The sequence below is a fragment of the Miniopterus schreibersii genome, assembly GCF_964146895.1.
Source record: "Miniopterus schreibersii genome assembly, chromosome: 3".
Lineage (NCBI taxonomy): Eukaryota > Metazoa > Chordata > Mammalia > Chiroptera > Miniopteridae > Miniopterus > Miniopterus schreibersii.
The window spans coordinates 18,222,256-18,366,434 of record NC_138103.1 but is presented as its reverse complement, the minus strand read 5'-3'; the positions used below and the strand labels follow the sequence as shown (position 1 = coordinate 18,366,434).

At 41.8% G+C, this 144,179-nt stretch overlaps 3 protein-coding genes across 6 annotated transcripts; 2 read left to right on the top strand and 1 right to left on the bottom strand.

Moving 5' to 3' along the window:
• The first annotated feature begins 25,221 nt into the window (after nt 1-25,221).
• On the top strand, nt 25,222-62,292 carry ZC3H7A (zinc finger CCCH-type containing 7A). Of its 2 annotated transcripts, XM_081133141.1 has the most exons (23): nt 25,222-25,369; nt 35,896-35,997; nt 36,767-36,806; nt 38,951-39,148; nt 43,527-43,685; nt 43,788-43,868; nt 43,962-44,000; nt 44,623-44,656; nt 45,123-45,406; nt 45,942-46,146; nt 48,097-48,161; nt 48,997-49,183; nt 49,949-50,110; nt 50,757-50,953; nt 51,211-51,311; nt 51,769-51,950; nt 52,574-52,650; nt 53,589-53,722; nt 54,127-54,232; nt 57,039-57,147; nt 58,630-58,763; nt 60,283-60,446; nt 61,373-62,292. In XM_081133141.1, exons 2-23 carry the CDS (start codon nt 35,930-35,932, stop codon nt 61,560-61,562), a joined length of 2,916 nt encoding a protein of 971 aa, XP_080989267.1. In that variant the 5' UTR covers nt 25,222-25,369; nt 35,896-35,929; the 3' UTR covers nt 61,563-62,292. The 2 variants fall into 2 exon arrangements, with proteins under 2 accessions (XP_080989267.1, XP_080989268.1); XM_081133142.1 differs by lacking the exon at nt 38,951-39,148 and having other exon boundaries at nt 25,237-25,369.
• A 3,923-nt stretch (nt 62,293-66,215) lies between these two features.
• TXNDC11 (thioredoxin domain containing 11) lies at nt 66,216-124,351 on the top strand. 3 transcript variants are annotated; one of them, XM_081131618.1, is made up of 12 exons: nt 66,216-66,732; nt 72,016-72,232; nt 75,631-75,728; nt 79,286-79,415; nt 89,141-89,234; nt 105,155-105,267; nt 107,373-107,573; nt 111,618-112,410; nt 114,898-115,040; nt 115,369-115,478; nt 119,376-119,456; nt 123,591-124,351. In XM_081131618.1, exons 1-12 carry the CDS (start codon nt 66,473-66,475, stop codon nt 124,231-124,233), a joined length of 2,883 nt encoding a protein of 960 aa, XP_080987744.1. In that variant the 5' UTR covers nt 66,216-66,472; the 3' UTR covers nt 124,234-124,351. The 3 variants fall into 3 exon arrangements, with proteins under 3 accessions (XP_080987744.1, XP_080987746.1, XP_080987745.1); XM_081131620.1 differs by having other exon boundaries at nt 66,393-66,732; nt 72,098-72,232; XM_081131619.1 differs by lacking the exons at nt 66,216-66,732; nt 75,631-75,728 and having other exon boundaries at nt 72,033-72,232.
• On the bottom strand, nt 124,276-134,481 carry SNN (stannin). Its single transcript, XM_081131621.1, has 2 exons — nt 134,356-134,481; nt 124,276-127,430 (listed from the first exon to the last, which is right to left on the bottom strand). Exon 2 carries the CDS (start codon nt 127,340-127,342, stop codon nt 127,079-127,081), a length of 264 nt encoding a protein of 87 aa, XP_080987747.1. The 5' UTR covers nt 127,343-127,430; nt 134,356-134,481; the 3' UTR covers nt 124,276-127,078.
• Nucleotides 134,482-144,179: the final 9,698 nt, after the last annotated feature.

Genomic DNA, 144,179 nt, shown 5'->3' with positions numbered 1-144,179 from the left:
AACAGCCTAAATATTCACCGAAAGGGGAATGCATAAACTGTAACATACCCATAACATGGGACACCACTCAACAGGAAAATGAACAAATTATTGATACTCAAAACCACGTAGAGAAATTTAAAAATATTTATGCTGAGTGAAAGCAGTCAGACAGAAAAGTACATAGAGAAAGATATCATTCATATAAAATGCAATGTTATCTATAGTGGAAGAAAGTAGATTAGTGGTTGGCCGGAGGTGGGAGGAGAGGGCACAGGAAACTTTTGGGGAGATGGATGTACTTTTTATTTTAATTAGGTCGATACTTTTATGGGTACTTTATAACTCCACGAACCTGTGAATAAAGAAGCACAGAGTGAATGAGTTTAAGCAGTTTCCCCAGTCTTTGCTGATATTAAGACGCCCCTGGGTGCTGTGGAAAATACATGGTCCTGGCCCTGCTGCGAGTGCTCCACGAAGCACCAGGGGAGTTGTGCTTTTGACAAGGGAATTCTCACGCGCAGGGAAGCTGGGAAACTCTGGGGTAAAGTGGGTGGTAACTGAGAAGGAGGCTTCCCTCGTCTGGACCAGACCATCATCAGGTGAAGCCAAATGAATCCACCGCCATCAACAACAGGAGAAAGCAAATGATGATTTCCTAAAAACTTTTTACATGGACACAGGATCATTAACTCACATATAACAAGTGTTTGTCACTAGTCTCTCCTTGGAGGAGTTTTCTCAGCCCCTCAGCATCTTATGTCACTGGGTTAATTGAGAGAAAGCGGCGCTGATGGGTGGGAATGGTCTCCATGAGAACCTGTGTTATTTTAATTACCCCAACAGGATCCCATCTCCTATAAAAGAAACACAAAGAGTTGTGTTTGGCATCTCATCTTGAAAGGAGTTTGACTTTTCTGGTTGTGCAAGAGCTGCATTTAATACCGGGTAAAGGAATCTACTTTTTTTTTTTTTTTTTTGCATACAACTGTTGTGGTTATATGTGCTTGGAAATCATTATAAATGCTCTTTTTCTTATTTCTATGATGTCTCTTTAGATTCACTGACCCTTGCAGTTGCTCAGATGTGAATTTCCTGTTATGCCCTTTGTGTTTTCTTGGGTTTTTTCCTTTTTAATTTGTCTATGCTCTTTGTTTTTTGTTTTTTTTTCACCTAAAGTCTGCCCTTAGTGACAGATGGCCAGGAAATACACAGTCTTAAATTGAAGATAGACATTAGATTGACGAGAAACACAGTGAATGTAAGTGCAACAGATGGGAACCGACCCCAGTCGGATGAAAATAGATATAGAAGGGTATGAGCTGAAGGCCGGGAGAAACCAGCACAGAGAAGCTGCATCACATGGAGCAATGAGTGTACGGCACGACTTCAGGTGGGGAAGCTGCAAAACTTGAAAATCAGGAGTGGGAGGAAAGGCAAAAAGAGCTTTATTCAAATATGCATCCAGCACAGCAGTTACCAAGAAACAGATTGCAGAACACTAAGTATGTCTAGAGAGATACTCTCACCTACACAGGAAGGTCATAGAAGAGGCAGGGGGTGCTCCTGGAGCTATAGCTGGCTCAAGAGTGAGAAGTGGGGAGTGAAGGGAAAGAAACCCAGGCCTGCCCGTAGGGAGCGCCAGGCCTCACCCAGAAGGGCATCTTCCAAGGTGTGTGTCCGGGGCAGAGGTAGGAGGGGGATCGCAGGTAGGGCTGAAGCTGGGGGTAGAGTGTGGCACAAAAGGTCAGGAGGTCCCTAATAGCACCAGTCGATAGCATAAATTGAGCAAAGGGGTTTGATGAGCAGGGCCCAGGCAAGTTGTAAAGATTATATTCTTCTAGATTTTATTTCCCCAGATACAAATGCCAGAGCTCTAGTACCAAATTCACCTACTGGCACAGAGCAACTATCACAAGAGAGTGAGCCATTAGTTAATCAAGAAACCATGAATCAAACACTCATTATCCATGACAAGAGACTGTGGGCCTCACAAGGCCAAGGTGGCCTTGCTGAAATTCTGAGTTTGCAAAGTTCTAGATACCGAGGTATATTCATGTATATGGCATGTTCCCAGGCACTCTGCGGATACTAACTGAATATCCTTTCATTTGTATTTCCTGTGACTTCAAAACTATGAGAAAAAAGTAGTGCTACCTTTGGGCATTTTTAGTAGGAGGCTAAACAAATGTGAGTGTGGTGACCATGCAGAAATCAAGGTTGTGGCTCAAAATACAGAGGTGGAATCATTGGAAAAGCCAAGTAATTCTACAGACCTGTGGTTCTGTTTACCACATTTGCATTCCAGTTTATATAAACAGTGCAGTTTTACTCTTTTGAAGTATTTCCACATATTTTCCATATTCCATTTCATAGCCTTATGACAGCCCTGGAGTAAGCTGGGTAGGTAGAACTGCATCTGTTCCGTTAGCTGGAGAGACAGACTCACAGAGAATAGATGGCTTGTGTATGCTCTTGGTTTACGAGGAATCTGCATCTTCTGTGTAAAATTTCTCCTAATCTGTCACTTATCATAACTTTGTCTATGATGCCATTCAAGAAATGTTTTTTCCTTAAAGCATCTCTATTTCATTTTTCTGAGTAAAACATAAGTGCTTTCTATATTGGCAAGACTCAAAACATGCATTCAATCTAAGGAACTAGAAATAAATAAAATCAATGGGAATAGAGGAGGAATTTAATAAGAAAAGCCTAAATGAAATTGGAAATCAAAGAGTACTATGCCTGATGGGTAAAACTAAAAGCTTGTTCTTAGAAATAGTGATGAATAGATCAACTCTGTCAAAACAATTAAAATATATATATATATATATATATATATATATATATATATATATATATATATATCTTTATTGATTTCAGAGAGAGGAAGGGAGAGGGAGAGAGAGAGAGAGAAACATCAGTGATGAGAGTCATTGATTGGCTGCCTTCTGCTTGCCCTCTGGTGGGGATCGAGCCTGCAACCTGGGCATGTGCCCTGACCAGGAATCAAACAGCGATCTCCTGGATCCCAGGTTAATGCTCAACCCCTGAGCCACACCCGGCCCAGCTTTTTTTTCCAAAACAATTTTTTAAATGAGCATTTATGAACTACATAAGAAATACAATCTTATTTTAGTGTCATCGATCTTTGAAATTCTTTAATTACATGCAAAAAAAAAATCACAAAATGATCTTTTATGAGCTATTTTCCTGAGCTGACAACTACATTAATTCCTCTAGTTTTGTTTTTGTTTTGCTAACAACAAAGAATAAGAGAGTTTTACTTGTAAATCTATTTGTAACTCAGTTGTTATTCATTCACTTTCTCAAGATAGACACTTATATTTTGAATTGTCCCTACATTTGGACCCTGGATATTTTTTAATGCCCTGGTGCGGTGCCCCATGGCGAGGTAAGTGAGAATGAGAGAGATGCTTTTCCTCTGTGAGGGGGAAGAAAGGCTCCTGGCAAAGGGCTGCCCTGAGCGCAGGCAGAGCAGCCGTCGGAAGGGCCAGCGAGCGGAGGGTGTGGAGCCCGACGGAGCCCCCTGACCGTGAACCACCTGAACAGCCTCTGTGTCCTTTGAGAGTAGGTATCGGTCCACTGTTCTAGACAATTATAAAAGAAGGAAAACAAAATAGTGTAATTACTGGAAAATGACTATTTTCAGATATGATCATGTAGCTAGAATCTAGGATGTAACTGAAAAGAATTTTTAAATTATTGCTACAAATTAGAATTGCTAACTACAAGTAATGACACACAAAAAATCAATACCTTCCTTAATGAAAAAATCAGTTAAAATAGTATTAACAGTAATAGAAAATAGAATTGATTAAAAGCTGATAATGTACATATGTGAGTATATATTATACATAGAAATAAATGGAACAAAAACATAAGTATTAAATGGGAAAGAAAAATAAAACTATCATTAAGAATATAAAGATAAGCTTAATGAATGGAGAATTCTTCCTAAAAAAGGAAGACTTAGTATGGTGGATATATAATGTCCTTCTTACAAATTACTGTGCTGCAATTTCAATAAAAACCCGACTTGCCTGTTTTTGCTGAGGGCAATGCTGGGAGAAATCTGCGAGACAAGTTGTTGGGGAAACACTCCAGCCTGATCACAAACAAGATCTAAATCAGTACAATCTGGAAATGGAGAAAGAGTGGATAAATAAGAAAGAATAGTTTAAAATGTGTCCAAGACGTGGAATTATTTAAGTGATAAAGGTGACATTCAAAGTCATGGGGAAGGAATGTGTAACTCCATAAAGGAATAGGGACATTTGGCTATTCCTTTTGGGAGACACATTCATATAATATACACAAATTCTCAATGGATTAAAATCAATAAGGTGGGTATCAAATCATAAGATTTTATTATTTTGAGGTAGGATATTGATTCTTTTTTTTTAATTGATTTTTTTTTAAAGAGAGGAATGGAGGAGAGGGAGATGGAGAGGGAAACATCGATTGGTTGCCTCTTATACATACTCCAACGAGGGAACAAACCTGAAACCTGGGTATGTGACCTGATCAGGAATCGAACCCACAGCCTCCTGGTGTCTGGAATGATGCTCCAACCAACTGAGCCACCAGCCAGGGCAGGACATTGATTCTTAAATGTTCCTTGGAATGTAACAAAACACGCCCAGCATCAGGATTTGCTGGTCAACAGGTTATACGCCTGAAAAATAAAGTGATAATAAAGGGGAGGTGACTCCCTGGATTCAGTTGAGGTTGTGGCTCTTAACCACATTAATTAGAAACCACGTCCATCTGCAGATGGGTCCTGCATGGTCCTGAGACAGCAGGCAGCTCATCTGTCTGTTAAAATGCCAACCAAGATAAGAGCTACCTGCTGGCTCTCTCATTCACTTTGCCCCTCACAGGAGGCCCTTTTGAAGTTGGATGAATTCAAGAATCCTCCTTCAGTTCACTCGAGCAAGCCAAGGGCATCAGTGGGAAACCCTGGAAACTTGCTTCCCTCTTGCATGTCAAACTTTGCACCCAGGTCCTCCCACTGGCAGAGGAGGGGAAACAGGACCCTGTGCTGGAGGAGTTCACAGTTCGCTTGTCATGCTTTGTCTGGAGTGCATGTTGCTTCTAGCATGTGTTCCATGACATCTGTGTCTAAATTAATTAACAGAGCCCTTGCTTCTGTTCCATTTTCTTTGTACCTGAATTAATACAACAATCTTTTTTTTTTTTTTTTTAAATATATCTTTATTAATTTTGGAGAGAGGAAAGGAGAGGGAGAGAGAGAGATAGAAACATCAATGATGAGAGAGTCATTGGTCGAGCCTGCAACCCGGGCATGTGCCCTGACTGGGAATCGAACCCTGATTGCCTGGATCCCAGGTCGACGCTCAACCGCTGAGCCACGCCCGGCCGGGCAATACAACAATCTTAACTACGCAACCGAATAATGATGACATTCCCATAAAATTAAATGTGTATTCTGAGTTTATACATGTCCCCTAGCAAACCTCGGGACTATGTGATACACTCAGTTCAGTGGTGCTCTCTCTGGAAATCATCCAGAATTTTGTGACAACTTCATGAAAGTTATTGAAATAATTTTTTTTAAGTAAAAGAAAAATATGTGCTAATCATTCCCGATTCTTCTAGCAACCTTTCCTTGGGGGTCAATTCCCAGATTATCTTAACCACTAGCCCATCAGGACACTCGACGATAACTTAGAGTGAGTGAATTCAAAACTTCGTCTAAAAGCAATGGCACATCAGGAGGGAGCATAAGTTCCCAGTCAACCTTGTGGTTTGTCCAACCTTAACCCTTTCTCCTCTAATCCCTGCAGATAAGGCTCATCATGATCTCCCCACGTCAAGTTTATAGTCAGCAGACCTGGTTGCAGAGAATCCAAGAAAAGTGTTCATGTAGATTCTGCAAACGATCCATTTCCTTCCTTACTGGGTTAAGGATTTTTATTTTTGGAATTGCTGTGGCAGCTTTCTCCCTGGGTTATAAAACATTCCCCTTGCAATGGCAATGGTTGCTACTGCCAGCGTTTTTCTTGGCATTCTTACTGTAAACATAGGCCTCAGCAATGGAGAAAGCAACAGTCAGCACCTGCCTACAATCTTGCCTGAAACCTGGATATCTCTAGGCCTTTGGACCTTTTTAAAGTCTCTTGAGCATTTCACTTTTAAAATAAATGCTGGTTTTTAAAAGCTGATCTGATTTTGAATGCTCTCCTCTGTTGTCTCTGTGCAGTCTCTTCCAGGGGAAGTCTTTCTATCTCCTACCTGTTTCTGCACCTACTAACATTTCACATCATCAAGCCACGTGCCTTAAATATATACAATTGGTATTTGTCAATTATGTATCTCAAAAAAAGCTGGGGGAGACCTGGCTGGTGTGACTCAGTCGGTTGAGTGTCGTCCTGTGTACTGAAAGGTCACTGGTTTGAGTCCTGGTCCGGGTACATGCCCTGGTCCGAGTGTGGGCAAGAGGACAGATCAATGTTTCTCACATCGATGTTTCTCTCTCTCTTTCTCCCTTCCTCTCTAAAATATCAATAAAAACATATATGAGAAAAAAGACCCCCCAAAAAAAGCTGGGGGGAAAGGAACAAATTATTGATGCACAAAACAACATGGAAGAATCGCATAACATTTATGCTGAGTGAAAGCAGCCAGACACAGGAGAGTCTGTACTGAAGAGTACTCTTTACATAAAATGTAAAGTAATGGACAGAAAGCGAATCAGTGGTTGCCTGTGGCTTGGAGGGAAGAAGGCCTGGACGACCAAAGGGAACTCTGGGGTGGTAGATGTGTTCATGATCTTGATTGTACTGGTGCTTCCACAGGTATGTGTGTATATATATTATATGCCTAAGCTCATTGAATTGTACCTTTAGGATATGTGCAGTTTGGGTACCTCGTTTATATACCCATGAAGATGTGAATGAAGAAATACAGAGTGAATGATTTAAAGCATTATCTCCCCAGTATTTGCTGGCGTCAAGATTCCCCCGAGGTGCTCGTGGAAAGCTGGTCCTCCATGGAAGAATCTGGAGAACTGTGCTTTCAAGAGCCCCCAAATTTGTCGAGCCCGAAGTGGTTGGGAAACACTGGTATAAAATGGTTGGTAGCCCGGCCGGGCGTGGCTCAGCGGTTGAGCGTCGACCTAGGATCCAGGCGATCGGGGTTCAATTCCCGGTCAGGGCACATGCCCGGGTTGCGGGCTCGATCAATGACTCTCTCATCATTGATGTTTCTGTCTCTCTCTCTCCCTCTCCTTCCTCTCTCTGAAATCAATAAAGATATATATATAAAAAAAAAATGGTTGGTAACTGAGAAGGAGGCTTCCCTCATCTTGACCAAACCACCAGGTGAAACCACCACCATCAGCATCAGGGGAAAACAAATGATGACTTCCTAGCTTTTTCTTACATGGACATATGACCATGACCTACCATATAACAAATGTGTGCTTCACCAGTCTCTCCCGTAGGAGTTTTCTCAGCTCCTTGGCATCTAGGCTCTTATCTAGTTGGCTTAATTGAGAGAAAGCTGAGCTGGTGGGTGCAAATGGCTCCCATGAGGACCCACGTTGATACAGTTGTTCAACCAAGAGCCCGCCTCCCATGAAAGCAACATAGAGAGCTGTGCTGGGCAGTTCATCCTGAAGGGTGTTGGCGGGTTTCCGCTGTCCAAGAGCTGCATTCAGTACCAGGTAAAGCATGGTGCAATTTCTTACTATGTATAAAAGTAGTGGTGTATTTGGAAGTCATTAAAGACTCTTTTTCTTACTACTAGGTGAGGTCAAGGATGTCTCTGTAGGCTCACCTACCATTGCGATTCCTCAGAAGTGGGCTTCTCGTTACTGCCTCTGTTTGTTTTTCTCTTGCTTTTACTTCCTTATCTGTAAATGCTTTTTGTACATAGGCATCTTAACTCTTTGTCTTCTAAGTGTATAAAATATATGATTCCAGACCGACATCTACCAAAACTTTGTGTAAGGTGTCTTCCATCATGCAAGTGATATTTCTCCTTTATGGTGCCTCTGTTTCATTTTTCCCAAGTGAAATATGATGGATTTCACATTCTTTGGGAGGACTGAAAATAAATAAAACATACATTTAATCTGAGGAATTAGGGAGAAATCATGGAAATGGAGGAGGGCTCTAATAAGGAAAACCTAAAATAACAAATCCACTCTTGCTGGAATGAACTAAAAACTACTTCTTGCAAAGATGACTAGTAGATAAATCCCTGGCAATCCCATAAAAAGTATTGGCATCTTCTGAATGAGACAAGAAATATAGTCAGATAAAAAGGATTATTAAGAAGTTAGTCTGGCCTGGCTGGGTGGCTCAGTTGGTTAGAGTGCCGCCCAGTACACCAAAAAGGTTGTGGGTTCAATCCCCGGTCGGGGTGAGTGTGGGAGGCAACTGATTGATGTTTCTCTTTCTCTCTCTCTCTCTCTCTCTCAAAAAAAGTCCATAAACATATCTTCACATGAGGATTAAAAAAATAGTCTATAATTTTATACCAATATAATGTAATAAAATGGTATGACTATTGGAAAAAATGATTTTTTTTTTGTATGTGGAAATGACTGGACAACTGGAAAATCTAGGTTTTAATTAAAGAGTTTAGAATTATTGTAATAAATTAAAATGACTAGCTGCAAGTATTGCTACACAGATTCAGTAGTTTTCCTGTGTGGGAGTAATTACCTGTTAGAAATAGACCTGATAAAATTCCCAATTATAATATATAATATTAATTATATAAAACTCATGATATAATTGTATAAATATATATTATACATAAGATATATGAACAGAATTGTACATAGTAAATAGAAAATAAGCAAAAAACTTCAATGAAGAATACAAAGATGAACTCAGGAGAGAGCATTTTCTGAACAGGAAGATATAGCATTATGAAAATATAGTGTCTTCCAAAGAAATTATTTTCCCACATTTCAGGGGGAAAAAAAAAACACACCAAAAACCCCACCAACATATCTGTGTGTTGAGGGTAATACCGGGAAAAGCCTGAAAGATGAGCTGAAGGGAAACGCCTGCAAGAGGACAATAAAAGAGGCTCTAAATCAGCACAGTTGGGAACCGGCAAAGGATTGATTAGTGGAAGATAGTGCGTCAAAATGTCACCAAGGGAATAGGTGTGTCTGATAGGATAACGTTGGCATTTCAAATGAACGGGGAAGGATGGTAGAGAAATAGTTGGCTATGGATTTGAGGAAACCTACAGCCCTGTTTCATGCAATGTACAAAAATCTCAATGGATTAAAATCAATAAAGATGAGATCAAAACGTAGGACTTAGGATCTTGCAGTAGGACATCGCCTCTTAAATGTTTCTTAAAGTGTAACAAAATGCGCCCAGCAGCGGCATTCGCCGTTCAAATGGATTATATGCCAGATAATTTTCAAGAGGAGAGATAGGGGTAACTTTACTCAGATGAGAATGTAGCTATTAAAACAGAACCCTGCGCTGGAGCTCAAAGTTCCTTTGCTAGGTTTTGTCTCAAGTGCACGTTGCTTTCAGCTTCTATTACATTATGTCTCCGTCTAAATTAATGAACAGGGCTCTTGCTCTGTGTTCCATATCATCTGTACTTGAGCTAGTGCGACAATCTTAAATATACTCTCCGGTGATCCTGACACTCCCGGAAAATACAATGTGGTATCTTAAGTCTTTACACGTCCCCCAGGCAAACCTCGGGACTGTGGGCAGTGCCCCAGTTCAATATGGGTCTCTCTCGGAAGGTTCCAGAAGTTTGTGATAGCTTCATGAAGGTTATTGGAAAGAATTTAAAGGAAATAAAGAATATATACTAATTATCCCTGACTTCCTGGCAACCTTCCTGGGTCATCCTAGCCACTAGCCGTTTGTTTGACACCAGCAGGACACTTGATAACTCAGAGTGAATGGATTTCAAACCTTGGCCTAGAAGCAGTGTCATGCTAAATGGGACTGTAGTTTCCCAGTGAACCTCTGACTTAGTCGACCTTAATTTTTTTCTTTTAATCTTTGCAGCTAAGACTCATCAAGATCCCATCTTCTCAAGTTTCCAACTAGAGGAGCTGGTTGCTGAGAATGTGACAGGGATGGTTCCCCCAGATTTTTTACAAATGTGTCTGGATTTTTTATATTGGATGGATCATTTTGCTACTGGAACCTTCTGTGGCAGCTTTCTTATCGAATCACAGACCTTTTTCTCTGGCAATGATAATGGCTGTTTCTGGAATTGTTTTTATTGTTATCGCTGCCATGTTCGCTTTGTATGAAGCACGCCAAAGCTCAGAAGATTCACCTTGCAGCTTAGAAGGATTATCAAACTTTAGAATCACCCAGAGGCTCAGCCATAACTATTGTGAAACGGAGGCGGAGACAGCAGGCACTGGGTTATAATTTTTATTAAACTCAAATATCTTTGGACCTTTTAAAACCCCTGTGAGCATTGTTTTAGATAGAAAAAAACTCTGGCTTCTAAAAAGCTCATTATCTGATTTTGGAATGCTCTTATTCCCTATTGCCCCTGTGAAATCTCTATTTCTTCCCCAGAAATCCTTGTTCTGTCAAATTCATGTCAGAAGAAGGAACCAGTTTCTTCCTCCCTGTCGCTGCAACTACCCATCCTTCTTGCCCTCCTCTTACCATCGTTGAAACTCTAGCTGCTGCCTCTCATGCCGGCTCTTCATATCAATTCCTGTGAATTTTAATGTGCAGAGAGGTGACCAATCCAAGACCAAGGGTTCGCCCTCCTCACCTGCAACGTCTTGCTCTTTTCTCCCCCAGCAGTTACCTATCTCCAAGGCAGTGTCCTGTACCTTCTCAGGACCACAAAACTTCCTGAGACACCCTATTCCCTTACCACACAGCCCCTCTTATCCTCAGAAAATTTCTCTTGTACCCCTCACTTGACAATTCTCAAATGTCATGGACTTCTCCAACCCTTTGATGCCACTGTCTCTACTGTCCCACAGCACTTGACTTTCTTTTTGTCTCTCGTGGGCTCCCAACTTTTCATACCCTCTGATCCTTCTGCATGTTCCTGGCACCTTCATTGGACCATCCAAGTTGTACGCAAATCCAAGAAGCCATGCCTCCTGAGACAAATGACACAATAAGGAATCCTTCAAATCATGACCACTAACCTCAAACGGGCACTCTCACTGTTGTCCTCCATTGCACTGTACCTCCTCTGTCTTCTGCCGCCCAGGCTGGAAACTGGCAGATTCCTCTGTAAGCACACTGCCTCAAAAACATATCTTCCTTGGCTTCATAGGTGAATATTTCTAAACAATCACAGAATTAACACCTATCCTTCTCAAACTATTCCAAAAAATTGAAGAGGAGGGAAAGATCACAAACTCAGTTTATGAGGTCAACATTACCCTGACACCAAAACCAGACAAAGACACTACAAAAAAATAAAATTATAGGCCAATATTCCTGATGAACATAGATGCAAAAATCCTCAACAAAATATTAGCAAACTGCCTGGCTGGCATGGCTCAGTCGTTGAGCGTCGTCCAGTGCACTAAGAGGTCGCTGGTTCAATTCCCGTTCAGGCACATGCCTGGGTTGTGGGCTCCATCCCCAGCAGGGGGTGTGTGGGAAGCAGCTGATTGATGTTGATGCATCGATGTTTCTAGCTTTCTCTCTGTCTCCCTTCCTCTCTCTCTAAAATCAATTAAAAAACCTTCCTCTCTCTCTAAAATCAATTAAAAACATTTAAAAAAATCATACAATCATATCAATAGATGCAGATAAAGCATTATACAAAATCGAACATTCAGTTATGATAAAAACCCTCAGCAAAGTGGGAATAGAGGGAACATACCTCAACATAATAAAGGCCATATAAGACACACCCACAGCTACCATGTTCCTCAACAGTGAAAACCTGAAAGCTTTCTCTTTAAGATCAGAAACAAGACAAGGAAGTCCACTTTCACCACTTTTATTCGACACAGTATTGGAAGTCCAAGCCATAGCAATAAGACAAGAAAAAGAAATAAAAGGCATCCAAATTGAAAAGGAAGAAGTAAAACCGTCATAATTTGCAGGTAACATGATACTATGTAGAGAGAACCCTAAAGATTCCACCAAAAAAACTACTAGCATTAATGCATGAATTCAGTAAAGTAGCAGGATACAAAATTAATATTCAGAAATCAGTCACATTTTTATACCAATAATGAACTATCAGAAAGAAAATTTACAATTGCATAAAAAAAGAATAAAATACTTGAAAAACTGTAAGAAGTTGAAGAAAGAAAGTGAGGATTCAAATAAATGGAAGGACACACTGTGCTCCTAAATAGGAAGAATTAATATCGTTAAAATGTCCATACTACCCAAAACAATCTACGGATTCAATGGCATTTTTCACAGAACTAGAACAAATAATCCAAAATTTATGTGAAACCACAAAAGACCCAAGTAGCCAGAGCAATCTTGAGAGAGAACAAAGTTGGAGGGATCACGCTACCTAATATCAAACTATATTACAAGGCTATGGTCATCAAAACTGCTTGGTACTGGCATAAAAACAGATCCATAGATCAATGAAATAGAATAGAGAGCCCAGAGATAAACCTACATCTATATGGTCAATTAATCCATGACAAAGGAGGCAAGGATATGCAATGGGGTAAAGACAGTCTCTTCAATGAGTGCTGGACAGACACATGCAAAAAAAATGAAACTAGACAACTTTCTTACATCATATACAAAAATAAACTCAAAATGGGTTAAAGACTTAAATTAAGCCCCGAAACCATTACCTAGAAGAAATCATAGGCAGTAAGCTCTCTGACATTGCTTTAATATTTTTTTGGATATGTCTCTTCTGGCAAGGGAAAATAAACAAATGGGACTACATCAAAATAAAAAGTATTTGCACAGCAAAGGAAACCAACAAAATGAAAAGACAACCTACTGGATGGGAGAAGATATTCACCAATAATATATAAAACAAGGGGTTAATATCCAAAGTATGTAAGAAACTCATACAACTTAACACTAAAAAAAATAAACAATCCAATTAAAAAATGGGCAGCTCTGGCCAGTGTGGTTCGGTGGTTAGAGCATCAGCCACACTCCAAAGGGTCATGGGTTCGATTCCATGTCAAGGGCATGTACCTGGGTTGTAGGTTCCATCCCCGGCCCTGGTGGGGGCACTTGAGGAAGGTGACCAATGAATGTGTCTCTCTCACATAGATGTCTCTCTCTCTCTGCTTCCCTCCCTCCACTCTCCCTCCCTCCCACTCTCTCTAAATATCAATGGAAAAAATATCTTTGGGTGAAGATTAACAACAAAAAAGGGGCAGATGACCTAAGTAGACATTTTTCCAAAGAGGGCATAGAGATGGACAATAGACACACGAAAAGATTCTCAATGTCATTAATCATCAGGGAAATGCAAATTAAAACCACAATGAGCCCGGCTGGGTGTGGCTCAGTGGTTGAGCATTGGTCTAGGATCCAGGAGATCGTGGTTCGATTCCTGGTCAGGGCAGATGCCCGGGTTGTGGGCTCGATCCCCAGCAGGGGGCATGCAGGAGGCAGGGGATCAATGACTCTCTCATCATTGATGTTTCTATCTCTCTCTCTCCTTCTCCATTCCTCTCTCTGAAATCCATAAAGATATATTTAAAAATAAATAAATAAATAAATATAAAACCACAATGAGCTGTCGTCTCACACCTGTCAGAATGGCTATCAATCAACCAACAGCAAGCGTTGGTGAGGATGTGAAGAAAAGGGAGCCCTCGTGCATTGTTGGTGGGATTGTACACTGATGCAGCTGCTGTGGAAAACGGTACAGAGGTTCCGCAAAAAATTAAAAATAGAACCGCCATATGACGTAGCACTTCCACTTCTGGGTATTTACCCAAAGAAATCCAAAACACTAATTTGAAAAGACATATGTACCCCTATGTTCACTGCAGCATGATTTACACTAGCCAAGGTATGAAAACAACCTAAGTGTCCATCGATAGATGAATGGATAAAGAAGATGTGGTGCACATATGCAATGAAATATTACTGGGCTATAAATAGAAGGAAATCTTGCTGTTTGCAACAACATGGATGGACCTAGAGGGTATTGTGCTAAATGAAATAAATCAGACAGAAAAGGACAGTTACCCTATGATTTCACTTATATGTGGAACCTAAAGAAACAAAATAAATACACAAACGAAACAGAAACAAACTCATAGATACAGAGAACAAATTGATGGTTGCTAGGTGGGGGCGGGGAGAGGTTGAGGGGATAGGTGGAAAAGGTGAAGGGATTAAGAAGTACCAATTGCCAATAATAAATACAGTCATAGGGATGTAGAGTACAGCATAGGGAATATACTCAGTAATATTGTAATAACCATGTGTGGTGTCAGATGAGTACTAGACTTATGATCACTTTGTGAGTTATATAAATGTCTAATCACTATGTTGTACACCTGAAACTAATATAATATTGAATATCAATAATAATTAAAATATAAAGTAAATTAATTAAAATAAAATTTAAAATGCACTATTGTCACAAATGAGTCCATATAGAACTCATGAAATACGAATAATGTCTGGTTTTTGGTTTTGATAGTGTAATATGTTAACATCCGGGGAGGCTGAGGGAAGGGCAGGTGGGACTTTCCTATAAGTTTCTAAGCAACCTCCTATGAATCTATAATTATTTCAAAATAAAACATTTAAAAAATGTAAATAGTATTTAAACAGACTATTGAAATGAAAAACAAACAAAAAAGCCCTCAGGTTTTGTAATTTTGCATTTGAAAGGGACTCAAAAAATGCTATTGTCATTATAAGAACTGGCCACAGAGTGTCACTAGTGGCCTGCCATAGCCCTCTTTTAAAAAAACATTTTGTTCCTCCTAAGCAAGACTTGTTATTCACCAGGAAACTGGTCGATGTGTCTCTCGCATTGATGTTTCTCTCTCTCTGTCTCCACCCTCCTCCCATTCACTTTCTCTAAAAATCAATGGAGAAAATATCCTTGCGTGAGGATTAACAAAAAATAATAATAATAAAGACTTGGCCATTAAAAAAAATAAAGAATTCTAAAACTGCCACATTCAAGCACAGTGGGGTTTATTCCTGATTGGGAGCATTTTGAAATCCAGACATTCCACTCTTTTTTAGGTGAAAACACAGAAAAACCCTAAGAAAATGAATAGTGTTTAAAGAAGGCAAACGGTACATTCTCTAGAGGAGGCTTTCTTCTCAAAATGTGGTCCATGGACTGGTAAGACTGGCATGGCCTAAGAATCTGTAAGAAGTGCAAGACCTAGGCCCAACTCCAGACCAGAGTTAGGCTTCTAACAAGTTCAAAGTGCCAATGCTCTTGGTCCACGGACAACACTCTGAATAGTTATCTAGAAGAGGCAAGAAAATGGACAGAGGCCTGGAAAATATCAGGGGCTGGCAATATAATAAAATCTTCCTAATTTGAAGCTTACTAAATCAGAATTTTAATTTTAACCTGGATTGGATTAAATATTACAAGTTGTCAATGTAAGAAATATTCAGACCTATAGAGAATTTTTATGAGTTTATTTGAGCCAAACTGTTAACAATTTCTGGGAAGCAAAATCTCAATAGATTAAGATAACACTCCAGAGAATGGCAGTTTTGCACCTTACTTTATACATTGCAATCAAATGACAAGATGCATGTGGGTTACATGAAATCCATTGGCGATAGATTAGGGAGGTGGGAGAAAAAGCGAGGAAACCTCTGGGATTGATGAAAAGTAAAATGATAGACACACAGTTCTTTTACTTAGGTGAGTACAGGATAGTTAACAGTCAACAATTAACTCAGTAACAGTGAGGGGATTTGTGGTCTCCGTCAAGTGCAAAGTGGTGCCTGTGTTTGAAGGGTCCAGAAAAAAGAAAATTACTTGACATTCCGTAGATATGTTATCATAGATGCAAAAAGACAACAGACAAGCTCAGTTAAGGTTCAGATTGACCTTTGTCAGGGAAGATGCCAGCTAAGGACATTACTACCTGCTAAAACTGCTTTTAGTTAAAAAGTTTTCATTTCAGACCATCCTTTGTGGTTATTTTAGGTCTCTGAGTTTGCAAGGCCTTCCCTAAGCTTGTCAGGTTAGCATGTGGCCCCTTTTCATCCACAAAGTGGGTAGTTCATAATGATTATGAACTAATTATATCCACAAAGTAATGTTTGCACTATAGTGTATGTGTACACACATAAAATATATACATTGGATTAAATGTTTATCATATGTCAAACTTTGGTTCTGATCTTGCAAAAGAAGTTTAGTGATAACTCATCATAGAAACTTACACTAAAACATTAATAATGGTTTACATTGACCTATTGATTTTTTTATGAAATAATATATTTTATTATTACCTAATAATTACTGAATTCCAAGAATATGTTAGATGTCATCTCCTTTCTTTAGATTGGGTTTGTTAAGATGTGTAAAAGCAGATAGTTTCAAATGTTACCAGGGAGCTCTCAGAATATTCTGAAGTAAAGCTTTCAGGGTTTGATGGAAAAACATTTTGCATTTCCCCCCACCAGCACTTTTACTTTTTAATCTTTTCATATTGAGGTCATTTAGATCCACTTCATTTTTTTTCTTGCAGCTCACTTTTCCCATATCCTTCCTCTTCACTTTTGTTTTCGATCTATAATATTTTTCTAGGGACTTTTGCCTTCCCAAATGGATTCTTTTAAAATATATATATATTTTTATTGATTTCTTTAGAGAGAGGAAGGGAGAGAAAGAGAGAGATAGAAACATCAATGATGCAAGTCATTGATCAGCCACCTCCTGCACGCCCGCCACCGGGCCCTGACCGAGAATCGAACCGTGACCTCCTGGTTCATAGGTTGACCTTCAACCACTGAGCCATGCCGGCCGGGCTTCCAAAATGGATTCTTAGTATGAATGGCATTTGTCTATAAAACTAACAGTTCCTCACTATTTTAAAACTATTTTACATCACAGCCTTGAAAAATTTACTCAATTGCCTCATGACGCAAGTGTTTCTCAGAGCAGCTACTTTTTAATTGTGGCAAAAAAGCACCTAACACAAATTTTACCATCAGAAGTGCTGCTTTTGTTTGTAAACCCATTGAACTTGGTTTAGCTTCCACTTCCTAGTAGGACAGTTTGCTCCCTGGCTGCTCACATCTTATTGTTTACTCTTCCTTCCTTGTCTTTGCATTTTGCTCCCTGGCCTTTCCTCTGATCTTATCAGTCTTCGCTTTGTTTCCTTGTGGGCTGATCACGTCTTTCCCACCGACATCTCAATCACCACAGATATACTCATATTCAATAATTGCTCTCTTTTCATAACTAAATATAAAATGTCACATGCATTCTCTCTGACTTGCATATCTTCCAAGAGCCTTCATGCTACGCAGAAATCTTTCAGGATGGCCTTTTAAATTCCCTCTGGAATCTCTGTGTTGCAGACCAGTGGCCATGAAGGAGCACATATTCATAAACAACTTCTTCCCGTCCACCACCAGCCCTCTGGTCTGCTACACTTTGGATTAATTTCTCAGTCGTAAGCTCTATTTTTAGAGAGTATTTACTGTAGTGGAAAACTTTTCTCAGTAAATAGCTATACATCAATGAATACTAATGTAGTCAACAAAACATGTATTGAATAACTGTGTTCCATTCCCTTTGGAATACAATTTTGAGGAAAGAGAAAAAAAGCCTCTGTCTTTATGGAGCATACAGTCCAGTGAGAGAGACAACCTTGAACAGAAAAATATACAGACAATGTGACCTGGTACTTGGGTCCAGTTCTTAGCGGAGGTAAGCCATTGACTGAATGTCTCTACTGGGCAGACTTCACCTACTCAAGAAAAGTAGAGAAGGTTTCCCTAAGAAAGTGCCACATAGGGAAGGGCGAAGCCTTGAGTTCAATTCTTGACATGCTGTAATGGAAATGCTCCTGAGATATCAAAAAAGAGGTGCTAAGTAGGCAGTTGAACATACAGGTTTGGGGCTCAGAGGGTTGATCTGGGCCAGAGACATACGTGTAAGAGCCATCAGTGGAAAAGTGACAGTGGAAGCCAGAAATGTCAATGAGGTTGAACAGGAGAGGACCTACAGCAGTCACCGTTTCGGACATATATGTGCCATTCACTTGTAATTTTCTTCAGGTACCAGCGCTTTTCCTTGGAAGAACCAGCCATAAATGAAGGACCTGCCTGGGAATGGAAAGCAGAGTTGACTGATGGAGGACAACTGGGTTGTAATGACATTGAGGCCAACTTTACCTGGATGATTAAGTTATATGAGCTCATAAATTTCTTTCTGTCTTAGCCTAGTTTAAATAAGGCTTGCCCGGCTGGCGTGGCTCAGCGGTTAAGCATCAACCTAGGATCCAGGAGATCTCAGTTCGATTCCTGGTCAGGGCACATGCCTGGGTTTCGGCCTCGATCCCCAGCAGGGGGCATGCAGGAGGCAGCTGATCAATGACTCTCTCTCATCATTGATGTTTCTGTCTCTTTCCCTCTCTCTTCCTCTCTCTGAAATCAAGAAAATATTTAAAATAAATAAATAAATAAATAAATAAATAAATAAATAAATAAATAGGGCTCACTACTTAAAGATCACTTGCACCTAAAAAATTCTTGACATGCCTATTCTTGAACCCTATTTTTAAAAATACCAGTGGCCCTAGCTGGTTTGGCTCAGTGGCTACAGCATCAGCCTGCAGACCACGGTTGCAGGCTCGATGCCCAGCCCTGGTCAGGGCTTGTTTGGGAGGCAACCAATAGATGCGTCTCTCTCTCTTTCTTCCACTCTCTCTGAAAAGCAATGGAAAAAATATCCTCAGGTGTGGATTAAAAACAAATAAAATTTAAAAAACCAGTTACATGCTTCAATCACTAAGATACAGGTACCCTGAGCAGAGGGACTACATTGCTAGATTTTCATGTCCTCCTGTTAAAAAAAAAAAAAAAAGGTGCTAATCCACTGTAATGGATAAAATTTCCTGATCAAAGCTGAAGAAAAGTGATGTAGACTTCACTGATAGTATAGATGAGATGGAGAAAATTAACATTTATTTAATTTTTATCTAACTGCTTTTATTTTTATTTGTTTATTTATATTTTTCTTTCTTTTGAAAATTTATCTTTACTGTTGAAAGTACCACAGATGTCCCCTAAACACCAATCAGAAAAAATATATGCACCCCAGTGTTCATAGCAGTGCTATTTACAATAGCTAAGATCTGGAAATAGCCCAAGTGCCCACCAGTAGATGAGTGGATAAAAAGCTGTGGGACATTCACACCATGGAGTACTATGCAGCTGTGATAAAGAAGGATCTTTTACCTTTTGAGACAGCATGGAGGGACCTGGAGAGTATTATGCTAAGCGAAATAAGCCAGTCAGAGAAAGACAAGTATTGTATATTAACAGTTAAATTGAGAAGCATAGAAAGCTCTTACAAAGACAGAATGTCTAAAACCTAGTTAGATGTGTTTATTCTGGAAAAGAAACAGGAGATTTAAGTCTATTCTGTAATAAATTTATGCAAAATATATGAAAATTTTGATTGAATTTTTTTCCTTCAAAGGATCACACACACACACACACACACATTTGGTTCTCTGCACATATGCACCTGTAGCAGTGCATACTTCCAGAAACATCTCTTCTAATGAAGACACATGCCTTAAATATCAGGCTGGAAGGATTAAATGCTAAAAGTTAGGGAGCAGAGCTGGCTTAGGTTTTTACATTACTATTTAAATTTATAGTGCAAGCACATTACCATGATTTAGATTTAGAATCTATTCACATTTATTCCTTTTTGCAAATGTCTTTAAAATATGTGGATTTAAAATTTTGCTATAAATAAGTCTAGAGCAGCAGACGTAGATTTGTGCTAAGTACATTTTATAACAAGTTCACAGAAGGGAAAATGGCTTTGGATATATTTTTGGAAATATACATGTGGTTGTTCAAGGGAGGACATGTGCATTTTTTATATTTATGGTTTCGGCAAATTTCCTAATAAGCCTTGGCACCCTGCCAAAGGATATAAAAGGCTGTAAAATTTATGATACTTCATCATGTGTTTTTTTTAAAAACACACACGTTAGCACTCAATTATCGATTCGTTGAATTAAAGGAAGTCTGACAGCAGTTTTCTTTAATTGAAGTATCTTTAAAACTGCAGTGTCAGAGATGAGTTTCATTCTGATTTCATGTTAATTCTCACTTACACATGTCCCAACAACTTCACGTTAAAAGAGAAAGATCTTGAACCTTCCATCCCAACAGGTCAAGCTCCCTTAATCTGTGTTTTTCCTTAATCACAGGCTCCTTTCTGTTCTATAGCCCGTTTTCCAAACTTCCATCTTGGGGGATCTTGAAACAGCACGTTTAATATTAAGTATCTTGAGTGCAGGAACCAGGACTGGTAGATTTTGGGATGCAGCAAACTGCCCTGAATATAGTTGGCACTCATATCTGTTGAACAGATGAATGGAGCTCCCCGACTTCCATCCACGATTCCAGAGAGACCAATTCCAGATGGCTTAAATTCCACAGGCTGGAGGCAGTAGGAATTATGTTCAGGATTAACTCCATAATGAGAGGGTAGGGAGGAAGAATCTGCTGGAAATAGGTTTGGAGTAGAAGACAGAACACATTCCCAACTTTAGGGCAGAAAGAAGTAGGTGAAAGAATTGGGCCTGGGTCTGGGAAGGAAGTGCTCCTGATTTCCCGTGTCCCTTCATTTCCAGAAGCTACTTGACTTGGACTAATTCTTTTTCTGATTATTAAAGGTATCTTCCCAAATATAAGCAGGGAATGGCGGGACACATTGTGGCATTAAATTTTGTATTAAATCCAGGCTGAAAACCAAAGGACCTCACTTTAGAAGTAAAGATTTGCTTTCCTGCTAGTGTGCAGGGTATCCTTCAGGAGAGCTCCTAAGAATTACTGGGGGGAAATGCAGGCAAGTAAAATACAAAGTCTGCTTTATAATCTCCTGAATTATTTATGTATCCACTCCTTTTTTTTTTTTTTTTTTCATCTTGGAAAATTAGGGCTCTCTTGCCTTATACAATATTTAGGAGCCAGCTTGCATGTAGCTACACATTTAAATTGCTGTCCAGGAAACAAGCCCATAGGTCAAGTTTTTAGCAAGCCATTTTCCAAAGCTCAAGAGCATACAATAAATACCAAGAGAGAGTGGAGAGGAGCCTACAAAGCCAAATAAAGGAATCCAGTCAATATTTTTAACCTATCTTATACTTCAGTGTTTCATCAAAGCATACTTTGGAAGAAGTATAGTCCAGGTCACTCGCAGTGTATTAATATTATTAGAAGAAATATATTAATATTAAACTTTTTCACGCTGCACATTTAGGTTCCAGCATAGGTTCCTGTATGAGTACTGACAAAATTCAATGTATGTGGCTTATCAAAGTATTATGTGTTCATTTGGCCAACAGATAGCTGACATCTTTCACGTTCCAAGTGCTGGAAAATAGGTTTCCCTTTTCTTCTATAGGTATGTCATATTTGCAAACAGATCGTTTTTATTATTCTTTCTTATTTGAGGTTGCCCCTGTTGTCAAGCCATTTTTGTAGGCAACATTGTGAGCCCCAAAATTGAGGGTTTCTCTCCTAGGCTCCATTTTTTAGGCCAGTGACTCTCAAGCATTTTTTCCACCTCAGTGCACCTAAGCAATCTGTCACCTTCTCACCATGCCCCTCAAGAACAGTTTCTCCAAGGGCCATGATTCCCTGAGGGGCTGGGAGCATGCCTCACAATCCCTGGGGGGGTGCAAGTGTAATTCCTCACTCCAAAGATTATGCTGGAAAGCTTAATCCATTCACTAGTCAAAATTCCTAGGGACAGGTTACAGCTAGTAACTGACCGGCCTCTCTGCCAGGTGCCTTACATGCAGGTTATTTACTCCTAAACATGCCAGGAGAATCATCATTCATGTTTAGAGATGACCAACTCAAGACTCTGAGATATAAGAATTGGCCCAGGGCCATCCAGATGGGTAAGGAGTGAGCTGGGACTTGACCTGTGTTCTCTAGACTCCAAAGTCCCTCTCCTTCCACCACTGTGCTGTCTCTCCTACTAACTACTTATATCTTAGATGTTCACTGTCTTAGTCTGTTTGAGCTGCTTTAACAGAATACCACAGACTGCGTGGCATAAACAATAAACATTTATTCCTCACAGTTCTGGAGGCTGGGAAGTCCAAGATTAAGATCTAGTGTCTGGGGTGACCCTCTTCCTGGCTGGCAGATAACCATCTTCTTGCTGTGTCCTCACATGAGAAATCATCTCTCGTGTGTCCCTTTTACAAGGGCACTAATCCCATTCAGTAGGGCTCCACCCCATCATCTAATCACCTGCCAAGGGCCGGCCTCCTAATGTCATCGCATTAGGGGTTAGGAACGAAAGATGTAAATTTGGGGGGGGGCACAAAAATTCAGTCCATAACATTTGTCTTATATTTATTTGGACGAGCTTGAGGGAGTGTGGTGTTTCTAACAATAAGGAACACCATTTTCCTTTGGAGGGAACTTGGATGCATATATTAAAAAAATACATGTTTGTCATGTTCCCATGCCGGTTTCTGCTGAGAATCTTGGAGAACTTTACACACAAAACAGAACTACCAATGCTTTTACTGCCTAGGTGTAGGATCTGCTGTCCAAATACCCCATGGCCCAAGGAGAAATCATCCCCAAAGTTCCAGATGAGTGCTAGGAGATGGGGTTCTTTCGCTAAGATACCTCATTTGGTGCCCAGATGAAAGGAAAACCAAGGCAACCAGAAGTCATTTTATTTAAAATACTGACTCAATAGACTAAAATCACAAACTAATATAACACGCCTTAGGAAAAACAAAACCTATAAAAAAAAGAACCACCCTTGTTTGCTTTCTTTTCTGTAGAATACAAATGTTCTGGTCACACAAACTATACATAAAAATACATACATGGGGATGATCTGATCCGGATGGGATTGATGTAATCCCAAGGGTGCTTACAAGGGAAGGAATAAAGCAGGAGAGTCAGAGAAGAGGTGACAATGGAAGCAGAGCCAGAGTGATGCATCGTGAGAAAGGCTTGACTGACCATGGCCGGCTGTGATGACGGAGAAAGAGACCAGGAGCTAAGAAGGGTGGGCGGCCTCTGGAAGCTGGGAAAGGCAAGAGAACAGATTCTCTCCTAGAGCCTCCAGAAGGAACCAGCCCTGCCAACATCTTGGCTTTAGCCAGGTGAAACCCATTTCTGACAGCAAACCTCCAGAACTCGGAGATAAATATATGTGTTTTAAGCTATTAAGTTTGTGGCGATTTGTTACAGCAGGTGTAGGAAACTAACACAATCCCACTGATTTTTCTCTTGCACTGGCAGAATAATGTCCAACTCCTGGTGGCTTTTTATGCTCTTCAGGGCCTGCCCCTTGCTCACCTGGTCTCATCGCCCTAAAACCTCTCCCAGCTCTCTGTGGTCCAGACTTCCTGGCCTTTCAGAATGTTCTGACTTGGGGTGATGAACACACAATACAATATACAGATGGTGTATTATAGAATCGTACACTCAAAACCTATATACTTTATTAATCAATGTCACCCCAATAAATTCAATTTAAAAATTCCAAGATAAAAAAAGAAAAAATGTTCTGACTTAAATGTTTTCCACTCTTTCCATGCACCCCTGTAGCTAGTTACCTCTTTTTTTTTTAGCACTCACCTGAGGATATTTTTTCCATTGCTTTTCAGAGACAGTGGAAGGGGGGAGAGAGAGGGAAACAGCTCACGTTGATTGGTTGCATCCCACATGTGCCCCGACCAGGGCCAGGAGTCAAGCCTTCCAGACCCTTCAGTCTGCAGGGCCAATGCTCTAACCACTGAGCAAAAACTGCTAGGGTGCTAGCTACCTCTTGTTCATCCTGCAGATCTTAACTCCAAGGTTCCTGGGGACATCCTCTCAGAAGTGTTTAAGAAATGCTAGGCACTATTCTAGGGGTGGGGATACAGAACAAAACAAGAAGAGTGTTTGTTCTCCTATGGGTGGAGGCAGACCATCAATAAGTACCCAAATGATTAAACATGGTCATTCCAGATAGTGATGACTGCTTAACAGAAAACTAAATTGGGAACTGTGTTAACGAGCAATCTTAGATGGGCTGTCAGAGAAGGCCTCTTCAAGAAAGCCATTTGAGCTGAGACTTGAGTGATGAGCGGCCTCTGGTCAGAGGGGCCTTCCCTATCAGCTATCAGCTCTCCTTGAATGTTTGTCACAACCTCAGGGCCTTTGCACTTGCTCTTCCTTCTGCTGGGACACATTTCCCCATCTCAGCTCTGCTGTCACCTTCTGAGGTCTTCCCTGACTCATCTCCTCTCCTCTTTAGCCCTCCCATCACTGTCTCATCACCCTGCTTTAGTTGCTTTGGTTTTCACTGCCCCCAGTGGTCTCCTTTGCCTCCTTCTGGTCCCCATCCAGTCCCGGGGCGGGACTCTGCCTTGCCCACTGCTGAGTCCCAGAGCTCCGTGAGGGTCTTGCCCGCAGGGGCACCTGGCTGTTGAAAATACAGGTGGGAGAGGTGGCATTTGAGCTGCGACCTGGAGGGCAGGGAGCCCAGCTTTCCACGGGTGGGAGGCTGTCTCCCCCTCCCAGAGCGGCCACTGAGGTCCGTGCTCCCTTCTCATCTGTAAGAACGGGGGCAAGAATGGTTGTTTTGAGGCTCCAAAGAGTTACCAGTCGCAGAATACTAGGCACTAAACAGCACTTGCTAAGCAGTCTCCCCGGGAAGGCTGCCTGATACCCAAACTAGGTCACTTCTCTGCTAGATGCGGTTCTAACCCCGGGGCCGCGGACTAGAAAAGAACCCGCACAAGTCGCACGTGAATTTGAGTTATACGTCCACCCCCGGCAGCGAGCAGCACTAGGGTGTCCCGGGCACGACCCGGCCCGTCACAGGCTCAGTCCCGCGGCCCAGCCCGGGGCTGACGGCGCGCTCTTGTCCGGGACCGGCCCGCGCCGTCGGGGCCGAGGGTCGCTGCCGCCTGCGCCAACCGCGGGCCCCCGGTCCCCGCCCACCCGACGTGGCGCGGCGGCCAACCCCGGCGCGACGCTCGCCGCCTCAGCCAATAGCGGCGCCTCCCGGGCGGCGCGCGCGGCCTCCCGCCGCCAGAGGGCGCTGCTCGGGCGCCGACGAGCTGCCGCCGCCGCCGCCGGTCTCAGAGGGAAGCTGCGAGCGAGCGCCGGGGCCGCCACCGCCGCCGCCGTCGCCCGCTTCCCTGCGCGCCGCTGCCGTCTCTCCCGCGCGCTGGCCGGCGCGGCCATCCCCACAGGTAGGTGGGCACCGCCGAGGCCCCGCACCCCCGCCGCCCGCCGGGCCGCGCGCCGCCCCTCCCCCGCGCGGTGCCCCCGCCCGGCGCGCGCCCGCCGCCGCCTCGTGCTCGCGCGCGGCCGGTAACGGACCCTGGGCGGGGGAGGGGCGGCGCGCACGGTCCCCCGAGGCGGCGCCGAGCGGCCCGGGGCGGGGGTCTCCGCCACAAAGGGCCCGCCGGGGGCGCAGGGGCAGGTCCGGGGGCGCGCCCCCGCTCGGGCCGCGGGTTGTCGGGCGGACGTGGGCGCGCGCGGGAGGCCCCGGGGTCCCCTCCCCTTCCCATCCTCTCCTCTCCGGGAGGCGGGGGGCTCAGCCGGGGGCGCGGCTCCGGGAAGCGGGGCGAGCCGGGCAGCTTCTCCCTTCAGCCCCATGCCTGCATGCGTTTCTGTTGGCCAGATAACCTCTTTTCTGGTTATTTAACGAAAAAAAAAACAACATCCCCCCCCCCCTATTATATTTGTGTCTGTTCTGGTCATCGCGGGACCCCTGATTCAGTATCTTGGGTTCGGGGACGGGAAGGATGTACGCGGAGTGCGTGGCTCATTTATTTCGGATTAATTCCCCCCGCTCCGCCGCCGCCTTTTTTTTTGTTTTGCGCGGGATACACCTCGAGGGCGCCGGGCGAATGGTTTCTTGTCTTTATTGTGAATGCGGAGACGGCCAGGTTTAGGTGTCTTCAACCCACCCCTCAAGAATGAGGACCTGTCAGTTGCCATTAGCGTGAATTTCCTGTTGGGGATGGTCATCGCAGGGGTGTGGTCGAGCCGGGAAGCGCTGGCTGGCCCGGGAGGTTGCGCCTGCGCCCTGATTGGGTGAATTTATCAGTAGTTGGGTATTTTTCCCGCGCCCCCCCCCCCATGATTAGGGATGAAAGAAGGTACCCCCTTTAGGTATTTAAAGAGCAAGGATCTGCTTGATCTAGACCTTTGCTTCCCAGGAAGGTGGCCACTGCCCCCTGGGGACTCTTGAGCACTTGGAATGTGGCTAGACCGAGTTCCCCTGAGTAAGGCACACCTGGTTTTAAACACTCATCATGGGGGGAGAAAAGTAAAGCATCTCATTTATAATTTTTGATGCTTAAATAATACACGTTGAGATAATATTTTGAAAGTATTATGTTAACTAAAGTATATTAATAAAAATATCACTGGTTTACTTTTACTTTTGTTTATGTGGCCACTTGAAAATTTAAAATTAGATACGTGGCTCACATTGTATTTCTGTTGGACAGTGCTCAGATAGAGCCCAGGAATGGGGGCAGGGGTGGCTGGAAGCCTGTGCCATTTGCTTATCTTTTCCTGCTTCTCTGATGGCATGTGGCCTCCTGTTCTGTCCACCGCCTCTTCTCACCCCCAGCTGACCTGAACTGTTGAACTGATTGCATAACGAGTATCTTTTCCTAATATGCAGGATAATTCAAGTTAATGGACAGAATTTTCTTGATTTTCTTGCTGTATCTGCTGTGAAATAGTCGTGTAATGTTCAACTCAGAATCAAATCATGAGTTATCGAGGCTGAATATTTTCAGTATTTTCATGCGTGTGTGCTGCAGAGAGCATGTTACTTTTCAGGGCCTCTGCCACCTGAAGGAACTGGAGAGCCCATGCCTTCCTCCAAGTTACTGTGACTTTTGCGTGGGGGGCTGGCTCACCTTGCCCTGACCTTCGCATTCCTCAGATACAGTCAGTTTTTGCCTGTAAAAATGGTGGTTGTCAACTCTGCTGTCCCACAGTTCTTAATTTTTGATTGATTTTAAAACCTGCCAGTTTGGGTAGGCTAAATTGATGCTGTGCTCCGGAGAGAATTAGAATAGAATCTTGACTCTAGGAATGGTTACAGTGACTATTGGAAAGTTTTGAGCTTTCCAATAAAGGCCTAGGTAGAAACAAAAGATGTATGTATCCTGTTGCCTCACTCTATAATGGGCTTTCTAGAATAAGCCCATTCTAGAATGAAACTTCTTTTCTAGATTATATCTTGAAGTGTTTTGTTTTAATGAAAATACTTTTTCTCCAGAATCTTAGGATTGGAAGTAAAATTTGTTTTCTCAGTGTGAGGGGTTTCTAAATCAAGAAAAACCTTTGGATAATATATATTTATTTTATTTTATTTTTAATATATTTTTTTATTGATTTCAGAGAGAGGAAGAGAGAGAGAGAAACATCAATGATGATTCATTGATCAGCTGTCTCCTGCACGCCCCCTACAGGGAATTGAGCCCACAACCGGGGCATGTGCCCTGACCTGGACTCAAACCGTGATCTCTGGGTTCATGCGTTGACCCTTAACCACTGAGCCACACTGGCTGGGCTGGATAATATTTTTAGAAGGGAGAAATATTAAAATGTTAATCTAGAAGTTTAAAAATTAATGCTTGTGATAATACATGTTTTAATCCACACACACACAAAAGGAGAGAGAGACTAACTTATTAAGTGAGGTGATTTTCTTTGATGTAAAGAAAGAAGCCTTACCGGGTTTTGTCCCAACAAGGAATTTGCTGTTTTATTTTGTTATGAGTTTAGCAATATGTTGTTTAGTTAATTAATATTAATTAATTTCACATATCTTATAAAACCTCAGGAACCATGTACTGGAACCAGTAAGAGAGAGGCAGTAATTTTCTATTTGACAAATAAAACAAACAAACAAAAATCCCCAGAGCCTTTGTATTTTATGAGAATACCTGAATTTGGAGCAAAATATTAACGTGGCCCTTGAGAAGACCTCATCTACAGTCCTGGGTATGTTGCTGGTGGTATGTGTGACTATGGGCAAACTATTTGTATTGAAGACTTCACATCTTTTTTGTTGATTCCTCCCAAACAGAGTTGGTATATGAGGTGAGATGAGCCCAGTGCCTTAGCAAGGCTGGGCACTATAGGAGGCAGTTGGCACATGTATCTGACAATGATTTCAAAATGAAAATCTAGGGGGGAGGTGGGCAAAAATATGAAATTACCTTTCCGATGTTGTTTAGCACAGCCTCCATCATCACCTTTTCATTTTCAGTAAAAGGGAAAAATTGTCTCATAAAGTATCCAGTAGGAGAGGCACTGTTTCAAGAAGGTGGTAGAACATCTGTAATGTTTCAATGTCTGGGTTTGTGGTCATGAGGGTTGTATTGTATCCACATGCTTTTGTAAGTGTTACCAGAGTGAGCTAATACATTATTGCAAGACAGGGTTGACAGTAATGCTGCTTTAGCTACTTTTTATTTGTTTGCCTGTTTGTTTAGCCATTACACAGAAGCTTGGGTCTGAAGCAGACTGGTAAATACAATTTTTCACTTGAAACAGGAATACCTTTTAAGGCAAAAATTACAACCAGGGTGCCCCGTTCCCTGGGGGCACTTTCTCTGGTCCTGCGTTAGTTAGAACACTTTGTAAATAAGGCCCTTTAATACAGTGGTACCTAGGTTTCTGAACATCTCAGTTGATGAACATTTTGGTTTGCGAACCCCGTAAACCCAGAAGGAAATGCTTCGGTTTTCGAACAGGCCTTGAAAGTCAAACATTCCCCCAGCGTCCGCTGAGGGGAAGATCCCAAGGCCTAGCTGTCGGCTGTTGATCCCTCGGTTTTGGAACGTTTCAGAGCTTGAACAGTCTTCTGGAGGGGATTACATTCGGAAATCAAGGTACCACTGTATTTCTTCCTTGGATCTAAATACATTATGGAAAGAGTGGAGCAGATTTCCATGTAAAGATTTCCCTGGAGTGGTATCCTGACTCCTGTCCACTGCATTCCTGTGCAAACCCTCTGCTTTGTCTGAATTGCTTTCAATCATGTTCCTTGAACACCTGCGTCACTGTGTTGTGCAGGGGTGTGCTTATTTCGTTCCTCTTGAGTGGCTCTCAAGTGCCCACCTGTCCTGTCAGAGCTGCATTCCTCCTTGAGAGCCCCGCCCAGGGCTAACTGAGCCGTGCTCCCCTCCTCCAGGCGGCACTAGCGCTTACAGTGCAAAAGAGTGTGGTGGATGAGTTCAGGCTTGGAGCCAGCCTGTCTGGCTTTGAAATCCGGCTCTGTCACTTGGTAGCTGTGTGATCCTGGACTGCTTGTGTCACTTCTCTGTGCTTCAATTTCCTCATAGGACCTATGTCAAGGTTATTATGAGGATTAAATGAATTAATACATGTAAAGCACTTAGAACAATGCCGGGCATGCAGTAAGCATGCTAAGTGTTAGCTCTTATTTCTCTCTGTGCCATTTGCTGCAATCACATTTCAGTTACCTTGGTGTCTTCTGTAAATGGGAGCTAGTTTCTAAAGTTATCGTGGAAAGCCAAAACGTCATGGGTATGAATACATCATCCAGTTACTAGCTCTGTACATTGTACTAGACTTTAGTATAATGAGTTTCACCTAACAGGCCCTGAATAAGTACTTAAAGGAATTAAGTGAAGATCCAGGGTACTTTTTGTTCTTAACATAAAACTTTAGAATGAGTAACAATTTTAAAATCAACTGGTTCCAGAAAGATGATGTTCCAGCTTGCAGGAGTTTAGTTGATTTAATGAAATTCATATCTAATTGAATTTCTTGTTTTACAATGTACTGCTGGAAAGTTTCTCCAGCCCCCCATTTCCTTTTAAGGAGAAGGGCGTGGATCTGACTTGCTGCCACTGCACTGCTTCAGGAGTCTAATGCTTCAGATTTTTCTCTGTGTCTGTCTCTAGTTGATTTACTCTCCAACTTGTTCCCCTGCAGAGTTGGGGGTAGAGTCCCCTACAGCCAGTTCTGCTTATGTCCAGTCATTTCCTCCTGGACTTTCCTTTCTCCTGCTTGCCTTTTTGTGAACTATTTTACCAGGTTTTAACTCTAGGGCCTCACAGCGTTGCATTCATTCATTCTTTCATTCAAGTATTTCTTGACCTGGTCCCAGCTGTTGTGATACAGTCGGGACTAAGAAAGACAAGTTATGTCTTGAAGTGTGTAATGGGCTGAGAGTAGGCTCTGGTGACAGTTTAGGGCGGGAAGGGGAGGCTCTGACTGTGACATTTAAACCAAGACTCCAGGATGAAAAGGAGCCAGCTCTGCAGGTCTGGGAAGTGTGTTACGGGCAGAGGGAACAGCAGGCACAGTGGCCCAGAAGCACAGAGCCCTCGACTCATTTTAGGAACATACTGAAGGCCAGTCTGACAGGAGCTGAGGAAGTGAATCCGGGTAAGGGCAGGGTGAAGAGTCATGGTAAGTCAGTCTTCCCAGGTCTGGTAGGTCGGGGTAAAGAATCTAGGTTTTCTTCTAAATGTTTATGGAAGTCACTGAAGGATTTTAGGTAGGGCTGCAATAACCAATTTCTGTTTTTAAAAGAGCATTCCTTTTAGTTTAGTGTGGGAAATGAATGGGGGAGGGGCAGAGGTGAGGCCTGGAGCTGAGAACAGGCCGAGGGGAGGAGATTGTGTGACGCAAGCCAATGAGGCTTCGAGGGGTCTTATTTGGGATGCCCTGCACCTATTTTGATGGAATCGCTGACCGGCTTTGTGAGTGGATTGATTGGATGTTGAATGTGAGAGAAAGAAGAGTGTAATTAACACCAGATTTCTGGTTTGAGCAACTGGCCAGAAGGTGGTTTCATTACTGAAAAGGTAAGATGGGCAAAGGGTGAGGGATTGGGAGGAGGGCAGAGGGGTAGGGCCATTCAAATTAGAAATGCTGAATAAAAGTCACAGACCCAGGTCGCCTTGCACATGTCAGCGTAGACTAGAGGGCCTTTTCATAAATGAAGTTTGGACAACTGGGTAGCTTTTTGGGAGGGAAATATGCAGTATATCTCTACATCACTTCTTGCAGTAAACTGATGGATCCAATTAAAAAAATATACGTTTAATGAAAGAATATGAGTACTAGAAGAAAACATGGACAATTGTTTTATACTCTTAGAGTGGTGAAGGTGTTTCTGAGTATGTAAAAATCCAGAAGCCATGAAAGAAAATATTGATAAATTCAGCTAATTAAAAATACTACTTCAGCCCAGCCGGGCGTGGCTCAGCGGTTGAGCATTGACCTAGGATCCAGGCGATCAGGGTTCGATTCCTGGTCAGGGCACATGCCCAAGTTGCGGGCTGCATCCGATCAATGACTCTCTTATCATTGATGTTTCTATCTCTCTCTCTTTTCCTCTCCTTTCCTCTCTCTGAAATCAATAAAGATATATTAAAAAAAAAAGTAACATCAGAAAGGACTATTTGCCTCAACATATAAAGAGCTTCCATAAATAAGAAAAGCTCAGCCTGAAGAAAGATGGGCAAAGGATTTGAACAAACAAAATTCACACAAAAGGAAGTGCTGATGGCTCTTAAATTTGAACATATGTTTGGCCTTACTGATGATAAAGAGACGAAAACAAAACCCACCACCTTGTCCCGCTGTTTCTCACCTCCCAGTTGACAAAGATGAAAACATTTGATAATTCCTGGTGAAGCACTGAAGTAGAGGCCTTTGAGCACTGTTTCTGGGTACGGTCAGGTGGTGTAACTTGGCAATAGCTGGCAAAATAAAGACGTACATGTGCTCTTTATCCTGTAGAAGTTCTTTAAAGATACACATGTGAAATATCCTGTGTATCTGGTGAATTTTATAAAGATTGGAGACAACCAAAATGTCCATCACTGGGGTCCTGGTGAAGTTGTGGTCCAGCTGGAACAGGCTACACGGCTGTTAAAGCAGCTTTCTGGGTACTGGCATGTAGTGACCTTCTAGGTTAGGCATTCCATGAAGACAGCAAAGTGCAGAACATGCTAGGAGCCCCAGGTGGTATAAAAAATAACACATGCATGGGCTGTTTTTAACTTTTTATGAAATACAGACTCCCAGGAAATTGCAGAAGTATGTAGAGTTCCATGAACTTCCCATCTGCTTCTCCCAGTGGTGCCGTCTTCTAGAACTAGTGTGACACCAAAGCCAGGAAGTTGACGTTGGTGTAATACTGTTAACCAAGTGCAGACCTTACTCAGCTGTCACTAGGTTTTAGATGCACTCGTGTGTGTGTGTGTGTGTGTGCGCGCGCGCGCGCCTGTGTGCATACGGCCTCATGCCCAGATAGATTCATGGAACTGTCACCGCAGTCAGGTTTCAGTCTTGTTGCACAGACTTTGTCAGGACACAGAAGAGGATGGTAACAGTGGTTGATTATCCTCAGGAAGGGCAAGAGTGACAGGGTTGGGAGGAAACATTTATTTTCATTGTCATAATATTAAAATACTACTTTTAAAACAGTTTGTGATGTCTGTGAGATATCCAGGGAGAACTATCACATGGGTAGAGTATCAGGCTCTGCCTGGGGATGGACTAGGGAGCGTCAGGGGCCTAGATGAGGGTTTTTAACATCTGGGCAGTGTGGGCATCCCTGTGGGGGGGAGTGTGGTTGGGGGGGAGGGGGTCTGATGAGGCCCCAGGGCGCACAGTTAGGGGTCAGCTGTGGGTGGAGTCTCAGTTTCAGAGAGGAGGTGGACACCTGTCCTGTGAAAGTGGCTGTTGGATTAACTTGTTAAAATTCTTCCTTGCTTTAAAATTGAGGCAAGATGTTTAACTTGATCCAAAAATAAGGTGGTGTATAAAGCATAGATCTTTTTCTTTATTTAAAAAACTGGAGGTGGGGGAGGCTTATTTTACAGGTTAAAAAAAAAACCCAAAACTAATCTATAGTGAAAAATAAATCAGAGCAGTGGTTTCCTGGGGCTGGCTGGGGAAGGGACTTGAGGAGTGACCATGACTTTGGTCTATTTCATGGTTGGGGTCTGGGTGACATGAGTGTATCATTTGTCAAAACTTGCCTTAAAATTTGTGCATTTTACATTAAGAAACCGAAAAAATTTTGAACTCTAGGTAACGATAGGTATGCTAAATGTTTAGAGGTGAATTATAATTGATGAATTAAATATAACTCACTTTGCAATTTATCAAAATAATGTGGGCTGATGGAAGGACAGAAGGATGGGCAGATGGCTAAAGATGGCCAGGTGTGATCAATATAGCAGAATATTAATTGTAGAATATAGGTACTGTGTAGGTATAGGGTGTGCATTGTGAAAAGATTTTACTGTGTGTAAAATTTTTCTTAATAAAATTTTTGGGGAAAATTACAGAACATGAAATGTTCTGCCATATGTTTAAGTATCACCTGATACTTTGCTCCCAAATCTTTAAACATGTGAAGGAGGCGTATATTTCATGCTATTAAGAGTCTGCATCTTATTTCCTCTTAATCGCTTATCTGAGTTGTCAGCTCTTTGCCGCCTGCCCTTTGTCCCTGAGAGGTCCAGGTTCAAGGTTTTCCAGCACTATCTGGGGAAATGGCTCTAAGGCTATTAACTTGGTGGATTATCATTACCCAAGCATCCCTTCTTAGCCAACAGATTTACTTTTTGAGTGAACTGCAAACTAATTCCTCACCTGGGCTCGACAGAGGTGGAGAGAAGGGTCTGCCATTCACTGAGGGAGGAGAGGGAGCAGCACTTCCTACATTTGGCGTCTTTGCTTTTGTCCCAGGCCTCGTGCCCGGCTGCACTGGACCCCCCAGGTGCTGCTCTGGGTGCTTTTGATGTGAAGTCCTGACTCTGAAATAGAAAAAACCTTGGTGGGTCCTGAAGTCCTCTTTCCAAGGAAGGGCTCAGAGGCTACATAGACTTTTTAAAATACTTCAATTTTTTTTCCAGATATAATTCATTTACAGGGCTCAAAAGAAAAGTTTCAAAGCTATTCAGTAAAAAGACTCTACCTCACCTGTTTCTACTGCTGCTGTAGTTTTCTGAAACCGCATCTGGAGTTTTTTTGTTTTTTTTTACACAAACAAAACCTGGGGTCATGTTGTGGACAGTTGCTCCTTGCCTCTTTTTTTCCAGCACCATTTAGCCATTTCCTTTCTGACAGACACCGAGTTGAGTTGCAATCTTACCCTTACAGATGGTGCCTCCTTAGCTAGCTTTGTACGGATGAGTGTGAGTTACAAATATTTCTTTACCGTGGAAATGCCAGACCTGTTCCAGTTGACGGGCACGCTCCTCCCCGTGGCTCAGCGGGGGCCGGTCACCCAGATTTTTGGCACCTTTGTTTCATTTCTGCTCGTTCACCCCCCTTTAGGCTAGACTGTCTTAAAGTCAGATTCCCGAAATAATGCCATTTTACTGCAGTGTTGTGGGCTTTTAAAATTATTTTGGAAAAGTTCTAACTTAGGAAGTAGAGAGAGTATTAGAAAAAGCCTGTGCTTCCACCGGTTATCAGGGCTCTGCTGTTTCAACCTCCCCCAAGCCCCCTGTTGTTTGCTGGAGTATTTTAAAGTGAGTTCCAGATACCATATCCTTTTGCATGTAAACACTTCAGTAAAGTACTGACTTTTAAGTATGAGATTGAAATATTTAGAACTGTCAGTGTTTAAAAGACAAAAAGAATAGATACCAGTTGTCAACCTCCGGGCGTTCCATCCTGCGTCCTGCCCCCTGGACTTTGAAAAAGGTGGACCTAAAAGTAAAACTACGGTGGTAAGCAGTAATGAAAGTAAAACATTTCGGCTGTGTGTTTGCAACGTGGGTGCGATTTCTCTGTCACGTGGGTCCAAGTGCATGGTTTATGTGATGTCTTCTGAGGCTTAGATCTCCGTGGTTCTCATCCTGGGGTGATGTGCCCCACCCTACCCCTTCCTGGGGACCTTGAACAGTATCTGGAGACATTTTTGGTTGTCATGAGGGGTGGGGAAGGGAGTGCTACTGGCATCTCAGGGGTGAAGACCAGGGATGCTGCTAACACCCTTCAGTGCACAGGACGGCCCCCATCCTGCCCCAACTGCTGAGGTTGAGAAACCCTTGTTTAGGACATTGGGAGATGCTATTTAATCACAGGTCTCTTCCCTTTCTGGGAACTGCCTAATGAACACTGATGATTAGATACTAACAGCAATGATAGGCATTGGCATTTGCCAGTGTTACTTGGAAGGTAAACCCTTAACCTTCCAGTAATGAAGTAAATCCATTTAGATCACTTATTTTATCAGTTGTATCAACAAGGATTATTTCAGAAGTTTGTGTAGCAAAGTAACTGTTAAGGTTTAGAGTGTGCTCACAAGGAAGTCACAATCTCTCAGAGGCAAGCGGATGTGAAACCTTTTTACTTCTGGAGCGCTTCCAGAAGCAAAACAAGGCCCAGACTGTTAGTGGCAGCCGACGCGTGTGTGTGGGAAGGGAAGAAACAAACCCTGAAGCTGAAGGAGGGAAGAGGCGGGAGAGGAGAGACGTGACCTTTTCATGGAGATTACTTTGGAGGAGCCTTCTACTTCTGTACGGCTGTTTAACATAAAGGAGTGTGAAAACCTTACGCTCTGTGAGCTAGACAACGGGGACCACACAGCAACTCAGACAGTTCTTGGCTTAGAGGACCCGGGTCAGCATAGATGGACGTGTCCACAACGAGTCTGTGACAAGACCTTAAATGATGGGTGTTGCACCTGGGGTCCAGGAGCCGTGCTGCCTGGTGTAATATGTGTGTTCTTTCTCTCCAGATTGCGCACTTAGAAAGTGGATGTGTGGGGTAACATGTCCAGTGTGTCCGAGGAGAGAAGAAAAAGGCAGCAGAACATTAAGGAAGGACTGCAGTTTATACAGTAAGAGCTGTGTTCTCCTCCCCTGCTGACTTTTTTGTAAGGCTCTATGTTTCGCAGAGATTAAGAAATCTTTAGTCATGTATCGTAAGTCCTATTAATTTGGGTTAGGAATCAGATATTTTGTTCCAGCAGTAGTTTTAGCTCTTGCACATTGGATTTCTTTGCGCTCTCAAGTGGATCTCACTGTCACTGGTTTTTAGGGCCGAGATCCTTCAGTGTCCCTGAGAATGTTAGACTGAGGAATTTGAACCTAACCTCGTGAGAACAGTTCTGATGAATGAAAGTGAACATCTGTCAACACAGGGTTTTTGTGATCAAACATTTCCGAGAAGCCCAGTCTGTAACTGACCTTTGTAAGGCATGTCAGTGACGGGACAGCTGTGGCTTGGGTGGATGTGTCCAGGAAGACGCTGCTCTGTTCTTCCTGGGAGGCTGACTGTCCTCCCCTCACACCACAGTCAATTGGATCAGATAGTATAGTGGTTCTGAAATATTTTTAAAACTTTTTTGGCATGTGAGAAATTAGGCCTTTTTGTAGCAGTAGGTTTGAGACGAAAATGTACTTAGTCAAGAAGAGACAAAGGGATAATTTTAGATTTTTTTTCGTGACTACAGTTATATGTGAATAATGATAGGAAAGGGGAAGTAGGTCTTTAAATGTGCTTTGAACCAGCGGCAAGCCAGTAGACTCTCACCTTTAAGATGCCTTCTGGATGAACAAATCCTGATAAGATCTGGTAATTAAAATTAATTTGTTTCTTCTTCTTAGGTCACCGCTGTCGTACCCAGGAACACAGGAACAATATGCGGTAATGACTCTGGGAAGGTTGGCTCGAAAGCTCTTCAGTAGCTTGTGACTATAAATATATAGCAAGGGTTGGCAAACTGTAGGTTTGTTGACCAAATCTGGCCCATTGTTTGTTTTTGTAAATAAAGTTTTATTGGGACACAGCCACACTCATTTGTTCATATATCATCTATGGCTGCTTTTACAAGATACAGTAGTTGGGGCAGAGACTGTATGGCCCACAAAGTCTAAAATATTTAGTATCTGGGCATTTACAGAAAAGGTATGCTGATGCTCGTATATAGGACAGTCTTGTTTTGTTTTTTTTTTTAAAAACATATCTTTATTGATTTCAGAGAGAAAGGGAAAGGGAGAGAGAGAGATAGAAACATCAATGATGAGAGAGTCATTGATCGGCTGCAGCCTGCCACCTGGGCATGTGCCCTGATTGGGAATCGAACCCTGATCTCCTGGATCCTAGGTCGACACTTAACCACTGAGCTGCGCCTGGCTGGGCAGTGTTTTTTTTTTTTACGTACCCGGTCAGCTGTCCTATATTTTCTTTCCTCTATTAGTATAGTTTTGAATTAATATATCTTTTGAGCCCCTTGAAAATTAGTTCTAGCCCACCTCTCATTTCATCAAAAATAAGTGGTACAGAATATGTTGAGAAGGACAGCTGAGCATCTTCTACTTTTATTTAGGAGAAGAGAAGTTCTAACAGTAGTAAAGGGTGACTGACAACAGGAGAGCCAACGATGAATCTACGGTTAGAGCGAGAGCCCAGGTCACTGGGTCCAGGGCTACAGATCCTTGTCTTTACAGACTGTTAGTTCACCTGTGGTTTTGTGTCTCTGAGGATTTTGATGCTGCTATCACTTCTTTGTCTCTACCTGACCTTCTCTCTCCTTCATTTCAGCCTCTCTCTTCCCTCCTCCTTTCCTCCCTCTCTCTAGACAGATGTAGAATCATGAAGGATTATGGCTGCAAATCCCCTGGAATAATCCATTTTATAATTCATTTTACAATCTTTACATTTAAGTTGGAACTGGGGTCCAAAGAGATTTAGTGGCATGTCACAAGTCACCTCAGTTGTTAAAGGTTGATCTGTCCAGTTTTCTTTACCACTTTAGTTAGCTTAGACCTGAATTCATAAAATAGGACAGAAGACTTGAATATTTATTTGATCTTGTGATAAGAAAGGACTTCTATTATTTCTAAATAATATTCTAAAATATTAAAGCAGAAATCACAAAGGAATCTTAAAAACTTTTCAGCATAACAAAAGAATGTGCATACTTAACACAATAAGGAAAATGTCTCAGCCTGGCTGGTGTGGCTCAGCGGTTGAGCATCGACCTAGGATCCAGGAGATCGCAGTTCGATTCCCGGTCAGGGCACATGCCCCAGTTGTGGGCCTGATCACTAGCTGGGGGTGTGCAGGAGGCAGCTGATCAACGATGACTGTCTCATCATTGATGTTTCTATCTCTTTCTCTGTCCCTCTCTCTTCCTGTCTCTCAAATCAATAAAGATATATTAAAAAAAGAAAGAAAAAGGTTTCACATCCCTTTCCCTTTAAATCAGTAAATGGTCAGAGCAAATAGGTTATAAAAGAAGAGATACAAATTGGTCCATAAAAATGTGGGAAAGTTCAACCTTACTGGTAGTGAAAGACACAAATTTAGAAAGGAACCATTTTTCACCTAGAAATTGGTAGAGACTTTAGGTCCAGACACACAGGTGCACATGTGCCACTTACTGTTGGTGGGGGTTCTGTGAAGGAAACCACTGGAAGTAGTCGTTACTGCCTTTTTGGATGGCAATTTAGAAATACTAGTCAGAGGCCTTAAATTTCTCATTTGGTTTGATAGAGTTTCCACTGGTAGGAGTTTATCCCAGGCACAGAGTGAGAGACGTGGACAAGTATTTACAGGGTGGTTGTGCTGCCTTTTTTAAAATAATTAAAATTGAATTTTCTCTTGAAAAAGCAAGCAGGATGAAACGCGCTGAGACAGCGGTGACTTGGCCTGGGTTTCACAATTTCTTACAACAGTGCTTGTTGCTCTGTCAGATTATTTCCTCTGAAGTTTTAGGTGCAAAATTTGAAATGTACTTATACCCCAACTTGTTCCTTAAATGGTTTCATGTAATTATTTTTTTTTAGGTATATTTACGTGCTCTTGTGAGAAATCTTTTTAATGAAGGAAATGATGTTTATCGGGAAGGTGATTGGAATAACTCCATGAGCCAGTACACAGAAGCTTTGAATATAGCTGATTATGCAAAGTCTGAAGAAATTTTAATCCCTAAAGAAATCATTGAAAAACTATATATAAATCGTATTGCTTGCTATTCTAATATGGTGAGTTGTGGTTTTTAAAACAGTGTTTCAGCACTGTACGTAAGTCAATTTTCTAATTTCAGGTTTTTGTGTGTGTGTTTTTGTTGTTGTTAATCCTTACCAGAAAATATTTTTCCATTGATTTTTTAGAGAGGGAGGGAGGGAGGGAAGGAGAGAAACTTTAATGTGAGAGAGAGACATCAGTCGCACACACCCCTGTGGAGCCTGCAACCAAGTTATGTGGCCTTGACCAGGAATAGAACCTGGGACCCTTTGGTGCATGGGCCGACGCTCTAACTACTGAGCCAAACCTGCCAGGGCTCTAACTGCTTTTAGAGTTGGCTGAACCTTTCAAAAGTCAGCTCTGGGCAATGTTTAGGGATTTTTAAAGTAATTTATTTCTTAGTTACTGATCCTTGGAGATTCCCATTTGAATATGGCTTTGGGTAGGGTGTCACTTTAAAAAACAACAACAAAAAAACAGCCTAGGAAGATAAGATACAAGTGTTCAGAGATAAGTGTGTCTTTCTGGTACTGGTGTTGACAATACACTTCTTAGTCAAGATTCAGTCCTCTCAGGAGCTGTTTTAGCACAAAAAGTAGCCTTCAAAAGAATTAACACAAGCTTTCTTAAAAAGCAATCCTGCCCAGCCAGCCTGGCTCAGTGGTTAAGCATTGACCTATGATCCAGGAGATCACTGTTCTATTCCCAGTCAGGGCACATGCCTGGGTTGTAGACTCCATCCTCAGTAGGGGGCGTGCAAGAGGCAGCTGACCAATGACTCTCATTAGTGATGTCTCTCTCTCTCTCCCTCTTCCTCTCTCTGAAACCAATAAAGACATATTTTTTTTAAAAAAGCAATCCTTTGTAATGTGCCTATAATTTTCACTCTAAACCTTCAGTAAAACTTAGCCATGAAAATAAGAAAGGTACCCATATTGTCACCGAGTTCTTTGTTAAAGAGCATTCATAGCTAATTTGTTTCATGTTCTATGTGTTCCTTTCTCATCATCTAACTGTTTGGGAGTTACATTTCCATTTGACTTTTTTTAAAAATTTATCTTTATTGTTGAAAGTATTATAGGTATCTCCCCTTTCCCCTCCCATTGATCCCTCCATTCTACATCTGTCCCCCCCGCGCAGGCCTTCACCACACTATTGTTTGTGTCCATGGGTTATGCATATATACATGTAAGTTCTTTGATTAATCTCTCCCCACCTGCTCCCCCACCCCGTCTTCCCATTGAGATTCATCAATCTGTTTCATGCTTCTGTGTCTCTGGATCTGTTTTGTTCCTCAGTCTGTTTTGTTTATTAGGTTCCACATATGAATGAAATCATGTAAAACTGAATCAGAAAGAATCAGAAAACCTGAACAGGCCAATAACAACTGATGAAATCAAAGCAGTAATAAAAAAAACTCTCAGCAAACAAAAGCCCTGGTCTGGATGGCTTCACAGGGGAGCTTTCTAATTCTTTAAGTTGTAGGGTTAGATAGTTCACTAAAAATTTTTCTTGCTTTTTGAGGGAGGCCTGCAGTGCTATGAACTTCCCTCTCAGGACTGCTTTCACTGTGTCCCATAGATTTTGGGTTGTTGTGTGTTCATTTTCATTTGTTTCCAGGGAGTTTTTGATTTCTTTCTTGATCTTATTGGTAAGCCATGCATTGTTTAATAACATGCTATTTAGCCTCCATGTGTTTGAATGTTTTTGAGTGTTTTTACTGTAGTTGATTTCTGATTTCATGCCATTGTGATCTGAGATGCTAGATATGATTTCAATCTTCTTGAACTTGCAGAGACTTGTTTTGTGTCCTAACATGTGGTCTGTGTTTGAGAATTACCCATGTGCACTTGAGAGGAATGTATGTTCTGCAGCTTTGGGATGAAATATTCTGTAAATATCAATTAAATCCATCTGATCTAGTGTGCTATTTAGAGTCACTGTTTCTTTGTTGATTTTTTGTCTGGAAGATCTATCCAGTGAAATCAGTGGAGTGTTAAAGTCCACAACTGGCTTTATTGCTGTTGATCTCTCCCTTAAAGTCCCTAAGGTTATTATTGATAGGTCCTTATTTATTGCCATTTTAATTCTTAAAGCCTGTGTTTCGCTCTCTATATCTTCTTAATATTACAGCAGTCCCTTTAACATTTCTTTCAATGTTTCTATTTCTACTTCTAATTACAGCGTTCCCTTTAACATTTCCTGCAGTGCTGGTTTGGTAGTGATAAACCCCTTTAGCCTTTTTTTGTCTGGGAAACTCTTTATTTCACCATCTACTTTGAATGATAGCCTTGCTGGATAGAGTAGTCTTGGTTTCAGATCCTTGTTTTGCATTACCTTGACTACTTCATGCCATTCCCTTCTGGCCTGTAGAGTTTCTGATGAGAAGTCAGCTGACAGCCTTATGGGAGCTCCTTTGTAGGTAACAGATTGCTTTTCTCTTGCTGCCTTTAATATCCTCTCTTTTTCTTGAATTTTTGGCATTTTAATTATGATGTGTCTGGGCGTGGGCCTCTTAGGATTTTTCTTGCTTGGGATTCTATGTGCTTCTTAAACTTGTTTGACTTTTTCCTTGACTAGGTTAGGGAAGTTTTCTGCCATTGTTTCTTCAAACAGGTTCTCTAACCCTTGCTTACTTTAACCTCTTCTGGCACTTCTATAATATGAATATTGTTACATTTCATGTAGTCTCACAGCTCCCTTAGACTGTCGTCCTGTTTTTTAATTGTTTTGTCTTTTTGGATCTCTGATTGATTTTTTTCTACCTGTCTTCTAATTCACTGATCTGATCCTCGGCTTACTCTAATCTGCTGTTTATTCCTTCCAATATATTCTTTATTTCTGCTATGTCATTCTTAATTCCTGCATAGTTTCCATATCTTTTTTTGTGCTGTTGAGCATCCTTACAATCAGTTTTTTGAACTCTATATCTTAGAGATTGCTTATCTCCATTTCATTTAGCTCTTTTTCTAGAGACTTCTCTTGTTCTTTCATTTGGGGCTTGTTTTTTTGTCTCCCCGTTTTGCTTGCCTGTTTGGGTTTGTTTCTATGTATTAGGTAGATCTGCTAGGACTCTCAGTCTTTTTGGAGGGTCTCTGGTGCAGGCTAGTGTCAGACGCATTTTGTGACTGGCCCTGAGTACCCTGTTTGGAGCTATCAACAACCCACAGCTTGAGGTCCCCTCTGCTGGGGCTGGGTGTGGTTGGACACTACCGAGATGCACACCAAAGTCTGTTTATCCAAGGCTTGGGTCCAGAAGCAGATCAGGCAAAGAATCAAAGCACTTGAGGTCTGCCTCTGCCTGCAGGCTGATTAATCTGATTCTCTTAATGCGCCTCAGGCTGTAGAAACTTCTCGGGGTAGGGCGAGACATTTTCCACCAGGGTTGGGCAATTGTCGTCCCCCCCCCCCCCCCGGAAAAGCAGCAAAGTTTCTGCCTGGGAAAGATGTCCTCTGTAGTATGGGTGAATGACTCAGCACTGGGATCCAGAGGGGTGTCCTCTGAGCTCTATCTCCAGAGCCCACAACCCCAGATTCTCACACAGCTCCAGTCCACTCTGCCCTCCCTCTGCTGGAGCCCAAGGTGAGTGGCTGTACAGGAAACTTTGTGCATTGACTCTTTAAGAGGGTGCCTGCATTTCTAGCCGTCTCACCCTGGCAGACAGAAACCCAGCTGCTTTTCACAGCCACATGTTATGTGGGTACCTTTCTCAGCTCTGCTGCTCTTGGCTGGGAAGCCCAGCCTGGGGTTTAGGCCCCAGAGTCCTCAGTGGGAACCCCCACAGCTGAGATATCCCTCCTGACCTTCAGCTGTTGCCTGTGAGAGCCCAGCCAGCCCTCTCTCGCCTCCGCACTTCCTACCAGCCTCTCTGCGGTCTCCCCTTTCCCTCCTTGGTTATGAGGGGTGCTCTCCAGCTCGTCTTCAGTTGCAGTTGATTATTCAGAATGGTTTTTCTATATTTTAGTTGTAATTCTAGTTTGGTTCTGGAAGAGTGTCAGTGTGCTCAGTCTGCTGCCATCTTTAATCTCCTCCGTTTGACATTTTAATGGGATCTTCCAAGGGGTTACTATGGATGGGAGGAGAATAGGACAGGAGATTGACACCTGCGGGCATCAGTCATGTCTAGAAAGTTTTCTTCCTTGAAGATCTTTATGGCCAGATGTTAACATTTGTCTGATCCAGATGGTGGGTACATGGGTGTACATGATATTCTTCCTCCTTTTGTGTATTTGAAATTTCATAATGAAAATAATTTTAATAAAGAAAAATAATACTGCTAACCTGGAGTTTAAAAGGAGAGCACTAGCTTGGGGTCTTAATTTGTTTGCATTTACAGGAAGACATCAATGCAAGAAATGAATTGTTTGCTAACTTTACTTGGTCTTACACACCAGGGTTTCCTTGATAAAGTTGTAGAAGATTGTGATAAAGTCCTCGGTTTAAATGCCAATAACTGCAAAGCTCTGTATCGAAAATCTAAGGCACTAAGTGATTTGGGAAGATACAAAGAGGCTTATGATGCAGTAGCCAAGTGCTCCTTAGCGGTGCCTCAGGTATGGGATTTATATTTTCGTTCATTTGTTTGCATCGTGACCATCTTATTACTTCCTTGTGGATGTGTGGCATTTAAAGAGTTATATTCTCACTTTTTTCAGGATGAACATGTAATAAAACTAACTCAAGAGCTAGCTCAGAAATTGGGATTTAAAATAAGAAAAGCATATGTCAGAGCTGAGGTAAGCTGGAGTTCTCTCCATCGTGTGTTCTCATTTTGTTTTGTAACTTGGAGTCAGTTCTGATTTTAATCTCGCATCTTTGTTTTCTTTCAGCTGTCATTAAAATCAGCTCCTGGGGACAGGGCTACCAAGGTAAAGCTACTACTTTTGTAAGAATCATAATTTTAAAAAGAAGAAAAGATAGACACATTAGCATATTTGTTTTTAATATTTTTAGTTTTTGTCTTTTTATTTCTCAAACACATAATTGGTCAGAGCTTCCTGTCCTATAAAAAGAAAACAGACAATTTGAATAATATCTTTTACTCTTAACCAGCATTTCCTGAAACCTGATGGAGTATTTTACAGGGTAGTCATAGATGTTAGGTTTTGTTAGAAAAAGTGCTATAAGGCCAAATAAGTAATATTGGGAGTCATTGGGATAAACACAATGAACAAGTGTTCTTTCAGAAGTAAGTCTTCTTGGAGCCGTTACGGTGCTAGTGGTCACTGTGAGTTGGGGAGTGAGTGGCGGCCAGAGTGGTACCTCTGGCACTGGCATGCTCCTGACCCTTTCAGAAATAGTGGTCCACAGGAACAAGTGCTGCTGCTGACAGACTCGCACTGTTTAACACCACACATTACAAAGATTCCCATATTTTGTTTATTTCCTGGATCCAAATTGGAAGGGAGTCTCTTAAAGTGAGTTTTACAGATTGCTTTATAGTTTAGAATCCTGAAAATACTGTGATTCATTATTTGATTTAATTTCTAGGCTTTGAACTGTTCTGTGGAAGATATTGAGCCAGGTATGTTTTCCATGTCATCTTAATCTGAAAAGTGCCTGTTTTAGACATTATATGTTTTATAGTTGTCAATAAGATTACTGTGTGGTTGTTAGTATGAAAACAAGAATAATTTGGGAAACCACCTTTGTGCTTTGGATATGCCAGCATGTGACTGAGAATACTGATCTCAGTAAGCAGTCATTGAATGCCCAGTAAGGCCTTACCACCGTCTAACAGCTTTGCCCAAAGGGGGTCCAGGCATTTTGAGAAAGAAGGAAATGTTTTCTCAAATGAATATATCTATTCCTGGATAAAACAAATTATTTTTAGAATTACTTTTACTCTTTTACTTGAATTGCTTCTACTATCTATTTATTTGCTTTTATAATTGCTTTCATATCCTCATTTATTTTCTCTGTTATTGCTTATTAACAAACAGTATTATGTACATACAATGAAAATGAGTATTTTTTTACCCATGTTCCAGACTTATTAACTCCAAGGCAAGAAGCAGTTCCTGTTGTTTCTATACCTGCATCCAGTTTTTCTCACCAAGTTGGAAGTGAGCTGGCCTCAATTTCAGTTATGCCCTTAACTTCTGTTTTGCCACTGCAAATGGAAGAGAGCTCTCTGCCATCAGCAGTGTTGGCAAACGGAGGAAAGATCCCCTTCACTGTGCCGGAAGCTTTTGTAGACGATGGGGATATGGTCCTTGGAGATGAAATAGATGACCTCCTTGATTCTGCACCTGAAGCTAATGAAGCTGTTATGGTAAGTTCACTGTTACTTCTTTCTTCTGAAGGCTGGCTTAATTTTTTTAAAAAATGGCAATATAACCTGTTAGACATTTTCAGTATTGCCTATAGGCTGAACTGTGGGTTTCTTATCTTGAAAGTTACTTTTGTCTTTGGTGGTAACTGGCTAATTTGGTCATTTTTAAAATAAAAAAGAAACACTATGTAGTAATTAGTCAGTGTTTTTTTTTCCCTTCAACTCCTGTTGGAATCACATGTATGGAAAGGGTAAATTTAACATTCAGACAAAGAATAGGCATTTGACATTTAAGGAAAAATAAGTTTTATGGATGAGGACTTCTCATTCCTCAGTCCTTTTTAAAATGTGGGCTCGAAAAGAAATAAACTCTGTAGCTTAGAGTCCTCTACTGAGTCTTGAATTTGATTTCAACTTTGTTATGTAGCGTAATTACCCAGTGTAATGATTTGTTTTTATATGCCAATGTAAAAGCAGCTCAGCCAACTTGGAACTGAGTCCATGGAGTGTCATCAAATCTTTTATTTTTTTCCAGCCATCAGCTTTAGTGAGAGGCCCCCTTCCGACAGCCAGTGTCGCCCCTAGCATACCTTTTACGGCATCTCTGTTGGGCACCTTGCCCATTGGTGCGAGGTATGCCCCTCCACCCTCCTTCTCAGAATTGTATCCACCTTTGACTTCATCCTTAGAAGATTTCTGTTCTTCATTAAATTCATTTTCAATGAGTGAATCCAAACGAGGTAAGAGTCGAGCCATTTGTGTAAACAATTGCAGTTCATTTTCTAAAAATGACAATTTATGTTTGGCAGCTATTTAACCCTAGGTAGTTGGTACTTGAATTATTTTCATGGTAGCTGAAAATATAAAAACAAAACCTTCCATTTTAAATTAAATTCAACTTGACTTAAATGTGCTGTTCTGGAGATCAAGAAGCAAAGGAGAGCAGGAATGCACGTGGCACTGGGGGGTTTGGGACAGTTTGTTAAGCTGGGTGTCTGTTGTTTTGGGGGGTAAAATGACTTCTAATATTTTCTCCAAGAAAAGTGTACCCCATCTTAAAAGGTCTTAAAGACAGGTTATCCTTTTAAGTTCTGAACTGGGCAAATAATTATTAAAACTAATTTGGATCAGTATTCAGAATGATAACAGTTAGATCTGTTTCAGGCTGCATCCATTCAGCTCAGTAAACTTTGCCTTAGTTTTACAGGAATTGCTGAGTTTTTGGTCTGACTCCTGTTTCTGTAATTCCGTTAATAAATACTTTCAGCAATAATGATAAAAATCTACATATTTCTGAGGCATTGTTGCATGGTTAAAGGGGCAAAAATAAAAATAATTGATTTAAAGATTGACAATGGAAGAAACTAAAATTTGTGGAAGACAGAATGTCAGGGAGAAAATAATTGCATGTAGATTAAAGTAAAGAAAGTAATTGAACCTTACTAATTTTCTTTTCTAAAAAAATATATCTTTATTGATTTCAGAGAGAGGAAGGGAGAGGGAGAGAGAGAAACATCAGTGACGAGAGAGTCATTGATGGGCTGCAGCCCGCAGCCCGGGCCTGTGCCCTGACCCAGAATCGCACCCCGACCTCCAGGATCCTAGGTCTACGCTCAACCGCTGAGCCATGCCCGGCCAGGCATAATTTTCTTAATGTTTTGTTGAGTTCTTGCTTCATATTTTCAAAAGGAGAGGCTTTTTTCCCATTGAATATAAATTACTTTCTTAGTCTTAAAAAAAAAATTTTGTTGTTAATCCTCACCCGAGGATATTTTTCCATTGATTTTTAGAGAGGGGGGAGGGGAGTGAGGGGGGAAGAGAGAGACACTGATGAGAGAGACACAGCTGTTGGCTGCCTCCTGCATGGGCCTCCAGCGGGGCCTGGGATCAACCCTGCAACCCAGGGGTGTGCCCTTGACCGGGAATCAAACCCGTGACCCTTAGGTGTTCAGGCCAGTGCTCTAACCACGGAGCCACAGCAGCCAGGGCAGTCTTAGTCTTTTTAAAATTGATTTTAGAGAGAGGAACAGGGGAGGGGGGAGAGAGGGAGAAACATCAATCAGTTCCCTCCTGTATGTGCCCTGACTGGCAACCAAACCCACCACCTTTCTGTGTATAGGATGATGTTCCAGCCAACTGAGCCACACAGGCCAGGGCTCTTAGTCTTTTTAAATTTTTTATTTATTATTTTTTTAACATATCTTTACTGATTTCAGAGAGGAAGGGAGAGGGAGAGAGAGATAGAAACATCAATGATGAGAGAGTCATTGATTGGCTGCCTCCTGCACGCCCCCCACTGAGGATCGAGCCCGCAACCTGGGCATGTGCCCGGACCGGGAATCCAACTGCGATCTCCTGGATCCTAGGTCGATGTTCAACCCGAGCCACGCCAGCCAGGCTCTTAGTCTTTTTTTAAAAATAGTCTCGCTTGGTAGGCCTTGCCTGAGCTTCTCTTTCTGAAAATAGCTTTTCATTAAAATATATTTTTTTTGGTCTAAGGGTTTTTTTATGTCCTTGGTTTCTAGAGGAAAGGAAAAACTCCATAGCCCTCTTTGAGTGTCAGTCATGAGCAAGAACACTCCTAGGATTGGGATGAAAAATAACATGGGAAGCCAGTCAGCTACTAGCCCTGATGTTTTTATTACCTGATTAGATTGAAAAGGTCTGTTGAAGTTTTTTTATTATTTTAGATCTGCCCACCTCAACTTCTAGAGAGGGAACATCGCTTAACAACAGTAATTCTTCCCTTTTACTTGTAAGTGCCAATTCCTCTTTTGTAAATACATCAGTTAAATTGAAAATAGGTCTTTTACTTAAGTACCTGAGTTATTTGAGTGAACGTGACATCTCCCTGAAATTTTGTGTGTGCTGTGGGAATTTGTGTTAGAATAAGACTCTTTTGGAACATCCAGTAATAAATGCTCTGTGTTTAAGACTGAATCTGTCATAGCAAATTAACCTCTATTGCAGACATTGTAAGAGACTTTAGCATAGAGTAAACAAAACAAAGAAATACAGTTGACTCTTGAACCATACGGGTTTGAATTGTGAGGGTCCACTTACACCACGTAATTTTTCCAATGAGGTTGGGAGTCCGTCGACATGGAGGACTGACTGCATGCATTGATCTAAGGGGCTTGAACATCCTCAGATTTTGTTATCCTCAGGGTTCCTGGAACTACTCCCCTGAGGATACCGCTGCACAATTGAAGTCTTTGGAGAGTCAAAAGTTATATGTGGATCTTTTACTGCTTGGGGGTCAGCCCCCTTATCCCCACGTTGTTTAAGGGTCAACTGTATTAAGATCAGGGCATGTAAAATGTGTTTGCTATGAAACAGAACAATTACCTGTTACATTTAACAACTCATGGAGGGTCAGAAAAAGTTGGGGAGGGGCATAGAGACCCAAAGAGAGGAAAATGTACAAAGAAACAGTTTTTAAATAAAACCTCTTTAGAGACAGAATAGTACCGACTTCAGTCTGTGAAGAATGTCTGATTTTTAGAAGAACTTGTTTCCTGCTCTAGTGATAGTGCAATCAATATTTGTTGGCTGTTTTTTGTTTTTTTGTTTTTTTATTCTTCTTGCAGATGAATGGACCAGGAAGTTTGTTTGCTTCTGAGAGTTTCCTGGGAATTTCAAGTCACCCTAGAAATGACTTTGGAAACTTTTTTGGAAGTGCAGTTACGAAACCACCTCCATCAGTGACCCCAAGACATCCCCTTGAAGGAACCCATGAATTGAGACAAGCTTGCCAGATCTGTTTTGTAAAATCAGGTCAGGACCAAGCAAGCTGTGGACAGTATTGAACTAGCAACCTGAGAGTTCTTAGGAATTTGTAAATACGTGTGGCAAACACCAGCTATTGTCACTTTTCAGTCCCTATTTGAATTCTTTATAAAGAAGCCACAGTTACTGATTTGGGGCCTTTTGAGTCTAATAAGTTTCTGCCCTTATTTGATATAATTTTCTTTATTAAAGCATATGGAATAGAATATCTGAGTTTGAAAGCTTATTGAGATTTTTATGAAATTGTTTATGTTCTAAGTATATGTTTAAGAACATGGTCATTTTCAAGTAGAGCAAGAACAAAAAAATATTATAAGACCAGTATATGATATAATGTTTATAGAAATGCAAGTACTTTCTGTTGGCTTATTTCTTATCTTTACCCCTATATTAAGCAATTTAAATTCAATTTATTCTGTATTTATTCTCAGTTGAAACAGATTCTATTCCCCAATTCATTTTTTTCTCTTAGTTTTATATTTAATAATGTTCTTTATAAACCATCAGAGTTCCTCTTCTAGTAGTTTAAATAAGGGTATATGCTGGGAGGACTGGTATTGAATAGAACTTTGTGTTGTCTAACAAACAGCAAAAATTACTTTAGTAGCTTGTTTACATTTTGGTGTTATGAGAATGGGATTTTTGTGGGAATTTAGTAGTCAATGAATCTGCTCACATCTGTTTGTAAATGTGCCTGTAAAATGAAATTATACTTCTTGTGCATATGAGCAATCCTTTTTACATGTTTTTCAGGCCCTAAGTTAATGGATTTCACATACCTTGCTGATACTGATCATAAATGTAAGAAAGATATTTTAATTGGTAGGATAAAGAATGTCGAAGATAAATCATGGAAAAAAATACGCCCAAGACCAACAAAAACAAATTATGAAGGACCTTATTATATATGTAAAGGTATATACTATAATTACTTAGTGCACATTACATAAGTGATAAATGATGTGCTGCATTTATTATAATGGTTCCAGGATTACTGTTGCTAAAAATGTTTAAATAGAGTTAATTGCCAGTTCCTTGGATTGAGACATTAGTATTTTTTATATTATTTTTACCTTGGTTTTAAACTTCTTTTGTGGTGTATATTTTGTAGCTATATATGGATCCAGGACTTTGACCAGGTTTTAAACAGAAACCGTTTCAAATTTTATGATTTGGCCTAAACAGAATCAGAACACTGAACTAAGGCTTTGAAAATATTGTTCTTTAAGCTGCTTTGGAGAGAGCTTGGTATTTTTATTTTGTTAAGCCATTTCATCTGAACAAACTTTGAATATTTCTAAACAATTTTTTAAACTTAGGTAGAGTATATGAGCATATCAAGGCTTTTTTTCCCTGTCCAGAAAAAATAATATGTATTTGTGGTGCTGGGTTTTTGTTTCAGAGTTAATACCATTTCTGGATAGGAACATGGGTATTCTTTGAACCTCTCCATGAATTGTTATAAAAATTCAAATGATGCCCTAAACGGGTTTAATATTCATTGGCTTTGAAAAACCAGTGGTCCACATTATAAATGTCTTTTAATTCTCTGTCTTTCTAGATGTTGCTGCTGAGGAGGAATGTAGATATTCAGGCCACTGCACATTTGCTTATTGCCAAGAAGAGATAGACGTCTGGACACTGGAGCGGAAAGGGGCATTTAGTAGAGAGGCTTTCTTTGGTGGCAATGGAAAGGTCAACCTTACCGTATTCAAACTTCTGCAAGAGCATCTTGGGGAATTTATATTCCTTTGTGAGGTGCTGTCTCAAAACCTTATTTTCTGCTATAAAATTGGTGATAGTTTCTGACTTGAAAGCCCAGCAGTATAGGTCCTGCTCAAGCATTCACTTGGCAATGGTAGCTCCTATGATTATCCAAAAGATAATAATGAACATTAGTCGGTATAAGTATATAATGTATAATAAGTGTATAATATTAAAACTTAAGAAATAGGGTACAAAAGTTATATTTGTGTTATGTTTTTTTGATAATTTTTCTTCTCTGTTTGTTCCAGAAATGTTTTGATCATAAGCCTAGAATGATCAGTAAAAGAAATAAAGATAATTCTACTTCTTGTTCTCACCCGGTTACAAAGCACGAGTTTCAAGACAATAAGTATGTTGCTAGTTTCTAATTTTTATTGTGACAAAATAGATTTTTTTCTTAGCTCCAAATAAAACCAGACTACTAGTATTCACCCAGGCATTCCCCCCCTCCATTTGTTGTCTTGAAAAACAATGACTATTTAAAAATGTCTGTTAGTAGATTTTTCTGGGCTTTTTTTTTTTAATGAATTATTAAATTAATTCTTTAATACAGAAAAGCATTATTGATTTTTAGCTGCTCATGACATGGATTTAGGTGTTATATGACTTAATGAATTAATTATCCTTCCCCCCAGTTAGTCCAGCAATTGTGTACAATGATTTATTTTTTCCTGATAAAGATTTAAAATGTATTTTTAGTCTAAACTTGACATTACACACACACACACATATATGTGTGTATATATATATATATTTCTTTTTAATTTATAGCAGGCAATATTAAAATGTCACTGTTTTCATCTTAGGTGCCTTGTCCACATTTTGCGAGAGACAACAGTAAAATATTCCAAAATACGTTCTTTTCATGGTCAGTGTCAGCTTGATTTATGTCGACATGAGGTTCGATATGGCTGTTTAAGGGAAGATGAGTGCTTTTATGCTCACAGTCTTGTAGAATTGAAGGTCTGGATATTGCAGAGTGAAACAGGTTGGTATGTGTGTGTGTGTGTGTGATTGAGATGTGTCTTGAGCAGTCTAGTTTTTTTTTAAAAGATTTTTATTGATTTTTAGAGAGAGAGGAAAGGAAAGGGAGAGAGAGAGAGAGAGAAACACTGATGTGAGAAACATTGATTGGCTACCTCCTGCACACCCCTCTACCAGGGATCGGGCAACCTTTCAGTGCACGGGACGACACCCGACCAACAGCCTCACCAGCCAGGGCAAGAGCGGTTAGGTTTGATGAAACAGTCTCGGAGGCCCTTCTCTATCACCCTGATGTGGCAACCCTGTTGATTTTGCCTTGAGCTTTAAACTGTGTGATTACCTTTCATTTTTAGAATGGCCTGCTTTTAGTATGATCTCATGTAATTAATTACTGGTACAAGTTCATGCATGTAGTATGGTTTTGTGAGGAAGATTCCTTGAAAAACACCAAGAGCTCTATTTGTAAATATCATGTGATGTTCATTCCTCCTTGGCGGTAGATTACACAGCGTGGAATAATTAGAAAACAGTGTGGAATAATTAGGAAATTGTGAGTCAGACTGTGATATCTGATTGGTGGACTGTTATTACATAAAGAACCTAAAGGAAGGCTTTTACATTTCCCAGGTATCTCACATGATGCTATTGCTCAAGAATCTAAACGATATTGGCAAAATTTGGAAGCAAACGTACCTGGAGCTCAGGTATTTTCTCTTGTGTACTTTTTGCATTTCGAATCTTTCTGGAATGGCCTAATGGATGTTAATTGTTGGCAGAGGCAGTTCATACTTGCAGTCATCCATTACTTTCTTAATATCTGTTGAGGAATTCTTAGTGTGAAAAAAATTTCTGAGTTTTAGTTGGTTATCATAAAAAATTGGGCATCCCATAATACAAGCCAAGAGTATAGGACACAATTTTCTTTTAATATGTTTTTATTGATTTTTTTTAGAAAGAGAGGAAGGGAGAGGGAGAAAGAGAGAAAAACATCAATCAGCTCCCTCCTGCATGCCCCCTACTGGGGATCAACCCTGAAACCTGGGCATGTGCTCTCACTAGGAGTCAAACCAGTGACCTCTTGGTGTCTGGGACAATTCTCAATCAACTGAGCCACCCCATCCAGGACCAGTTCTGTTTTTCAACCTAACTGACAGAATGATTGAGATTTTGGGCTTTGGGGATTTTACTATTATCCAAAAAAAAATTTTTAAACTTCATAATTAATATTAATTGGTATAAGTATATGTGTATAAGTATGTGATCATACTGAAACTAAGAAATATTAGGGGTACAAAAGTTATATTTTGTATTATTTTAGGGAGGTGGATTGTGCTTGCAGTTTTGTTTTCCATCTGGCACAAGTACCTCCCCCTTCTCCCCCCCAAAAACTTCCAGTCATCAATTCCAAAGCTGACTTTTATAAATTGAGGTTTAGTGTCTCTAATCTGCCTTTTATTGTATTGTATTTGGGTGGAGAATTGGAGATTTCGTTATCACATCATATATCTAATGGTCAAATCATCAAACCAGAGAAAAGGAGATAATTGTATGTTATGAAAAATAAATGCATGGTGATTCAGTATTTTATTCTTACAAAACTAGTTTTCTGTTAAAATTAAAACTGATCTTTTAATTGTTTAAGGTACCTGGCAATCAAATAATGCCTGGATTTCTTAATATGAAGATAAAATTTGTGTGTGCTCAGTGTCTGAGAAATGGTCAAGTCATTGAACCAGATAAAAACAGAAAATATTGTAGTGCAAAAGCAAGGCATTCGTAAGTAGCGTGTGTGTGTGTGGAAACAATACCTATTTCATAATGCTCTGTTTCATAGGTGTAAAATCATACATGTGAGAATTTAGACTTTGAAGAGGGAAGAGGAAAGATAATTTAGGAGTAATTACAAAGAACAAGGAAAGATTTTTTTAGGCTTTAGCTAAGAATTCAACAAAATAGTGTTTTTCTTATATTTTATCAGTGTTTCATTAGGATTTGTAGGGAATGTTTGTGTATAAATATCAACAGGAAATGAAATGACAGCATCATGAGGCATTTCTTTTAGAAGGGTTGAGAAGGAAAAAACAGCCTCTGGTCCTTTAGGTACAAACTTTGTACCTGTCCCTTTATATTATGCCTTTTGCCAGTGTTTCTTTGTTTTTTCTGAACTCCATTTTTCTTAGGTGGACCAAAGATCGTCGTGCGATGAGAGTGATGTCTGTTGAACGTAAGAAGTGGATGAACATCCGTCCTCTCCCCACAAAGAAACAAATGCCTTTACAGTTTGATGTACATACGTAATTTTTAAGCCACTTTTTTTATTAGGCATTTCAAATTATTAGAAAGTAGTAGTAATTCAGATTGAAACTGGCTCCCTTTAAATAATGCTCATCGTAATAGTTAAATTTAAATGGTTTTCTCTTTTTTCCTTCCTTTTAGTATGTGTGTGATTCTGGGACAGTTTTCAGATGGATTGGAATTTTAGGAGTTACTTGGAAAAAGTAAATAGAAAATCAAGAAAAAGAGACTTGTGGGCATGATTTAAGTTATTTTTCAGAGGAATTACTTTTGGGAGGGCATGGAAGAGAATTTCATTTAAATTTGATTCCTCAGCTTTCTTATCATACCCAAGGCCTTCTATATTGTTACGAATGCTGTGGATGAGTTGTTTTTATCATGCCTGTTTCTTTCACTGAAGCAGTGGATACTAACTAAAAGATACCCCACTTGATAGGACTTCTAAAAATAACCCAGAGGAAAAATCTTCAAAGTTAGAAGACATGTTCCTCAAAAACCCTTAGAATGAAAATGCCAGACCAACTTAACATTAGAATAGCGCTTCCTTCACGAGGTGGCATGTTTCAAACCTCGGTACCCTCCGGTGCCTTATATGACCTTGAAGATGATTGTCCAGGCAAAGTCTGAGCTGGCTGTGGACTGTCCTCTTCACAAGGGAGTGGGTCTGGAGAGAGTCTGGAGGGATTTCACCAAGTGAGTTAATGGACAGGGACACTGGAACATTGACAGGTTTTAAATTTTCTGCCCCAGTGGGGGAAATATGGAGAGAACCTTTTGCCCAGAGAAGCAGGTCAGATGGATTGCAGAGTCCCCTGGGTAAAGGAAGCCTCCCTCTTTGACTTGTCAGAAAGTGTTGAGGAAGAGACATTAATATCCCATCAACCAGAGTAAAACTTCTGTAAAAAAAGTTTTGTGAAACTTAGGTTACAAGGTCAGTCTTGGAAAGAGGTGGTATGTTTGTGTTTCATCCACAGTGGTTTCAGTCTCATAGATTTGGGTGATTTAATCAGTGGGGTATGTAGGAGGGAAAGAAGGCTGATTGGAACCATTGATATTTTGGGCTTTAAAAGATGGTTGGAGATTATGGGTAAATTCCTACTTTGTTAAAACAGACGACTGAGAACAATTCTAGTTTATGAGGCAGCTGCCTAGACTACTGGTTATACTAAAATCTCAGATGTGGTATAGTGCTGTACGATGTTACAGTAGCTTATTTTCTTTTTTCTCTCTACCATACTAGGCATTACTTAGGGATCCTTTCTGTAAAAGAAGAAATAGAGAGAGAGAGAGAGAGAGAGAGAGAGAGAGAGAGAGAGAGAGAGAGAGAGAGAGAGAGAGAGAGTGTGTGTGTGTGTGTGTGTGCGCGCGCGCGCAGGCAGGCAGGCAGGCAGGCAGTGTGGTAAGATGGAAAGAGAAAGAGAATGGGCTTCAGAGTACCAGAAGGGCTCTGGTCAAGTTACTCAGCCTCAGTTTACTCATTTGTAAATGAGAATAATTATATAATAGGGAAGATTACATGAGATGGTATTATGTAAAAACCCAGCAAAGTGACTGGCTTTCTCCTTTGTCTTTTCTTCTTGCTCCTAATCATGGAGCTTTAAAGACTATGGTAGATGTTTCCCTAGTAAGTCACAGAATGTTTTATTGACTACTGACTTAATAAAGAAGATTCTAAGGGGAGGGGTCACTAACCTCGGTCCAAGAGAGAAAACATGCCAGGGCACTACTTTAGATTTTTAGCAAAAACTGATGCTAAGCAGCTAATATTGTGTAAGCTAATACATAAGGTCAGCTCCTGTTGAAATACAAATAAATAAACCAAGATAAGCTAATGAATAATTGTACTAGGATTTATGTTCTATAAAGACAAGTATATATATTTTTTGAAGGTTGCTTTTTATTTTGTTAATCCTCTCCTGAGGATATGTTTTTATTGACTTTCAGAGAGAGACAAAGAAAGAAAAAGAAACATCGATTTGTTCCACTTTATTTATGCATTCATGGTTGATTCTCGTATGTGCCCTGACCGGGGATGGAACCTGCAACCTTGTTGTATCTGGACGACACTCTAACCAGCTGAGCTACCTAGCCAGAGCTGATGGAGGTTTTCTTAGTTCTTTATAGTCAAGGTTCCTAGGAAGTCTGCTGCGTTCTGCTTATCGCTTTATTGTCCCACCAATATAATTGAAATTTACTTTGTAAAATAAAATGCATATAACCAGAAGAGGTATTATTTGAATGCTGTGTAACTGGATGGCCTGGTTAGTGCAATAATCGTCTTTAGAAAATGCATATCTAGTGACTGATGGCCAAGGTTCACTGCCAGTGTTGGTCATTAGTAAGATAAATGCCCAAGATTTTTATTATTTTTTGACACTGTTTAATACCTTTGGAGTAGCCTGCAGTTTCTTAACTGCTTCCCAAGTGCTGAAAAGGAGGCATCCTGGGTGGTAGGTCAGGGAGAATAGGAGCTATCAGAGTGAGGGACCAGAGATCTGCATTCAGAGATAAAAATTATGTATGTTAAAAGCAGTGAGTTTGTAGACATTTTCTTGTAAGAAAATGTTCCACATTCCAGTTCATACTTTTCTTTCTTTTGGAAATGTTTGAAGTGAAAAGCTTAATATCATCTCATGTATTTTGGGCTTGTAGTCAGTTTGAATAGAATCAAATCAGTCTTATTTTAAAATTGTATTACTCAGCATTAGCATGGATAATAATGCTTATTTTGCTTAAATGTAAAAATTACGCAGTTTTACTAAGTGTACTATGTTTTATATTCATATTTTTTATACAGCTGTGCAATCATATTGCTTCTGGGAAAAAATGTCAATATGTTGGAAACTGTTCTTTTGCTCACAGTCCTGAGGAACGAGAAGTGTGGACTTACATGAAGGAGAATGGGAGTAAGTTGATGTTTTAACTGTGGTCTTGACATCCGTGAAATCTAGCTCACCTGAAAGTTTCTTTCCTCTCTGAAAATATGCCAGCTTGCCATGAACAGAGAAAGCAGTTTGCATCTGAAACAATTGTACCGTTTTATCAGTGGAGCAGAATCCGACATCTGATCTGTGCTTTGGTCAGATTTGGATACAGATATATAGGTTTGCATCCTTTGATGTCGTAGATCTGTTCCTGAGTAATGGTCTGGGGAAGTCAGTCCTCCCATGACTGCTTAAGTCAGAGCATCTGCTCCTATTGCGAATAGTCACCCCCTGAATTAGATTAGAACCGGAGGTTTCTTCAAGGAGGCCTTACTGGTAAAACACGCCCAGATTCAAAGGCCCAAGGAGAGAAAGTGTATCTTGGTCAAACTTCTAGTTTACTGTGGGAGTCTGAAAGCCTCAGACAACTTTTCACTTTTGACCAGAAAATATTTTATTACAAGGATCATTGTTCTTTAATCTTAACTGATGGAAAGTTACAGACTGCAATCTCTGGATTACAAGAACCAATTAGGTTTAAGCATGTCACCTGCTGTATTTCAACGTCAAAATTCAGTGACTTGTGTCCTCCTTGCTGTCTTGCTTGGACTAGGGACATACTGGCAACTGGGGATAGATTTGGCCACACATACCCCTCTCCCCCTGGGGACATTGGCAATATCTGGAGAAATTTTTATTTTGGGAATGTGCTGCTGGTATCTAGTGGGTCAAGTCCAGGGATGATGTTAAATGCACACAGGACAGCCCCCAACAGCAAAAACTTATCTGTCCCAGAATGTCAACAGTGCTGAGGTTGAGAAACCTGGTTTTAGCACTTGACAGTATGCAGAGTGCACCTGTTCTTACATAGGAAGCAGTTTGCAGCCACTTCCCAGGACCTGGTCACAGTTGTGTTGTAAATTGTACCCCAGCATGTCAGTCCTTTGGGACTGTGGCTTGACTGATGGACTCCCATCAGGGTCAGAATCTTGGTCCCAATAGTAGTATGTTTTCCTTTCTCAGTAAGCAGTGAGGAGCGTATCAGCTCCAGGCTCCCCCAAGCTGAGTAAGTAGCTTGTGTGGTTATGGCAATAACAAGTGTTTAATGTGGGCACCATGAAGCTGTGCAGAGGCTTTTTGTTTTTTTTAGTGGTACCCTTATAATGGTTTCTGAATTTTAAACACCCCCCACCAAAGTGTCTTGCAGATGCAGGGAGGAGTTAATTAATTTTGAAAACTAATGTTTGCGGTCTAACAGTCCTGAATTTGATTCTTGCCCATGAGAGTTCACCTGCTGCTTGGATGTGGACCGTCTCTCCCTGTCTAATATAATCAGTTTCCATTCAGCCTCTCGCTTTTCTTTTGAAAATGTATGCTGACTGATAGAAAAATGTGCATGATCTTACATTTATTTAAATGGTGTATTTAAATCTTTGTTGCTGAAAGTGATTCATTTTTTTTTAGTACAAGATATGGAGCAGTTTTATGAACTATGGCTAAAGAGTCAAAAAAATGAAAAAAGTGATGATGTAGCCAGTCAGTCCAACAAGGAAAATGGAAAACAAATTCATATGCCCACAGATTACGCTGAAGTTACTGTAAGTACCGTTGGTTGCCTCACCTCTCCTTTGCTTCCAAGCTGTGGGCGGAACCTTTCTTTTTTCCCCACCTCCTCTGAAACCTGGCTCCATCACTCGCTCCCTGCCCTTTTCTAGCATCTTCATTTCATCTTTCTCCAGTGGCCTGCTGCTGTGTCAGCTTAAGTCTCTTCATTCTGAAATCTTTTCCTTGATCTTTTTTCTGACTTTGGAGCCAGAGAATTTTAAGTCTAAGTCCTGGTTCCTTTCTTACTAGGCTGGGCAGATTATTAACGATCTCCGAGTGGGGTTGCTGTGGTGGGGAAGTAAAGTGTAATGAATCGGTACACTCATCCCAGTGCTAGGCCACAGAAGGTGCCCAGGACCTGTAGCCCCCCCAGGTCCTCTCCTTCCCCGCCTGCAGTCTGGCCTCTGCCTCCAGGGTTCTATAGAGACATTAAGTCACCTGTGGTCTTTTACTGTTGTGGTTTTCTTTAAAAATTTTCAGAAAACTAAGGAGGATAATATAATGAATATTTTGAGCCCACCATCCCAAGTGAAGTGATATTAATAGTTTGTTGTATTTGCTTCTGTAAGATAAATAAAATGGTACAGATAAAGTTAGAACCCCATTTGTCCCTCTTCCCAGAGGGCCCAGATCTGGTGTGTATTTTTCCAGGCCATGTGTACACATCTTTGACATATTTACTCCTAATCTATAGTTCTGCCTGACATGTTTTTTAAATTGACATAGGCATATGTGTTATTCTGCTACTTGGTTCTTATTTTGCTTTTTGGCCCCTCTACACATTGATTTAGTCAGATCCAGGTCACATCCGTGGCCTGGCCTTGCCCCATGCCTCTGCTTGTGTTACACCCTGTGAATCTGCCCTCTCTGTGAAGACTCAGCTCTGATTCCCTTGCTACCTTTTCTTAAGTCCCCCTTGGGTTCCCAGAGCAGGGCTACCCACGCTTCCTGGGTCATGAGATCTACCTGGGTGTTTAGTAAGATAGATTGTCATCTGTATCCCATGCATATCGAATCAGAATCTCATGAGAAGTCTCCAGAGTCTGTTCTTTATTCTTACCCAGTGTTGCAATGATACTTACACAGGGCATTTGGGAAATACTACTTAGGCACTTAAAGCTTGCATCCCCCTGGGGGTTTACTTACTTTCTGCGTTTCCTCGTGGTGCTACTCCTTCCCGGAATCCTTGAACCTGGCCCCTGTCGTACTGACAGACATCCTTGTTTGCACACTAGCTCCTGTGATCTCTTTGCTGGAGACTTCCTGGACACCTGGCTGAATCCATCACCCCTGCGCTCTTCTTCCTGTGCTATATGGCACGCTTCTCAGTGTTGGCATCCTTTCATTGGTCCTGCTTCTTACTTTGCATTTTATGTTCTTGCCCGGCTTTCCCATTAGATGGTCTGGGTCTTAGTTTGGGTGGTTTTTAGTCTTCCTGGTGCCCTTACCTGACTGTGTGTGAGGGACACACAGACACCTGCTGATGGGATAAATGTCTTTTGTGCTCTTTAGGTGGACTTTCACTGCTGGATGTGTGGGAAGAACTGTAACAGTGAGAAGCAGTGGCAAGGCCACATCTCCTCAGAGAAGCACAAAGAGAAGGTTTTCCACACTGAAGATGACCAGTACTGCTGGCAGCACCGCTTTCCAACAGGATATTTTAGTATTTGTGATAGGTACGTAGGTTTCTTATTTCCCACATGAAAAGTGCTGGTCTCACATGACTTTGCCGGTCATTACGTCAGTAGACAGAATATCTGGGTGATGTCTTCTAATCTTAGAGGCTTAGATTTGGGCTCAGAGCTTTAGTTGCTCTTTGAACATTTCTTCATTCTTCTGTGGTTACAGGAAAAGATTTTCTAGTCTGCTGATCCCAGTTTGAAATGTCTTAACATAACCGAATAGAGAAGTATGTTCATTCGAGTTTGCCCAATTTTTAAATTCTCAGCCGTGATTGTCTAGCCCTTCACCACAACCTTTCTTGTCATAGATGTTCATCAGTTTTGAAACCGCCTTTAAATATTTCAAGTGTAAATCTGAAACTAACTCGGGTGAAAGGAGAATGTATCACTCTTGTGTTTACATAGATTAATTTTTCAATGGCAAAGGAAATAACTTTGAGTTGCTTCTCATTTTGTTAAAATGCTGTTAATATTTAATTTCTAAATTTAGATCCACATGATACTTAAAACTGTCTAAGGCAGCTTTTACTTAGTGTCACTTCTGATTTCTCTATACTGCATCAAGAAGGATTATAGTTCTCCCCCTCTCTGCCCCCTGATTTAAAAGTATTTTCTCTCTTCTTTTTTTTAAATGAGTTTTTTTGCCAGATTACAAAATTGGGAAAAGTTCATTTTAATCAATTTATCTAAAGATTCATTTGTTTAGGAAAATGTTTGAATTGTAGCAATAAGACAGTATTTTTCATTAAATACATTTAAAAAGCTTAAAGTATATCTGTCTCAAGGCTGTAAGATAACCACTTTTCTAGACTTGATTTTCAACTAAAAGTTATATGCAAATCATAAAGCTAGTGAAGTGTACATTTTAAGATTTTCATAAACAACTTGTGGACGCTTATAAAGCTGACTTGTCCTGACAGGTATATGAGTGGTACCTGCACAGAAGGGAGCAGCTGTAAATTTGCACATGGAAATGCTGAACTTCACGAATGGGAAGAAAGAAGAGACGCCCTAAAGATGAAGCTCAACAAAGCAAGAAAAGATCACTTAATTGCCCCAAATGATAATGACTTTGGAAAATATAGTTTTTTGTTTAAAGATTTAAACTAATATGCTGGCTTTTATGTATGTTACCTAATCAGAGCATTGACCAGAAAAATTGAAAGTGTTCTAAGGAACGTACCAGAAGAGCTGCAGATTTTCTGCTTGTATTGGCGTCTATCCTCCCTCCTGAGCAGCAACCCACAGTAGGTAGGAAAAAGGGCTGTTTAACAGGTCTGCCATGCTCTCATGGCACCATTGGCATCAAATGGCCAAGTGATTGCTTCCGGTTGCCATCTGTTGAACAGACTTTTGGATGAAGTGTGTTGGGGAAGAGGGTAAGGTTATATCTAGGACAACCTCTTGAGATGGTCTTTCAGATAAGAACCATGATGATGAGAGATTAAATACTTGTACTAGGATCAGAACACATGATGGATGAAATTCTTTACACATTTTAAGCAGAATGAATTTGTTTAATATAATAAAGTTTGCTACTTATCTGTATGTAGGTTGCTAAAAAGAATTTTCTTAACTCAGATTTTAAGCCAAATAACCATTTAACACTACTATACGTTAAATGGGGTATTTTTCTGTATTTGAATGTTTCACTATATAAGGGAACTGAGGATAATAATGTGCATTGAGAATATTTTGAAAAATAATCAGCTGACTCAAATTTTATTTCTTGGTCTTTTGCTGTTTAAATGATGATTTTGAAAGATTAAACTTGTACTGTTGGTATTGTGTAGTGTATGGACCAATATTGCCTGTAATAAATATTTTATATGTAGATGTCTTTCAGTTTTTGGTGTGATTCTTTCCCCACAAAGAAATGTTGAAACTGGGTACTAAACTCACAAGGTTTGACTTTTTTAATAGCACTTTTATTTAAGCAGTTAGTAACAGAATGCAGAATGCAAAATAAAGGGATCAGGAAGCCACTTTCACTTTGTCCCACGCACTAGATTTTGGTTGAAAGTGTCTTTTGTTGACTGATGTAACTCTTCTAGGTGCTCTTCTGTGTTTCGTTCAGATGCATGATTAACAAGGAGACATGGTCAGCTAAGATGTAGGCTGTGGGATTCCAGAGACAAGTGTCTAGCACAATACCCTCGATAGATGTGTTTGGTTGTTGACAGACCACTGAAGACATGGGCTGACAGACACAAAGAAAGGGATAAGCTGTCCTTTCTCAGACTAACCTGCTTCAGAGGCTGGAACCCAGTGACCTAGGGAGAAGAGTCATTGTCAGGGTGTGGGGGCAGCTATTCATGAGGGGTTAGGGAGAATGGCTGACAAACTTTGAAGACCAGGCTCTGCTAGGCAGTGATGTACCAATCCTTGAAACCCTCGGGCTAAGTCACTTCTCACTCATGACCTTGAGTGAGTGGAGTTTGGGGGAAAACAGAAAAGGGTCTTTGTTCTGCTTGTGACTCCAGCCAGGGTAGAGAGTAGGGCATAGCTCCAATTAATGAGATGAGACAAGTAGAGTGTTTAGCAGAATCAAGTGCTGCAGAGTGACAAGCAAGCCCCCATGACTCCTTGAAGATTGTAGGAAAGACTCTGGCTTCTCCTCGTGTGTGGGAAGGTAGTGGGGCCAGTTTTACTTGGCAGGTGCATTAGGAGTGCATCTTATTTACCAAATAAGCTATTAGGAGTGACATTTTCTGTAGAATAGGCTGGCAGTGTTCTTGCTCTGCTAGGTCTTCCTAGTCTGATGGTGTTCATTACATTTTTTTCCTTCGTGTTTTCTTCCCATCTACTTCTGTCGTCTTTTCCCAGGGATAACAGGAAATGTTAAAAAGCTGTCCCTCGTGCTGTGTTTCAGTTTACAGATTAAAAAGTTGGTTGTCTTAACCTTGGGAATGTAGACTCGAAACTTAAGAGCTGAAGATACTGTGAGTGGTCAAGGTGAGAATTTGTGTTTTTTCACACTCCCCTGCATTTTCTGTATCTTGGCTTTCAACCTTCTTGTGACTCTCCACTATCTTTTCAGTAAATTCCATTTCCACCTAAATGAACCAGTGTCTCACTCTGGTTTGCAGCTAAGATCCCCGCCTGCCACCACCTTGGTCTCAGCATTAGGAAGTCAATGTTAGTTATTCCAGGTGAAGTCACACCTCATCCTAGTAGAGAATGGGTATGTTTGGAGGAGCAGAAAGTGGTGTGATAGGGGTGGAGGGGTGGAGGGAGTATGAAAGAGCAAAAGTCCAATCGTAATAGCAGGGGAAACAGCAATCATTGGCATGTCTACTTGGACACGTTTATGTCCACAGGATGGATTTTTTTCAACATTTAAGACATTGAGATACAGTTCATATAACAAAAACAGTACCATTTTAAAGTACAATTCAGTGGTTTTCAGCATATTCCAAATGTGCCACAATGATTACAATGAGTTTTTAGAATATTTTCATTCCTTAAAAAACAACCCACACCTCAATCTACCCACTTGCCCTGCTTCTCAAGCCATAGGCACCTACTGATCTGCTGTCTGTATGGATCTGCCTGTTCTGTACATTTCATATATAAGTGAAATCACAAAATGTGGCCTTTTGTGACTGGCTTTTACTGACCATAATGTTTTCAAGGTTCATCCGTGTTGTAGCAGGTATGAGTACTTCATTCCTTTTAATTGCTGAATACTACTTCATTTTACTGATAAACCAGTTTGTTTATCCAAAACTGGCTTCCCGTTTTTTGGCTCTTACGATGGATATTCATGTGCCAATTTTGTTGGCTGCAATAAACTGCCCTAGAGAGGCGTGTGGGAGGTTGCAAGTGGTTCCTTGCTCTGGGGGACTCCTTCCTCTGCCCAGTCCTCCCACTGTGAGGGAGGCACCATGGGCAGGCAGGCTGGTGCTGGAGGTGCTTACCTTTCTCCATCACCCTCACCCTTCCCTGGGCTCCCTGGGCCCTCTGCTCTTTGATGACTGTTTGCATCGAGTCCTCGACATTTGCTTCCACTTAGTTCCAGGGACCTGCATCAATTGGGAAACTAAAGGAGAACACTTCCCCTGGCAGTGCAGGTTTCAAACACTTCAGTTGGCCTCTTGTATTTGCTGCAGGGATAAATGCCAATTTCTGGAAAGCTAATTTTTGGGTCTTGATACAAAGTCTCCAAGAAACATTGGAGAATACCACTGTCCAGAATACACAAGCTTAGGGAGTGGGGGCTTCCCTCTGCATTTACCTGCCAAATTGTACCTTGTTAGACACATCTCATTTGTTAAGTAAATAACCTGGAAGTTTTAAAAAAATAACATTTCTCTCTGGTTCTAAGGGATATATAAAGTGTTTGAACCCTGTACTAAGTGCCAGGGGAATGTGTTTTTCAGTTTCCCAATCGATGCAGCTCTCTGAAACTTTAGAACTAAGTGGAAACTAATGTCGAGGGCTCTATGCTCACAGTTGTCTATATATATATATGCACACACATGTACACACACACAAATCTCCTTGCTCCCTACTCTAACTTCACCAACTTGATCAGGTTATAGAAAGTGGCTACAAAAGTTCATATTCTGGTTGATGTGGACAAGTCAGGGCTGACCTAGCCTTGACGAGCAGTACAGCCTGACCCTGACAGACTGCTGTACTCTGAAATGAATTTATCATTGTTTTCAGAACATTCTGGTGCCAGGGCAGCAGCCAGATGTCTAGAAGGAGAAGAGGGAAGGAACCACACCTGTATGAATCCAGGGTGGCTTCCTGGCCCGTAGGGTGCGGCTCTACATTGCCTCAACGTATTGTGGGTCTCGTGAGATAACCCACAGGCAGCAAAAGCACTTTGAACCTTATAAAGGCCTGTGCAAAGAACAGGTGTCAAGGGAGTGTCGGTGGATTGTTACAGCAACCAGCTGTGAATGGGAACTGGTGACTTCGGACCATCTTTGTTTTCATTAGTAATGTAACTCGAATCTACATAAAGAAATCAAGAGAACTAGGAATGGTAAAGAAGAAGGTTAACATAAATAAAAACCCCACAAATACATATTTTCTCTTCTTTAAACGAGATTATATAAAACAATATAACACTGAATTCTTGGGTTTGTAATATAACAGATTAAAAGAGTAATAGCACAAAAAGAGGGAATGGAGCTACATAGGAGCAGCTTCTATCGCTGGAATTTAGCATAAATCTAGAAATTCTGAAAAGATGTATATTGTGATCCCTAGAGCAACCTTATAACAAAAAAGTTAAAAATAATTAAAGAAATTAATGGTATACTAAAAAATATCCACTTAATACAAAAGGAAAAAGGAGGAACAAAAAAGATGTGAGATATAGAAAACAAATAGCAAAATGACGGTAGGTTGACAGGCACTTTCCATAAATTACCTCATTTAATCCTCAAAACAACCTGCGAGCGTTACTATTACCCCATTTTACAGGCGAGCCGACCGAGACCGAGGGGCTGCTGCCGCCTCACTCCTGGGTCCTAGGGCACTTCCCGCCTCTGGATGTGTTTTCCGGTCGTTCTGCGGAGACTGTAGTGAAACGAGCGGACACGAGTTCCGTCACCGTCACGGCTCCAAAGTCCCAGTCGGCCAGGCGGGGCCTCTCCCCGCGAAAAGCCTCCGCGGGAGGCGCGGGGCGGATCCCGGCGTGGGCGTGGCCAGAGGCCGCCCGGCACCTGCGCAGGCTCCGTAGACGGGGGCGGGGCCCGCGGGATGAAGGCGGGGCTGCAGAACGTGTGGGCGGACAGGGAAGTTCGCGCCGGCTCCGAGGGCCAGGGGGCAGGACCTCCCGGGGGCCGGCCTTCTGGGCGGCCTCAGCGTCTGCGCAGACTCCGTGGGCCGAGGGCAGGGCCGCCCGCTCGGGGGCGGGCTCCGCAGCGGCGGCAGGGCTGACGTGGAGGGTCACGGTTAGCGGGCACTACGAGTTGCGGGATTGGGGAGCGACGGGCCGGGCCGGGCCCTTGGGCCCTCGGCGGCGGCGGCGGCGGTATAAAGCTGGCGACGGGGAGCATGTAATGTCGGAATGCGGAGGCCGCGGCGGCAGCGGCGGCAGCAGCGGCAGCAGCAGCGACGACGCCGAGGAGGAGGGTGGCGGCGGCGCCGGCCCAGCGGGCTCCGGCTCCCTCAGCCCGGCCCCGGCTGGAGCCTCCTCGGCGGACCGGCTCTGTCGCGGACTGCGCGGCGCCTTCCTCATGGCGCGCCGGCGACCCGAGCTGCTCTGCGGGGCCGTGGCGCTCGGCTGCGCGCTGCTCCTCGCCCTCAAGTTCACCTGCAGGTGAGGCGGCCCGCACTCCCGGGTCACCGGCCCGGCGCCTCTCGGCCTGGCGGCGCGTGGCCGGGTCGTGGGTTGTAGCGGCTTCCGCGGGGTGAAGTCGGACCTGACTTTGCTGGGAGCGAGGGACTTAACCCTTCCTCCCCCAGCCTGCGGCTTTGCGGGCCACTTCCCCCTCTCCCTGGCCGGCCATCCTTCCATATGGCGAGGTTTTCGGGTGCTCCTCGGCGCCCCTTCGTCCTGTTTCATACCGACGGAGGCGGTCCAGGTTCTGAGCTGCTCAGTTGGGGTTTCTTGGGGGTGCACCTGTCACTTCTGCCTAAGTCGTCGGACCCTCACTTACCGCCTATTTTGTGTCCCTTGTGCTTCGAGTGTAGTAATTTCACAACCATTAGAGTCCCCGGGCCCCTTGAGAATTCATGCGGTCATTGATCTAACGATGATTTTTCCGCGCTTGCTATGGGGAGCACTCATGCAGCTGAGCGGTGAAGGTAAAAGTTTCTGCTCACCATTTTAGTGGGTGAGACTGGCAGTAAACAAGTAAACTGAATTTTGAAGGGTTTCTGCCAGTGCTGTACGGAGAATGGAAGTAGGGAGGGTGGGGCAGAGAGGCTTTCGTAAGGAAGCCCCGTCGGAAGCTTTACACAAGAAGGGGAAGGGGCCACCATTGGGAAGAGGTGGGGGGAAGAGTGTCCAAGGTAGAGGGAACCAGAAGCGCCAGTGTCCTGAAGCTGGACAAGTCTGGTGTTCTCCTGGAACTACGGGAGGCCTGAGTAGGCTGATGCGTAATGAGCAGGAAAGATGAAAGTTAATGTGCCTCTTCTTGAGAAAGTACACAAATGCAAGATTTACTTTAAATTTCAGGAGTCTGAAATCTTTGGCCTCCCAAATCCACAGTGTATCTCCTGGGACTCCCAATTTATGTCTGTGTTGCCACTGAGTGGCATATTGGGCAAGAGGAAGATTTCAACTTGGGAAATTGTTATTGAATATGTTAAGTGCAGGGCTGTCCTGTTCATTGTAGGGTGGTCAGCATCCCTGGCTTGTGCAGATGTGACAACCAGAAAAGTCTTCAGACATTGCCAAATGTCCCTTGGGGAACAAAATTGCCCGCTTGAGAACTACAGCTTACAAGGATTTATTTATTAATTTAATGCAGAATCTGAGAGCCTCGTGTGGATCATTTAAATTTCAGTTCCCAGTAAAGTCTGGATGTGCTCTTGACCTTCCAGTTTACAGATAAAAGACATGAGTTTTGGTCACGTCACAAAACTTGCCCCGGATCACATGCACCTATTAAGTGGCCGAGCTAGAATTTGAATCCTTTATTGTCAGGTACTAGGCTCTTTACCTTGCTCTTTATCATCTTCCTTCATCAAGGAAAATGTACAAAATATTTTATAAGGTAGAATAATTGCAAGGTGGCATTTGGGTTCAAATTAGCAAGAGATGTGTTCCTCCCTCTAAGGGTGGGGATCTTACTGACATTAGCTTGTCTGTCTGTAGAAATAATGACTTACTAGATAGAAAAGTCCTTTCAAATTGCGGGAAGAAGGAAGAGTGTAAACCCAGTTACTAGAGCAAACAGAACAAGACCCCTGCCTGCTTCAGCTAGGAGAGAGAACCACAGCTTGCCTGTCCAGCTCCTTTCTGTGCCACTGGCAAATGTGACAGTCTTTTAATAGACTCACATTGATTTTTTTTAGAGTCCTATTTGATTGAATGGTGTCATGATACTATTTTTTCGCTGTACAACTGACTCAGACATTTCTGGCTCCCCTTTTCTATTTTACTTTTAAAACCTTTGTGTTAATGAGGACAGAGGCATATGTCTCTCTTACCTCGTTAATGTTTGCTTTTTGATGCGCCACGTATTTTATCTGGCATGTTTACTTTAGGGACTGCTCTGAACAGGCAAAACTGCAACACTAAGTTGATAATTATCCTTTGTTTGGCCATCACACACCTACATTTTCCCTCAGATTACGTTATTTAAAACTTAACATGCAGCTGGAATACTAGAAAAATAATGTCTCCAAAGAGCAGAATTTTGGAATTCTTGAAAATGTGTCACTCTTGCGCCACAGGGCCTTCCTCACCCCTTTGCATGACTGTCTTCTTGTCATTCATATTTTGGCTTAAAAAGATAACCACTCTGACTAAGTTTTCCACATAGCAGTGATCATTTGTGTTTTTATTGTTTGTTGTTTACATGTTTGGTCGTTTGCCTGTCTTCCTCCCTGAGAAAAATTAAGCCCTTTGAGAACATACATACTCACTGCTATCACCTATGGTATCTAGTACAGTGCTTGCAGCACAATAAGGTTTGCTCAATGAACATTTTTTTGAATTAAAGTCAGTAAGTGACTGGCTTTTTCAGGTTGTGAAGATATTTTACATAAACAAAGCTCCCTGATTGTAGGGTTAAAATGTTAGTTTGAATGAATAAATAGATTTGCTCCAACTTTTAACACCTTTGTGATGTTAATAATTTTTGGTTAAAGTAGTTAAGTGATATATTTAAAACTGACTTCTTAATTCAGGAAGCTAACACCTCCTAGATGCAGAGGAGAATGTGGGACTCTTTTCCTCATACTAAATGACCCAAGGCTCTTAGAGTAGCTTAGGTCTAGGTGTTTGGTGTTTATATATATGTTTTCTTCTTTACTGTCTGCGGCATATCTCAGAGTTGTCAGCACCTTTCTTCACATTCCTTCTTCCTACTACAGTCTTCCCTTGGTATCTGCAGGTGACTGATTCCAGGACCCCCTTCGGATACCAAAATCCTTGGATGCTCAAGTCCTTTATATATAAAGTGGGGTAGTATTTGCATATAACCTACCCACATCTTTCCATATACTTTAAGTCATCTCTAAATTACTTATAATACCTAATACAATGTAAATGCTATGTAAATAGTTGTTATACTGTATTGTTTAGTGAATGTAGACAAGAGAAAAAGTCTGTACATGTTCAGTACAGATGCCACCATGATAGGCCTACTATGTAGTACACGTCAGCAGCAGTGTAACATTTTTTTAAAGAATATTTTTGATCCAAGGTTGATTAAATCCATGGATGTGGAACCTGGAGATATAGAGGACGGATTTGTACTTGACTTTTTTCTGAGAAGCCAGATTATCAAATTTATTTGCACACATGTAAAGTTAGAACGCAATTAGAGCTCCTTAGAATCATCCCTAGTAAAGCAAATGCGCCTTCTGATACTTTGATTCTTTCTGACTGTTCTTAATAATATATGTCTGTATGGATTTATATTTAATTTCCTTTCACATATGTTCAGGTGAGGTAAGTAGGGTAGGTTTGTTCTTCATTTCACAAGTTACTGAACTTCAGAGTAACTGGAGCTGCTGAACAATGAGGATCTAACAGTGCAAAAGACAGTGTCCTTGCCCTTATGGAGTTAACGATCTATCTCCAGAGTAGATAAATAATACAAGGGTAAAATAAGTAACAGAGTGTGGTGAGAGCTATGTAGGCAACCAGCAGGGAGCTGAGAGAAAATTTCCTCAGTACCCTTCTGCAGTTAGTCTCTCCCCTGCTCCCCATTCTAGATAATCACTGATGTTGATTTATTTCATTATAGATTAGCTTTCCCTGTTTGGGGATTTCATATAAATGAATTCATATTATACAGGGTGGGGCAAAAGCAGGTTTACAGTTTGTATGGAAAGTAATACAATAATTAATAAAAAGTAATATAAGAATAAACTGTTTTGATGTACTCACATCTGTAAACCTACTTTTGCCCCCTCCTGTATGTATTCTTTGGTGTCTGACTTCTTTCATTCAGTGTCATTATTTTGAGATTCATCCAGTTATATATAGTATCAGTTCTTTTTTTATTGCCAAGTAACATTTAATTGTAAGAATCTACCCCAGTTTATTTATCCTTTCACTCCAGCTTTCTTATGCTTACTGTTTAGATGGTCTTTTTTCCCCCTTCCTTATACTTTCATCCTGTTTATGTCTTGATGTTTAAAATGTTTCCCTTTTAGATAGCACGCGATTGGGTCTTGCTTCATTATCCAGTCTGGCAATTTTTTCCTCTTAATTGGATGGTTTGGTCCTTTTACGTGTCATGTAGTTGTTGATGTGGTTGGGTTAAGTCTGCTTTCTGGCTATTCGTTTTCCATTTGTGCCCTCTGGTCTTTGTCCCTTTCTTGGTCCTTTTCTGCCTTCTTTTGGGTTAACTTAGTATTTTTTAGGGTTCCAGTTTTGTTTCCTCTACTGGTTTCTTAGTTAAACTGCTATGATGGTTTTATTCCTTTTTAGTGCAGTTATGTGGACAACTCAGGGTGTTTAGGCCCCTTTAACTTGGTGAGATAGATGCAGCCTCAGTGAAGACCTTTTTGTCTTAATGGGAAAAGTTGTGGCAGTTCTGTGACTTGTGACTACTTTGTTCATGCTTTTCTTTTTCCTTCTGACCTCTCCTTTCTGGGAACCTCAAGAACTCAAGAAGCCTGTTTTCTAGTTAAATGGCTGTTCCTTTGTTACTATCTTTATTAACCTTTGGATTATGATATGTATCTGGGGAAATCTGTATTATTATTTAATTATTACTTTTGCCTCCATGCCCTGCATACGTAGAGGCCAACTCCAGCTAATATGTTTTGTTTTCTCAAAGTTGAATTGATTGTAAACATTTCCTATAGAAAGCTTATTAACAGTAACCACAGGTGCTTCCTCTCCTTAATTCTGAGCAAGTTTACTCGTGGCTCTGAAGCCCTGGAGATCAGTGGCTCCTGTGGAGAACAAGACTGCAGAGAGATGAAGGTGAATCTTGGGTGTTGAGGCAAGAATGTAGATTGTTCAGACATTCTCTGTTCTCCACTGCCCTTCCACTCCACACCTGGGGAGACAATATTATAGAATAACTTTCCAGCATATTTTTCATGTCTTGCATTCTCTCAGCCACATATTGTCTTAGCACAGAACATTACTTTAAGTTTCATTCTCCTTCCACATGAAGCTGCTGTTAGAAGAAAATAAACTTGCCTGGCCAGGCATGACTCAGTGGTTGAGCATCGACCTAGGATCCAGGAGATCTTGGTTCAATTCTCAGTCAGGGCACATGCCTGGGTTGTGGGCTCTATCCCCAGTCAGGGGCTTGCAGGAAGCAGCCAATCAATGATGACTCTCTCATCATTGATGTTTCTATCTCTCTCTCCCTCTCCCTTCCTCTCTCTGAAGTCAATGAAAATATACTTTTTAAGAAAGAAGAAAATAAACTCAGCAATCTTGTTTGTGTTTACTCTTTTTTAGTCGAGCAAAAGATGTGATAATACCAGCAAAGCCACCTGTCAGTTTTTTCTCCTCGAGGTCTCCGGTTCTTGACCTCTTCCAGGGTCAGCTGGACTACGCAGAGCATGTTCGCCAGGACTCAGAGGTGGTGCTACTGTTCTTCTATGCCCCATGGTGTGGACAGTCCATCGCTGCCAGGACAGAAATTGAGCAAGCAGCAAGTCAGCTTTCAGACCAGGTAATGCTGACATTTCACTTAAGAATCAAATCGCTGTCAATCCTGTTGCAGAGAAGGTTGTCCCCATAGAAACATCTTACTTAGCTGGCTGATTTTGCCAAGGTGAAGACCAGGAGCACTTTATAAATTCTAAAGCTTTCTATAAAGAAACAAAAGGTTTCTGATTGTGATGATCCTAGCTGGTTAGTAGGAACGGGAACAGATTTTGCATCCCATGACTAGGCCAGTGCGCATTCCAGGGTGCTGTGCTGTTTGGTTTTTTCGTGCTGAAGCAGATGGGGGACTGAAAGTCCTTGTTGAATGTCTGTTTGATATATGCTAGTTAGGTATTTTATTTAGGAGAAATTTATGCATCATGACTACAGTGTAGCTGGCTGACCTTTTAAATACCTATACTTGGACCAGAACTATATTTAACAAATAATGAATGAATGCAACCTTTGTGCTAGATAATAGGGATATATAGGCAAATGAGTTATCTGTGTGACAGTGGTTTTCAACTCAGTGGATCCCAGTTGCTCTTTAAAAAACAAGTATTTTATATTTATTCCTTTTTATGCCCTGAAAAGGAATTCATAGATGAGGAAACCTCCCTACACGTATAATTTCAAAATAGTTAATTTAATGCACTAATTATAACTTAAAGGTGGAAGGGAGCAAAGTAATGTATAATTAAATCATACGTGTTTCAGTTTGTAAATGCTTGGGCAAAATAGGTCCTTGTTCCTTTATGTAGAGCTACTGTGGATGGAACAGTTACAGCTGTGGATTGATAAAGGTATAATGTATTGGGCTCAGGTACTGTGGGGGCATTGCTCTCTGTGATTTGATTTTTCTAAACAATGGACAGCTCTTGGTAAAGTTCTGAACCAGACAAAGTACTTTCTGCTCTCAATTGGCACAGAAGTTGCCTTCCTGAGAAAATCAGTGAATACAAAAACCATGTTTTGGATTCACATATAAAATGGAATTAGGTCCTGGGCTCAAATAATAACAACAAATGGATTTTCCCCAATATCAGTGTTTGGCCGGGCATTTAAAACTGCTCTGGGATGAATCTTCCCTGTGCAGAGTAGTTTTGAGCATTGCAGGGTGTCTATCACAGCCCCTGCCCACCACATGCCCTGTAGCCTCCGTGCCCCCCTCCCTACTCCCTTGGCCCTCTTCCCCAGCCACAAAGAAGCATCCACAGGCTTCTAAGAGGCTGCTGCTGGGACCTACTGACCTGAGGTTACTTAAGCAAGGCAGCTGAGTTCCAGAAGTACATTTGGAACTCTCAGTTGGTTTTTCTTAGAAACACTGTTATAAATGGTGACTAGGCTTCCTACTCAGCCTAGTAAAGCATTGGAAACCATTATATATCCCTGAATGTGGTACCAAGTACTGTTTAAATATAGCTCTTCATTCCCTGTAACATTAATTCTTTGGGGTGGGGTATGATTTTGTGTTCCAACAGTGGGTCCATGGATTTGCTCTATTCCCCTGTCTCCCCTTCTACCCCCCTTTAAATGGCAAATAGTAACCAAATTGACAGATACTTCCAGGAAGGAAACAGGAACTCTAATGGAGCACTGGGAGGCAAAGCAGTATGTTAGCATAAAGGAAATCAACACTTTGCCAGTCATTCCCCAAGTTTTCTGAATTTAGAGAACATGTGGAGAACAAGTGGAGAATTATATATTATGGTGTCAATCACTTACTCTTACTGTCAATTTAAGTAGTATTCCCTTCAGAGTGAGTCCATAGAAATAGTATTTGGGAGTGCCTGGTCCTGTGCTGTTCCTCACAACAGCTCTGCAAGCTCTGATGCTGGTGCTCCTGTTCTTCTGAGGCAGGACCTCAGGCTTAGAGGGCACAGCAGTTTGTTAAAGGTTACAGAACAAATGACTGAGGTCATAGTGCCATGAACAACTGACTGGCACTGTTTTATTTCAAAAATTTTCCCCAGCTTCTTTCCCAGTTCTCAGTAGGGAAAAGGAGCAGGTGTATTTTCAGAAACAAGCAAAAATCTTTTGAGCCACATTGCTTAGTAAAATGAGCAACCATGGTAGATTGTGCCTTATTTTTGAGTAAAAAATGAGATATCAACCTTAAGTAAAGATATTTTTGCTTTTCTTTCTCATAAATAGACTCTAAAAGGAGCTGTAAAGAGTTTCCACTAAGTTTGAACAGTATTGCTATCTAGTAAGTATAAGGCATCCAAAAGTGACTTTTTGTAGTCTTCATATTTTTTTAATGTTAATTATAAAAATTTTTAAACATATGGCAGAGGTGAAGGAATTTTCCATAGACATACCACTTAAATTCTGTTAACATTTTATTATATTTTTATTTATGTTGTTATTCCTCTAATCAGTGGCTCTCAACTAGTGCAGTTTTGTCCCCCAGGGGAACCTTTGGCAATGTCCAGAGAAGTTTTTATGGTACTCTAGAGGGGAATGCTATTGGCATCTAATGAATAAAAGACCAGGAATACTGCTAAACGCTCTACAGTAGGGGTGGGGAACCTTTTTTCTGCCAAGGGCCATTTGGATATTTATAATATCATTCAAGGGCCATATTTAAAAATTAGCTATGAAAAAAGTTCCTAGATGTATTGAATTTTGAGTCCTGCCTGCAGTTGCCTTGGCAGGGCCAGACCAAATGATTTTGGCCCATGGGCTGGACATTCCCCATTCCTACCCTACATCATCCTTCATTCAGTGTGTACGACAGCCCCTCACAACAAAAACAAACATAACAACGAAAAAAAACTCACAACAGTTCAAACCCCAAATTTCAGTACTACCAAAGTTGAGAAACTTTGCTTCAATCTAACTATTAATCCATCTATTTTTGTAAGTTTCAAAGTAAATTGCAGACATAGGGACGCTTCTTAAATACTTCAGCATCCACCTATAAATATGTACTTAATCCACATTATTGCTATTCATACTACATTTTAGAAAATAGCTTTAATCACCCATTATTTTTATTAGTTTTTAATATAGTCATTAAGATGGTCTTTTGAAATTCGTGATGTTTTATTTATAGATAACATATTTTCATTCTCAGATACTCAATTTGACTATCAAAAGACATATCCTTCAACTAAGTTTTCGTGTCAGTCATGCTTAGAAAAAGCTCTTTGGTGCTCATTCACTTTAGAATTCAAAGGAAATAATTTTTCTCTTGGGCCAGACTCCAGAATACTCAGTTCTAGTTAGACACTATTGATAAGAGTCTTTCTTTTTTTTTTGTAGCAGTCACTGATAACCTTCTTTGAACTCTTAAGACAATTTTTTTTACACTTTCTGTTTCAGAGAAGAATAGTTCCATATCTATAATTTTATCTTTTAAGTCTTTGCAGTTTTTCAGTTGTTATTCATAGTCATTTGAAACCTTTTTTGGCTCTGCAGGTGTTGTTTGTGGCAATTAACTGTTGGTGGAACCAGGGGAAATGCAGAAAACAGAAGCATTTCTTTTATTTTCCTGTAATATATCTGTATCATCGGAGGTAAGAAATATTAAGTAGTGTTTCTAATTCCAACTAAGTTTATCAATTTTGAAGTGATTTTGTTTTTCCCATTTAAAAGTATTAGATTGAGAAAATACATATAAGCAAAAATAAATAAGAGGATCTGGATAATTTTATCAGCCATACATAATCACTATGTGTTTTGATTTATATTCTCTTGTCATACCCTCTCCTTTTAAAAAATAAAGACATTATCATGTAGTAATACTCTTTCCTAAACTGCTTTTTCTTTTCATGTCATTACATATTCTGCAGCATTGTTGTTGTTGTTTTTTGTTTGTTTGTTTTTAAATATATCTTTATTGATTTCAGAGAGAGGAAAGGAGAGGGAGAGAGAGAGATGGAAACATCAATGATGAGAAAGTCATTGATCGAGCCCACACCCGGGCATGTGCCCTGACCGGGAATCTTACCCCGGTCACCTGGATCCTAGGTCGATGCTCAACCGCTGAGCCACGCTTGGCCGGGCTACAGCATTGTTTTTAATAGTAGCAGTTACTCCATTGTGTGGCTGTACATTTCAGATATCCTAAAAGTGTTTTATCTTATAAAAATACGTAAAAGTCTTTATCCAGTTACCTGGCAAGATAGCATAGGATAGCATAATCAAAAGGGTATCTTCCCATCTTTTCAGCTGGGAAGAGAATTACTACAAGGCCACAATCCGGTATCTGTAATTCTGAAATCCAAAGAGCTCTGAAAACCTGAAGGACTTTTCATAAATTTTGTCCCCATTCATCTGGCCTGAAGTAATAAGAGGCCGCCTGTAGTCTTTATCCTACTTAAGGTGCTAGTTTATTCATTTTGCAGCAGAAATATTGGTGCTTGATTTTGGAGTAGTGCCTAGACCTTGCTGTGGGTATTGAGTAATGTCTAAAATTTGACTTAAAGGATTTGGGAGACAAGAGATGGGATTCTGGCGTAAAGTTTGTTAATGAAGGTAAAATGGGTAAAGAAGATGTGATTAGTAAGAGCTTTACTTTTTATTTTTTCTCTCTAAACTTCTTGGGCCTTAATCAATGACAATTTATAACAAACCATCAACAAATTATCATTTATGGATTATCTGTTACATTCCATCACACTTCGTGTCTCTAACATAAAATGTTGTGTGGCACATAGTTTTGTTTCTCAGGAGCTAGTAAATAGTATTTGGGCAAAAACATACTTTCCTGCCCCATATTCATCCTCAAAATTTCCTCTAGATATATGAATACTTTCTCAGAGGAACTTTCTCATGGTTACTTTTTTTTTAAAGGTAAATATAAAGTGCTGTACTTGAAGGTTCTAAAACTCTGTGCTCTTTTAATGGGATAATGAGCTTGTTTCATGACGGTCCCTGCATTTCTTTTCTTGGAAATAGGAGATATTTGGAAATAGGAAATACGACATAGTTGCCTAGCGGGCAGTATAGGACTAGCAACTATATGTAATCAAGCCAGCTGCCTAGAGGTGGACTTAACTTGATGTGACATTAAAATGAGAAGAATTCCCTTGAATCTAGTAAAAAATATCATTTTGGTTTATATGGGGTATGCAATGTTATCTTACACTGTTTTTTTCTTAGTTTTATAGAAAGATTGAAAAGACATGAAAGGAACTTTAAAAAGATCTAGTCCACCCCTCTCATTTTATAGATGAGGAATTTGAGGTTGTTACTCACCTTGAAGAGCTTGCTCCTCATCTTTCCCTGTTAAATTTTTACTTATTTAAGTCAGTCCAGGTCTATTAAAACTCATTTCAACATGTGCCATTCCCAGTGTATCAAAAAGAGAAGAAAGTGCTAAGGCAGAGAAATATCCAAAAGGTAGCCTTTTCATATTCTATTTAAGAATCTTCAAGCCCTCTGTTTTACACATAACACATATGAATGAATGTATTCCTTCAGCTCAACTCTCTTGTGAGTATTTGGTAGTCTTGAGATTCTTTTGGATCATGTGCTTGCAAATGTGACCTTTGAGTCTCATCACTGGACATACCACTGCTGCTGTGTGTGTTGTTTCTGTTCATATACTGACTTACCTAGTTGTAGCTGCTTAAAGAAATTAATAGGCTTTTCTTTTTTGTGAAAGTAGATTCCACTTTTTTTTAGTATATGTGCTACTGAAGCAAGCACAGATTCCACTTTTTTGGCTTGTATTAATGCCAGTAACAAAGACAGTTTATAAAAGGCTCTGAGGCAGGGAATCGTTTCTCAAAACACTCTGTATGAAGCTCAGTAGCCCTAGGTCCACTTGTCCTACGGTGATGGCTATAGCATGTTGCTAAAACATGTTCCCCATCCTGCATTCTGGGATCTTCTTATTACAAGTCACTGGGACTCTAACATCATGCCAGGAAAACTCAGCAGAGCCTGTTTGCTTGAGTAGATGAGGTTTCCAGATTGGTTGGCTTGTTTTTAGTGAATAAAAGAAATTATCAGATGATTTTTGATTTCTTCCTTTAAAAAATGTTGATAGTTGATAGGGTTGTTGGTGATTTTTAAACCAATTTTAAAAATTAATTGACAAATTAGTTGTAGTAAGTCTTGAGTTATAGACTTGTTAACTCTGTCTCCCAGTTATGCACGTAGAATGCTATTTTTACTTTTTTCATGCTAATATTTCTTTGCATCATATTCTACAGTGCACACTGAAGAATTGTGTTTATCTTATCACATTATATGTGTGTGTTAATTTCTGTAACCAAATATTATAGTATTATGACCATAGCATTTATATAATTCTTTATTGTGCTTTGTCTACTTTTGCTATTAACAGTAAGTTTAATATCAATTTCTGTTTAGAGAGAAGAATGGTTATAGAGTTGCTGACTTTCACCATACTCCCTACCCATTCCACATAGCATCCAGCTATATTTGAGCAATGTCTGTTGGTATTATACAAAATCAAAGAAAGCCGTATGAGGATTCTGATTAGCTTATTAGGAGGATAACTGAATGTTAGTAGTATTGCTTAGCAATACTAAATCAAATTGCTGTGCATCCCTAATACAACTGGAGTGGAAAATAAGGAAAATCATTTATACAAGTCTCTGACTTGTCCCTTCACATAACTTGTGTTATTTGTTTTTTTGTTATTGCAATAAAGCTTTAAATAGGTTTAAGATTCGTTTGGTGATCCTTTGTGTAAATGCCTCTGGGAATATTTAATAACTACTTTTTAGTAGGTCAAGGTGCCAACTGCTCAAAGGAAAGCCTGCCCCTCTACATTGAATTGTGTAGTTCAGATCCTGGAATCCTTTAGCATTTGGTCAGTTTCCAAGGTTGCCTTTTTATTTTGTTTTTTAAGGAAATATTGTGGGATTAATTCATTTTTCAGAGATTGCTTGAAATGGCTGCTTGTACCTTTCCTCACATAAATGCTTCTTAATTGGTCCTCTGGTCACCTCCTGAGACAAAGAAGGCTGCTTACCTATAAATCAGTCAGGATCCTAGAGCAGGACATTTTCATTTTGTGTTGTTGATTATTTCAGTTATACATTACAGGTTTAATGCATGGTATATTATTTTTATTTTTTTATTTTTTTGGTACTAGTTTTGGACCAATCGAATACAGAGGCCCCATGAGTGCTGTTTACATTGAGAAGTTTGTCCGCCGGGTGATGAAACCACTTCTGTACATCTCATCTCAATCAGAATTACTAGATTTTCTCTCAAACTACGAGGTACCTGTCTTTCATATCTCCTTCCATTCCCAAGGCTTCACCGGTTTGTATTGGATTGCTTGTATTAGAAAAGTTTTTATACCTCCTGTTTTGCAGCAATTAAAAGATCACATTATAGATAAGCCCCAATTAAATGTTTTTTTAAAAAAACAACATATTTTTTATTGATTTCAGAGGGAGTAAGGGAGAGAGAAATATCCATCAGCTGCCTCCTGCATGCCCCCTACTGGGGATCGAGCCCCAACCTGGGCATATGCCCTGACCAGGAATCAAATCACAACCTCCTGGTGCATGGGATGACGCTCAACCAACTGAGCCACGCTGGCTGAGCCCAATTAAATGCTTTTTGAGGTACTTGATTATAGGGATGTTTGGTCCAGTGAGTTTTAAGAAAATAGAATGCTTGCAAAAATCTTGTTTATTTTTTATTTGGGAATTTATAATAAACTTTCAGTTTGTCTCACAATTAATTTAGAGTATGTAAGAATTAACTTACAATTTATATGCAGCTGCAAATTTCTAAAAATTTTATTTGATGCTTTATGCCACCTTACTGATGAGATATCTGGTTTTCTTGTCAGTTATAGTTTAGCCTTTAAAAGCAAAACAAAACTGAAAATATTTTCCTTTATATTTTATAAATTGCATAACTATTTTAAGGTGTTAACTGCTTTGCCATTGCCAACTTCAACTCCTGATAAGGATGTTCAAAGCATGTGCAGGACAGTTTATTATTGAGATGCCAGTATAAAGCTTAAAATAATCTCAATAAAATGTAAAAATAGTTCCACAAAAATTTATTGGAGCAAGTGTAAAATCATACTTGGGTACAACAAGTGCAAGAGCTGAATCCACTAGACCACCAGGGAACCAGCAACAATTAAAAATGGTACTTAGATTCAATAAAATTAAGATTTTAAGTATGGGATAGAGATAAAAACCATATGAATCCAGACCTCATAATTTGAAATTTAGTAATAGTGATGGATTGAATTTTTGTGCTCTGTAGATTTTTTTATAGATTGGATATGAATTTCTTTCACTAGAACATCATTTACAGCTTTTTCAATCATGTTAGAAATACTATTTATATGTTAACTGAGCAGATTCACCAAATAGCAGTATTAATATCTAGTTCTTCTGCTTGTAGTTCTCAGATGTGCATCAGAGTAAATGCTTCTTTACTCTTAATGTGGATGAAGGATGGATGTCTGTGGTCGTGTCTCCCATTTTGCCTGGGTAGGCTGGTAGACACCTGGGCCTAGTGTCTTTGGCAGCACTAACTAGGTCTGTAGCTTGGGACAGGTCACTCACCTGCCAGGCATCAGGGGCCTAGAACAGGGTATTCTTGAGACTCCTTTTAACCCTTAGATGCAGTAATTGTGTGATAAGTGGGTTTTCATGTAGATTCACAGTAGATGCCAGGCAGAGTCACTAGAGGTGGGTATAGCAGCATGGTGAAGAATCAGGATTCGGACAGGCCTGAGTGTATTCTCAGCTCTGTCACTTATTAGCTGTATGGCTTTAGACTAGTTACTAAACCTCTTTAAGTCTACATTTTCTCATCTGTAACACAGGGATTAAATGAGATAAAACATGCAAATGCCTAGGATGTAGTCCCAATAAACGAAAAATAGTGGAAAAATCTTGTACATTTATCACTGTTCAGAGATACTTAAAATGTGTATAATGCCTGCCAAATAAAGACACCTCTTATTTGTTTTATAATTAAAAGGATCAAAATGACCTGCAAAGGCCAAGCAGTCTTCCTTCAGTTGTGCTGTTGAGATTTTTGTAAAATACTGCACCCAGTTTTGATCGTTACCCTCTGTTTTTTCTTTTTTTTAATCTCCTCTAAAAAGTAAAGAGAAAATTGGGAGAGGAGCTGTGGGACATCAACAGATAGCACGCAGCATGTATTTATCCTTCCAAAAAAAAGACGTGGAAGAAATTGAGATCTTTGACCCTAGTAAGAACACTGAGATGCAGCTTTATTATTATTTCCAGCTCAATCAGGGATTTGTATCCAGAGAGATCTGAGCCCGGTCTTAGCAGAAGTCACATAATAAGGAGAAGAACTCAGCCTGGGTTTTAACTTTGACTATAACAAATCTCTGATTTCTGAGTTTAACAGATTTTTCATCTCTAAAATAAGAGAATTGGCTCAGATAATCCCCCTTGACTGTTTTGTCCTTGGTGAATTTTAGAGAGGTTGGAAAGAGGCAGACAGAGGAAGAAGGTTCATCAGTTTTTAGTTGGAAAGGTATTTTTGTGACAATGCCTTTGAAGATCTGTATTAGAGATCTTTTTAATCTTTTTTAAAATTTCTTTCCTCTAAGATGTTTGAAGTGTCCTCTCTAGTTGTGTCTGTAGGAGAGAGACAAATGCATGTTTATGACTGAGCAGCAAGGATGAGTTCTTAGCTTTATTTAGCCTCTGCATTCTCTGAACCTGCTTTTTACAGTGCTTTTAGAGATTATGCTCCCAGTTTAACATTGAGTTCACATCACACTCACTGATGTGCCAGTGACATTACTCAAGGTTGTTTTGGCAGCCCAGCCCACTAAATTAGAATGATATATAGCAGTGTTTAGACTGCCTTTGAACAGAACCAAAAGAGTGCTGCCAAAATGAGACCACTGTACAGCTTCTGTTGGTCTTTAAAGGAACTTCCTCCCCCAAACTGTAGATAGCTTTTATCATGACTTTCATCTTTCGCTAGGCTTTTCATTGAGATGAAATCATCTGGTTGACAAGAGACAATATTTGATTAATTGTGACAGAACTTGAGAGTCAACCCCAAGATGACACTTGTGAAACTATCTTGTGAAACATACCAAATCCAGCCTAGAAAGAAGTGGTATCAATTGGATACACACATTGTATATGAGAACATAAAGACGGCATTCCAGAGCTAGAAATGAAACCACTGCCATGGTTTGACAGTTAAATAAATGGGAAAGGTAAAGGAGGTCCCACTCTAGAGCACATATACTTTTGGACATTCCTCTGAATTAAGATTTCTCAACCTCGGCATTATTAACATTTGGAATCAGATAATTTTTTGTGGTGGATGCTGTCCTGTGCTTTGCAGGATGTTTAGAAGCACCCTTGATCTTTACCTACTAGATACTAGTAACACCCTCTCCTCCCCTTAGTTGTGACAACCAAAAATATCCAGGCATTACCAAATGTTCCTTGGAATTGGGGGGGGGGGTTGCTCCAGTTGACAACCACCACTATAAATTACTGTTCCCCAAATAAGGCCTTAAGAGATGATGCCTTACAGGTGTTAGTATACGCACATCTTTTTTTCACGTACGCACAATTCCACAATTGTTGCAACTTTATGGGCTTATAACAGTGGCAGTAGAGAGAAGATGAAAACTAAGCAGTGACTTGATTAGCAAATTCTGAAGTGTTATTTGTGGGGGACTAAGGGAGTTATATCAGTAGAGCCATCCCTGAGACTCAGCTTTGTATTCAAATCGTTAGTCCGTAACCACTCTCAAAATGCATGCATCCTGCTCTGGCTGGGTGGCACACTTGGTTAGAGCATTGTCCTGTACACCAAAAGGTTGCGGGTTCTATTGCTGTTCAGAGCACATACCTACATTTCAGGTTCAATCCCTGGTCGGGGCACCTTTGGGAGGCAACTGATTCATGTTTCTCTCTCACATCACTGTTTCTCTCTCTCTCCTTTCCTCTCTAAACATATCCTCGGGTGAGGATTTAAAAAAAAGTATGCATTCTAAGTATTTTGAGGACCTTGCTGATTTAAAGAAATCTTACTGAGAAAGATGCTTGTTATGATCACAATTCTTATCTCCTAATTTATATTTTTTATAAATAAGAGTTTCATTATAAAGTATGTTAAATTTAGGTATACCGAAATTAGGCCAGAATAATTATTTAACATTTTGTGGCACTTCTGAGGTTTGTTAGAATGGCATTATTTTTGCGTATGTCTCTAGATGTGTTTGTGATGTCTTATAGTAGTGCATTTGATAATTTTCCCCTCATTAAAAAACATATTGATTAATTATTATAAATTGATTTGTCTCTAATCCAGATATTTGCAAACAGTTTGGACCATCATAAAATTGAACAGTGTTTATTACTTGAGAGATGTTGATCTCCTGAAATTAACAACTTTCTGTATTGACATAAACTTTTTTTTATCCTCACTTGAAGATATGTTTTTATTGATTTTAGAGAGAGAGACAGGAAGGGAGGGAGGGGGGAGAGAGAGAGCGAGAGAAACATTGATGTGAGAGAAAAACATCAACTGGTTGCCTCCTGTATGTGTCCAGACCAGTATGTGCCCTGACTGAGAATCGAACCCACAAGCTTTTGGTATTCGGGAAGATGATCCAACTAACTGAGCCACCTGGCTAGGGCTATTCACATAAACTTTTATTATGTGTATACTGATGTCTATTCATATATGCTTATATTGCTATATGGAGAAGAATGCTGTAATTATATCTTGATTTGAATTTGTGTAAGTCCTATAGATGAATCCTTTCAAAAGTCTGTTGAGCCTGGCCGGGCATGGCTCAGTGGTTTCACATTGACCAGGAGATTGCTGTTCGATTCCCAGCCAGGGTACATGCCCGGGTTGTGGGCTTGTTCCCGGATTCCTAGTCTGGGGTGTGCAGGAGGAAGCCGATTAATGACGACTCTCTCATCATTGATGTTTCAACTCTCTCTCCCCCTCTCCCTTCCTCTCTCTGAAATCAATAAAGATATATATATATTTAAAAGTCTATTCAGATTATTTGATATTGAATTGCCTAGAAAAGTAGAAGTTTGTAACCAATGGAAAATATTTTTTTATCCTCACCTGAGGATTTTTTTTCATTGCTTTTCAGAGAGAGTGGAAGGGAGGGAGAGAGGAGGAGAGGGGGAGAGGGAGGGAGGGAAAGAAACAAACATCGATGTGAGACACATCAATTGGTTGCCTCCCACACATGTACCAACCAGGGCTATGGATTGAGTCTGCAGCCGAAGTACATGCCCTATTTGAGATACAGACAGGAAAATGTGATTTATTACTTGTGGACAATATAGGCAAACATCCCAGTGTCATTTTAATTTTGATGGAAATTAAGTTGATTGAAAAAGAGATAGGACCAAGTAATGGTAATGTCACTTTCAAAGTCACTAGTTTTATGGATCTTCTAATTTTGGTATTTTTTGGGCTTCATTTGGCAGGTATCAGTAGCTTCTACGTCAGTAATGATTTTTTATTTTTTTTATCAGAATCATCTGATTCGTACCTTTTATTCTACCCACTAAATGCCAATAGTATTATTTATAACTCTTATCTTACATAAGGCAGCCAAAATCTTTTCTAAATCTTTTCATGAGTTTCTAGAATTTATCTATTTAAGAGTAGTGATTTCACATACATCCATTGGTTTATTCTTACCTGTTTTAGTAAACCAGGTTGTTTTATATTTAAGTGGGGTGAGAAAAGGCTTGGGAATCTTTTGGAGGGGGAAACATGGTGTTGGGTAAATTGCCAGGTGATAGAAAACCTGAGCATTTTGGAGAAGCACCAAGTAGAATGTTTGGCACCTGTTGTTGTGCTGTTGTTTGTTAGTAAAAGACTACTCTGAATGCTAAGCAAATAAATAGATACTGTTTCTGTCAATTTACAGTCTTATAGCACTATGAACTAAATAGTTTTAAGTTTTCTAGGTGTGAGTTAATATTAGTGCAGAAATATTTCAATTACCATTGAGTAAAAACACCACTGGAGGGTGTGTACATCATTTGCTGAAATTTATTCCAAGCTGCAAATAGTATTCACTTAGGAAATAAATATTTAATGCTGATGAAGATTTGCTGCTCTCCTATAAAGTCTATTTTTAACCTCATTCTAGCAGGTACCAAATATACTGTACATTATGGAATGGAATTAAAAACACAAAGTGGGTCAAATTATAATCTGGCATTCACTATGTTATGTTTGCTCAGTTGTAAACTTGACAAAGGAGTATTGTCTTATTCATCTTTTTATCCCCATTCATTCATTAACAAATGTTTATTTTGTGCCTGCTCTGTGCTGGAGGCATGGTGATGAACAAGAAAGAGCCTGTTTCATGGAGTTCTAACGTGGAGATAGGTAACAAAGGAAAACAGATAAACAAGGTGTAGAGGGTTGAGTAGTATCCTCCCAAAATTCATGTTCATGGTTGAGTTCCTATGACTGTTTAAGCATTTGGGAGTGGACTAATAGAAACACTGCAATTGGAACCTGGGATCAGATGATCTTTACACATGGTAAGTGGCAAAGTGAGGAGGGACAACTTACATACCAGCAGGGCTTGCACCCTGACTGTAACCCAGTATCAGGCTGGCTTATGTGCTCAGTTGGCTCATCTGAAAGAGAGCCTCAGAAGTATATTAGGCAGGGTTAGAGTTGTGCTTTGAACCAGCCCCTGGCCTATTTGCAACTGAGCAAACAAGGGACCTAGGCCTAGAGAGGTTTGCGTATGTGAATATACATATGTTTTATTCCCCAAACTGCCCTTTTTTCAGGTTTTAGAAAGAACTGTTGAAGGAACTCTGAAATATGTAATCACTTCTCAAATACACCTTCCGTTAGGGAGACACTGAAACTTTGGGGAAATGGTTGCAAAACTTGCTTGACCTAGAGCAAGACCAGTCAGATTAGTGACTTTTAAATGGTAATTTCTAATAGAAATAAATAGATAACTAGCACTTCACTTTATTTCCTCTTTTTATTACTTTAAGTTACATTCTCAAACAGAGCAATTTTCAAATTTAATGCAGATTGTCAGAGTATTGTGAATATTTGAAAAATAATACTTAAAATATATTTTGCCTGTTTTCTGTTTTCTTTTTAAATAGTATACAGCTTTAAATCATCTCATATAGGTGTTGAATCTTATGATCTCTGTTTCTTTGGCAATGAAAAGTGAAAATAATTTTGCGTATGAGATTATTTGTTTTATATTGTTTATGGAATTTCTTTGGTCAGACTACTTGAAAAGTTTAGTACCAGTTCTTCTGAAGATAGAGGCTCCTTCATCCAAGCTATGTAGCCCTTGGGAAATTGCAGCAGTGATACAATTGACAAGAATAAACCCTTACACTGTAGAAATGTCCATAAAGGACCCCTGCAAATGGTTCAAACTGTTCATTTTTATTTTTATTTATTTATTTATTTTTATTTATTTTTAAATATATCTTTATTGATTTCAGAGAGAGGAAAGGATAGAGAGAGAGAGAGAGACAGAAACATTAATGAGGAGAGAGTCATTGATCAAGCCTGCAACCGGGCATGTGCCCTGACCGGGAATCGAACCCTGATCCCCTGGATCCTAGGCTGACGCTTAACCGCTGAGCCACACCCGGCCAGGCCAAACTGTTCATTTTTAAAGGCTTAATTGGGGTTTCCCTTGAAGACTCAGTATTCAAATTTTTATTTTTATAAATGTTTTTATTGATTTCAGAGAGAGGAAGGAAGAGGGAGATAGAAACATCAGTGATGAGAGAGTCATTGATTGGCTGCCTCCTGCACACCCCCTACTGGGGATGGAGCCCGCAACCCAGGCATGTACCCTGACTGGGAATCAAACTGTGACCTCCTGGTTCATAGGTCGACGCTCAGTCACTGAGCCATACTGGCCAGGCAGGATTCAAATTTTTTTACTTCCATTAATGTCCGTACATGGTGTGCATATGTATACATAGACACATGTGTAGTTGCATACATTCATGTAGATATAAATGTGTTTATGGGCCATATGTTCATTTTTGTGAAGCCACGAGATAACATGATGTGAGAAGAGAGCTGAAATTCATCTCATTTAATTTTTTTCAGTGAAACATTTATTAATATTTCGATGAATTTATTCCATTTCGCTTTGGTTTGGGAGATTGGCCTGACTATAAAGAAACTTAAATGACTCAATTTTTCCAGTAGTTTCCATGTTTGTAATCTTGCATCCACCATTAACTAAGTGACTAGAATGTCTAAAGATTTTGTTTTTCTTTTGTTCTAGGTAGCCTGATTTGAAACCTTAAGAACCCAAACACTTTGCAGTTCTACTTTAAGCCAATTCTGGATTGGCTTGTTAAAAAGATTTTGTAGGAGTCCTGGCAGGGTGGCTCACTTGGTTGGAGTGTCATCCATATACCAAAAGGTTGCAGGTTCTATTCCTGGTCAGAGCACATACCTAGGTTCTGGGTTTGCTCCCCGGTTGGGGCACTTTTGGGAGGCAACTGATCCATGTTTCTCTCTCACATCACTGTTTCTCTCTCTCCCTTCCTCTCTAAACATATCCTCCGGTGAAGATTAAAAAAAAAGATTTTGAAGGAGTTTAGCAAAAGAAAATCCTGTTTTTAAAACTTTGATTTCCAATGTTCTCAGTTTTAGAAATTAATTATTTGCAGGATTTTTTAAGATAGTATTAAGATTCAACATTCTGACTATCTTAAAAACCAAGTGATTTATTTAAAATTTAATCTTTTGAGAATAAGCAAGTGATTTGGATTTGAAAGATAGTATGTTCCACTACAGATCAGAAATTTCCTTTTTTATACAACTTACTGATTTTAAATTTTCCCACCAAATTAAATTTATGCCTTATCTTTTGGGTCCGATTTTGTCTCAGTGATCAGATCAGCTCCACAATTATTTATTAAGAGTATGATGTTACATGCTTTAGGGCCAGAGAGGATTCTTTACATTTGCTTCGTGCTGTATAGTTCATCAAGCTCATTCTTCTCAGTAACCCTGTGATGGATTATCCCATTTGCCAGATAAGGAAGCTGAGGCTTTTTTTTGAAGGGTTCACCCAAGCTCATTCAGCTATCGGACTTTAGCTTAAGTCTTCCGACTCCAAGCCTAGCACTCTTTCCTCAGGGATCTCAGTTTGGCTTTTAAGACAGATAAAATCATTACAGAACAAAACCGGAGAGAGTGAGTTCCACAGGGCCTTAAAAGATGGAAGAAATTATTCTGAACAGGAAGGCAGAATGTATCTGGAGGGGATAAGTTATTGGTTTGGCAGAATGGAGGGGCATTCTGTCCTAAGCTTAGTGAAATGGAATGAACAGATGGAAATAAGTTTGTGGGGGTAGAGGAGCAAGAGAATAAGAGATGGCCCTTTGCAGACTGACTTGACAGGAGGACAGTTGTCATTATGAAATGCTTGGTTCTGGGTGTGAGGGGAGGAAAGAGCTCCTCGAAGGATGACCTGGAACATAAATGAAGCCAGTCAGATTTAACCTGATTTCTAGTAAGTGTGAAGATGTATTTGGAGTGAGAGGAAGCAATAGAGGGAGAAATCTAAGGAAGATTACAAGGACATTTGACAACTTGTCTGGAGTGCCTAAACAAAAGTGAGTACTTGTACTTGTTGGTGAGGTTTCAAACCAGGGACCTAGGAGAACTGTCAAGAGTGGAAAGACCTGTTTAGGGAGAGGGAAGGAAGTTTCAGCTCTGAATTAATTACCCCCGGTAAAAGCTGGTGCAATTGTATCCCGTAACCCTGTTGTCTAAATGGAAGGAAAGGTCCACCCTAAACCCCACCTTTTATCATGTGGTTAGGCTTTTTAAAAAAATGAAATGCAGCAAATTGCAATTGTCAAATTATAATAGCATGTCTTCTTTTGTTTTAAAATGTCACCCATTACACAGTGATTAGTGACACCTCAGTCACCTAATTTTGCTCTTGTTCCTGCAGCCTGGAGTACTTGGATACTTTGAGTTCAATGGCTCGCCCCAGCCTCCTGGTTATTTAACCTTCTTCACCTCAGCATTACATTCATTAAAGAAAGGTAAAAATCATTCATATTAAGACGTTAGAACTTTAACAAGAAATGTATGTATATTGATAGCTTCTTTTTTGCATGTGTTATCTTTATGATTATTTCAATTTTCTTGATTCCTTTTCTCTATATTCATATGAAGAATTGTATTGTTTTATGTTCTATTGGCACATAAAATACTGTGTTCTTTCAGATGTAGTCTCTTAAGTGTTTAGCCTTTTAAAATGTAGCTTGATCATACTGTCTGCAGTTATATATTTTGCACTTTAAATTTTATTATGTCATTTCTTTTGTGTTCATAATTATAAGTTCTGGCCCAAGTTTTTAATGGTTATATTGTCAGGTGGACGTACCATAATTTAGGAATACATTTCCTTTAAGAAGTATTTTTACAAGAATAAAAGTCATGTTACATTACACTATAAGCCTACTGCCAGTTTCACTATTCTCAAATGTTTGTTTTTTTTACTTTAGCTAAGTCATATATGAAGTCCTACTTTTTAAATTAAACGTTGTATCCTACCCATTTTTTCATGTTGTTCCATGTTCTTTCTTTATATCAGTTATAACATCATGTCCGTTCTCTGTGGGATACATTTTCATCTGCTCTTGTCTCCATCTCCTTTGTTAGCACTGTGGTCCAAGCCCCTTCCCCTTCCCTGGACTAGACCAGTGGACACTTAACTAGTATTCACTCTACCCCCCTTTTCCTCACACTTGGACCTTTGCATATGCTAGTCCTTTTGCCTTTAATGTGCCCTCTGTCTCCCCAGCCCCTAGGGCCCAGCTCCCCACATGTCAAACCCCTGTTCATCCCTCAGGATCCCCTCAAATAACACTTTTCTTTCTCTGGTGTCTGGTGCATAGCATGGCTCAATCATTATTTGCCAAGTGAATGATCAGATTAATAGCCATACTGTCTTTCCCCCAGTAGACCAACCAAAAATATGTTGATCTACTGGGTGTTAGATTGCTTTATACTATTAATACATCAAACAGTTACATGACTGGCCATTTTAATATATATATTATTTTAAGATTTTATGCATAGAGAATCTGCTGTATTCATGTTTTTGATCAGGGGCCACTGAGAGAGGAAATCAAGCTGTCATGTAGTATGTTATGTCTTCTGTCCACATTAAAGACTTTGAGGTGCACCGCTTCAGATGACTAAGAAGACTTAGTTTGAATTTTGAAAACAAAATATTACCAACTTAAGTAAGCTTAACAAGCAGACATTCAAAAATCATCTTAGAAAACTAAAGCCCTTCGAAGATCTCAGCTGAAGATTACATACGAAAGGGAAACCTAGAGACATTCATTAAAGTGATGCTAGCATTCAAGTTCTTAGTTGAAGAGGATATTTCAAGATTGTGGAAACATGTTTGTTTAGTTACCTGATTAGCTTATGTTATGTGTTAATGATTCATCTTGTATTATTACTTTTTCATTCAGAGGTTTACCTTTTCAAGTATAAGAGAGTAGCCTTTCCCCGTTTTTTTTTTTTTTTCTGTTTTTAAGCAAAGGAAGGCAATAAATGGGTAAAAACTACTTGAAGATACAAAATGAAGCTCTTTGGTTAAATCACTAATTTTGGCAAATGATTACATGAAATTTCTTCTCAGAATAAATCTAGTCTGGTTTAACTTTACTACATTTCTTCCCTATCTTGTGATTCTAGCTCAGTCTTGTAAAATCCTGTTGCATATGAACTTTGCAAAAACTAAGATTCATTCTAATTAATCATTTCTTACCTCATTTTTGTAAATAAGCTCCCACTTTAATGAACCATTTTTAGAAGAAAAAGACAAATTTGGAATGATTTTCCATAATACCTGCACTATGAAGGACTACTTAAAATAAATCATGCTTTGGACGTCTGGGCTTTTTTCCTTTTTTCTTTCTCCTACCTTAAAGTTAAATGGTATTTTACTTATTATTAATAGCAGATGTTCAGTAAGAAACATACGCACACTTCTTTTTTAATGGTACAGTTTGAAGTGCAAATTCTGGGTCAGTGTTGTGTTTAGATTGTGTACACAAATTAAGGCCTGAGAAACATTCGACACACTTAACATTTGATTATAGAGAGCTTAACTGAAGAAAGAAGTGTTTAAACTGTTGTAGTAGAAAGCAGATGTTCTGGTTCAACAAGTCGCAAGCATTTACAAAATGCACATCTTTCCATTGCCTCAATGATTTTTTAAAATTGTCTTAGAAATAGCCAGGACACAAATGTGACGTTTGTTTCTTTTTCTTTTTTTCTTTTTTTTAAAAATATATCTTTATTGATTTCAGAGAGAGGAAAGGAGAGGGAGAGAGAGAGATAGACACATCAATGATGAGAGAGTCATTGATTGAGCCCGCAACCCAGGCATGTGCCCTGACCCGGAATCGAACCCCAATCACCTGGATCCTAGGTTGACGCTCAACCGCTGAGCCACGCCCGGCCGGGCACGTTTGTTTCTTGAAGCTAGCTGGCCATCAGTCTACAAATATTTTGAGCATGTACCATATATGAAGCATTATGCCTAGGTGCTGGTGGGGATATGCTAAGAGGGCAGCGCATTCCTGCCCTCAAGTATGTTGTAAGATCTGGTTCCGTGGTACTTTGCCATTGCCATTCTTTTAAGATTGTTTATATGTTTGATATTTTTGCACATTATAATAAGGAAATTAGGAAAATTTTACTTATCACCTCAGCACTTAATATTAACTACTTTCTCTTTTTGTTGTTTTAACTATTTCCTTTCATCTCAGTTACCCATGTCCTTTACCTGTTGATCTGTCTTGGTGTTAATTTGTCAGTTTATGTAGGCCTGCCTATTAGGAAGTTCGGGCAGTAACTCTTCGTTATATTTCTGTTGATTATTTTCTTAGCTGGTTTACTATCATCATTAATTTTTTATATAGCAGTTCTATATTTTCATGTAATTAAATCTGTGATTCTTTTTCTCTTTAAAAACAATTAAAAAAAAATTGATTTTAGAGAAAAAGGAAGGGGGGATGAGAGAGAGAGGAGCATCGATGTGAGAGAAACATCAATAGGTTGCCTCCCATATATACCTGGACCAGGGACCAAATCCTTAACCTTGGCATGTGCCTTGACTGGGAATTGAACCTGTGACCCCCAGTCATGGCACATGCTGGGGTTGCGGGCTTGATCCCCAGTAGGGGGCGTGCAGGAGGCAGCCGATCAATGACTCATCATTGATGTTTCTATTTCTCTCTCTGCCTCTCCCTCCCTCTCTCTGAAATCAATAAAGATATATTTTGAAAATAAATAAATAAATAAAATTTACTTTGGCTGAAAGTATAGTGGGCATTTGATTCCCCCCCTTCTTATTGGCTAATAAGTTAGCACCATTTACAAAATAATGCTTCCTTTTTTCCTCATCTTGATGATGCTTGCTTTATCACGAAATATTTTCTTGTGTGTAATTGGGTCTATTTCTATGTTTTCTCTTGGTTTAGATACCTCTTTTTACATGAGTAAATACAGTATCATTTCTTGATTTTAAGTAAAGTCTGGACTCTGCTTCCTCTAATTCTTGTATTTTATGGAATATTCTAGGTTTTATACATCCCTCACTAATGTTTAAGCATTTCAGAGTGTTGAATGATTTTGTGGGCTGGCAGTCTGTGTATGTTTTAAGATCCTGAGGGAAACCAGTCTCTCAGACTTCTCCACTTTTCCCAGACTGCAAAGCCTATTCCTCTTTTAACCTTTTCACACTTGATCTTGGCAAACAGACATCTTTCTTTTTTTGCTTAAGCAAAATTTGGGCCCTAGCTGATTCAACTCAGTGGTTAGAGTGTCAGCCCATGGACTGAAGGGTCCCAGGTTCGATTCCTGCCAAGGACATGTACCTCCGTTACAGGCTCGATCCCTGGCCCTGGTCGGGGCGCATGCAGGACGCAACCGTTCTTTGTCTCTCTCTCACATTGGTGTTTCTCTCTCCCTTCCACTCTCTCTGAAAAGCAATGGAAGAAATATCCTCAGGTGAGGATTAAAAAAAAGAAAATTTGGTAGGGGTGGGGTCAATATTTTTAGGTTGCTTGATTTTTTTTCATCTTATTTCATTATTTGCTGTAAAATGTGTTCTAGTAAAATGTTAATATTTTCTGCTGTGGTTCAGTGACTTTTTTTAAGAGAGAAAATTTGCAATGAAGTGTGGTACTATTTTTTTAATTCTACCTACAAAAGGAATACAGTGCTGTTTAGGGGGGAAAGCAGTGGCTCAGGAGCTGGCAGTGTCTGTTCTTACCCTTTGTCTATCTGCCCTTGACAGGATCTGTAAACTCCAACAAAATATTTGACTTTTCTGTGTTTGAGATTGTCTGTCTGTAAATTTAGAGAGGGTGAACATAGGGTAAATGCTTGTTTTACCAGGTCACATCCTGTGTAAAATATATCAGGTATGAATAAAGTAATAGTCTTGAAGTCTATAGTAGCTTAATTAGAAAGCCACCTGGCCACTTAAAAGCACTTTAAGTATTGTGTCTGTTTTCTTAAAAGCATGTACACCAGATATTATGTAACTTGACCCACTAGTGGACACAGGTGTTCCTCCTCCCTTTTCCTGTAGCACTCCGTATCTGATTCTCTGTATTTCATGGTGACCTCACTGTAGAACTGACAGCATCTCTCCCACCAGAGTAGGAGCTGGTTTGTTCATTATCTGTTTATTGGGTGCCTTGAGGCCAAGGTTTTGCCGCCTTAGTCCTACAGCTCTTAACACTCTGCTTGATCAGTGTTGTAGCTAAAAGGTTGAATGAATGACTAATAAAGGGCACTTTACCTTGAAATTGCTTAAATGAGAAATATTTTAGCAGTGGGATATTAAGTCATTTTGTATCCCCTCCACCACCACCGCTATGCTTGTGCCTGGCCTTTCAGGTTCTATAGACCAATATGTAGGAATCACTTATAAAAGGACTGTATGGGGGGCCCCTGCCTGGTCCGTTGTTCTTTTTCTTTCCACTAGCTTCTCACTGTCCCCACACTAAAATCCTACTTAATTGAATTGCAATTCACATGATACTTAAGTATCACTTTGAAAATACACAAAAACTGAACTAACAAGAAAAACAGAGACAGACTCATAGATAGAGAGCAGGCAGACAGCTTGGGGAGGAGGGTGGAGGGATTGAACAAAACAAAAAAAAAAAAGAGCGAACTCATGGACAAGGACAACAGTGTGGTGATTGCAGGGGTGGGGGGGGAAGGGAGTGGGTGGAGGTGGAAGAGGGTATGGGGGAGATAAATGGTGATGGAAAAAAAAGAAAATATAGTATTAACTAAAGATACCATTTTCACTCCTTTCTTTAACCTTTACAAATTTCTAAACTTAGTTGCCAAGGTAACCTTGTGGCATCAGTTTTTTAAAGTACACCCTTTGGGAAATACTGTTGTAATGAATTTTTTTAAGAGGAACTTAGAGGGGAAAATTTGTAATTCCAGTGTAGGGTTCCTCTGCTCCACCAGGTGGCATCTGATGGTGCTGTGTTTCGCTGGTAGAATTGAGTCAGTACATAGAAAAGTGCCCTCCTCCATACCCTTATTCATAAATAAAGCTTTTTTGGAGTACTTTTCTATTAAATTGTGAAATTTTATACATCATCAAGAGGTCTGAAGGGTAGGATTTTCTTACCCTCTAGGTGACATTCTTAAAGGTGTTGAAAAAACAAGGGACTGACATTTAAAAAAATTTTTTTTTAATGTATCTTTATTGATTTCAGAGAGAGGAAAGGAGAGGGAGAGAGAGATAGAAACATCAATGATGAGAGAGTCATTGATCGAGCCCGCAACCCGGGCATGTGCCCTGACTGGGAACCGAATCCCAATCGCCTGGATCCTATGTCGACGCTCAGCCGCTGAGCCATGCCCGGCCGGGCCAGGACTGACATCTTAGGCAAGGCTGATGCTGAAATTGCTTGATTTTCTTTGGTTCCTGAGCCTAATTGTTGGAATTTGGACCAGGCATTGGGTTTAATAATTGCCCATCAATGAAGCAAGCTCTAGAATTACTTGGTTTTCTCTGATAATCTCATTTGTTGTCACCATACTCACTTATAGAGGGAAATCTTTTTCTATCTACCTGTGTTCTGATGTTCTCTGGGTACTGATTAATACACATTAGAATAAACATATTAGGAATTTCATACTTTTTGTTTCCATACCTAAAACTGACTTTTTAATATGTTGCTGCTATTTTAGCAAGAATATCATCGTATTTCGTAGGAAGTGCTTTCATTCCCACTATGACCTATCTCTTAAGTCTTGTAAATGCTGCTAGATAAGAACTAAGGCCACAAATGGATCTCTTCCCACTTTAAGTTAGATTCAGAAGCATGACTTACTAATTCAACAGACATTTGAGGATCCAGTATGTGCTACAGCTATAAAAATGAATAAAACTTGTTCCCCATCGTCAATAGTGCCACCAGCTAGTATGGCTAACAGGAAGGCTTACCTATAGCATGAGTGTGGTGATGGATCTATGACAGGCTTTCCTGGATCATGGAGGGTCGGATGCTTAATCGGATCAGGGAAGATGGCTCCTAGGAGATGGTACTAGGGGTGTGGAGGGTTTCCCAGGAGAATGAGGGGTCAGCCTTCAGGTAAGTGTGTAAAGAACTAGAAAGTGGAAGGTAGGATGGGTTGAAGAAAGCAAAAGGTGTGTAGGAAACTCAGAACCAAATTTAGTGGTCTTTGCAGATATTTTGATTCCTTGAATCCATGTATCTAAAACATTGTACCATCTTTACGTTCTAATTGTTTTGTGATCATTTCTACCTCTTTAAGTTGTTCTGTTTTAGGGGTGTGTGTGTGTGTGTGTGTGTGTGTGTGTGTGTGTGTGTGTGTGTGTGTGTGTGTGTGTTTTGATTCTGTTTCTTCTAGGTTTTCTGTTTTGAAGCTGAGATAAGACTCCTAGACAACCAAAAATATTAAAATTTTTGAAAAACTCTCAGGGATCACTTTCTATAATAAGGTCACAAGCTTATGTGAAACAATTCAGTGCGGACAAACCCACTTCTGATCTCTGTTTTACCACTTTTTATATAAAGTTGAACACGATAAGCTGATACTGGACTGTGCCCTTTCATGAGTCAAGCACTTTACCTGGATGATTCAGTCTTCACTGCCACTCTTTGCAGTAGGAACTATTAGCTCAGTGTTATTATCTCAGGTGAGGAAACTGAGGCTCTGAGGAGGTTGCTTATTGACTCAAGGTGACAGCAGCAGGCAGAATAATAGCTCCCCAAAGATGTCCACATTTTAATCATCAGAACCTGTAAATATGTTATGTTACATGGCAAGGGGAATTGAGGTTGCAAATGGAATTGGGTTGCTAGTCAGCTGCTGGAGAAAGGGAGCTTATCCTGGATTATCTGAGTGGGCCCAGTATAATCAGAAGGATGCTTAAAAGTGGAATCAAGAGGCAAAGCATAGTGTCAAAGTGGTATAATATGAGAAGGACTTGTCTGGCCATTACTGGCTTTGAAGATGGATTGGAGCCACAAGCCAGGAATTGCAGGTAAACTCTAGAAACTGGGAAAGGCAAGGAGATGGACTCTTCCTTAAAGTCCCCTGAAGGAACTTGACCAGCTGACACCTTGATTTTATTTCAGTGAGGCCCATTTTGGACTTTTGACCTCCAGAACTGTAAGATAAATATATGGTGTTCTAAACTACTGAGTTTGTGGTAATTTGTTATAGCAGAAATAGCAAACTATTATGGTCAGATACCATAAATGAGGAGCTGAGATGAGCCCAGGACCAAGTTACTCCATTTACTGCAGTACTCTCTGGGATGAGGCAAGTGGCACAGTAAGCTGATTTCTACCTCCTGGCCTTTGCCCATGATACTGCTTTAAATATAGTGCCTTTCTCTAATATCTGCCTTTCTAATTTTCAAAGCCTACCTGAAGTCCTATGGGATTGATAAATATTGCCTAGTTAGGATGTTGTCTGGCACATTGTAAACATGAAATGGAGATTTTCACACCACTGGTCCCCTTCTTGGAACTTCTACTGCACTAGTTGGCTATGTCTCCCACTTAGCAATTAGCATTGTTTTCTTATGTTTTCTTGGACTTAAGTGGTATCTTCCTAACAGGAAATTCCCATAGACAATAACTGACTCTCCTAACAAGTCATTTTAGTGGCAGGTATCCTATGTGATCAGGGCCCACTCAGTCACCCTTTCTCACTGTTCTTCAGCTTCCCATCTGTAAGATAAGGAAGCCTTGCCCTAGTTGCCTCTAAAGGACACTTCAGCTTGAAAAATGCATTGGCTCTTGGCTTGTTTTTATTGGCCTGTGAGCTAAGAATTGTTTTTAATATTTGTAAAGGGTTGTTTGTGAGGGAGCTGGGAGGACATGTGACTCCATGCTGGACGCTAAAGAGCAGCCTAAGAGGGAGTGTAAGAGAGATTTCTAAGTAGATATGTTTCTTTTATAAAATCCTTCTTTCCCCAAGGGTGTTAAAGAAAGGAATTTAATTGAAATGCATACAAGGGAAGTATTTGACTTGATCGTTATAATATTGTGCTTTGGTTAAATGGGACTAGCTGGTGTGAGGGTGTTTAGTTTACTGTCATGTTAGTATATGTGCCAGTGCATATTTAGCTCTATAGTTTATGTTCTCCTAAGATAATGTATTTGGAACTAGATTTCTCTTCTCCTCCTCCCTAACTCACAAGAAATAAAAAAAATCATGGCTGAGGAGTTACATGTTTACTTAGGGTTTAGCAGTATTTTGGCAAGCACCAGAATATGCATATTGTATTTATGGTGCCCAAATGCTAGATTTTTTTCTAGATAATTGCTCTGTGCTTTATATTAAGAATTTTGAAAATATACACATCTCAAAGTCACATTTCTAGGGGGGAGTGCAAGTTAATCACTATAGTTTATACATTAAAAACAAACATTTCTGTAATCTATTAGATTTCTTTCAAGGCTTTTTAATTTTGGTAATGTATTTATCATTGGAAATGTGTGAGTCATTATCCAGTAAGGTATTGAGTCACTTTGTAAGTGCTAAGTAGCGTTGGAGAGGTGGTTGTTACCTGTTTTATGTGATCTATCATTTTCTTTTTTCTTCCTTGTCCAAAGCCTTGGAAAGAAGAGTGGGAAAGCAGAAGTTAATAAAATGGGAGAGTATAGAGTAAAATGAGGACTCTTTCCAGGATGGAAGGTACCATATTACAAGTTTCCCTTTTTTAATGTCACTATTTCACCGAGTAAAGAAGTGAGAGAAATTCTCCCAGGGAATATATAACTTCCTAGCCATGCTGATTAAAAGCCATGTGACATAATCCAGTGGTATTTAGCTTTGAAGTATATCATGATTTATTTGCTAGCAGTTATCTTTATGAGGATTTTTCTTGACCTGTTACTGCATTTCATTTCGATGATCCTGGAGAGATTCACTCACACAGAAGTCTTCTGGAGAGCAGCAGATGGCCAGTCCTGATGTAAACATTTTTGTGGTGTTCACTTGGGCATTCTGTTCTTTCAGTGTGTCCTCAGGTACCTTACTTTGTGGTACAGCAGGTGCTGAGAGAGAATTTGTTTCAGAAGCTCAGCACTTTATACCTAGAGTCACCAGGTTTGGAGCCCCACCTTTTTCTTTTTGAAGGAGAAAGGGGGGATATGTTCTTAAAAATAATCATTTTCTTCTGTTGGGGGGGTTTTCTGCCCCCAGATTTGAGAGAGATTGTCTTATGTATCCTTCTCAGATAATTGCCCATTATTCATACTTATTGGCTACTAGATTTATTATCTCAGTCTAATTTTCTTGCTGAGTTAAATGAATCTTGCTTTTTCATCATTACTACTCTGGCACAGTCAAATAGGAATATAGCATGAACCATGTAGGTATTTCAAAGTCTTCTGGTGGCTGCATTAAAATTTAAGGAGAAATAGATGAAACTAATTTAATAATATATTTTGTTTAATCCAGTATGTCCAAATTATTATTTCAACATGTATTAGTATGAAAACTATTGAGTTATTTTATATTCTTTTTTTGACCAAGTCTTTTATACTTAACAGCACATCTCAATTTAGATGCTAAATTTTTATCGGAAATACTTGATCCTAGATTCCTAAAATTTACAGTTGAAAAAGTTATTTGCATACCCAAGTTGTTTTAAACATACATAAAAGTTTCCAGTGACAGTGTTGAGTATCACTTTAAAATTAAATTAATTAAAATGAGCCCTGGTTGGTGTGGCTCAGTTGGTTGGAGTGTCTTCCTGGACAGTGAAAGGTTTAGGGTTCGATTCCCAGTCAGGGCACCTGCCTGGATTGTGAGTTTGGTCTCCAGCCGGGACATGTATGGGGAGCAGCTGGTTGATGTTTCTCTCTCTCTCTCCCTTTCCCCATCTCTAAAATCAGTAACCATGTCCTCAGAATTAAAAAATAAATAAAACTAAAAATTTAGTCCTCAGTTGCTCGTATTTCAAGTGCTCACTAGCCACATTTAGTTCGTGGCTACCATATAGGACAGTGCAGCTGTGGACATAGGCCTCATTATCCAAGTGTCCAGGGAAAAGCAGTTGTTTCATAAGATACTGAGTTTCCTTCAGCACATTCTTGTGTTAGCATTTCAGAGTGTGCTCCTGGTAGTCTGTTACTTGGTGAGTGTGATTTGTGTAACTTTGCTCCTGGTGGGACCTTTTATTGTTAATTTTAAAGCACAGTTAAAAATTTATTCTCTTTCCTAACAGAAGAAACTATTTTTATTCTTTCTGGAATGTTTGAAAATTTTGATATCTTTTCTCACCGAGGCAGTTCTTGCTTTACCCTAATACTAAACTGCAGTTTCAATATTAAAAATTGAATTTAAGGCAAATGGTTTTAAGCAAAATAAAGTAGTCTGATATTAATGTTACACAAATGGCCAAAAAACAAAAAACCTTGATGCAAACCAGAGAGGTCACAAGTGAGCCAGGTGAATCTGAGTGGAAGCCAGATGGAATTTCAGCTCAAGGTAAATGGTGACAGTGGAATATGGAAGGCACAAGAAAGTCATTGGAAGTTCTACCTAGGGGAATGTGGGAAGAGGGATGGAGGATTCTGTTAGTGGCAGAGAAGAACCCCAACCTATAAAAGACAGCAAGGGGTAAACCTGCATAAGTGCAAGGTAGAGAAGATTTAATGGATCAAAAGCAAGGCCATTTGTTATTCAAAGCACACATACAGTGAATTAGCATGGGTAGTGTTGGTTCCCCTCACCCTGTATCCCCGGGATGTGATGCAGTAGGCCTACATGGTGGCTATGTGAGAAGTGGGTTGCCTTGTAGTTGTGGGACATGGGCTAAGGGCTCAGCACCTTTTGCAGCAAGCTGCAGGCAAGCCAGTCTTCATGCTGTGGTCACCTTGACCTACTTAGTTGCCTGTATGACCAGCTGAAGGTACTGCTCAGTACCTACTACTTTTACCCAGATGGTCTTTCTGATACCTTTCACTGGATGTTTAATAGAGACTTTAAACTGGACAGTTACCTGGCTGAGTTTATTGAAATTTTTATTTTATTATTTTTGATTACTCTAATAGGGTTGTGCCACTGCTGGATGTTTTTTGGGGGGTGGAGTGGGAGAAATATTCTGAATTTATTTTATTTTATTATTTTTATTTCTTTTATCCCCACTGGAGGATATGTTTATTGAATTTAGAGAGAGAGAAAGGGAGAGAGAGAGAGAGAGAAACATCAATGTGAGAGAGACACATCAGTTGTCCCCTGTATGCTCCCCAACCAGGGATCGAACCCGCAACCTAGGTATATGCCCTGACTGGGAATCAAACCCACAACCTTGTTTGGTGTACTAGATAGCGCTCCAACCAACCGAGCCACGTGACCAGGGCTGAATTTATTTTTAATCAGCAAATTCAGAGTCCTTAACTAAACTATTGAAGCTTCATTACTCTTAGGATAAAATTATTCAATGTTATAAATGACAGGGATCCCTATTGTAGAAAGTCATGGATCCTTGCCTAACAGAGAATGTTCTGGATATGGAGATGAGTGTTATTTTTGTGTGTCATTCACTAGGAACTTCCTCTGCTAATTCAGTTACTCCTTGTACACGTGAAATTTAAGCTGCTTTGCCATGAAAATTTCCACTGTATGCAGAGACTTAAATATATGTGTGATTTTAAAGAATTTCTCTATGTATATAAAATTAAGTTTTGGAATTGTAATATGTTTGGGCATGGTAGAATCTGTTCTGTACAGGCAAGCTCTCCATTCTTACTAATTAAATGGGTTTTTGAATGGCCCCTTTCAACTTTGGGTCAGGTTGTCACTTCTTATTCCTCTGATTCAATAAATCATGTTGGTGACTTTGGCAGACTATTCAGTGAATTTCTTTACTGGCTGCTTTTCCTTCTTTTCTTCTCTTTTTAGCTATGGCTGTCCACCAAGACTCAGTACTCTCCTGGGGAGAGGTATCTATTGGTTCTACCAATTCATATCCTCTCTTAAATCCTGCTCTTTCCTCTGACAGCTTTGGGATCTGAACTTTTATGTTATGCCATTTTTTTTTTAACTTAAATTTATAACTAATTTTATACTTGCAGAAAAGTTGCCTAAATAGAACAGAGTTCCCTAATTCCCTACCTTCACCTAGCCTCCCCTAATGTTAACATGTTATATAACCATTTGTCAAAACCAGGAAATTAATATTGGTACAGTATTATTAACTAAACTGCAGATCTTATTTGAATTTTGCCAGTGTTTTCATTAATGTCTGTTTTCTGTTGCGGGATCCAATCTGGAATCCCACATCACATTTAATTATTTTTTCTCCCTAGTCTCCTCCAACCTGTGACAATTCCTTACTCTTTCCTTGTCTTTTATGACCTTTATAACTTTTGAAAAATAGTGGTGATTGCTTATTTTATTGTTCAGATTGTTTCAGCTTTGGCCTTTAGGAGCATCTTGTCCTTTCATTGCCCTAGCTCTGAAATCTGCCTCTTTTAAATTTTAAGGAGTGCTGGTTTCTTTTATTGGAGAATGGCATTTAGAATCCAAGATCTGGGTGCTATGTGTTGTCTTTGGTATCAAGTGTCTTTATTTCTAGGCCCTTTCAGCGGATCTTGCTAGGACATACATGTATTTATACCCATGCATATGCATATATCTATAGTTTGTGTGTGTGTGTGTGTGTGTATTAAAAGCCATACGTTTATACTGATTTCCTCTGGTTCCAATCTGCCACCACAGGGTTCATTTTAGAGGTCCCTTCTTAATATATAACTTCTTTCTCTCTGCCCTGAGAGTCTGGGCTCTTATTGTCTTTAGTTTACAGTATCTAGTTAAGATACTGTTTCCAGTTACTCCATTTTTTCATCTCCAAGTCTTCACCCCGTCATTGTGGTGTGGTACATTTGTGATACAGTTAGGGGTAATTTCTAGTGTTTGTATTCCTCATTAGGTTCCCCCACATCTGGGTTGGTTTAATGATTTGTTTAGTTTTTGAGCGTGTGAAGGGTGTGAAACAAGAGTCGGATAAAAGGACTACTCTGCCCTAGCTGGTTTGGCTCAGTGGTTAGTGCATCTGCCCGGGGACTGAAAGGTCCCAGGTTCGATTATGGCCAAGGACATGTACCTCAGTTGCAGACTCGACCCCCAGCCCCAGTCAGACGCATGCTGGAGGCAACCAGTCAATGTCTCTCACGCTGATGTTTCTCTCTCTCTCTCTGCCTCCTTTCCTCCTCCCCTCCCTCCCACTCTCCCTAAAAAGCAATGGAAAAAACACCCTCCGGTGAGGATTAGAAAAGCCTCTACTCAGAGGAGGGTCAGGCCACCTCATCCTTGTTCTCCAGTTTCCATCCCCCCCCCCCCGCTTTGCCACTCATCCTGTAAGCAACCAATCTCTCTAGTTTCTGATCTGTTTTTCTTGTGTTTCTTTGGGTTCGTGCCATTTTCAATTCATCAGGTTTGTATTAAAGATTGTCCAGCATGACATTAGGGACATAGTCACTTCTGCTTCACACTCAGCAAGCACTCTTTCTCTGAAAGAAAGGACACCACTGCTGGGAGGTGAGGCTCATTTGGTTAAAGTAGAAACTTCCTGTGTTTAATACCTTAATGTTTTTATATTTTAGCTACTTGGATATAACTTGGTAACATTTAAAATTTAACCAGTATTTTATTTAACATCTGCTAATAAAAGCAGAAAGTGGATAGGAAAAGAATGTGTCTTTTCCACCCTGGATGGTGTGGCTAAGTGATTAGAGCATCGTCCCAGGCACCGAAGGGCCACAGGTTCAATTTCCAGTCAAGGGCACATATCTGGGTTGCAGGTTCGATTCCCAGCCCCAGTCCCAGCGCATGGGGGAAGCAACCAATCGTTGTGTCTCTCTCATATCGATGTTTCTCTCTATCTCTCTCTTTCTCCTCTTCCCCTACCCCCCCTTCCTCCCCCCCTTCCACTCTCTCTAAAAAGCAATGGAAAAAATATATTCTTGGGTGAGGATTAACAACAACAAAATGTATCTTTTTCTGCACCATCTTATCTATCCTCCTTTAGCACTGAGTCTATTTCTAATCACACAAGTATTACATTACATATACTCCTTGGGGAAAGAAAGCAAGCTTCACACGTAAAGATAAAGTCCTTTTTGCTCTCCATCTCCCAACACAAAACAACTTTTATTATCCTTCGAGATACTTTATACATTTCTGAACATGTGTGCCAGTGGGAAAAGAAAATATTGTTTTATAAGTGTAGGAGTTTTTTGTTGTTTTTTCCTGTTTTGGGGTGCTTTTTTTACATAAAAGCTAAACTATCTTTCCTCAGCTTGCTTTTTCACTCACGTCTTTAAAATCTATTCATGTTTTATAGATAGCCCTGCCCCAGTGTTTTTAATATCTGCAGAGTGTTTCTTGGTGACTTTCCTCACCTGTGACTCTTAGTGCATGCATATAGATACTAAGAAGCAGAATTGTGAGGCTACAGGCTGTGTCCATGTGTCATTGTGCTCAGTCAGCATGTGTCATTGCTTTCCGTAGTGGCTGCCATTTTACCTTTTCCATCAGCATTCTATCAGAGTACTCATTTCTCTATTGATCTTCAATACTTGATATTTTCTGTCTCAAGTTTTGGAAAATCTGAGGGTAAAAGTGATATTTTGTTTTAATTTGATTTCCTTTGAAATAGTGAGGTTGAATGTATTTTCATGTAATTATTAGCCTTTTAATGTTTTCTTTTTTGTGATTTGCCCATTTTTAACTGCTTTCTTTTTTTTATTAGTTTGTGTGAGTTCTTTGTATATGCTAGATTCATTCATTTATTGATTTCTTATAATATGCCCAAACACTGCTATAGGTGCTGGGGTAACAACAATAAACCAGGTTTCTAATTTCACAGAACTTAAGAGAAAGTTAGAGTTTAAAAAAATCTAAATAAGTCAATAAGATTATATAGATGTTAATAAGTGCTATTAAAAAATAGGGTAATGATAGAGTACCTGAGTGGGGAAGGAGCTCCAGTTTTCCCTTACAGACTTTATCCTCTGATTATTTGCCCTGAGGTGGGTGGTCCCAGAAGGCTTCTCAAAGAAGGTAGGGTCAGAACTGAAACCTGAGTGATAACAAGGGACTAGCCATGGAAGTGTCCAGACAGAGAGAGAACAGCATATGCCTGGGCTCTAAGGTGGGGCTGGTGAGTGAGGGGTAGGGGTAGCAGGAAATGAAGTCAGTGCAGGAGTGTCAGAGACATTGCTGAGGAGTGGGTGTGAGGTCTGTGTCAGGAGGAGGTTTCTTAGTTCCTTTTCCTTTCCTGTCTAGGCTAGGTGACAGAAAAGAGCTTTGCTCGGGGGAATTTGTGCACCAAGACTTGATCGTTGGGTTTTGTGGTTGTTTTAAGGCATAGGCCTTTTCTTTAATAAAGGAACATTTTCTGTTTCAGATTACCTAGGAACAGTACGATTTGGGGTTATCACAAATAAACATCTTGCGAAACTGGTATCCTTAGTACACTCTGGAAGTGTGTATTTACATAGACATTTCAACACATCACTTGTAAGTATTTTGAAATCACGTTTATATTAGTGCAGGGGTTCTTAACCTTGTTTAGGCCACAGACTTCTTTGAGAATTGGATAAAATCTGTGGACACTCCCTAGGAAAGTGCACATGATTTTATATGCAAATTGATAGTTCTTACAATCCCACTCTAGGGCCCATGCCCTTGGTTAAGAACCCATGCATTAGAGGGCTCTTGAATTTAACATCTAGAAATTCTTTGTTTATATTCTTAGGTTTTGGGACAGCCTCGTTAGTTTTCCTTCTTGGATGAAATTGCAGAACTATTCTGTTGGAGAATTGTTACTCTGGGCCTATGTTCTCAGAGGTTAAGCTTCGTTGGGTGATGTTCTTTGTTCATTGGTTCCACTTATCAAGAGTAGCAATATGACATGCTTTTATCCTTAGCTGATACAATGGATTTTGAAGTTCTTGTCAAGTCACAGTGAGAAGTTGATGGCTTCTCCCCTCAGAGAGCCTTGGTTTTCCATTGTCGTCTTTGTTTCCTGATTTCATTTGCTTTTGGTGGACCAACCTCAGCTGAGCTATTTCTGACCTGTATCCTGCTAGTCCTATGTTTCTGCTCTATTTATTGCTACTTCCTTGGTCCCAATACTTAGAATTTATTTCTCTTAAGTATTTTCTATCTCTAACTTCATTGACAGTATCAGTGACTTTAAAGGTCAAGTGAAGACCAGTATTTCTGTACCCACTTTGGCTCAGCATACAAATCTTGTGCCTTGTAGGCACAGTTAGGTGCTCTGCAGAGGGCACCTCCTTGGTTGCCAGTCTTCGTATTTGTAGTAGCCTAGATGTTGTGCTTTACTTCTTGCAGTTTATATTCCAAAAATCAAATGTATTTTTGTGTTTTCCAAATAGAAATGTTTATTACGATGTTTGAGTATGTTATTTTAAACTCCCATCATCCCACTTTGAGAATCACTGCTGTGATGTCTCTTTGCCACCCACCCAACTCTCCTTGTGCCCGTTTAAGCTTCATTTAACTTCACATGCTTTTGCTGTCTGTCATTTTCCTTCATCTGTCTTTCATAACATGCTATGTAACCAACATATATTTATAGTAAACAGTACTGAGAAAGAAATTGAAATAGATGGAGAAAAGAAGATAGGACTATGAGAATACGCTGAAAAATATATTGGGTTTACAGCATCAGTCCCATAGTTATTAAGGTTGGTTGGTTGATTTAGCAGCAGAATTCCTTTTGTCAAATGAAATATTGGGATACTAGTATTAAAAAAAATAAAAGCAGTGGACATCTTTGTTATGAGGCTATTTAAATCTGTTTTGGGGGCAGGGGTATAAAATATCTTATTGGGTGGAACCCTCCAGAGTACTTTGTGGGAGTTTTGTTTCAGACTCAGTGATTTATATCATTGGAATTTCAAAAATAATTTTATATTGACACACTTTGGTTGTTATAGAAAAACAAAGCAAAAAATCTAAGCGTCTCTTTCCTTCATTCTGTACACATAGAGTATGATTTGTGGCCTTGCACAAGTTCTAGGTCATTTATGGATTCATTCAAATATTTGTTGAATTTCAGCTCTTCTGAAAATTAGGTGTTCTTAGTCACTTTGGCTATAGATGAGTAAACAGATACAAATTTTGCCCTAATGGAAGGTCTACTCCTGCCTTTATGAGCCAGCTTTTGAGGGACCAAGGTAAAACTCTAAATAACCCATGACTCCATAATTTCTGTTCCCTTAGATATTCATTGATCCTTTTATAAAATAACCCAGTAACATCTAATAGTTCCCTTGGGATAGGGTGATAGAGGTTCCTGTTACCAGCAGCAAGCAGGGAGAATTATTTGTTGATCAGTGAATCTGTCTAATGGAAAAAAGATAAACCACATGATATGAAAGTCACCTCTTGCAACTGCTTTTGCTTTTTGCAGCCACTTGTGAGAAAATGCTCTGTCTGGAGATTTAGAACCAGGCTTTAGCTGCACAAGCAGGGGCAGGTCATGTCGCAGCTCTAAGCCTCACTTTCTTCACCTGTGAAGTGGTAGGGTTGAGAACAGTGCTGATGTGCTTTGATCCTGCCCTGCCTTTTATCTTCTGTGTGTTTGTCCTTCACAGGTCTTTCCCAGGGACGTCATCAACTATACAGCTGAGAACATCTATAAGTGGGCCTTAGAAAATCAAGAGACACTCCTTCGATGGCTGCGGCCACATGGTGGAAAGAGTCTCCTGCTGAATAATGAACTGAAGAAAGGACCAGCCCTTTTTTTATTTATACCTTTTAATCCCTTAGCTGAAAATCATCCTTTAATAGATGAGGTAAGAGTCCTAATGTTAAGAGGTATCTCATAAAGAGTAGGAAAACCTTGTTCACTTGGACTTCTCTCATTCCATGTTCAGAATAATTTCCATTAATAGCTAAGTGGTTGCCAGGGATGGCAGCTATGTTCCTGTGGCATTAATTCTTTCTCCTATAAAGGGGCAGGAGAGCCCATGCCTAGGATAGGATCCACGAAAGCCTCTCTGGCCACACTTACAGCTGCTCAGGTCTGGGTGAGCCGGAGCGGACAGGGAAACCAAACTATGCCTTTCCAGAGAAGGACCAAATGTCCCTCTTCCTTTGATGACTAATGGCAGAGTAAAGTGGACAGCAACACAGGCAGAGTTTACTGTGGCCTAGGAGATGCTATTGTCATAGGGGTTTGGCCAGACTGCTGGCCCTGGGCCATCTTCAGCCCAAGAGCCAGGAGCAACAGTGCTGAGATTGGGATTCCTTATTTTTCTAAACCTTTCCTGTTGTGCAGGTAGGCAGAGTCTGCCCCACCTCCTGCCTTTTCTGCTTCATCTGGTATACTCTGTCTGGGTGTGAGTTTATTTTATATATATGGATCATTTGGAGCCACTTAGAGAGCAGTAACAATCAGCAGAGAGCACCTGGGATTGCTAAATTGGATTTACTGGGGGTTTTATGTTTTTCCTTCCCTCAAGGATCCCTTAATTTGTCCCAAACCAATTTTAGACAGCCAGTTTACCACCAGCCAGGTTAACCAGACACTGCCTGTCCCCATCCTGTTTGTGTGAGCCTAATGATCTGCCTAAAGGGAATGGGGAGGCAGGGTTCTTGTCCAGCCAGACCCTTCACTTTGTTAAAGTTATTATCCCTGCTGGGGGGCATTCTGAATGTTTGCTGTTATCCTGGTTTAGAGGAAGAGAGGAGAAATGAAGTAGCTTTGTTTCTTCTTTGATTAGGGAGGGCTTGAAGTAATAAGACTTAATTTCTTTAGAAAATCTTCACTACACATTTTATGAACTAAGACACTCTTCTAAGTTAGGCCTTTGTTGTATCTAATAGTGACACACTGACCATAAGTCACTGGTGGGAGGGGTGGGAGGAGTGAACACACTTCACAGGGTGAGCTCTAAAGTCATTCACTCCTCAAACACAAAGTAATTTAAGCCTTAATCCTTATTTTTCCATTACTACCTTGAGACAGACAGCTGAGGAAGCTTACATTGTAAAGAGTGAGGTCATGGAATGAGGGTAGTAGAGTTGGGGGCTTGCCAAGCAAGGAAGTTTGAGCAGCTGTATTGGGGAATGTGATGGGGGTCAGTAAGGGACAGCCATGTGGTGGCCACACCGTGAAGCCCAGTCCAGGACCAGGCAGCAGCTCTTACACACATGTCCACTCTCCCCACAGGAGAGCACAGCCTGCACTGCACAGCATCAGGCCATGACCCCTGGTGTCTCTAGAGCTCTAGAGAGATCTTAAGACATCTCTGTGCTTATCAAAAGGAATGCTTCCCATAGCCAGCAGAGTCCGTGTGACTTGTTTGCAGCTTTCACAGCCCTGCTTTGAGGCATTCACAGTCTATGCGTCTGTGCATAACCAAGCAGAGGCCTGGTTATCCTGTGTAGACTTACAGATTTCTCTGATTAAAGAAATGAAATGAAGCAGTTACAGCGCAAACATTTAAACTTACTTGCCAAATTTTCCTTATTAGTTCACATGAAATTAAATGTGACATCAAGTGATTTACATACAGGATGTAACTTGAGCTTCATTTTCAAAACTGCCTGTTATATGAAAGGAATATAGCCCTGACTATTGTGGCTCAGTGGTTAGAGTAGCTGGGGCGCGCGCGCGTGGGCGCGCGCGCGCATGTGTGTGTGTGTGTGTGTGTGTGTGTGAGAGAGAGAGAGAGAGAGAGAGAGAGAGAGAGAGAGAGAGAGAGACATTGATGTTTCTCTCTCCTCCCCTTCCCTCCCTTCCTTCCACTCTCTAAAAATCAATGGAAAAAATTTCCTCAGGTGAGGAGTAACAACAAAAAAGGAATATAAAAGTAAAACCCAGCTCACTATATAGGAGAAAAATAAAAATTCCTCATTCTTCAAGAGCATCACTCTATATAAAATATTTTCTTCAATTAAAAATATCCTTGGTATGGCTGCTTTTGTGAGAGAGAAGAATGAAAGAGATGAGGAAAGAAGACTTTTTAAGGAACTTTGCTGTTCTTAAGTATACTTTTTGTAAAAGACTGCAGTAAATACTTGAATTGGGGTGGGGGAGACATGGAGAGGGAGTGGTGATGTACTATTGTGCCTTGCCTTATCCAAAAAGGGCTAAGAGCTTTATGTGTGGGGAAGAAACAAAACACTGGTTTATCATCTAAAGTGACCTTTTTTGTGCCCAAGAACTATTCAAAACTATTTTTCTGTACAAATGTATATGTCTTGGATTAACTCTCTTTATAAATATCGTATGTTATAAAACTTGGAGGTTTTTTTGAAATTGGAAAAGCACTTACTAAATGGCTTTTACACACACACACACACACACACACACACACTTAATGAAACAATCCTGAGTGGCTTAACCTTTTAACTGACTGGCAAGATTTGATCCAAGTTAGCATACGATTTTATTTTAGAGAGTAAATACATTTTGGATTATGACTTGTTCGTCTTTCTCATGAAATGGGTGAGTGGTGGGAGGTGAAAGATACTCAGTTTGGAAATGGAAGAGTCTTGGAATGAAATGTAAATTTAAATGGCTAATACTGATCTGAGGGTAAGTGATTAATATTACTTGGAAATGGGAGCATGTATGTTACCCTGAGGTGCCACTTGTTCACCAGGTGTTCATTGAACATTTGTTTTGTGCCTGGCTCTGTACTAGGCTCCACAGATAGTAGGATAAATCAGATGTGGTCCTTGCCCATGTGGGGAAGAGGCGTGTCTCAGCAGACATTTATGAGATACTCTGGAAAGGGCTTCTGGGACCCTGAAGATGGAGAACCCAACTGCATGGGTAGGGGTGGGGATAGTTTTACTGAAGCAGCCACCCTGGTCTTGGATCTTGGGGACGGTATTGAGATTTGTCAGATGGAGGAGGTCCCGACCAGGCCTCTAAAGGCATGGCATTGTGAAGGATCCTGGCATGCTCTAAAGAGGGTGAGAGGTAACACTGGAAAGGCACAGGCAAATCAGATTGTGTTAGATTTTTGCTCAGGTAATAGGGAGCCATTGAATGCCATTTGCCAGAGGAGTCTCGTGCTTAGAGTAGTATTTTTAAAAACAGGTGGTCAAAGTGTGGAGGCAAGAAAATGATGGTCTGTGACAGTTGAGAGCCTGGATTGATGCAGTGGCCATGGGGATGCAAACGAGGGGCCTGCTTTCTCAAGCTGAAGTCAGAGCTGGCTGGATTTGAAGCATGGGGTGATGGAGAGGAGAAAGTGAGGATCAGCTGATTTTTCCAGCTTGATGATGCCCTTTTCCCCCGAAGTGGGTGGGTACAGGGGGAGGAAGAGGTTATGGGGAAGGCAAGATGGATGGGTGTGGTTTGAAACAGGTTGAATTTGCAGTCTGCATAAACTTATTTGGAAACACATAGGATGTGAAATACTTTGATTCACTCAGTTATTTGGAAAGTTTTTTACTGTTTAGATGAAGAAGGATATCATATGGAGGAGTTTTACATATGTAAAGGAAAATGCTCTCAACTGGGAGTTGAGATTTAAATTCTGTTCCTGGTTTTTCAACAACCTGGATGTAATTTGTGGCATGAGCCACTTCACCTCTTCAGGCTTCATTCTTGTCATATGATAGGCTAAGACATCTATTCTAAGACCCCTTTGATCTCTAAACAGTTGGTTCACTATTTCTTAATATAATGACATATTCTGAAAAATAATCCCAGCCTCTTTATTAATAGATTTTGGTGTGACAGCTTCCAGTTTGATACAGTGATTCCAGACAGGGCTCCTACTTGTGAATCAAATTAGGATGATTTCTAGGCCTAACAGCTACAGGGTCTCTCCCTCCATCATCCCCATGCCTCTCATGCACTCCGCCCTGTGTTTCAGATCACCGAAGTGGCCTTGGAGTACAACAACTGTCATGGGGACCAGGTGGTGGAGCAGCTCCTTCAGCACCTGCGGCAAGTGGATGCCCCAGTGTTCAAGTCTCTGGCATCTGAACCCCCAGTCCAACTGCTGGACCCACCACTGATAACGGCATCCCCCTGCTGCAACACTGTGGTGCTGCCCCAGTGGCACTCCATCTCCAGGACCCACAATGTCTGTGAGCTATGTGTCAACCAGACAGCTGTGGGCATTAGGCCAAGCTCGGTCAGCATGCCACAGTGCAGCTTTCTCGAGATAGCAGCAGCTCTGGATTCATTCTACCTCAAGGAGCAGGCCTTTTATCATGTGGTGTCAGACAGCATGGAGTGTAGCAATTTTCTGAGTTCCTACAGTCCTTTCAGCTACTACACTGCATGTTGCAGGACCATGAACAGGGGTGTGATGGGCTTCATTGATTCTGAACAAGATGTCTTCAAATCCCCGAACATTGCATTTTCTTCCCTGGAGAAGGAATGTGAGGTTGATACCCCAGGCTCCGTTCCTCACATTGAGGAGAACAGGCATGTCTTTCCTGAAGTGGACATGAACAGCACAAGCTTCACAGGCCTGAGCTGCAGAACCAACAAGACCCTGAACCTCTACCTGTTGGATTCAAATTTGTTTTGGTTGTATGCAGAAAGGCTAGGTGCTCCTAGCACCACTCCGGTGAAAGAATTTGCTGCAATTGTTGATGTGAAAGAAGAGTCTCACTATATCTTGGATCCAAAACAAGCTCTTATGAAGTTCACCCTAGGTACTGCAGGCACTTTACTTTCCCAATAGGTTTACAATAAGTAAACAATAAGTTTACATAACTTCATATAGGTAACTTTTACCTGGGATCTCATTACATTTGGTCATGGAGGTGATGTGAGCTCTTTAGCTCATTTGACATATTTAGGCTACAATTGGTTATAATTTATAAGAAGCTAATTTTGTCTATTAAATGGAACAAAAACTTTCTAACTTTAAATTTGGATAAGTTTGTCATTTAGCCTTTGGGTGATAAGAGTCCAGCGTTCCAGATTGGCAGTGCCTGTCACATTTCTAAGGGAGGGAGAGCTGCAGTTGGTGGAAACCTGGCCCCTGACGGAGGGGCTGGCCAGTGAGTCCTAAAAGCTTCATTCTCAAGGAATTTAAACAGAAAGTGAAACAATAGAACTGCCTGTCCTCCCTTTTTATCCCAAAGATTTAAATGTATAAGTGTCAAGGCCTAATTTCTGCTGCTATTTTATAAGGCTTGGGAAATGCTATGACCTTGGGTGCCTAGATTATAACAATTTTCAGGTGCAATAAACAAGTGTCAGGTTGCAAACCACCAAAAACTACTTCTTTGGGGATAAGACCCCATTATGGGAGAGCTTGCACTTGGGGCTGCTTGGGGCTTGACAGCTGCGGTATCTAACCCACACTACCGTTTTCCCAGGACCGTTCTGGCATCCTTGATGTACACACAAGGAAGTGAGAACTCAAAAGACATGCTAGTTCAGCCTCGTTGGAAACATGGGGGAAAGTCAGTGTTTGCCAAATGGAGACAGGAGGAATTTGGTAGGGAAAGAAACCTTTTGTTTTCAAGTTTTAGAGTATTACAGGAGTAAAGTCAGAGCCCCTGAATAACAGTCCTTTTTTAGCTACCTTTTTTAAGTCCAGGTGAAGCTTGTTCCTTACATTAGACATGTTTCAAAAAGCTTATGTAAATATTGATTTTGTTCTATATAAAATTACATATTATAAACATGAAGGCTCCTGAGTATTTAAAGGACCCTGTGACTAGTCACTTTATGAAACGTGTACTCTTAGTAATTTTAGAAATTGCTCCTAATTCATGTTTTTAAAGTTACATTTTGGTGTACTGAGTTCTCTTTAAATGAAACAAGTCTGTATTTTTTAAGTAAGTATTTATTGGATTTTCCTGAATTCTGTTCAATTATAACCAAGTACTCAATGAGCTCATAATGTGTTTATTTTGAATTTAAGGGTAATCTGAAAGAAGCCTCCTTAAGATTTCTTTTCATCTTCTGTATCTATTCTGAAACATGAAACTCAGTTCTTTGTCCAGTAGTTGGTGGCGAAATGTATAATGGTCCTTATAAAAAAACATCCACTGGGTGTCATTGTCAGTTTGGAGAGTTGACTCTTAAGTTAGCTGTCTCTGGGGAAGTCTCAGAATTTAGGCTTCATAAAGATTAGGAAATCTTGGTTTTATGTTACAAAAGCATAGCCAAGTAAGTGTTATTCAGTGCTGGTAATCAATGCTCTTTAGCATTCACATGACATTCTTCACTTCCTCTCTCTGCAGAACATTGCATAGTTCAATGGAGAGTTAAAGGAAAGAGAAGGAAGTAAAACTCGGATTAGTGCTGCTTCAGATGATACAGTGGCCTTTGTAGGGAGGGTAAAACTGTTGGTTCAAGTTAGGTTTTTGGATTATTTGTGTGTGTGTGTGTTTTTGTTTGTTAATCCTCCCCGGAGGATATTTTTTCCATAGATTTTTAGAGAGAGTGGGGGCGGGGGGCGGGCATGGGGAGAGATGGATGTGAGAGAGACACATTGATTGGTTGCCTCCCACATGCACCCTGACCGGGGCTGGGGATCAAATCTGCAACCCAGGTATGTGCCCTTCACAGGGAATCGAACCCTCGACCCTTTAGTCCACAGGCCAGTGCTCTAACCATTGAGTCATACAGGCTAGGGCTATTTATGTGTTTTTTTTAAATGTGCTTTTCTGCAAAGTATAATTGAGTTTATTTTTCTTAACCTTTTAAGAAAGAAATTTGAAGAACTTCATTAAAGGAAACAAAACCCATAGTTCCTTGTCCTCAAATGAATATTAAATACCTAATACATTACAGTAGACTGGTGCAATTACTGCATTTGTAGTTTTACTTAAAGGTCTTAGTATTATAGGTTGAAATCTCTTAAAAGATTGTGGCATGATGATGTTTTATGCAATCTCAGGTGTATATTTGTGGACCAGTCTTGTTGGGAGAAAACGGGATATTGGAGTATCTAACAAGGCATGGGGTTTTGTTATCTAAATTACTGTCTGCTGAGTTAATACCACCAAAGCTAAACCTGTTGCCACCCTGGGCAGCTTTGTTCAGGGTGTTGCATGTAGGTGAAGTGTTAAAAATGTGAGTCTGTGACATCATCCCAATTTTTAAAATGTAGAGTTTAAAGTAGGCCAGCTACTCTCCTTGTACTTAGAGAAGAGTTGATCTCATTTTCTCTTTATTTTTAGAGTCTTTTATTCAAAACTTCAGCGTTCTCTACAGTCCCTTGAAAAGGCATCTAATTGGAAGTGACTCTGCCCAATTCCCTTCTCAGCATTTAATCACTGAAGTAACAACTGATACCTTCTGGGAAGTAGTACTTCAAAAGCAGGTACAAAATCACAAGAGAGGCAAAAATCAAGCCATCCTTATTAAAATTATTTCTAAAGCTGTAATTCTTGGGGTGAGCCGTTGTTTTTGATGTACAGAAGATTAACCACATGACAGTTTTATCATAGAATATGTGTGAATTACATGTGGTTTCCAATTGCAAAAGTCCGTAAGAAACCACATAATTGGAAAAATTGAAGATTAATTTTTTTCACTATAATTTATGCACAAGCAGCATTCATGGAATGCCTACTGGGTTCTAAGCAGAGTAAGGGCCTGAGGAGCCCGTTTCCTACGCACCAGTCACAGCCATCTCCCCTTTCCCACAGGATGTTTTGCTGCTTTATTATGCACAGTGGTGTGGCTTCTGTCCATCCCTCAATCACGTCTTCATCCAGCTAGCTCGCCTCCTGCCAGCAGATACATTCACTGTGGCAAGGTAAGGAAGCCTGTTCTGCAGCACCTTGGGCTGTGTTCCTGCCTTCACTCTTCCTTACAGCTTAGCCATATGGTTTCCAAGGGTCTGCTCATTTTCCATTAACTTTGGAGAAGACTTGGTTGAATTTAATTGTCAGCTTAAAGTCATGAGCAAAACCTCATTGAAACCAAAGATTTCCAGAAGAATTCTGAGTGTTTTTCCATGATGTTGAATGTGTTTAGCCCTGATTGAATTCTTTGGAGGGTAAGTGCAGTTCTGTGGGAGCAGTGCTGACTTGGTTGCTAGGACAGCCCCCTGGAGAGGCCACCTTCCTGGAACACCACAGGAAGGGTGCCCTGGAGTTGCATAGCACTAGGGCTTCGGGCCTCTGAAAGGCTAGTCCTTGATGGGTTGCCACCCAGCCCTGGGACCTTGTTTTTCTCCTCATTTGTAAAATTAAAAGGAAAAATTGGTTGATACCCAAGTTCTAGTTTTGTGATTCCGTGGATGCTGTATGTGGGTTCTTCTGTAAACAAAAAATTTTAAATCATTGTTTTGTAAAAATGAGGCTGAAATAAAGAGTTTTGGGATAAGGTAGTAAGCAGTTTTGGGGGGAAATTATTTATATATAAGATACATCTTCTCTCATTCCCCTCCAGATAGGTTAGAATTAAATATAAAATATCAAATCATAGAAGAAAATAGAAGATATAGACTATTGGATTTGCTAGTTCCTTTGAGAGATGGAAACTTTCCAAAGTGAAGCAGTTTAAAAAATAATGAAAGAAAAATGAACAAATTCCACTAGAAAAATGTGCGATGAAAATAGGAAAACAGACTAAAAAAGGGATAATAACTATATTTATGGCATATATATTTCACCTATTATAAATGCTATAAGTGATCATTAGAGCCAAATTTGAGGAGTCACAGTACTGAGAGATTTTTATATGTACATTTTATGACTTAATCCCTAGAACATTCAGTACAGCAGGCATGAGTATCACTCTCTTTTTACTGAGGAGGAACCTAAGGCACAGAAAGATTAGGTAACTTGCTCAGAGTCACACAACCTATAAGTGAGGGACCAGGATTCAGAAACAGGTGTTCATACTCCAGACCCTGAAAAATTAAAATGGTTTAAGAAACTGCTGAGAGTGCCCGGCCGGGTGTGGCTCAGCGGTTGATCCAGGAGATTGCAGTTTGATTCCCGGTCAGCGCACATGCCCAGGTTGAGGGCTCGCACATGCCCAGGTTGAGGGCTCGATCCCCCAGTTGGGGGCATGCAGGAGACAGCCGATCAATGATGATTCATTGTTAATGTTTCTGTCTTTCTCTCCCTCTCTTTCCTCTCTCTGAAATCAATAAAGAGATATTTAAAAATAAAAAATAAATAAACTGCTGAGAGGAAACTGGTCCATATAATGGAATATTATTCAGCCTTAAAATGGAAGGGAATCCTGACACACACTACAACATGAGTGAACCTCAAAGACATTAATGCTAGGTAAAACAAGACACAAAAGGACAAATACTGTATGGTTCTCGAGGCACCTAGAGTAGTCCAATTCGTAGAGACAAAGTAGAAAGGTGGTTTTCAGAGGTTGAAGGGAGGGTGGAATGGGAAGTTGTTTAATGGGTACAGAGTTTGTTTTGCAAGATGATGGTTGCACAGCAATATGAGTGTACTTAATACCACTGAACTGTACAATTAGAAATGGATAAGATCATAAGTTTCATGTTACGTATATTTTATCATAATAAAACAAATGGTGAGGATGCATGGAGAAACAGCTAAGAGGGATTCTAGTGTGAAGAAAGGACATGAACAGGTTTTTCATGTAAGAGGAGAGAATAAATAAACAAGTGGGGAAATTATAATCTAATAAATGTAAATTAAAACAGTAAGTGTCATTATATATGCTTTTAAGTGACAGTCTTGCTTTGATAAAATAAAGTGAAATTAGCATAGTCAGAGATAGTTAACAGAAAAAGTAAATTGGCATAACTCTTTTGAAAAGCATTTTAGCAACACTAAGAAATCAGAAAAATAGTTATACTGTACATTTTTGACCTAGTTAATTTCACTTTGGTGAATTAAGGAAATAGGACTTCCGTAGAAGCATGAGCTAGTCAAGATAACATTATTTATATCCAACAGTAGATTAATGGTTAAGTAAATTATGGTTGGGCATTTGATGGAATTTTTACCCACTCATTAGAACAATGCTTTGCATACAATTAATTGAAAAGAATAGAGTATGAAATATATGATTACTGCTCTTAACAATATATAGGCATCTACACTAAGCCTAAATGAGAGTCCCAGAAAGAAGGCCCTGATTAGCCCTATGGAATTTTGAGTGGATGTTTACAAATGTTTTTCTTTTAATTTTACAGTTTGTTCTTTCTTTGAAGCCAGAATCAGGAGGGGAAAAAGCATGTGATTATAGAATAAAGTATTCAACACCACTTGTTTAAAAAATGGAACGCGAATGTTTTAGGTAGGCAGGGGTGCTGTTTTATTAGTAACGCTGTTTAAAACCATTGTAATTTGGTTATGTCATTTTTTTTTTAAGTGGATTTTATCCTTTTGGACAAATGCATGTCACTAATCCCGTCCCCCCAATACTTTCTGAAAATTTCCATCAAGTTAATGAGTCAGAACATTTTCATCTTTTGTATGCACCACTTTAGAGAATAGGGTTGAGTACCCAGCCTTCTGCTGGTTCCCTCCTAGAATGTTCTTTTCTTGCCATCTGAGCAGCCCCTGGGTTGGGGGGGCCTGGTATATGCCCTGCTTATAGACAGCTGCAGGGGCCACCACCTAGTTTAATAGTAATTAAACACAGGTAGGTTGGGTAGTTTAGCACAGATGTCATTTTCTATATTAGAAAGTTAATTTTAAATCTGCTAAGAAAATACACCTTTTGGGGCCTCTGTCCAGATTTGCAAAATACAAAATATAGTATTTCTTTTTTTTAATCCTCACCTAAGGATACTTTTTCCATTGCTTTTCAGAGAGAGTAAAAGGGAGAGAGAGAGATAGAAACATCGATGTGAGAGAGACACATTGATTGGTTGCCTCCTGCATGTCCCAGTCAGGGCTGGAATTGAGCCTGCTGCTTGTGCTCTTGGCCGGAATCAGACCCGGGACCCTTCAGTCCGCAGGCCGACACTCTAACCACTGAGCCAAACTGGCCAGGGCTAGGAGTCCTTTTTTTTGTTAATCCTCATCCCGAGGATATTTTCTCTCTTGATTTTCAGAGAGGGTGGAAGGAACGGAGGAGGAGGATGAGGAGGAGGGGGAGGAGAGAGAGAGAGAGAGAGAGAGAGAGAAACATTGATGTGAGAGAGACACGTCGATTGGTTGCCTCCCACAGGCTCCCTGACCAGGGCCAGGGTGGAACCTGCAACCCAGTTACATGCCCTTGACCGGGAATCAAACTTTCGACCCTTTGTTGTGCAGGCTGACGCTCTTAACCACTGAGCTACACCGGCCAGGGCAGAGTATAGTATTTCTTTTCAGTTTTCTTATATCTTCAGAGAGGCTTGATGTATTTTCCACAATGATTTCCTTTGTTTTTCCAGAACTAATTCAGGAATTAAAATACTTTCCCAGATCTTGTCAGGTAGGTGGGACTACTCCTGAGGTGTCAGTGAGGCATTTTTGGGGAAGTTCATTTTTACTTTCAGGACACTACATTTTCCACTTAGTAAGTGATGTGGAAAGATTCATGTCCTGGAATTATCAGTGCTTCTTGCATGAGCTGTGCCTAACTTAAACCTGATGGTACACTCACTGAGAAGAGGCTGGTCGCAGAAAATGCTCTAGGATCTTCAGTTATTTGAGAAGGTTCTTTCGGGTTGGAGTTTCTTGGCGAGTCTTTTACTTTTTCTGTTCTTTCCTTTTTCTAGGATTGATGTATCTCAGAATGATCTTCCTTGGGAATTTATGGTTGACCGTCTTCCTACTGTCTTATTTTTTCCCTGTAACAGGTAATGCAGAATTTTTTCAATATTTGGGCAGATGGGATTCTTTTGCTGAAAGTGAAATGGGTTTAAGATATTTCATGGAAGCGAAATGTAAATCATTAGTTATTACTAAACTGCTTTGAATAAAATGTGTTGTTCAAAAAATGTGCCATTGGGGATGAAAGGTGAAACAGTTTTGGTGTCACAGTATCAGCTGTGGTGTTTGGTTTTTTTTTTGAAAGAAGTTTGCCCCTCCCAGAGTGTGTGTTTTACATGAGCAATGATGTCACCATCAGAACTCATCCACTTTCTTGGCCTCATGAGCATACAGTGGATGCCAAGATTGACAGCAAAGAGCTCCTGTGGGGCAAAACAACAGGTATCTGTTGAGCCTTATGGGGTTTCTTGGCCCCGCCTGCCCAAGCTTTCATGTGTGTCATTTCTTGTTGAACCTTGCCCAAAACTAGCTATGCCTCTCGTATGCAAGGAGGAAATAGGGGTCAAGGAGCCTTCCCCCCAAATTTGCAGACTTCTGTGAACATCTGCGACAGGGTTGTCACCTGGATCTCCTCACATTTGTCTGAGTGGTACTCCAAGTTCAGTGATTACTGCAACTACCCTGAAAGACCAGCCAGCAGGGGTGGGACATTAGCATAAGGGATATGACTTGGCAGTTTGCAAATGTGGATTCCGATGTTTTGATAGAAAAGGAAATTACCTCTTGGCCTTTCAAAGTCGATAAACCAGATGTTCTCTACCTTTTTACAGATTTCCCTTTTGTTTTTAAAAGGATGGGTCCTTGGGAACCCAGTCACATGACTTTGATAATATCTTTACTGGGGAAAAGCATTTGCTGGGCTATTTCAGTGAGGTACCTAACTCACACGTTACATTTACTGTTTTAATTTCCTGTGATCACTTTTACCATTTATTACTGCCATGCTTTTCGTGTTTCGTCAGGAGAGTGCTTCCTTCACACATTCTGAATCATTTCCTTGTTTTTTCCTCTTTATTTCAAAGAATTTTTTCTGGAATACTTCCTGTGGTAGTGGAGTCTTATCAAATCACACACTAAAAAGAGAGCGTGACTCACCCTGTTCTGCTGTTGATTGTGTTGCTGGTGACCTTTTTCTTTCTAAGAAGCTTTAAAGAGCCACACAGTCATGGAATCATGGACAGTAACACTAGCAATTTCATCTGTGTGGGACAGAGGTTGGGCATGAACTTTAATGAAGCATAATTTTGGAATTCCAAACACAGTTTAGAAAAGTATTAAAGTCATAACATCCAGCACTGGACTTTGCATAAAGAAGTTCTCAGCAACTAGAATCCATGAATATGTATTAAGAAAGACAGGGAAAGACACACAGAGACTTGGTGGTGGGGAGTTGTGTGTTTGGGGGCCCAAGTCTGGCTTGAGTGCCTTTCATTCTAAAGTTGCCTGATATAGTCAACAGGGAGGTGTGATTGTTCTCTAGACCTGAGTTAGGGTCGCTGCAGCCCCTTACTATATTCCTTCAATTGAAAAGTCAAGAAGGTAAATATTGAACATGAAACTGTCCAGTTCTAGTTTAATGGAAAGAGCTTGCTTGATAAACCAAAGCATTACTGCTTTGGAATGGAATTGTTCTTATTTCCTCAAAATAAATGATAGTCAGAAGTGAAGTAAGCTCCTCATAAGCAGGTCCAAAGTGAGTGTTCAGTTTACTCAAAAGGTAAATAGGCAAAGGATATGAGCTGACAGCTCACAAAAGAGGAAATGAAAAATACTGATTGATAACATGGAGTAAAACCTTTCTCATGGTACACATGCTTATGTTATTTTTAATGAAAATATGAACGTGCATGTGTTTTGATAAAATATAAATTTGCACTGGTTAAAATGTGTACATAAGGGAAGAAAAGATGTCAAGTTGTTGACAATGATTATTTTGGAGGAGTGAGGATTACAAGTGATCTGGTGGTGCCTTTGTATGCTTTTTACATCCTTTGCAAATTGTCTACAGTAAGCACATCTTACAACAATAAAAGGAAAATCATATAAAAGAGCTTGTCCTCTGACAGTTTGCAACCTAGGCCACCTCCTGCTCCTGGCTGGTCCAGCCTTCCTGTTCAGGGACATCTTAGAGCCACTCTTCCGTCCACCACTCTGTGTGACATTTCAAAATATAGGTGCTTTATCCCAACCCTGGGTTAGATCAGAAGGGGGTGGAGGGTTTCACTCTAATGTGTCCCCTGGGGAAGGATCGCACTTCTTCAGAGGAGCAGGCCCACCCTCCCTCAGTGTGATAGCCCCTTCTTTGGAGTAGATGCCTTATACCCCATTTGTCATTTTTATATTTGGCCTTTTATGTGCCAAAGGTGCATAAACATGCTCCTAGTGAATTTAGAGGAGAGTCAGATAAACAGTGAGACCTTTACCACAACACTTTCAAAGTTTGGAAGCAGTTTGTTGACAGTCTGTGTCCTTGCTACTTCTAAAAAGTTTGGAAGCATTTTAGCGTAACCATCAGGTAGATTCATGGAGATTGCTCCAGGAACTCTAAAATGACATGCTTAGATATATTGTTTCTGTCCTGTAACTGTCTCCAGATACATACACAGGTCTCTCAGCAGCTCTTTCCCTGGGGATTAATTCACATTTACTCTCTGCCGTAGGCCAGGTTTGTGCTGCAGAACTTAGCAGCCCCTTCTGCTTGTTGTTCCTTGTCCACAGGGGCCAGGATGGTTTTAGTTGTCTATCGAATGCCTGGGAAGCCCCACGTGAAGAAAGCTTGCATGTTAAGAAAACTGCTTTAAAGGAGGGCATAGTTATATACTTATCCCCAAAATGTCTGAAATTATTCCATTTACCTGGAAGTTTCCATTAATGTTGTATAAAAATGGGGCTTATCTGATTTTAATTTCCCTGTGATTTTGGTTTCCAGGTAAAGGACTACCTATTAGTAGAACACCTTTTGTCTTTTGTTAGGTATTTGGCCACTGGCTTTATGTGCAGAGAGGGTGTGCAAGCTTTTATTGAATGGTTTCTGGTTTTATTAAGGAACAATGCGATTTTTTTTTAAGCTAACATTCACTGAGCATTTGGGTAACTCATGTAATCCTTACAGCAGTTCTGTGAAGGAGATGATACTCTTATTACCCCTTTACAGATGAGGGACATAGAGAAGCCACTTGTCTGGGCGCTCCTGACAGTGAGCAGTAGCCCTTTCAGTCAGCCCTGGGCAGTCGACTTCCGGAGGTCCTGCTTTTAACCTCCATTTAATACTCAAAGGCGACGATAACCGTTGTTTGTCTACCTCATACATAAAGCTAGTGGTTGTGATGTATTGTGGCCAGGTTGTGATTACACAGGGAAATGTATCTATGGTAGAAATTTGCTCATCAGACAATTAAATGACAAGTTCTAAAAAGGAATTTTCTACAGACGGACTTGCAGTGAAGCTCTGGGGCAAACCCCCTTTATATGACACCCTCCCTCCTTATCCTGTACTCTCAGGGCCAGGTAGCTTCAGTTCCTCAGTCTCTGAGTTGGTCTGTTTGTCAAAGGTCAGGGCTCCAGTAACACCCTTCCCCATCATGGCAATCAAAATGTCTCCAGATGTTGCCAAATGTGCTTTGGTGGTACAGTCACCCCAAGTTAAGAACTCCTGCCTTAGATGGATAATATGGAATAAAGGCTTGCTGAAGAAACCGGGCTGTTTCAGGTTTTTCCTATTTTACCAAGCACTGTTGATGGCCACAGGAATGATGTGGGTGATAGCCCTGCCCCAGAACATCCTTCCTGACATGCCTCTGGGCCTCTCAGAGCATACAGAGGCCACTCTGCCCATACAGCCCCAGTGTTCTACATCACTGGCTTTAGACTTGGGCCTGGGAGCTCTCGTCTTTCTTGGAAGGTTGTAAATAGAAACTGATCTCTTTGTCACAGACATGTTTGAGATAAGCCACCTTAATTACTGAATGAGCATGTGGCATATCCTCAACTTTGTAGGAAATTTTTTGCCCAGATAACTTTTCCTTGCTAATGTCAGTTAAGTCCAATTCTCAGAATGTCTTCTGTAGGAAATAAATGGTCTGACCTTCAGTAGCAGTCTGGTTTTCGACTAAACATGTTGGTGTGACTCTCATCTTTGACTCCTTTCCCTTTCTCTTCAGAAAGGACCTAAGTGTGAAATACCCTGAAGACCTTCCCATCACCCTTCCAAACCTGCTGAGGTTCATTTTGCATCACTCAGACCCTGCTTCTGTCCCCCAGAACTTGGCTAACCCTCCGACCAAAGAGTGTCTTCAGAGTGAGGCAGTCTTACAGCAGGGGCACATCTCCCATTTGGAGAGAGAGATCCAGAAGCTGAGGGCCGAAATCAGCACCCTGCAGCAAGCACAAATGCAGGTGGAGGCCCAGCTGTCCAGTGCACGCAGGGATGAGCACCGGCTGCTGCAGCAGCAGCAGACCCTAGAGCAGCAGCACAGCTTGCTCCAGCTGCACAGCGAGCAGCTGCAGGCCCTGTATGAGCAGAAGACCAGGGAGCTGGAGGAGGTGGCCCAAAAGCTCCAGGAGCTGGCTGATGCCTCAGAAAACCTGCTCACCGAGAACACGTGGCTCAAGATCCTGGTGGCGACCATGGAGCGGAAACTGGAGGGCAGGGACAGAGATGAAGATCTCACTCCCCCGGAGGAGGTGCACTCTGACTACCCTGAGCCCTCAGGGGCTCCCCAGTTACCTGGCAGCACCCCCCCACCTGCCAATAACAGCTCCCCGCTGGCGGCTGAAAAAAGCAATGAGAATAGGACAGACTAACTTTTTAAATGACATGAAGAAATCAGAGGTGAAAACTGTACATTGGGAATATATTTATGCAAATTTTATTGAAATTTATTGTAAATAAAGATTTTCTCAGTGGTCTAGAAAATCAATGTGAACGTCATTCAACTTTTATTGAACAGGGATGACATCCCTTCCACTTATTGCACAAACTTGGTAACTTTGAGACAAAAACAGTAGCACAGTCCATTTGAAGGTTTATCTGAAAAATCAGTCCATATTTTAGTGGCTCAGTGTCAGAGTTCCCTCCCCATTCTCCTACTGTTGCTTCTGTGATGACATACAGGATGAAATGTTAATTTCTTGACTGACTAGTCAGGAAACTTGAATACAACAGTGGGCTATTCAGAAAGAATTCAATGAGAGGTCATAACTTACTAAGCCAGTTGAGTGTGTGGCTCTGGTGTCTACACTAAAAAAAAGTAGCTATTGATAAATAAGAACAGTGAGAGCTATTATGTGGTGGTTCATCAGTTCTACAGGCACTTTCACTTTCCTCTCAAAGACCCCCAAGAGTGCCCCACCATGCCTGTGACCTTCACCTGGCACTGCCATCTTGCTGATGAGCCAGATTCAAGCTGCAAAGATGTCATCCCTGGCAACCAAGGAGTGGAATAAAGAACTTCCAAAAGTGGAACTAAGGAGAAAGTGACATTTCAGCATTTCAAAACCCAAACTTCACTGGTGCACAGTAAAAACCTCAGGGCAAGTCTGACAGTCACGTGATGGTCTTTTTCAGGGTCAGGATCAGTGACTGAAAATGCAAGTCCCAGGTGCTCCTGGGTTACTAGGGTGAAAGACAGCCTAGGTGTATGCTGCTACTGCAGAAAGTAGAGGTAGAAAGCTTGGAAGTTCTGGAATGCAAGAGGAATGGATCAAACACCTTCCATTTTTTTCATGAGCATCCTTCATTAGAAAGCAAACCTTCTCCCTGATTTTCAAGTTGGCACCTTTGGAACTTGTCTCCTCCTCCCAGCCTGTAGGGCCTCTGCTGGTCTCCAGCCTAATTCTCATGCTTGAGCATCTGGAGCTAGGGCCAAAGACATTTCTTCTTGTCTTTGGCTCAAACTGCCTAACTAGCTACCCTGCTCCCTCCCCCCAAGCTATTACTTAATGTCTGACTCCAATTTAGGCATATACTGCTAAAATAAATGTTCCTTAAGCGCCCTTCTTGGGGTTCTAGAAAGTAGATTAGTTCAACATGCTTTTTAGAGACTTGAATGAGGCCAGAGGTAATCCGCCTTCAGCCTGACCCCGAGGCCAGGGCTCTGATGGTGGTGGGAGCTGGTGAGCAAGGCTGAGAGCCCCTGGGAGCTCCATGCCCATGCTGCTAGGCCATTCAAGTGCTAAGGGCCAGTTCACCGAGATTAAGCCAGGGCTGGCCTACAGTTTATTACCCAGGATGCCGATACAAGTCATGGTTTAAGCATGATAGTAAGAATGTGTTTATAGGGGTGGGATTAAAAATCTAAGCAAGTTCACACAAGGGACACCTTAGAGATGGCAGGCTGTGGAGGCGCTGGCCTGATCCAGGAGCCACTAACTCCTTATCTTTTTGAAAACTTAAGTTCAGAACCTGAAACTCCCTCTCCCCCACCCAGTCCCCCCAGGTTCTCACTAAGCACAGGCAGTCAGGGAACATCTGGGGCTCCTGTGTACACATGTACATAAGAAATGTCCTTCTACCGCACTTGGTGTTCTAGTGGAGTCAGGGGACTCTCCTAGGTGATCCACTGAGGAGAGTAAAATCTAGTACCTAGCAGGTGAGTGGTAATTTAAGAAAGGAAACTGATTTGTGAAAAGGGAGGGAGTGGAGGAAAACTCAGTCCCTTCCCCCTCCCCTCCAGTGCAGAAAATATTAAATACAACAACAAATAAAAACCACAATTTTTTCTCCTGGGCCAATGGGTTTCAGATAAAAGTAGCCACTGCCTGCTCTGGGAAGCCTGCACTCACTAATGCGGGGGGGGGGGGGGGGGGGGGTAACTGGACATGGATGGGGACAGGGAGTGCTCGGCATGCTCAAGACCATAGGGGCAAGAAACTGCTCTGCCACTAGGATGCCTGGTAGCCCTCAGGACATGTGCCCTGACTTGTCCTTCACTGGCTCCCAAGCAGCTGCAGTAGCTTCCTTGCAATATCAACAGGAACTGGTATTTAACAGCCGGTCCTACCTAGAGAAAGAGCCGGTGGTATGGTTCTTCCATCCATTGCTAACCAAGCAGAAATCACCACAACACCCCAACCTGTCAGCTCCGAAACTTAAAACTGACATGTCACATCCTCTACATACACACACACATATATATATTAGAGGCCCCTGCCAAGTGCAACTTGGGCCTTACATGTCTAAGACCCTCCCCCACAGCCTTGATTTAGCTTATCATTAGTAGGGTCAGTCCCATGTAAGCTATCTGATATTTTTAAAAATCAGCAAAAAAGGTTTAAACACGTGCTTCTGGGGCCTATTTACAGTTCACAGGTTTATGAGTTCACGCGTTACAGTAGTAGCTCCATCAAAAACAGGCTCAGCTAAACATTCAAGTAACAAAAGCGCTATGGGGCCTTGAACCCCAGCAAGGTTAGGTCTGCCCACTGCCTGCAATGGGCAGCCCCACCAGGAGGCAGAGGGGATGCCCAGGGCCACCAAGTCCTGGCTTGGGACAGCTGGGACCCCAGGAGTCAGTGCATGCGATAAAAGCCTGGCGAGGCCATGCCAGCAAGTGTCAACCCCTCCTCTCAGTGGCAGCATGTCTGTGGTTTCCCTCTCACGTGCCTCTCAGCTGCCTGCAAATAGGCTCAGGAGCCTCTGCGTCCCAGCTCAGCCGTGTACTTCTGGGCCGTTGGGGGTCAGCTTGGCCTTCCTCTCCACACACGGTCCCTTGGCTGAGTACTGCACCAGCAGAAAGGGCTCCTTGGTCTCGCCATCCCCCACGATGCTCTCCTCGTCCTCTGACTGGCTGATGCGCTGCAGCCGCAGGTAGCACCAGCAGCCTAGGATCAAGGCCCCCAGGGCAGCGATGGCAATGAGGATGACAATGACTGTGACCACACCAGTGGTGGGGCTGTGGTCCATAATAGACATGGTCAGTGCTGGGGAAGGCTTCCTCAGCGGGAAGGTCTTGGGGGTGACCGGCTCAGTGAGGCTGGAACTCAGGCTGGACACAAGAGCCCTGAAAGACAGAGAGACATGAGGCTACACTGGGGACTCTGCAAGGCACTCCAACAGCTGATGAGCTCACCTTGGCTCTTCCATAGGGTCTAACTGTAATCAGTTCTGAAGCCTGACCATCCCGCCCTCATCCTAATGAAAACATGCTGGTTGGCTTTTACTGTTTCTTTGTGATATTACCAGCCTTCTCCTCACTCACCCTGGCCAACTTCCATTCACTATCTTCAGTGCTTCTGCTACCAGACAGGCAGCCACCCTGGCCCAGCCACAGAGCCTGAGGTGTGGGGGAGAAGGGAATCTACAACCTGTGAACCGCACTGCAGCCCAGGCTCAAAAGATGGTCTAAGATGAATGTTCTAGAAGCCCAGCACCACTGGGTGTTCATAACAATTCAGGGACTGAAAGCCAGTGCTTCATCATGGCCAGAGATGAGGGACTTGACAGCAGGGAAGTGAACAGCCCCTCATGAACAGGTGACATGTAGCTCAACCAAGTCTTCAGAACACCTGTGAAAGTGTGCAGGCGATGACAGCCTTTGCCCATAGGGGAACTGCAGCCTCCTGGTAAGAGTCCTGGTCCACCACGCCATCTGAGAGGGAAGTGAGGGAGCAAAGTCCTGGAAGATGGAGGCACTCAAGACAGACCGCCCTGCCCTACCCAAGCTCAGCGTCTGGTGCAGGAGCGAGACTGCAAACAGGTCAATACACCAAACACATATCACTACAAATGCGGAAATACCATGCCAGGATGATAGGGGACCAGGTCCCACGATGCTAGACTGGGTGGGGCAGGACATAGGGAGGCAACGCTGATGCTAAGATGTACAGGAAAAGCCAGCCCTTGGAGAACAGGATCTGCTAAGGCTCTGAAGTCAAGAAAGGGCCTGCAGGCAAGTGCAAGGAGCTGAGGGCGCTGGTCACAAGCTGGAGCATCAGCTGGTGTGGGTGAAGGTGGAAGGGGATGTTATTGCTGGACCACCATTTCCTGGCCTCCAAACCTGAGACAACTCCACCTCATTGAGGCCCGTTAATGGGGCTGGTGAGGGGCAAAGGAGAGCGCAGCTGTGGGAAGTGCAGAAGACTCACTGTACGTGAGGCCAGCAACAGCCCACTAAGATTGGGAGTGCTAAAGCTAGTAGGCTCCCCTGGGTCCCAAGACCCTGTACTTTATTTCTCACATCTCACCATAAGCAGAGCAAATAACAGTAACTAACACCAGGTGGTGTGGTTATGAGGATGTGGAAAAGCACCAAGTTGGCACTCAGTGAGAGCAAGCTGTTCCAATTCGTTTTTTTGAGAAGACTGACAGTGTTGGAAGGGAAAGTTTTTCCCGCCCAATAGGATGGAACCTGCCATCCTTGAGCAATAACAGCCTTAATTAGAAATAATTTTTATCCACACTAGGAAGTCTCCCCCTCACCCAAGGCCAGGTCTACCTGAAGGTCAACACTTTGGAGTCTGTCTGGGGACCAGGCCCTGGGAAAACTCTACAAACCCCTGAGTTCCACCTGCCACAATGCCCACATTTGCAGAAGGATCCTGGGCAATAGGCGGGTGATATCCCTGGAGTCTGCCCCCTTCTTACCACCTCCAGGGTTATGCCACTGTTATCACTCAACAGGCTCCCGGCTCCCTGATCTACCGTGTGGGCCCACTGCAGCCAGTGCCCTTGTCACCCAGAGGAAAAGCCCACAAGTCCTTACAGTGACCTACAGAACCTGGCATGATGCATCCACAAGCCTTGCTGCCCAGGCCAGTACCTGTGCCCAAATGCTCTGCTCTCCTTGCCCTTGTTCAGTGGTTCTCAGCGGGGCATTGTGTCCCCCAGGAGACATTTGGCAATATCTGGAGATATTTTTGGTTGGCAAAACTGGTGTGTGTGTGGGGATACTGGTACTGAGTGGACAGAGAGCAGGGATGCTGCTCAAGATCCCACAGAGCATGGGACAGTCCCCCCACCCCAACAAAGATCAACAGTGTGGAGGTTGAAACACCCTGAAACAGTTAACTCCAGCTCAGGCGGGGAAGCCTCCTGACCCCACAGTCCAGGAGGGTCTCTTGGTTCTGCAACTACACTCATTTCCTCCCTCCAGGGCACTAGCCTCAGCTTGCAACCCTGCTTTTGTAATATAGCCATCTGGTTAGCGCCCACTTCCCCTATCAGGCTGTGTGCTCCATGAGTGGTCCTGCACAGCCCCATGCCCCAGTGCACAAGTCATCCTGGCTCTCCCCTCCACGATCAGGGCTGCTGTATCCTCCCACAAACCTGTTCAGCCTGTCCTCTCAGCCCTCTAGATGGGACAGGTGACTCCTGTCCCTGCCCAAGCCTGACTTCCATTTTCTCTTCCTGCTGAGGAGACCACCTACCTGCCTTGTCCCTCCCCACCTCCCTCTCTCCAGTGGACCTTTCTGGTGCAGTGCTTGCTGAGGTGCCTGCCCTCCCACTGTGCTCATGGACAGCAAGGGAATTCAGTATCAATTCAGAAAGGGAAGTCTGTGTGTGTTTGGGGAGTGGGGGTGGTTTGGGAAATCAAACAATGACAGCAAGATCTGGAGATGGGGGACCCCAGGGGCCAAACCCACTGAAGCCAGTGGTCCCAAACTAATGAGGAAACCAAGGCAGAGGCAGCCCTCCAACTCAGAGGGACTCTCTGAGCGGTGTGGAAACCTCAAAAGACACTACCAAGTGTCTGCTGCCCCTGACCAGGCAAGGAGTGGGCACAGCCCAGTCTGGGCCCCTCACCCCCATGAGCACAGAACCAGGTGACCAGGCCATAGTCATGCCTGGCCTATGCTCCCTTGGCCCTCCCCTGAGTGCATTTGTTTGTTCCTTCATTCACTCAGCAAGTATTTCCTTGAGAACTCCTTTTAAAAAATCTAATTACGTCATCCCCTGCTCAGAACCCTCTCCAGTATCAGCAGAGAATCTAAACTCCTTGCCTCCCCAAGCTGCTGCATACCCTCCACCCTCCCACCTCAAGGCCTCTGCACTTTCTGTTCCTTCGGCCTGGAATGTTCCTCCCTGACTGTCCCATGTCTGGTTCCTTCCAATTTTGGGGGACTTTCTTAGAAGGCACCTCTTGGAGGATGCCGTCCCAGAACACCCTGGCTCCAGATGCTTTACCCCCACACTTACCATCACTTGCACTACATTTTATTTCCTAGCACTCTCTGCTATCTGACATCCTCTTGGGTCAGGGAACACGTTTCCCTGGCTGCTGTCTTCTTCCTGCAGTGGACTCTGAGCCAGAAAGAGGAGGACATTGACCATCTTGCCCACTGCGGGATCCCTAGCCCCATTATTGGCACACAACAGGTGCTCAATAGATGTCTGCTGAGTGCTCCAAGCCCAGGGATCTAGTGATGAGTCAGAGGAGACCCTGTTCTCATGGGGATCACAGTTAGCAGTTACCCATCCATTAGCCAGCTCCCTCACTCCTAAGCTACTCCCAGGACCCTGGACATGGGTCCCCATGTCTGTCGGAACAGACTCAAGGCAGCCAGTAGCCTGCAGGGGAGAACAGGCTAGGGGTGGGAGCAAAGTGTGCAGATGGATCCTGGGCCCTGGGCCCATGGAGGGGCAGCTGTCACTGTGAGTGAGTGCTGAGCGGCGGGGAGGGGAGGAGGCCTCCAAGAAGCAGAGCCTAGAGGAAACCTGAAGCATGAGGGAGGCTGGCTGGCCTGGGTTGCTTTGCCTCTCCTGGGGCTTCCTCTACCCCCCACCCCTGTGGCCCTCTGAGCCAAGGTGTCTTCTGCAAATTAACTGCCCCTTCACCTTAATCCAGGAAAGCCCCTAGGTGAGACAGGAAGGGCCACAGCTTGGGCTGAATAGATACCCAGGATGGCACCTAGGAAACTGACCCCCTCAGAACAATCATCAGAGTAGTTAACATTTATTCCATACAATCATTTAACCCTCCCAACACCCCTGCGGCTAACGCTGCTCACCATTGTCACCCCCATTTTATAGATGAGGAAACTGAGGCACAGAGCATTTGAGTGGATAGCTAGAAAGCAGGATGTGACCCCAGAAGGGGAGCCCCAAGTGCAGAGGGTTGGGCCAGCTTGGATACCAAAGCACAGCTAGGGGCCTGTGGTCTCCGGTCACTCTGAGGCTAGGTGATGAACCAGATTCCCCCACCTCAACCTATGTAGCATCTCCTTGCCAGCTCCCTCAGTCAGGACAAAAGTTGGCATTGGAAGCCCAAGGTGATTTGGATCCCCCCCAAACATACAGGGCCAATCTCTACTCTCCCTCCACCTTCCCACTCCGTGGGCCCTTGGTCCTGCCTCCCTTGGCCAAGGGTGGTCTGAACCTGACCTCAATCTCACCCACTGCTCCTGGAAAAACAAGCCCTAAAGCCCAGCCTCTCCAGTCTGCAGAGTCCACTCCTCTGAACTCCCTACCCCTGGTCCCTTCTGCCCACCAATGGGTTCAAAAAGATAGTCCTCCCCATAGCCAGCACCTCCCACTGTCCTGCTGGCCCTAAGAGGCCCACAGCTTAAGTGTTCCCCAATATAAGGTGGGTTTCCAGTTATCCCTGACTCTTCACAGCACCCCCAAACTAAGCCCTAACCCCATTCCATGGGTCACTGTACACTCAAGGCACAGGGGGGCCACAGCCAGCAAAAGGCAGATTTGAGACCCCTTGTTCACCCCACCCCACCTCTTTCTTGACTTGCTATTGTGAGCTGTTTTGACCTAGCCAAGCAAGCTGCTCCTAATGGCCTGTTTCTCAGTGTGCAAAATGGGAATGAGGCCCAGACCTTACCCACCAAAGTTGTGGGGAGTATGAGAAGTGATGAATGTGAAAACAGGAGGGCCATGGGGCTATAAGGTTTGCCTGACACCAGGTACCATGCCTTCCTGGGTGCCATAGAGAGGACAGTGAGCCCTTAGTATCCCTTTTCCCCAAGGACCTGACTCCCAGGAGGGTACAGAGCCTGGTCCAGGCCCAATGCCACAAATAGTCCCCTCCTCAGGGACACTTGGCTACCGCCTTCTCACTTAACTGAGCATATCACAAGTGTCACCCAGCCCAGCTGGACACTAGCTCACCATTCCTACCTTCTGGGGCTGCCCCATTTAAAGGGGGCTGATCACCCAGACCCTAGGGGCTTCCAGCACTGCCCCTAGGGGTTAAGCCATGACCCCCTTTCCTAACAAAGCCACCGGCTTGTTGTGCCAACAAACCCAGCTCTGCCCCTTCATGAGACTCCAGTTTATAAATCAGAAACATTTCCTGTCCAGTTTCTGATTAGGAACGTAAAATAGTAGAGAGGACGGGGCACTACTGGGCACAGTCAGGGCGCAGGTGGAACGTCTGCTCTGTGACAGGCCCCAGCTGTCCTTGGGACACAAGGCCCCTGTCCTCTAAATGCCAGGACCAAGAGCAGAGGGGATGCTCATGGGAGACTAGCCATTACAGGGCTGTGCCCAGCTCCTCGGCCAGTGTTATCTCATCTGCTACCCCACCCTCCAGAAGAGGAAACTCACACCAGAACCTCCTAGGTTCCCCTCTTCAGAAGAGGAAGCTGGCTGGGGCAGAGCCTGGGTTCTGTCCCAAGGTCAGACTGGGTCTCCTGCAGCCCAAGGGCTGAGGCTCATGCCCCCACCCTGTGAATCAGCTACTGGTAATTCTCACAGGCTGCCTTAGGGTCAGCCCACTTGGCTAAACAAGCTTGGTAATAACAGATGCCTGACAAAAGTTGGCGAAGATTACTATGTGCCGAACACTAAGCTAAACACTTCACAGGATCATCTCCTTTCAGCCTCAAAACAACCCACTTTGCAGATAAAGAATCTGTGGCTCAGAGAAGTTAAATCAATTGCCCAAGGTCACACAGCTCAAAATTAGCGGCACAGGGATTCAAATCCAGCTAGCCTGCATACAGAGTCCCGGATTTCAACCTTGACTCTAAAGTGTGATGTTTATTTTATTTTATTTTATTTTGATATTCTTGACCCACACCTCCCCTGACCCGTGCTTGAAGGGCCAGGGGACAGGTGAACTCAGTCAGCCTCCCCTCCCCCGCACCCAGCAGGAGGAGGCTGGGAGACCCGGGCAGAGGGCTCTATGCGGGGTACACAGGGATGACAAGCGCCCCAGCAACTCCCTCGTGCTGAGCACGGGCTACGTGCAGGCGCGGTGCCAGGCGCGCTCCACGCATCCTCTCATTTAACCCTCCCAGCGATGCCGTCGTCTCTCCCATTCTGAGGAGCTATGCGAGGCTGGAGGAAGGGGCTTGGCCCAGGGGGCGACAGCTGGAAGGGGTAGGACAGCTGGAAAGATAACTCCAGTCTGCCTGACCTGGGAGGGGGAGGAGGGGAGGGAGAACCAGCGTCCGCGAGACCCAGTCATGCCCACACCGCGCAGTCACCGCCGACGGAACCGAGCACCAAACGCTGCGGCCCGTTGTCAGTTTCTCCACCTGCCAAATGGGTGCCAGACCTCGCCAGGACCCCACCCCTGCCACCCGGTGCGCTCCTGACCACCCGGGGGCTGCGAGGACCCGCGCTGCCTCCGTGGTTTTTTTTTAACACCCCAAAAGTCGTGAGAAGCCCGGCGGCCGGCCGGGGGCGCGAAACTGCGGGCCGCAATAGGGGGCATGCACCGGGTAGGGGGAACACCAGCCCCCCGCAAAGCGGCCGCCGCCCCCCGCCGCCTCCTTTGTCCCGATCTCTCCGCAGCGCAGCGGACAAAGAACCCCCGCCCGCGGGCGCGGCCCCCCGGAACAGACCCTCCCCCCGAAGCCGCGTCCCCGCCCGGGCTGCCCCTCCCCCGCCGCAGGGACACCCCCAACCCCCCCAACCCCGGCGTGGGGCCAAGCCACCCAGCGCGTGCCCCCACCCCATCCCAGGCCGCCTCTTCCCCTCCCGCAAGCCCCAGCCCGGCCGGATCGCCCAGCCCGGCCCGACCCTCTCACCATGTCGCCGCCCGCAGCTTGGCCTGAACGCCCCGCAGCAACCCTGCGGACCGGCTCCGCCCGCCAGCCAGCCCGGTCCGGCCCCAGCGCTCCGCTGGGACGCAGGAGCCCCAGCTCGGCGGCGGGCAGGCGGGGCCCCTCAGGCTCCACCCCCGGACGGGGGCGGAACCGCCCGGCAAGGCCAATGGGAGCGCGCGCTGGGACGGCGGGGCGGGGTCACGTGCCCCGGGGCCGGGGCGGCTAAGGCGGGGCGGGGGCTGCGCGCATCTGGCTGCAAGGGGGCGGGGGGCGCGTTTAGCCTCCGCGCGCGAGGATTGGGCGCCCCCGGCTGCGGGCCCCGGGCCAGGAATCCTCCTTCCGACCGCAGAGGCTGGCCTTATACACCCGGAGTTTGCAGAGGGGGAAACTGAGGCTCACAGCAGATAAAAGTGTTGCTCGGAAGCGGGAGCGGCGGGTTCCCGGGCCAGGGCTGGAGAGCAGCAGAATCCCTGCGCTGAACGGCCTTGCTTGGGGCGGGGAGCTGGTTATTCACTCGTTCGTTAGTTCATATGTTTATTTTCATTCATTCATTCATTCATTCATTCATTCATTCATTCATTCATTCATTCATTCATTCAACCAACATTTACGGAGCACCGACCCCTGTGCCTGGTGCCCCGGTCGCCTCGAGACCCGCCGACAAGGACACAAGGTCTCCACCACCTCACGGAGCTCTCATTCTCCTGAGGGCTGAGGCTGCCGGGAGTTTGCACTCCCTTGGCTGCTTATAATCTTGGTTATTTAACGTAATAACCCTGATTAGGCCTCCGCCAAGTGCCCCGCCCTGTACTAACCACTCAACACGTTTTATCAAGACACTCGGAAAGGAAGAACTATCCCATTTTGCAGATGAGGAACCTGGGGCTCCGCGGAACAAAAGTAGCACAACTAGCTTGTGATGAAGGCAGGATTTGAGGCCAGGCCTGGGATTTCCCCTTGTCCACCCAAGTAGGGAATCCAGTGAAAGGACACCCAGCCTTGTGGCCAGCTAGGGCCCCCAAGAGGGTGAGGGTGGGTCCTCCAAGACCTCTGTGGCCCAAGTCCCCCCAGGTCACTGCCTCTGGCTTGGAAGATAGGAGGGGGCAGGTGAAGCCCCTCATCCTGGGAGCTGGGGGGCTTGTCAGCTGGAAACGTCTCTCCTGGCCTAAAGTAGACCCTTTGGGAGAAGATGGAGGACTCAACTCACAATGCCATGGTAGCCAGGCTCTCCTTACTCCGTCCAGGGCATCCTGGCTGATTGGTCTCTTTCCTGCTTCAGATGCACCAAGCTGTTTCCCATCTCTGGGCCTTTGCCCATGCTGTGTCCTCTAGCTGCAACATTCTTCCACTTCATCTTTCAGATCTCAGCTTAAATGTTCTTCCTCAAGAGGTCCCTGCCTGATCTCCACCCGAGAATGGTTCCCTTTGTTATTGTCCCCCCATGCATTGTGAACTTGTGCATTTTTCAGGATGTGTGATTCGGTTTGGTCTGTCTCTTCCCCAGGAGTAGGTCAGGTTCATTCATTGCTGTGTCTGCAAAACAGTACCTGGCATACAGTAGGTGCTGAATACATGTATGTTGAATGAATGAATGAATGAATGAATGAATGAATGAATGAATGATTAGACTGCAGAGCTCCAGGCCTGGCCCAGCTGCATCCTTTCCAAGAGGCCAGGCCCAGATGGTGAGTGGGCAGTTGAACAGAAATAGGGGAGAGAGGCGCAGAGGGAGACCTGGCTCCAGGCCAGCTGCCCCAGAGGCCAGAGCCAAGTATCCGAAACAACTCCTGCTCCCCAGTCTGTCCAGTACTGCTCTCAAAGGCTCCTGTCCCATCAGCCACACCTGGGAGCCCAGGGCAGAAGGAAACAGGTTCTTCCCGCCGACCCAGTTCCATTGGTCTCTCTGGTCACAGCCTGAAGTTGGCAAAGACCTTATTAGTGGTGAGGAAGTGGGAGGGGCAAGTTTGGAGCCTCAGGGCTAGGGCTGGCAAAGTGATGACAGAGGAGGCAGGGACACTTTTGGGGAAAAGATTCCGGGAGAAAAAAATGGTGAGGTGGAATATAACATGGCACAGAAGTTGAGAGTCAGACTGCCCAGGTCCAAATCCAGCCTTTCCTTCTGGGTAGCTTTGGAAAAGCAGCCTAACCTCTCTGTGCCTCAGTTTCCTCATCTGAAAAATGGGGATGACAGTAAGGTTGACTTCACAGGGTGGTTGTGAGCACCTCAAGTGCTTGGTGCGGAGGCAGCAATCCCACCCATTTAGTGTTAACATTAATAAAAGGGTCTGACAGGTGTGGGGGTGAACTTGGGCTTCCCCATTTGGAATTTGGACAAGTTACTGCACTTCTCTAAGCCTCAAGCTCCTCATCTTCATGTGGGTCCCATGTAAGTCAACTCTGGGGTGCTGAGAGGTGGGGGCCTGGGAGTAGCTCATTTGGGCCCAGCCATCATCTTGCCCAAATTGAGTTGCTTCAATAATAACAGTAACGATAACAATAAATAATAATAGCAGCAAACACTGTTCAAAGCACTACATGTGCATAAACTCATTTTAATCCCCATTTAACAGATGGGGTCACTGAGGCAAAGGGTGGCATATGTGCACAGAAATTATCTGGGGGGTCTTGTTAAAATACAGATTCTGTCTCAGAAGGTCTAGGTGTGAGATCTGCATTTCTCAGAAGCTCCCAGGTGGTGCTGATATTTGGGGTACCACACTCTGAGTGGTGAGGGGCTAAGGCCCTTGTTTAAGGCCACATAAGGGGCAAGCACTAAGCCTGGACTAAAGCTCACACAGGAGGTTTCAGAGTCCTGCACCTAACCGCCGCCCTAACTGCCTGGCCCAGCCTCAGCTTTTTGCCTTACAAAGAAGAAGCAGGAAGTAGAGAGCTCGCCTCCCCGAGCTCATATCCTCTCCTGGGGCCTCTACCATCTCCCTCCACGGTAACATTTGGCCCATAGAACCTCCCTGCCCCCAGTGTCCCAGGGGTCCTCTCTGGCGATTGCAGGAAGGTTCTCAGATTCTCATTAGCCAGGAAGATAACTAAGGGTGTGGGATGAACTCATCTTGGCTCCCTGGGGATTGCCGTGGCCCAGCTGAGCCTGCCCTGTACCAGCCTGGCCCTGTGCCTGCTTCTCTTTGCCCGAAAGGCTGGGACAAAGTAGGGACTTGCTAGGGAAGAGAGAAACCTCAGCCAGCCTCATGAGAAACTCCCTCCAGCTGGGGCTTTCTGCCTAGCCCACAGCCACCAGGCTGCGCTGGCCTCTGCTTTCAGGGCATCCCCATAAGGGTTCCAGGCCTAAAAATGAAATGAAAACTGCTTGGCCAGAGGGGAGTTTCCCAAAGGGTGAGAGGTGACCCACTGGTGAGTTCTTCAGGATTAGGTTAGGTGGGACACAGAGAGGGCATCACCTAGCAATGAATCACAACATTCTCGTTCAAGGGGATAAAGCCTTGCTTGCTTTAATATCTCTCCACACCACCTTTCCTCATAACCAGGAGGTTGTAGACCTCAGGCTCAGAGTTTGGGCAATCCAGTCTTAAGCTAGAGTTTAACAATGTGTTGTTTTCTGCGCATTTATGTTTACAGTTACCTTCTATTTGGGGCACAGGTATTGCTTTTCCATTTGTGATAGTGACATACCTACCTCTTTTAAAATCCACCCATTTAGGCCCGGCAGGCATGGTTCAGTTGGGTGAACATTGGCCTATGAACCAGGAGGTCACTGGTTCGAGTCTCAGTCAGGGCACATACCTGGGTTGCCTCCTTGATCTCCAGTTGGGGTTATGCGGGAGGCAGCCAATCAATGACTCTCTCATCATTAATGTTTCTATCTCTCTCTCCCTTCCTCTCTGAATTCAATAAAAAACATATTTTTTAAAAAAAATCCATCCATTTAGGGGAAAAGTGAATTAACTTAAAGCAAAGTATTAACAGGAGCAACTAGTGGTGGTAAAGGGAGATGAAAACAGCAGGAACAGTGGCAAATGGATGGCTCAAGTGGGGAACCTACTGGAGGTGAACCAGAGGGCTGCTTACAGCCTGAGCACCCCACGGTCTTCTTACCACAGGGCCCAGCAGACCACCAGCCCAGAGACAGAGGCACCCCATAGGCTCTGTGTTGTCCTGGCTTGAGTGGGGCCTGGGTCAGCTCTGGTCTTTATTCCTGGGGTCCATGGTCAGTGCCAGTGTGATGAGGAGCAGACTAAGGGAGGGAGGTCTGCATGCCCAGCCTGAGATGCTCCCCACCCCCAGCCTGCCCTGCTTGTACATCTGTAGCACCAACACTACAAATCATATACACTTGTGTGCACGTGCGTGCGCGTGTGCACACACACACACACATGCGCGCACGCACTGGAGTCTGTTAATCATCCATACATTCAATTATTCATTCAACCAACCTTTTTTGAGCACCTACTATGTGCCAAACTCTGTACTAGGTGCTGGGGAGATAGCCGTGAGCCAGTTAGGCAAATCTTAGCCCTCATGAGGTTTACATTCTGGGGGAAGACAGATGATAAACACAGAAGCAAGTACAATACATGGCATGTCAGACAGTGTATGTGCTATGGAAAAAGAGAGAAAGATAAGAGGTGTGAGGGCATGGAGCGCAGAGGTGAGGAAGGCCTCTCTGAGAAGGTGTGCCAGTCCCTGGGACAGATGCAGCCTCGTCCTGGCACCAGAGGAACTCATGGATGTGGAAGCAGGCAGGGATTTCTATTTTTATTTTTAAGTAATTTTTTAGTGAACTTCAGGTACACAGAACGACGGACAAATCATACTCAGATCATGGTGTATTCTCTTCTTTGGTCATTATATGACCTGCTTTTATTTAAAATTTCATCGTTATTTTATTTTATTATTTTCTTAACCTGGTGATTCTTACTATTTTAAAAAAAAAATGATTTAGGGGGAGAGAAAGGGGAAGAGAGAGAGAGAAACATTGATGTGAGAGAGAAACATTGGTTGCCTCTCGTACTCACCCCCACCAGTGATCAGACCCACAGCCTGGCGATGTGCCCTGCCTGGGAATGGGACCTGAGACCTCCCGGAGCGTGGGATGATACTCCAAGTGACAGAGCCACACCGGTGAGGGCTCATAGTTATTTCAATCATATAGTACACACCAGGTAGCACATCAATTAAAACAAAAGCTAGGACCCTAACCATGGCCAACAAGGAGTCCTAAGACCCCCCCCCCCCTCATTCCCTGCCTGGGGTCCCCATCACTTTGAATCCTGTCTTCGTCGCTCCCTGATTTCCTGTACAGTTTTATTATACCTATATCCTAACTTCCTAACTTTATTAAAAGGGTATGCCTATTAGTTTCATAGGGCTGCTGGGACAGATTACTATAAACTGGACGGATTTAAACAGTTGAAATTTATTCTTTCACTGTTCTGGAGGCTAGAAGTCCAAAATCAAGGTGTCAGCAGGACCATGCTCCCTCTGAAGGCTCTAGAGAAAGATCTGTTCCCTGCCTGCCCTGGTTTCTGGCGGTTGCCAGCAATCCCTAACCATGCTTGGTTTATAGATGCATCCCTCCAGTCTCTGCCTGTGTCTTCACAAGCATGCTCCTCCGTGTATCAGTGCCCTTTTTATTTCTCTCCCAACATTATCCAGGAGTAACTGACATATGTCACTGTACATATTCAAAGTGTACAATGTGGTGATTTGATATACATACACATTATTACCCAGATCAAGAGAATTAACACATCTGCCACTTCACATAGTTTCCTCATGTGCGTGTGTGGTGAGAATGCTTAAGATCCACTCTCAGCAACTTGCAAGGATGCAATACCAAGTTATTAACTGTGGTCACCATGCTGTACATTAGATCTTCAGAACTTGCTCTTCTAACTGAAAGTTTGTACCCGTTGACCTACATCTCCTCATGTCCCCTTCCTCCCAGCCCCTGGCAACCACCGTTCTATTTTCTGTTTCTTCAAAATCAGCTTTCTTTTGTCTTTTCTTTCTTTCTTATTCCACATATAAGTGATAACCACACAATATTTGTCTTTCTCTGTGTGGCTTATTTTGCTTAACATAATGCCCTCCATGTTTATCCATTGTTGTTGCAAGTGGCAGGATTTTCTTTCTTATGGCTGAATAATATTCCATTGTGTGTGTACATATGTCTGTGCATGTGTATTCCATTACACACACACACACACACACACACACACTCACACACACTCACAATACAGATATATTCATCTGTTGAAAGACATTTCGGTTGTTTCCATATCTTGGCTATTGTGAATAATGCTGCAATGAAATGAGAGAGTAGATATCTCTTCAAGATTTTTTTCTTCAAGATTTTATTTCCTTTACATATATACCCAGGAGTGAGATTGCGGAATCATATGGTAATTATATTTTTAATTCTTTGAGGAACCTCCATACTGTTTTCCACAATGGCTGTACCAAGTTACATTCCCACCAACAATGCACAAGGGTTCCCCTTTCTTCACAACCTCACCAACACTTGCTATCTCTTGTCTTTTTTTTTAATATGCCTTTATTGATTTCAGAGAGAGGAAGGGAGAGGGGGAGAGAGAGAGAGAAACATCAATGATGAGAGAGTCATTGATCGGCTGCCTCCTGCATGCCCCCTACTAGGGGTCTAGCCCACAACCTGGGCATGTGCCCCAACCAGGAGTCAAACTGCGATCTCCAGGATCATAGGTCGATGCTCAACTGCTGAGCCACGCCGGCTGGGCTAGCTCTTGTCTTTTTTATAATAGTCATTCTAACAAATGTGAGGTGACATCTCACTGGTTTTGATTTGCATTTCCCTGGTGATTAGTGATGCTGAGCACCTTTTCAAGTGCCTATTGGCCATTTGAATGTTTTCTTTGGGAAAATGTCTGTTGAGGTCTATTTTTAAATTAGGTTATTTGCTTTTATTGCTATTTAGTTCTATCAATTCTTTATATATTTTGGATATTAACCCTTTATCAGATATATGATTTGCAAATATTTTCTCATATTCTGTAGGTTGCATTGTCAATTTATTGTTTCATTTGTTGTGCAGCTCTTTAGTTTGACGTAGTCCCACTCATTTTAGCTTTTGTTGCCTGAGCTTTCGGTGTCTTATCCAAGAAATCATTGCCAAGACCAATGTCAAGGATCTTTCTCCATAAATTTTCTTCTAGTAGTTTTATGGTCTCGGGTCTTACATTTAAATCTTTGATCCATTTGAGTTAATTTTGTGAGTGGTCCAAGACAGGGGTCCAGTTTCATTTTTTTGCATGTGGATATCCAGTTTTCCCAGCACCATTTATTAAAGAGACTATTCTTCTCCATTGTATGTTCTTGTCACCCTTGTCAAAAATTAGTTGACCATATATGCATGGATGTATGTCTGAGCTCTTTATTTTGTTCCATTGGTCTATGTGTCTGTTTTTATGCCAGTACCATACTGTTTTGATTACTATAGCTTTGTAATATAGCTTGAAATCAGGAAGTGTGATGCCTCCAGCTTTGTTCTTCTTTCTCAAGATTGCCTTGGCTATTTGGAGTCTTTTGTGGTTCCATACATATTTTAAGATAGTTTTTTTTCTATTTCTGTAAAAATCACCTCTGGAATTTTGATAGGAATTGCATTGAATCTGTAGATCACTTTGGGTAGTATGGACATTTTCACAATATTAATTTTTCCAATCGAAGAACAGGGTATAGCTTTCCATTTATTTATGTCTTCTTTAATTTCTTTCATCAATGTCTTATAGTTTTCAGTGTACAGGTCTTTCACTTCCTTGGTTAAATTTATTCTTAAGCCCTGGCCCATGTGGCTTGATGGTTAGAACATTGGCCCGCCTGCGCACCGAAGAGTCTCAGGTTCAATTCCCGGTCAAGGACACATACCTGGGTTGCAGGTTCGATCCCTGCCCCGGTCAGGGTTCGTGTGGGAGACAACCAATCAATGTGTCTCTCTCACATTGTTTCCCTCCCTCCCTCCCTCCCTCCCTCCCTCCCTCCCTCCCTCCCTCCCTCCCTCCCTCCCTCCCTCTCTCTCTCTCTCTCTCCCCCTCTCCCCCTCACTCTCCTTTTCACTCTCTCTGAAAAGCAATGAAAAAAAATCCTTGGGTGAGGCTTAACGAAAAACAAAACAAAACAAATTTATTCTTAAGTATTTTATTGGTTTTGATGCTATTATAAATGGGATTGTTTTATTAATTTTTCTTTCAGATAGTTTCTTGTTAGTGTATAGAAACACAAATGATTTTTGTATGTTGATTTTGTATCCTGCAACTTTACTGAGTTTATTTATTAGTTCTAACAGCTTTTGGGTGGAGTTGGGTTTTCTATATATAAGACCATGCCATCTGGAAACAGAGATAATTTTACTTCTTCCTTTCTAATTTGGATGCCTTTTATTTCTTTTTCTTCCCTACTTACTATGGCAAGGGCTTCCTCCTCTTCTTATAAGGACACTGGTCATTGGATTTAGGGCCCATCCTAACCCAGTATGACTTCATCTAAACTTAACTAATCATATCTGCAAAGACCCTATTTCCAAATAAGATCACATTTACAGTTACTGGGGATTAGGACTTCAGCATATTTCTTTGGGGACACAATTCAATCTACAACAAAGGGAATCCAGACAACTCAAAAAGAGTATAAGCTGTGTGAATCTTCTGGGGCTTAATTTCTTCATGTAATAGTATAGAGCTAAGATCCATACTGTGCTTCAGTTGTCTGAACTGTTGTGTCATATTCCACCAGGTCAATATACTACATTAGATCCATCTGCTCTCCTATAGATGGCCTATTGGGTGGTGTCCAGGAGTCTGCTAATTTGAACATTCTGGTAAGTGGCTCTTGCTGCATGTATGCAAGGGTTTCTCTAGAGTGTTTACCTAGACGTGGAATCACTAGGACTCAGAATATCTGAATGTTCACCTTTAGGAGACAGACAAGCAAGCTGCTTTCCAAAGTGGTTGTACAAATTGCACTCCCACCAGCAACGTGTAAGATCCACATCCTCTCCTTACTTGGTATCATTAGATTTTAAAATGTTTGCCAGTTGAGTGTAAAATTGTTGCCGGTAGAGATCTTAATTTGTGTTTACTTGATCAGTAATGATGCTGAACAACTTTTTCAACCCTAAGGTCTAAAATGTATTCACCTAGCTTGGCTGGTGTGGCTCAGTGGTTGAGCATTGACCCATGGACCAAGAGGTCGCTGGTCCGATTCCCCGTCAGGGCACATGCCTGGGTTGCAAGCTCGATCCCCAGTAGGGGGCATGCAGGAGGCAGTCAATCAGTGATGTTTCTCTCTCAGTGGTGTTTCTATTTATCTATCCCTCTCCCTTTCTCTCTGAAAATCAATAAAAACATGTTTAAAAAATAAAAATAAAATGTATTCACCTATACTTTCTGAAGCTTTGTTTTTGACATTTAAATTCATAATCTGTAATCTTTCCCAACGTTGAGGTCTAAAAGATATTTACCTATAATTTCTACTAAAGATTTTAAAGTGTTTTTTTAATTTGTTTGTTTTGGCATTTAAGTTCTTAATCTGGAGTTGATTTTTGTGCAAGGAGGGATTGGGTGTATAATCTCAGGAGCTTTTATAGGATGACAGGTATATTTTGGGGATGGTGGGACAGGATATTCAACTAGGATTCTTGAGTGTACTGAAAATTGCTCACTGGATTTCAGTTCAAATTCTCCTCAATGGACTGTCTGAGATCTTATACTTCATTTCTGAGAGCCTCAGTTTTGTCATCTGTAAAATGGGAATTATACTAGATACTGCCCTGGGTTGCCATGAGGATTACATGAGAT

Excerpts from the sequence above, each read along its gene's own strand:
- ZC3H7A (XM_081133141.1), top strand. The coding sequence starts at position 35,930 with ATGTCCAGTGTGTCCGAGGAGAGAAGAAAAAGGCAGCAGAACATTAAG. Across the intron at positions 44,657-45,122 it reads TGTGGAAGATATTGAGCCAG|ACTTATTAACTCCAAGGCAA; the intron begins GTATGTTTTCCA and ends CCCATGTTCCAG. Across the intron at positions 51,951-52,573 it reads GATATTGCAGAGTGAAACAG|GTATCTCACATGATGCTATT; the intron begins GTTGGTATGTGT and ends TACATTTCCCAG.
- TXNDC11 (XM_081131618.1), top strand. The coding sequence starts at position 66,473 with ATGTCGGAATGCGGAGGCCGCGGCGGCAGCGGCGGCAGCAGCGGCAGC. Across the intron at positions 72,233-75,630 it reads CAAGTCAGCTTTCAGACCAG|GTGTTGTTTGTGGCAATTAA; the intron begins GTAATGCTGACA and ends TTGGCTCTGCAG. Across the intron at positions 115,479-119,375 it reads GATACATTCACTGTGGCAAG|GATTGATGTATCTCAGAATG; the intron begins GTAAGGAAGCCT and ends TCCTTTTTCTAG.
- SNN (XM_081131621.1), bottom strand. The coding sequence starts at position 127,342 with ATGTCTATTATGGACCACAGCCCCACCACTGGTGTGGTCACAGTCATT.